General features: G+C 30.6%; 16 protein-coding genes, 1 long non-coding RNA gene and 1 pseudogene across 29 annotated transcripts in view; 13 read left to right on the top strand and 5 right to left on the bottom strand.

Annotated features, from left to right (window-relative positions):
- Positions 1 to 3,663, top strand: part of LOC115715109 (uncharacterized) — a 3,820-nt gene extending 157 nt beyond the window's left edge. The window contains exons 1-13 of the mRNA XM_030643919.2: positions 1 to 203; positions 287 to 485; positions 580 to 677; positions 771 to 854; positions 1,752 to 1,885; positions 1,965 to 2,037; positions 2,139 to 2,184; positions 2,269 to 2,378; positions 2,465 to 2,572; positions 2,662 to 2,721; positions 2,897 to 2,958; positions 3,038 to 3,353; positions 3,435 to 3,663. The exon at positions 1 to 203 is cut by the window's left edge and continues 157 nt beyond it. Coding sequence (XP_030499779.2) covers positions 126 to 203; positions 287 to 485; positions 580 to 677; positions 771 to 854; positions 1,752 to 1,885; positions 1,965 to 2,037; positions 2,139 to 2,184; positions 2,269 to 2,378; positions 2,465 to 2,572; positions 2,662 to 2,721; positions 2,897 to 2,958; positions 3,038 to 3,353; positions 3,435 to 3,623 — 1,557 coding nt within the window. The 5' untranslated portion in view covers positions 1 to 125 and the 3' untranslated portion in view covers positions 3,624 to 3,663. The remainder of the gene's footprint in view (positions 204 to 286; positions 486 to 579; positions 678 to 770; positions 855 to 1,751; positions 1,886 to 1,964; positions 2,038 to 2,138; positions 2,185 to 2,268; positions 2,379 to 2,464; positions 2,573 to 2,661; positions 2,722 to 2,896; positions 2,959 to 3,037; positions 3,354 to 3,434) is intronic.
- A 6,233-nt stretch (positions 3,664 to 9,896) lies between these two features.
- Positions 9,897 to 12,860, top strand: LOC133036783 (sulfite exporter TauE/SafE family protein 3-like; annotated as a pseudogene).
- A 4,661-nt stretch (positions 12,861 to 17,521) lies between these two features.
- On the top strand, positions 17,522 to 23,749 carry LOC115712688 (RNA polymerase II C-terminal domain phosphatase-like 3). Its single transcript, XM_030641017.2, has 12 exons — positions 17,522 to 18,711; positions 18,874 to 19,006; positions 19,100 to 19,155; positions 19,244 to 19,304; positions 19,394 to 20,815; positions 20,955 to 21,614; positions 21,715 to 21,861; positions 21,944 to 22,212; positions 22,319 to 22,430; positions 22,515 to 22,772; positions 22,856 to 22,902; positions 23,002 to 23,749. Exons 1-12 carry the CDS (start codon positions 18,017 to 18,019, stop codon positions 23,072 to 23,074), a joined length of 3,933 nt encoding a protein of 1,310 aa, XP_030496877.2. The 5' UTR covers positions 17,522 to 18,016; the 3' UTR covers positions 23,075 to 23,749.
- A 1,087-nt stretch (positions 23,750 to 24,836) lies between these two features.
- LOC115714746 (protein NETWORKED 3A) lies at positions 24,837 to 25,804 on the top strand. The gene is made up of 2 exons (XM_030643503.2): positions 24,837 to 25,011; positions 25,111 to 25,804. The coding sequence occupies exons 1-2, from the start codon at positions 24,870 to 24,872 to the stop codon at positions 25,677 to 25,679; spliced, it is 711 nt and encodes a 236-aa protein (XP_030499363.2). The 5' UTR covers positions 24,837 to 24,869; the 3' UTR covers positions 25,680 to 25,804.
- A 6,600-nt stretch (positions 25,805 to 32,404) lies between these two features.
- On the top strand, positions 32,405 to 38,494 carry LOC115712974 (coiled-coil domain-containing protein SCD2). Of its 3 annotated transcripts, XR_009687245.1 has the most exons (18): positions 32,405 to 32,959; positions 33,390 to 33,553; positions 33,646 to 33,721; positions 33,845 to 33,886; positions 33,958 to 34,020; positions 34,178 to 34,227; positions 34,321 to 34,348; positions 34,518 to 34,592; positions 35,037 to 35,147; positions 35,226 to 35,286; positions 35,661 to 35,777; positions 36,293 to 36,414; positions 36,561 to 36,630; positions 37,285 to 37,332; positions 37,509 to 37,549; positions 37,806 to 37,932; positions 38,023 to 38,257; positions 38,299 to 38,494. XR_009687245.1 is itself a non-coding variant. In XM_030641420.2 (17 exons), the coding sequence occupies exons 1-17, from the start codon at positions 32,603 to 32,605 to the stop codon at positions 38,142 to 38,144; spliced, it is 1,668 nt and encodes a 555-aa protein (XP_030497280.2). In that variant the 5' UTR covers positions 32,405 to 32,602; the 3' UTR covers positions 38,145 to 38,494. The 3 variants fall into 3 exon arrangements, 2 of the variants coding, with proteins under 2 accessions (XP_030497280.2, XP_030497279.2); XM_030641420.2 differs by having other exon boundaries at positions 37,291 to 37,332; positions 38,023 to 38,494; XM_030641419.2 differs by having other exon boundaries at positions 38,023 to 38,494.
- A 6,432-nt stretch (positions 38,495 to 44,926) lies between these two features.
- On the top strand, positions 44,927 to 48,266 carry LOC115715269 (serine carboxypeptidase-like 45). The gene is made up of 10 exons (XM_030644114.2): positions 44,927 to 45,521; positions 45,624 to 45,725; positions 45,834 to 45,929; positions 46,495 to 46,587; positions 46,711 to 46,790; positions 46,900 to 47,181; positions 47,308 to 47,432; positions 47,536 to 47,628; positions 47,715 to 47,832; positions 47,937 to 48,266. Exons 1-10 carry the CDS (start codon positions 45,257 to 45,259, stop codon positions 48,084 to 48,086), a joined length of 1,404 nt encoding a protein of 467 aa, XP_030499974.1. The 5' UTR covers positions 44,927 to 45,256; the 3' UTR covers positions 48,087 to 48,266.
- A 78-nt stretch (positions 48,267 to 48,344) lies between these two features.
- Positions 48,345 to 52,046, bottom strand: LOC115715270 (protein NEOXANTHIN-DEFICIENT 1). Of its 3 annotated transcripts, none has more exons than XM_030644115.2 (11): positions 51,649 to 52,046; positions 51,407 to 51,495; positions 51,215 to 51,298; positions 51,054 to 51,117; positions 50,811 to 50,857; positions 50,091 to 50,145; positions 49,848 to 49,886; positions 49,518 to 49,704; positions 48,896 to 48,962; positions 48,761 to 48,817; positions 48,345 to 48,658 (listed from the first exon to the last, which is right to left on the bottom strand). In XM_030644115.2, exons 2-11 carry the CDS (start codon positions 51,469 to 51,471, stop codon positions 48,421 to 48,423), a joined length of 903 nt encoding a protein of 300 aa, XP_030499975.1. In that variant the 5' UTR covers positions 51,472 to 51,495; positions 51,649 to 52,046; the 3' UTR covers positions 48,345 to 48,420. The 3 variants fall into 3 exon arrangements, with proteins under 3 accessions (XP_030499975.1, XP_030499976.1, XP_060969237.1); XM_030644116.2 differs by having other exon boundaries at positions 51,054 to 51,133; positions 51,649 to 52,042; XM_061113254.1 differs by lacking the exon at positions 48,761 to 48,817 and having other exon boundaries at positions 51,649 to 52,042.
- A 116-nt stretch (positions 52,047 to 52,162) lies between these two features.
- LOC115715268 (aspartokinase 1, chloroplastic) lies at positions 52,163 to 56,192 on the top strand. Its single transcript, XM_061113253.1, has 13 exons — positions 52,163 to 53,146; positions 53,254 to 53,336; positions 53,426 to 53,466; positions 53,600 to 53,754; positions 53,920 to 54,069; positions 54,188 to 54,283; positions 54,506 to 54,622; positions 54,827 to 54,946; positions 55,050 to 55,142; positions 55,222 to 55,338; positions 55,433 to 55,549; positions 55,641 to 55,703; positions 55,813 to 56,192. Exons 1-13 carry the CDS (start codon positions 52,745 to 52,747, stop codon positions 55,951 to 55,953), a joined length of 1,695 nt encoding a protein of 564 aa, XP_060969236.1. The 5' UTR covers positions 52,163 to 52,744; the 3' UTR covers positions 55,954 to 56,192.
- A 471-nt stretch (positions 56,193 to 56,663) lies between these two features.
- LOC115715271 (uncharacterized) lies at positions 56,664 to 58,450 on the top strand. 4 transcript variants are annotated; one of them, XM_061113256.1, is made up of 7 exons: positions 56,664 to 57,102; positions 57,198 to 57,315; positions 57,412 to 57,455; positions 57,544 to 57,663; positions 57,774 to 57,860; positions 57,967 to 58,073; positions 58,167 to 58,450. In XM_061113256.1, exons 1-7 carry the CDS (start codon positions 56,987 to 56,989, stop codon positions 58,301 to 58,303), a joined length of 729 nt encoding a protein of 242 aa, XP_060969239.1. In that variant the 5' UTR covers positions 56,664 to 56,986; the 3' UTR covers positions 58,304 to 58,450. The 4 variants fall into 4 exon arrangements, with proteins under 4 accessions (XP_060969239.1, XP_060969238.1, XP_030499978.2 ...); XM_061113255.1 differs by having other exon boundaries at positions 56,690 to 57,102; positions 57,771 to 57,860; XM_030644118.2 differs by having other exon boundaries at positions 56,706 to 57,102; positions 57,553 to 57,663.
- Positions 58,451 to 65,158: 6,708 nt separating this feature from the next.
- Positions 65,159 to 66,374, top strand: LOC115712498 (uncharacterized). Its single transcript, XM_030640785.2, has 3 exons — positions 65,159 to 65,423; positions 65,874 to 66,030; positions 66,152 to 66,374. Exons 1-3 carry the CDS (start codon positions 65,421 to 65,423, stop codon positions 66,196 to 66,198), a joined length of 207 nt encoding a protein of 68 aa, XP_030496645.1. The 5' UTR covers positions 65,159 to 65,420; the 3' UTR covers positions 66,199 to 66,374.
- A 236-nt stretch (positions 66,375 to 66,610) lies between these two features.
- On the bottom strand, positions 66,611 to 71,778 carry LOC115712497 (F-box only protein 6). 2 transcript variants are annotated; one of them, XM_061114838.1, is made up of 5 exons: positions 71,334 to 71,778; positions 70,474 to 70,540; positions 69,751 to 69,833; positions 68,834 to 68,978; positions 66,611 to 68,076 (listed from the first exon to the last, which is right to left on the bottom strand). In XM_061114838.1, the coding sequence occupies exons 4-5, from the start codon at positions 68,844 to 68,846 to the stop codon at positions 66,821 to 66,823; spliced, it is 1,269 nt and encodes a 422-aa protein (XP_060970821.1). In that variant the 5' UTR covers positions 68,847 to 68,978; positions 69,751 to 69,833; positions 70,474 to 70,540; positions 71,334 to 71,778; the 3' UTR covers positions 66,611 to 66,820. The 2 variants fall into 2 exon arrangements, with proteins under 2 accessions (XP_060970821.1, XP_030496644.2); XM_030640784.2 differs by having other exon boundaries at positions 70,474 to 70,548; positions 71,334 to 71,773.
- A 3,360-nt stretch (positions 71,779 to 75,138) lies between these two features.
- Positions 75,139 to 76,917, bottom strand: LOC115714734 (uncharacterized). The gene is made up of 2 exons (XM_030643490.2): positions 76,149 to 76,917; positions 75,139 to 75,935 (listed from the first exon to the last, which is right to left on the bottom strand). Exons 1-2 carry the CDS (start codon positions 76,742 to 76,744, stop codon positions 75,428 to 75,430), a joined length of 1,104 nt encoding a protein of 367 aa, XP_030499350.2. The 5' UTR covers positions 76,745 to 76,917; the 3' UTR covers positions 75,139 to 75,427.
- Positions 76,918 to 77,502: 585 nt separating this feature from the next.
- Positions 77,503 to 79,159, top strand: LOC115713194 (uncharacterized). The gene is made up of 3 exons (XM_061114839.1): positions 77,503 to 78,078; positions 78,167 to 78,377; positions 78,624 to 79,159. The coding sequence occupies exons 1-3, from the start codon at positions 77,986 to 77,988 to the stop codon at positions 78,938 to 78,940; spliced, it is 621 nt and encodes a 206-aa protein (XP_060970822.1). The 5' UTR covers positions 77,503 to 77,985; the 3' UTR covers positions 78,941 to 79,159.
- A 12,751-nt stretch (positions 79,160 to 91,910) lies between these two features.
- LOC133037450 (uncharacterized) lies at positions 91,911 to 94,049 on the top strand. The gene is made up of 2 exons (XR_009687571.1): positions 91,911 to 92,312; positions 93,462 to 94,049. It is a non-coding gene; the product is annotated as an uncharacterized LOC133037450 (long non-coding RNA).
- Positions 94,050 to 101,559: 7,510 nt separating this feature from the next.
- Positions 101,560 to 104,286, top strand: LOC115714255 (ATP synthase subunit epsilon, mitochondrial). The gene is made up of 3 exons (XM_030642885.2): positions 101,560 to 101,813; positions 102,069 to 102,282; positions 104,015 to 104,286. Exons 2-3 carry the CDS (start codon positions 102,099 to 102,101, stop codon positions 104,041 to 104,043), a joined length of 213 nt encoding a protein of 70 aa, XP_030498745.1. The 5' UTR covers positions 101,560 to 101,813; positions 102,069 to 102,098; the 3' UTR covers positions 104,044 to 104,286.
- A 928-nt stretch (positions 104,287 to 105,214) lies between these two features.
- On the top strand, positions 105,215 to 138,726 carry LOC115712547 (4-coumarate--CoA ligase-like 1). Its single transcript, XM_061114834.1, has 8 exons — positions 105,215 to 105,259; positions 132,478 to 133,047; positions 133,727 to 133,929; positions 134,004 to 134,385; positions 136,342 to 136,543; positions 136,637 to 136,782; positions 138,210 to 138,277; positions 138,367 to 138,726. The coding sequence occupies exons 2-8, from the start codon at positions 132,619 to 132,621 to the stop codon at positions 138,584 to 138,586; spliced, it is 1,650 nt and encodes a 549-aa protein (XP_060970817.1). The 5' UTR covers positions 105,215 to 105,259; positions 132,478 to 132,618; the 3' UTR covers positions 138,587 to 138,726.
- On the bottom strand, positions 108,557 to 111,911 carry LOC115712103 (probable serine/threonine-protein kinase PBL16). Of its 5 annotated transcripts, XM_061114835.1 has the most exons (6): positions 111,356 to 111,739; positions 110,916 to 111,127; positions 110,681 to 110,825; positions 110,326 to 110,453; positions 110,092 to 110,215; positions 108,557 to 109,215 (listed from the first exon to the last, which is right to left on the bottom strand). In XM_061114835.1, the coding sequence occupies exons 2-6, from the start codon at positions 110,922 to 110,924 to the stop codon at positions 108,836 to 108,838; spliced, it is 786 nt and encodes a 261-aa protein (XP_060970818.1). In that variant the 5' UTR covers positions 110,925 to 111,127; positions 111,356 to 111,739; the 3' UTR covers positions 108,557 to 108,835. The 5 variants fall into 5 exon arrangements, with proteins under 5 accessions (XP_060970818.1, XP_030496196.2, XP_030496195.2 ...); XM_030640336.2 differs by having other exon boundaries at positions 110,431 to 110,453; positions 110,916 to 111,749; XM_030640335.2 differs by having other exon boundaries at positions 110,916 to 111,744.
- Positions 114,117 to 117,319, bottom strand: LOC115713196 (uncharacterized). Its single transcript, XM_061113519.1, has 2 exons — positions 116,872 to 117,319; positions 114,117 to 116,770 (listed from the first exon to the last, which is right to left on the bottom strand). The coding sequence occupies exons 1-2, from the start codon at positions 117,317 to 117,319 to the stop codon at positions 114,117 to 114,119; spliced, it is 3,102 nt and encodes a 1,033-aa protein (XP_060969502.1).
- Positions 138,727 to 141,877: the final 3,151 nt, after the last annotated feature.

The following is a 141,877-nucleotide window of genomic DNA, read 5'->3' as shown; positions in this document are numbered from 1 at the left end:
ATTATGGTATATTTCAAATATACAGTCCCCAATATTCTTCCATCTAATCTCATCCAGTAACGGAGTAAGCTTACTTAGCTTCTCTACCGTCTTGCTTTCTCTGGTCATGGCATGCTGAAATCTCAATGACGGTTGCATTTGGAGTAGTCGCATGGAGGAGCCACCTCGTTCATCCCCATTTTCCTGTCTTGTGTATTCGAAAGGTTTTCTTTTTTCCATCTTTTTTTTTTCCTTATTTTCTTTCATATTTTCTCGGCAACCAAACGGTATATGAATTCATTTCCAGGTGCGGTACAGCAACTCCAAATTGGCGGTTGCGGAACCAGTTAGTAAAGATAGGAAGAACGATGGTGAAGCTACTCCTCGTAAAGATAAGAAGAAGGAACCTGTAGAATGGAAGAAGTTCAATTCCAAGGAGTTGGGTGTTAAGATGTCATCGATTTCGAAACCCATTAAATTGGTTCTAAATGGGCTTAGGAAAAAAGGTTTGTAGTTTGTAAATTTTACCATTATTGTATTCTTATTGCTTGGAAAGAACAAATATTTGAGTACTTGTTTGTTTTTCCTTTGATATTGAAGGATATGAAGTGTACCTTGTTGGTGGTTGCGTTCGTGATCTTATCCTCAAGAGAATTCCAAAAGATTTTGATATTATTACTTCAGCTGAACTCAGAGAGGTCAGTTTTCTATTCATTCAATTTCCAAACTTGTTTGTGTATTTTCACTAGGTTGAATCATATTATATGTATGGCATCCTCAACAATTTTCAGGTAAAGAATACGTTTGCCCATTGTGAAATTGTTGGAAAACGATTCCCCATTTGCCATGTTCATGTGAATGATATCACTGTGGAGGTTTGTCACTTAGCTTAATTACTTTTTTTTTTATCAAAAAAGAAATTTTCATTAATCAAGACAAGCATGTTACAAACAAATTGAATCAACCAAAGCCAACTAAGGCCAAAACAGACAATAATTCCTCAATTACAATTGATCAATAAACTCATAAGCCAATCTATCTCTAGCTGAATGATTCCCTGTACAAACCATTGTGATCCTCACTTTGATGCTTCTATTTATCAGCTTGCCAATATGCTCAATTGTTAAGCACTTCCTCTCATATATACAAAGATTTCTGTTAACCCATTGCTGTATACAACCCCTGCCAAGGCCGCATAAGCTATCTCAGTAACTAAACTCCTTGTTCTTCTCTGATTTACCCAATAATTCCACTCATCAAACTTCTTAGGCCACAAAGCACCACCAAGCCACTTCTGAACTGAAACCAACACTCTGCCGGAGAAAGAACACTCAAAGAATAATGGGAGTGACTCTCCTCTTCTACTTCACACACTGGGCATAACAGAGAATCAACAAATACATGTCTCCTATCAAGCAAGTCTCTAGTTAGAAGATGAAAATAAACTACACCAAACAACCTTAGTGAATTCCACCTTTGTATCATTAGCTAAAAAGCTTTCATACATCAGATTGATCTTCAATTTTCCCATTTTCCCTGCATTAAGAAGATCAGCCAGGGAGAAACTATCTTTGAGTTTCATAAGCTTTCTCCAATACCAGCTTATATCTGATTTTAACTCATCAAATCAAACCTCTTGATCCTTTAAGTATACACTATTGATCCATTCTTGGCTTAATTACTTACAAAGTACTAATCTTTATGCATGCCTTTAGGAGTTAAGTGTTTATTTTTACTATTTTAAAAACTAAATCTTGTTGTTCTTTGAATAGGTTTCTAGTTTTAGCACTTGTGGAAGAACTTCTAATAAGAAGTTCCATGACAACTTCAGAAGGCCTCCTGGCTGCAATATGGATGATTATATTCGTTGGAGAAATTGCTTACGACGGGACTTCACTATTAATGGGTGAACTCTTTCTTCCTTGGATGCTTTTAATGATTATTTTATTAGTTGTACATTTAGTTAACTTTTTCCTTTTGTACAGGTTGATGTTTGATCCTTATACCAAGATCGTGTATGACTATATGGGAGGGATACAAGATATTAGAAAAGCAAAAGTGTGAATGTATTTCATTGTTGTTCCAATTCTGAAAGTTGTAAGGCAGTTCTATAATTCTATTCAGTGCTCATTCTCATGAGTTTTTTTTTTCTTATGTAGATGAGGACAGTAGTTCCTGCAAAAGTTTCCTTAGTGGAGGATTGTGGTGAGTTTCAATTTCTTTATCTAGAACGGTTTTCATCTGTTTGGTATCAACTGTTTGTCATCTTTTTCTGTACTGGTTACGCAGCTCGCATATTACGTGCAATTAGAATTGCAGCTCGATTACGTTTCAAGTTCACTAAGGATCTAGCACTTTCTATAAAAGAACTGTCTTGGTCAATAAAAAGACTTGACAAGGTATTCCAAAACTTGGAGTCCTTTCAACAGTTATCTTATTATCAGCAGCATGTGGTTTATCAACTCATTGTCTACTAATGCTATAGGGAAGGATCCTTATGGAAATGAACTATATGCTGGCATTTGGATCTTCAGAGGCTTCTATGAGGTTATTATGGAGGTTTGGGCTTCTAGAGATGCTTCTACCTGTGCAGGCATGCAGCTTGTCTTTATCTGTTCAAATCTTTTTTTCTTTTTTTTTTCTCTAGGGACCTTCGTTTGAACACTTAGTTGCTCCATACAGGCCTCATATTTTGCTTCTCAAGGTTTTCGAAGACGTGATGAGAGGACAAACATGCTTTTGGTAAGTCTAATTTTCCAATTCCTGTCACAAATGAAACATAAAATAGAATTTGGATTCTTTATTTGTTACATTATTATGTTTCTGCATGTTTCGTTACTAGTTTTAGAAATTGGATTTTTCTGGTTCTTAAGTTATGGTTATTTAATGTGGCTGTATTTTGGATTTAATCGTGCAGTCATTATTCTCCAACCTTGATAAATATTTAGCACCAAATCAACCTTGTCATAGCAGCTTATGGTAAGAACTCACTCCTATTACAACTTAGTTTGATGAATATTACAACTCTTTCTTACATTCAACTTGGGTACAATGGCAGGGTGTCCATTTTTGCTTTTCACATGGCTCTGGTTGAGCAGCCTCGAGATTCATTGGTTGTTGCTGCATTTAGCTTCGCAATTTCCAGTGGCGGATCACTGTCGGATGCTGTAGGAGTTGCAAGAACAATCACTCAACCTCATGAAACAAGGTTCTATGAGATATTAGAACCTGTGAAAACGCGATCAAAAAAAGCTTTGGTTGATGAAGTCCTTGATCTTGCAGCATCAGTCAAAGCCGTATTACGCAAGATGACAGACCGTGATTATGTTTCCCAAGCAATGATCAAGTTCCCCAAAGCCCCACGCTCGGACATGGTGAGCCCCAAAATTCTTTTTGGTTAAAAGTACAAGTGAACATAGCCTGAAACATTTTCACATATAAATTTGTTTTTGCAGGTTTTTATCCCAATGGCGTTATGTTTAAGAGTTTGCAAGATATTTGAATGTAATAGAAGAGGTTCAGTGCCCAAAATTGGTAAAGGGATTGATTATTCTTACTTGGCATTAGGTAGCTTGACAGAGGTTCAACATTTATTTGCAACTGTTGTTATTAATACAGTCTTCCCTGTAAACCAACAACGTTAATTATTGTTTATCTCATACAAATGCCACCCAATTCTCTGTATATATTAAGTGGGATTGGTTAACCTTTATGTTTAGCTAAATATCATATCTCATGCAACTTCTGAAAAAATTATGTAGCTGTATTGCAGTGAAGCAAACACTGTTAGAGTTAAAGAGTTAGAATGGAAAACCATAATTACTACCTGCATTCTTAATTCATCTCACATATTTACGTTTTGAGAGAAATAAAACTATGTTCGGAAGAGGGAGAGATGGGCGGATGTGGAGTGAAGAAGGAAGATAGGTGGAGGGAATGTCTCCCTCCAAACTTTAAAAATTCAATTCCTCTATTAGAAGGATAGTAGGAAAAAAAATTATTAATTAATAAATATAATAGGAAAATTTTACAATGCACCCCTTGAAAAGGGTGTATCAATGCATCTTTTTTTGTTTCGGTATTTAGAAAAAAAAAATTAGTTTGAATTTTTTCTTTTATGGTCGTATACCTTGTAGTAATTTAAGATATCCTGTAAAATTCTGAGAAGTTCAGAAAAAGTTAACATGCCTAAATTAGGATTCAAAAGGTTTGTTGCACTCGTTATTTTTTTTTTTATTTATTTTATATGCATGTGGAATAGACGATTTGAAAATTGAATTTTATATTGTAAATTATTATGAATTTCTCAAAAATTTGCAGGATGTCTTAAATAACTATAACGTATACAACTTAAAAAAAAATGGATTGAGAAATTCTTATAAATGTCGAAACAGTTAGGGATTGCATTAATACACTCATTATAGTGGGGTATATTGTAAAAAATAACTAATACAATAATTATTTCTCTATGTAATAAAAATTTATATATAAGGACAATTTTATAATTTTACTAATCATTTGTCTCTCTATTCTTTCAACTTTGCACTTATGACACGTTTATTACACAATATTTAGAATCGGAATAAAGTAATAAAGAAATGTAATGGAATAAATGAAGAATAATCAGAATCATGTTATAAATATTAATAATTATGTGGATGTCCAAATCTTTTATTTATTACCATTAATTGTAATCAACATTCCTCTTTTTCTTAGTTTCTCTTTTTCTTAGTTTCTTACTATTTCACTTTTGTATTTGTATAAATAGGGGTTCACCCCATTGGAATAAATAACTCAGAAATTCTCATTCACTTTTTCTTTCTCTCTTCATCGTCTTCTTCTTTTCTTCTTACTTATTTTATAACACGTTATCAGCACGAGTCTCTGCCCAAGCTTCAAGCATGAGTCTCTGCCCAAGTCCCAATGTAAGTATCTTGTTAAAGTTCTTGAATTGTTTCAAAGTCAAAATACACTAAATATATATTTATATATATACTCATCTGACTGAAACAATTTCAAGAATCATTTGATTTCCTTTTTTTTTTATCTATATATCTATATATTATATATGTATGTATATGTTTTTATATATTTATTATTGATTTCATATATATATATATATTATGTTCTTATCATTCATAATATTTACAATATATGTGTGTCTATGATACGATAGAGAAAATCTATATAAATTATACATATATCCAGAAGATTATATATCCTCGATAAAATATGACATATATCCTAAAGATTATGCATCCTCGATAAAATATTGCATATATCCTGATGATTATGCGTCCTCAATAAAATCTTGCATATATCTTGAAGATTATGCAAACGTAATATTCATTATATAGTTGATGGATATATAATGAAAGAAATGAATACATATTTATATATATGTTCTTGTATTCTTTGAGGACAATGAAAAGTAATCTAATATCGATATAGATTTTGACAAACATTTTCTGAAGTAAATGTTTTATATTTGTCGTAAAAAATGATTGTATTTATGTGAATACAACTAAAGAATCATTAAAAATGATTATTATTGATGCAATTTTATAGTGGGTTTTGAATACCCAAAAAGAATGTTAAGAAAATTGCATTGAAACATCAAAATATAAGAATAACAGTGAACATGACTAATGTTATTTAAATACATGAGACATGTATTTATTGTTCATCATTCCCTGCAGAGAATGATACGAATTGAATTCAACTACTTTTAAAGATTGTTTGTATTAGTCATGTTACTATACATTGTTATTACTTGCAATGTTGGAAATTATTGCATGTGACATATATTAAAGATTAAATTTTGCATACATCTTGGAGACTAAGCAAAAATTGCATTAATATATTCTTTGAAATATCGTAAAAGAAATTACTGATAATTTCTTATATTTTTATGGATGAACAAGTAATAATTTTTTAAGAAATTTATAATAATGTTCTACTTGTTCAACGTCATTCTCTGAAGTGAATGTAATAATTTTAAATAATCGATGACATTATTTACTACTCAAATATTTCCAGAAAAAAGTGGAAACAGCCAAAAGATGAAATACCACACACAATCAAAGTGCAATAAATATATATCATGTGTGGAATTGAATAATAGTGGTCGCGTAACTGTAGTACGGACACACTTATAATCAAGATAAAAGTATATTTGATTATTGAATAAGTGTGAATTGTACAAATTTATTGTACATTTAGAATATTTAAATATCATTCCCTGAAGAGAATGAATAGACATGAAATTTTATTTCAAAGAATATAGATTTCACATATATTAGCAATGCCAGAAGCAAATTAATATATACATATTTTTATTATTTCTTGAAATCAATAGTTTCAAACAATTGTTGGTACAAGATATGTATATATGTAGTTACTATTTAATTCAATTTGCATATTCCCATAAGTGAATATATAACTTACTAATATTTGTTAGTGATCTAATATAATCAAAGTGATAAAGAATAACAAAATGATTATTTGTAAAGCTTCCTGAAGAAGTCTTACATACAATTGCTACTTGGAGTAATAAAATATATTTGTATGTACCTAGATGTATAACTTTTATCTAGTTATGAAAGTAATAAGAAATAACTTATTATATGTACTGGTTGAACATTTAAATATATAATATATCAAGTCATGATAATTAGACTGATGAATAGTTTAAATAAATTAGACTACTTGTTAAAAAGATACCAGGAAAAATGAATGATATATTATGGTTATATCTATTTGACCATTACAATCTATCTATATATCTATATAATGTTGTTGTTAGGGATGATGACATGGCAGCCTCTACAAACATTCTTATATTTTTCTTGCTCTCTCATTTTTTCTAATTCTTTTGATTTTTCTTAATATTATTTCTATTTACTACTAATTACATTAATGCCAAGTAATTAAAAAAAAATTATATATGTGTCTTTTCATTTTTTGAGTGTATCATTTTAATTTTTTAAATAAATATCCAGTTACAAAAGAAGCAATATGTGTCTTTTCATTTTTTGAGTGTATCATTTTAATTTTTTAAATAAATATTCAGTTACAAAAGAAGCAATTAAAAAAATAATTAAATAAAAGTAATAATATATGTGTCTTTTCATATTTTTAAGTGTATCATTTTAATTTTTTAAATAAATATTCAGTTAAAAAAAATATGTAACTCTAATTATTCAAGTAGACTTTTGTTAATAATTTTTTTTTTCAATTTAATATTAACTATTAATACTAAGCAATTAAAAGAAAATAGTAACATTCATCCATTTTGTATTTAAGTATATATTTTTTTTTAAAATATTTTGTATTTCTATACATTAAGTGTAAATATCATCCATTTTATATTTGAATATATTTCTTATATATTTTGTATTTCTATGTATTATGTGTAAATAATAATAAATTTTAAATTTATTTTTTAGAACAATAATTAAATAAATACTCAATATTTACGTATATATAATTGAGAAAACAATAGAGATGAGGTAAGGTGACTTCTAATCTTCTTTTAGTTTATATCATGATCTATTTTTTTTTTCAATAATTTTTACTCATAAAAATATTCAGTTACAAAAGTAATGTATTATTAATAAAATTTATGATTAATTCATTCATTATTAATAAATGCAATGATGTATATTTGATATCAAATATTTACATAGTGCACACTCTTTCATATTCCTATTTAAATAATATAATAATTATTATTTATAATCAATATTAACAATTGTACATTACTCTTGAAAATTCAAAAGATTTCACGTTACTATATATAACATTTATGTTTTGGTGTTTGTGAAGATTATAAAATTCCTAAAAATTATATACTTATATATAGATATTTAAGTTTAGAAGCTCCAAACGCTAAATCATCCCATTTCTAGAAAACTACATGATAAAGAGCCATTTTTATGTATTTAGTTTGGAAAAACCAAAGCTCTAAATGCTAAATCATTTCATCTCTAGAATTACACGTTAAAAAACTACTTTTATGTATTCAGTTTAGAGAAATCAACTGAATTTAGTTTATTATTATTTAATTTATTATGATTTTTACGGTTAATATTGTTTCGTTTCTCTCTCTCTCTCTCTTCTTTTTTTTTTAAGATTTTGGTCTTTATTTTTTTTTCTTCTATTCTTGTATGAGCCACTAAAATATTCAAGTAGTATATATTATGAAATTAAAAAATATTGTCTTTATTTGTTGGGTTGATTTATTTGTGTAGTTTTTACATGATATTTTTGCAGGGTTGGTGAATAAAAGAGAGAAAGAAAAATGTCTTTAAAGAAATAGGTATATTCTAATTGCTATGGTGGTAAGAAAAATAAAATAAATAGGTCAATCATTTTTTTTATCTCTAATATATCTCATAATTCTATTCTTATACCATCTATTAAAAAATATTGGAGCACGATGTATTTGTCTTTATTTGTTCATTTAATTTATCAGTGTTATAGTTCTTACATAATATTTTGCAAGATTTGTGAACAAAAGAGAGAAAGAAAAATGTCTTTAAATGACAATATGTATTATGATTGCTAAGGAAGAAAAACAATTAGATATTTCTATTCTATTTTTATTTTAATTTATTTTTAATAAATTCTTTTACAATCTTATTCAAATGACTTCATATTTTCTTATTACAAAATAAAACAAAAGTACTACAATTCTCTCTATCTATGTATATATTTATATATTTATATAATTTCTTTTTGTTAGGGTAAATAAGGTGGCCGCTTAGATAAATTTTCAAATATTTTTTTTTATTTTCTCAATTTCTCAATTTTGTTAATTTTTCTCACTTAATATTAATGTAACATTTAAAATAAATAAATAAATAAACCCTTCAAATTCTTCTTATTAGATTCACTTATATTTATATAAATAAATTTATTTTATTATTTAATAATAATATAGCATTATTTAATTAAATGAAATTAGTGATAATAATCAACGTCTCTTTATTTTTCTCTTATATATAAATGAAGCCACCATATTATAAGATGAACCCTTCTTATAGATAAGTTTATTAGACTATATATGACCAATAGCTCTAGATAAGATTATGATTCTGTTTAACTATTTTTTTTTTCATTATGTTAAAGTTTTTTATTCAATGATAATTTATAAGTAGTTTAATAATAATTTTATTTTTTCTATTGAACTTTTTATAGATTTTGGTTTCCATGACACACATTTTATTTGGATTCTAAAATATTGTCCTTATACGCAAAAACCAATTTGAGGTATTTTTTACATTTGAATTTTTGTATGTTTGTGAAAATAGATTTATAATTTATTTTATATCTTTATATATTAAAAGTGCCTATCTAACGGCAATTCTTGGTTTAACGATTCTTGGTTTAACGATTCTTTTTTTTTAACGCCAAGAGAACCATTCTTTTTTTTTTTAAACGTTTTCTTTTAACGCCGTTAACTATATTCTTATAAAAAAAAAAATATCTATCTCATCTCAATCGTTTCATTCTCAGATAGACTCTTCACTCTTCCCTTCCATTCTCACTCCCAATCGCAGATCTCCATTTCACTCTCCCAATCCCAAAATGATGAATAGGTACTTCCATCGATTTGGGTTCTTAATAGTGTTTCACCGATGGCCTTTTCTATCGGGATTGAATCCAAAAAGACCACCAGAATCGAGCTCCCCTAATGCCTCTTCTCTTCTCCAACTCAAGGATGCCATTGCTCAATCGATTTCCTCAACAACCTCTTCTTCGTCTCTCCGCCTCTCCCTCAATCGAGCTCCCCTAATAGCTACTTTCACTGCAGGAAGCACTCATTGAATCCCAAGGTTAGAGTTTCTTCGCTCTCTCCAAAAATTGCTGATCTCCTCCATCGGAACACGACAAGAGCTTTGAGACCGCCAACGATGGCGAGTTTGGGCGTAGCGACAGAGGAGCAGAACAACCATTCCCAATCGAAAGGCCAGGAGGACCACTCGCAATCGTTAACAGGTTTGTCTTTCTTGAAAATTCAAATTTCAATCGATTTTAATCCTATGTGATATTAAAATTCTTATCTCTTTCAATTTGGTATCTCAAACACCGAATATTTGTCTCTTCGCCCTAAATATTTGATCGAGGCAAATCGTGATGTTCCACCTTTATCGTATTCTTACTTTTAATAAGCTTGTCATTCTTTTCTTTTGGTTTTTTGTTTCTTTGGTCTGATTTGCATCATTTTAGTTGCATCAGAAAGAGGTAAGGCGTAACCCAAAAGACATTTACGGGGAGGTTGTCAAGACTCACAATGCAATACAGTAAGTTACACTGATGAAGTATTAACCTTAGATATTCTTTTGAACTTTGCTTAAAAGTAAGAGCGGTGGAACTCAAAATCATGTTGTGTTTCATTGCAGAACGTTGGATAAGACCATTTCAAATTTAGAGATGGAGTTAGCTGCGGCAAGAGCAGCACAAGAATCCATTCGCAGTGGTGCTCCCTTATCGGAAGACTTAAGAAAGACAAGGTCATCCGGGAGTGGGAAGAGAAAATATCTTATGGTTGTTGGTATTAATACTGCTTTCAGTAGCCGAAAAAGAAGAGATTCAGTTCGTGGTACATGGATGCCACAAGGTTTATATAATACTTCTTCGCATTAGCTTTTTTGTGGGTCAAACTTATGCTACCTTGCTTATGTAAATCTGTCATCTGATCTTTCTAATAAACATTTGAAATAGTGAGAATACGATAAAGGCAAATCAAATATTACTTTAATAAAACAAAGTAAGTTACTCGATCAGGATATACTCATGTCTGGCCAGTAAGTTTCATAAATATAAATATATATATATAAAGATATTGATATTTGGTGTTTGGCTTTGAATAATTCCTGTATTTTTACTGTTCTTTTAAGAAAACAAAGTTGAAATTTTGTTCTGGTCAGGACATGAAATTTGGGTGGAGAATTGTGGTGGGAGGTATAATTGGATTTCTTGGGGCAGCATTTGGGAGTGTTGGAGGGGTTGGTGGTGGTGAGATTTCTGTCCCAATGCTCACTCTCATTGTTGGGTTTGATGAGAAATTATCAACTGCAATCTCTAAGTGTAAGTAACTCTCATAATATTATATATTACAACACTGTTTAAATACATAAAAATGATTCTAAGAGTTTCTAAGCTTTGTTAATTTGACTTATTATAGGCATGGTTATGGCGGGAGCAGTTGCCACTGTATTCTACAACTTAAGGCAAAGACCCAACACTAGAATTACCCATCATAGATTATGACCTTGCACTTCTATTTCAGCCAATGTTGATGCTTGGGATTAGTATTGGAGTCTCTTTTAATGTCATTTTAGCAGATTGGATGATCATACTCTTACTTATCATTGTATTCCTCAGTAATAAAATTTAGCCTCAATTTTTTTTCAATACTTTCTTCTTTTTGTTGTATAATCATATATGCATTATTAAAGGGTTTTTAATTATGATTATCTTTCTTACAGTCACATCAACAAAGTCTTTTCTCAAAGGCATTGAAATTTGGAAAAAGGAAACAATAATGAAAAAGGTTGAAACAAAACAAACACATCAACTCTTTCCTTTTTCTTCTTCTTCTTCTCAATTGTTAATTTTCATTAAATATTTTCAGGAGGCTGCTAGACGCTTACACAATGGTGAGTCATTTTAAAAGAAGAAAAGAAATTTCTTAAATATTTTCAAGTTTGATATATGATTTTTTATCAGGAAATGATAATGACCAAGTGGAATATAACAACACAAATAGTACATCAGAAACCAAGGAATCCAAAACAACAGAGGTTCCTATGTTGAAGAACATTTATTGGAAGGAGCTAGCACTTCTTACAACTGTTTGGATTGTAATACTTGGCCTTCAAATTTCCAAGGTCTTATAATATTTCTGTCTTACAGAAGATCCCATGATTGTTTTCATTTGTTAAGTTTGACTAACAAGACTTGCTTCTTGTCATGACAGAACTACACAAAAAATTGATTAGTATTGTATTGGGTACTAAATTTCTTGCAGGTACTTTTCTTTAACCCAAGAATTTCATTGAACTCTTCTATAATGTGAAACTATGTTTGTTTGGTTGTTTCAAACTGAACTCTTTTCGTTCAGATTCCGGTGACAGTTGGAGTAACATTATATGAAGCAATTAGCCTTTACAAAGGAAAGAGAGTAATTGCATCAAAAGGAGTAGTCACAGTTTGGAGAGTAAAGAAACTAGTCATTTGTTGTTTTCTTGGTATAATGGCTGGAATGATTGGTGGGTTACTTGGTCTTGGTGGTGGTTTCATAATGAAACCTCTTTTTCTAGAACTTGGAATCCCTCCTCAGGTCTGCTAAAAAGTCAAACTTTTGGTTACAACAAGTAACTTAATTTTTCCCAATAAAGGTTTAAACTTGGGTGAAAATTTGTTTGTGTAGGTGTCAAGTGCAACAGCAACTCTTGTTATGGCATATTCTTCATCCATGTCTGTTGTAGAATACTACCTTCTAAGAAGGTTTCCAGATCCTTATGGTAAAAAGAATTTGAGTTGAAAATTAAGATGTTGTGTTACCATTAATGAGTTTGTATGAATTTTTAAACTTGGTCTTTGCAGCTCTCTACTTTGCAGCTGTGGCTACAGTTTCTGCTCTAGCCAAAGAAATAAAGGCAAATCAAATATTACTTTAATAAATACCCAAATTTATTTCAATAACCAATTATAATAGCACAAATATTCGTATGATCATACCTTCACACACAATCTAAATAAGAAAAAATAAAAAAAATTTACACTTTACCTAAAACTAATATTTACGTGCCTCGGCACGTAACTCCTACCTAGTATATATATATATATATATATATTCATAATTGTTTTCTCAACTATATTATTGACTATATCTATTATTTAAGATTTTTTTTTTTTTGTAAAAAGAAAAATTTAATAATGCAAGATTATTATATATGATTATATTATTACTTATTTTATAGTGAAAATAACATATGTCTCAATTAATTTAGGGTAAGTGATAAACTTGGCCACACAAAAAAATGCAAAAGACGATTTTATTTATATTGTGTGATGATTAATTTTGTGCTAATCATATAAGAGAGATTTATTATATAGTATTCATATTATTTATTAATTTAATAATAAAATAATATTCAATTTAAAATTTTATTCATAATAAAACAAAATATTAACTTTGTTATATATAATTTTGAAAAGTTATTAAAACCGCGTGAAGCGCGGTACTATTCCCTAGTAACATGATGAAGTTGTCATGTATCTTTTAAATTATACACATCATTGAATTGATGATAGTGATTCCTGAAGAAATATAAAGATTGATAAACATAATAGTGACTCCTGAAAAGTGTATATGTTTTGGAGAATAATATAATTATATTATTCGTGTATATAAAAATGAAACTTGTAATGATTATGTTGTAATGAATTTACATTACCTTTTGAAAGTTTCATTGAAATACAAATTATAGTGAACTTGAAGTTCATGAATTGAATTATTTTGACATGATCAATCATATGCAATAAATTGTCAAATGATTTGACTAAATTTTGTTGAAGAACCAGAAGATTCTTCTTATTGTTAATTTATAAGGCTCAAAAGAAGAATGTGCATATTTGCACATAGAAAATATTTAAATTATATTTCTTTAACAATCTTGAACCATTGTTAGATTTTTATTGCATAGTTTCTTATCGATGTGATAAGATTATATGATCATGCATTTACAAAATGTGTAAATTTATGTATTTCTAATTATACACGTATGACTCATTCTTAGAAATGAATTAAGTTCATGAGGATTGAACTTGAAACTGAAGTTTATTGAACTTGAAGTTTAATGTCGTATAGTATATATGAGTTTAAATAAATATTGATTCATTGTGATATATTGAAATCCCTACAGGTATATTAATATTATTAGATATCACAATTTTTAAAAATTCTCTCGATCAGGGGGAGAGAAGCAGTTGGGATCGATGATAATTTTTGAAAAATGATCCTTGCACAATGATATATACTAACTACAAATCAATATTATTCAAAGTTGAGTTAGAATGAGTTGAAAACGCCTGAAGCGTAAATGAACAATATAGAAATTATTAATAAATGTTCATTTGATTTATCCTGAAGTTGTTAAATCTAGAGGTACTCATGGAGATACCTTAATGTTATAAAGTATTGATGATTTAAAAATGATAACCGTGATGAAAACGGTACTCTAGAAGAGACTCCCAAGAGAAGTTAGACATAACACATTTGATCATAATTGAATCCCTGAAGTGATTCTATATAGGTACCTATAAATGATAAACATATTTGAAAAATATATAATTTAAAGAGATTTCTATAAATTATGTCAATATGGGAGGAAATTATCATTTATTGAAATTTTTATCGACAATAAATATTGAATGTGTGCATATGCAATAAACTAACATGAGACAGCAAGGATCATGGTATTATATTTGTCGAGAATTATCGACATACATTTTGTTTTTGGCCAAAATATTATGACGCAGTCCAGGAAAGTTTACTCGCATAAAGTGAAGTAAGACCTGTAGGGTGTGCAAATAAATATTTTTAATGAAAAATTTGCATATATTGTATTTGTACATAATGAATTGTTGTACAAAGTTTGCATAGACATGAGATTGATTGAAGTAAGGCTTAAATATTGAGAAAATATAATCATGATTTGATTATAGCCTGGAATATATTTTATGAGGATTTATAAGCGTCACATAAATGTTGCAACAAAAGGTTATTTATTTGGAGCTCCTAATATAGTGAGAATTTGAAATAAGCCTTATCTAAAAATTCTAGAAGAATTTAATACATGTCTTAAGTGATATAAATTCAAAGTCGCGCGCACAATATGACAAATATCTTTATTTGAAATAAAGACATGTAAGTAAATTATTGTTTGAAAAATACATATGGCTGTCTATACAGTATAAATTCGTAAATTATACGTTGTGATAGACTCTTGAAGAGTTTTTGATTATATTATAAGTGATTGAAGAACAAACTTTTATTTCTTTCTATATATTGAGAAATATTAAATGTATAAAGTTTGTTCATTAGTATTGAAGTCCTGAAGTACTTCATATGTATCGAGAATTATAGATATATGATCATTTGATATGGAAATTAAGATCATACAACAAGATGGAACATATTTATGGTCTTGGAGTACCATCATTGTCACAAATGAAAATTTATAGTACCATTAATGTGTTATGTTCATATCTACTTGAAATTTTAAATTTTAGTATGAACAAAATTGTGTACACACATGAATGATACAATTAGTTGGATAAAGACTAATGTTCCACGAACCCCTCATCTATAATTTAGAAGTCCATACATACTCTGGAAGAGTTATAGAAAATATATGATCAAAGATTGTATATGGTGATATTTTAAAAGTGATAACAATAATCTTATGAGATTTATTATCACCAAAAGAATTGCGGATCATATATGCATGAGGGGGAGACATATTCATGTTGCACTCTTTTTCCCTTAGCTCAGGTTTTGTCTCACTGGGTTTTCCTGGCAAGGTTTTTAACGAGGCAACTTGCAAATAGTTATGAATATGAAATATATATTGTACTCTTTTTTCCTAGCTCAGATTTTGTCCCACTGAGTTTTTCTGGCAAGGTTTTTAACGAGGCAACTATAAATCATGTTAACATACTTGCATTTTATGAAGCAAGTAGAGAATGTGTGTGAGTGAGATCATTGACATAGCATATTCGGGAAACATATAGATTGCACTCAATAAAGAAGTATCAACCCAAGCAATTCTCTATGGATAATACTGCTTGCATCGCTCAACTAAAAGGAGGTACATTGAAGGAGATAGAGTTAGAACACATTTCACCAAATTCTTCTTTATACGCTTCAAGAAAATGCATATTGGTGTTCAACATATTCAATCAAGTGTCAATCTTGCAAACTTATTCACAAAGTTATTACCAACATCAACATTTGAGAAGATGGCAGACAAGATCGAAATTCGTCGATTAGAAGATCTCCACAAATGTCTAAATGAGGAAGAGTTAGTTTACACTATACTCTTTTTCATTTGATCAAGTTTTCAGCAAGATTTTTAATAAGACAGTTATTATGGACATCCAAGGGAGAGTGTTATAAATATTAATAATTATGTGGATGTCCAAATCTTTTATTTATTACCATTAATTGTAATCAACATTCCTCTTTTTCTTAGTTTTCCTTTTTCTTAGTTTCTTACTATTTCACTCTTGTATTTGTATAAATAGGGGTTCACCCCATTGGAATAAACAACTCAGAAATTCTCATTCACTTTTTTTTTCTCTCTTCATCTTCTTCTTCTTTTCTTCTTACTTATTTTATATAATTCTATATTATTTTATAACAAATCAATATTTATAATATATTGTTTACTAAAACTAATTGGAAATGAAATGATAGTGATTTATCTTATTTAATTTATTAAGAAACGTAATCGGAATGTTTAAATTAACTAGATTACCCTTTTGAGTAAAACTATAGTATATGGTAGTTATTTTGTAAGACATATTTTAAAAAATAAAATTATCATTATAAATATAATATTAAAAAATAAAATAAAATAAATAAAATTTATTACCTTTAATGACATTCCTTAAAAATGTCGGCCCACAGGAAAACGTTTGCAAATGCGACCATGAATCGAACCAGATCGAAACATTCAGCTGTCGACGGACAAACTTTGCCAAAACGTCGACCGCAAACAAAGGATGGCCAGGCCCCGGTTGAGAAGCTATTTGTAAGGGACTCTCTCAGTCTCAAGTTGATTTGGGGTTGTGAGTGATGTGATAATGTGACATATGGGTGTTAGGCTATGCCCTTGCCTGATTAGGCAATGCAATACAAAATTATTAGATTAAAAATAAAATCTAAAAATATAACTAAATATAATATAGTAATATAATATAGTATAATACGATGTACTAAACGAATCTTTAAATTTCAATTTTATCCAAATGTGAAATTGGATAATTTAATCTAATTCCAAACATTTATCCCATGCATCAAACATGCCCAAAATGTTAAGAATTATGAGATTCTATCTCAAAATCAATTAGTAATGAGTAATACTTTATTATTTATTCATGTGAGACAATATCTATAATATTTCCCCTCAAGATGGTGACTATTTTTTGCTCACCAATCTTGAACCGTATCAGAATGGACATAGTCACTATTTATATAAGTGCGGATCACAAAAAATATAGTTTAATACAATGTTGAGAATCATGAGATTATATCTTCTACAAAATAATAATAATAAAAAAAAATACCATGTTACCATGTATAAAATTTCGATAAACATAAATAGATTATTAGATTGTGAATTTGTGATAGAATATTCAAGTACTCCCACACCACACTACAAAGAGATACGTTTCACAAGTACAGTTTCTAAGGCTATTTCCGTTCATACTTTTACTATTTCTAGTCCCAGTGTAGCGCTAGTGCTAGTGCAAGTTGTGTTGTGCCCATTAAAGCTTTTAACAAATAAAATAGTCCCACTTTTTATTTTTTTTGCCGGATCGCTGACGTGGACGGTCCAGATTCAAAGTCTTTGGCGTATTAGATTCGCTTCTTCTTGTGTTATTATTTAATATATTTATATAATAAAACTCACCCGAACTTCTATATGTCTCTCATTCTCAATCGTCTCTGATTATTATTACTTTTTTTGGTGTCGATTCAAAGAATTACGATTTAAAATTTGGTTCGAGCTTTTCCTCTCAGCCAAACGGATCTGATCTGAGAAAATTAATTGCTATTAATGTTTCATCTGTTATCATCGATTAATTTGTCGACCTAATTTTGGGTCTCTGGGCAAAAGAGAGACCGAAAGAAAAGAGAAATCAAGAAACCTAATTTTGTTGTTGTTGTTGGTACATCGAGTACATGAATATCTGTTTTTTTGCTGATTGTACTGTGTAAGAAATATACTAAAAATTTATGGTTGATTTTGGATCTAAATCCGTCGAGTGGATTAAAATTAAAGAGATTGAAGGTTTTTTAAGTGAAATGGGGAAAATAGAAGATGTAGAAGAAGGTGAAATTTCAGATTCAGCCTCTGTGGAAGAGATCAGTGAAGAAGATTTCAAAAAGCAAGAGGCTGGTGGTGATGGTGGTGGTGCTGCTGCAGTTCCGGTTGATTTGAATCTTAAAGAATCGAAAACTAAAGGAGGTGGTGGTGGTGAGAGTGCTAGGGGTTGGACGATGCGTGATCTGTTTCAATACCAGGGATATAAGGGGTTTAATAATACGGGTTTGTATAATCTTGCCTGGGCACAGGCCGTTCAGAACAAAAGTCTCGATGATATTTTTGTAATGGATGTTGATTCTGACCAAAACTCTAAACTATCATCGTCTACGCCGGCGGAAAAGAATAATGTCAAAGAAGTGGATAAAGTTGTGATTGATGATAGTGATGACGATATGGAGAAGGAAGAAGGGGAACTAGAGGAGGGTGAGATTGATTTGGAGGAGTCGAACCCTGCTCAAGAATCCAAAGATGGTGCTGTATTGAACTGTGATGCTACCCAAATTAATGACTTAGTGACTATTGATTCCATGCACAATGAGTTGGAGAAGCGAATAAACTTGATTCGGGAAGATCTGGAGAGTGTTAATGTGACTAATACTGAGAAGTAAGTAACAAAAAGAACACAAATAAATAAAGGCTTGTACTTTGAATGTTTGGTGAATTGGTGAGAGTGAATGAGATGACTGCCCAATTTCAAATACTTAGTGGAAATAGTTGAATCAACGTTGTTTTGTGTGTAATTTTGGCTTCATTTTATTTGCTGTAGATCATTTGAGCAGGCTTGCTCCCGGCTGCATAACACTTTGGAGAGCTTAAGAGAAGTTCTTTCAAAGTACAGTTCTCCAGCTAAGGATGTTATTATTGACATTTCGTTCACTGCTATTCAAATTGTCAACTCTGTAAGGCAATCGAACATTCAGCTGAGTATTTATGTTACATGTTGTAATGGTTGAAAAAAATAATGTAATGTTTCAATTGCTTGTAACTTGCAGGTTTTTTGTTCTATGGACCAGAACAAAAAAGATCATAATAAGGACACTTTATCTAGGTATCGACTATAGATGCTTTCCCTAATTTTTCTGATTGATTATTTTGAAATGCTGAGTTTATTAACCAATTAATTGTTGCAATGTCAGGTTACTTTGTTTTGTAAAGAACTCTGATCCTCCTGTCGTCTCCCCGAAATGGATGAAGGAGGTGAGAACGCATGAAAGTACTTCAGGATCATTTTCTTTTTTTCATTCTAGCGTTGACAGTTGACAACATTGTTGCTTTCTTTTTCACAGATAGAGCTCATGGCAGCAAGTGATAAACTGAAAGAGCGAGAGATTGTTAACGGGGTTCAGGAAATAGATTTCAAGAATACAAGTGATAATACTAAAAATGCCATTTATGGATTGACAACTTCTGAGCTGCCTTCTGATGTTAATTGTAAGACTGTCAGTTCTGATGTTACTTCTGTGGCCCATGCTAACCCGATTACCTCCCTGGAAATGAGATCAGGAGGAGTATCTGCATTTAAGAGCAGGGGCCTTCTTGTTCCCCTCTTAGATCTTCACAAGGATCACGATGAAGATAGTCTTCCTTCGCCTACTCGAGAGGCACCAACTACCTTTTCAGTCCTTAAATCATTGGGTGTTGGGGATGTAGTTGTTAAACCTGGGCCTGCTACATCTAAAATGACTCTAGGGACCGATGATTCTAGAATTCGCCGTTATGAAACTGATGCTGTCAAAGCTGTTTCTACTTATCAACAAAAGTTTGGTGGGAGCTCCTTTCTAATGAGTGACAGGCTTCCAAGCCCAACCCCTTCAGAAGATGGCAATGAGGAGAATGATGATACTAATATGGAGGTCACGAGCTCTGTATCTGGTAGTAGTTTAAGAAATACAAGTATGCCGATGTTGAGACCTTCAGAGGTCTCTTCTTATACTGCTGTGAGTAGTTCCAGCATGCAAGGACCAATTGTTGCTAAAAATGCTCTATCTGCAAGTTCTGCTTCTAGTTCAAGCATGAAAGCCTTTGCAAAGAGTAGAGATCCTAGGCTTCGATTTGCAAATTCAGATTCGGGTGCTTTGGATCTCAATCAAAGACCTGTGGCTGCAGTGCGTAATGCACCTAAAGTCGAATATGTTGAACCAACAAGCTCAAGAAAGCAAAAGGTTGCGGATGAGGCACATTTGGATGGTTCTTCATTCAAAAGGCAAAGAAATTCATTTAAGAATGCTGGAACTGTTGGTGATGTTAAAAGTGTGTCTGGACTAGGGGGCTGGATAGAAGACAATGGTTTCATAGGTCCACAGTTCGCAAATAAAAGTCAGTCAACAGAGGGTGCTGAAGTCGATCCTAGAAAATCATATATGGGGAATGATCATGCAACGAATGGCCCAAATATGGCTAAAGAGCTGGTGCCAGTTACAAGTACGAGTACTACAACTTCTTTACCCGACTTACTGAAGGATATAGTTGTTAATCCGACAATGTTACTCAACATTATTAAACTTGGGCAACAGCAACAGCAACAGCAACAACAGCTATTAGTATCAGAAACTCAGCTCAAACCAGATCATGTACAAAATAATATTCATTCTTCGAGCCCAAATTCAATCCTGGGAGTAGCTCCTTTAGTGAACCTTGCTTCTTCTAAGACTGGGATTTTGCAGACACCAGCGGCATCACTTTCAGTTACTTCACAAGTAGCTCCAATGGTGAGAGCATACTAGTTAATTGTTATGTTGTTTACATATTGGCCAAGATAGGGTTTAATTTGTGCTAATAATTTCTTGTTTTACTTTTTGTTAGATTCCCTTATCATTTGTAGTTAAAACCATTGTGTATATATTACAGAGCCCGCATGAAGATTTGGGAAAAATCCGTATGAAACCCAGAGACCCACGTCGTGTTCTCCATGGCATTTCACTTCAGAAAAATGGGAGCCTGGGGAATGAACAACTAAAAACTACTATTCCCTCAGTGTCAAATAATCCAGGAAATAAGGACAATTCAAATAGCCAAATGCAGGAGGGTCGAGCTGATCAGAAGGCAGTCTCCTCTCAATCAGCTGAACGCCCTGATATTGCTGGACAATTTACCAAGAATCTCAGAAATATTGCTGATCTCCTGTCAGTGTCAAATGCATCTACAAGTCCGGTTATTGTTTCTCAGAGTCTCACTTCGCAACCAGTGTCAGTCAAACCAGAAAAAAGGGATGTGAAAGATGTTTCTACGAAGAGTGAGGATCAGGGGAGTGGCATTTCAACTTCTGAAACAACAGCTGTGGCAGCTCCCTCTCGTGCAACTCTTGAAGCAGCAGCTGTGGCAGGTTCTTCTCGTGCACCTAACACGTGGGGAGATGTTGAACATCTATTTGAAGGATATGATGACAAGCAAAAAGCTGCAATCCAGAGAGAGAGGACTAGAAGATTAGACGAACAGAAGAAGATGTTTGAGGCCCGCAAGCTGTGCCTTGTCTTGGATTTAGATCACACTCTTCTTAATTCAGCCAAGGTGATCTCATGTGTTTGCAATTTTGAGTTGTTCCATGGAAGATTGTTTTATTTCAATTCTTGGCCTTCAATTATGTTATAACTATGTTTCCCTTTCTTAGTTTGTGGAAGTAGATCCAGTGCATGAGGAGATTTTGAGAAAGAAAGAGGAACAAGATCGTGAAAAACCATATAGACATTTGTTTCGTTTCCCTCATATGGGAATGTGGACCAAACTGAGGCCCGGGGTCTGGAATTTTTTAGAAAAGGTTGTTTAATTTATAGTGTGTTTGATATTATTTGCTTGACTTCAACTTGAAGTACTTAGTCATTTTTTCCCCTGGAATTCAGGCCAGTAAGCTATATGAGATGCATCTTTACACCATGGGGAACAAACTATATGCTACAGAGATGGCAAAAGTGCTTGACCCAAAGGGGCTCTTATTTGCTGGACGAGTTATTTCTAGGGGTGATGATGGGGAATTTATAGATGGTGATGAGAGGGTTCCAAGAAGTAAAGATTTGGAAGGAGTTTTGGGTATGGAATCTTCTGTTGTAATTATTGATGATTCTGTGAGGGTCTGGCCGCATAACAAATTAAACTTGATAGCTGTAGAAAGGTAACAATGCTTTTATTAGATGCAAATGTTGCATTTGCCTCTTTTTCTTTCTTATTTTTGTTGTTCCCCTAGCAGTTTGTGATTGGTTTTTGTGTATGTCTTGCAGGTATACATTCTTTCCCTGTAGTAGACGCCAATTCGGTCTTCCAGGTCCTTCTCTTTTGGAGATTGACCATGATGAAAGACCAGAAGATGGAACACTAGCGTCCTCTTTGGGGGTGAGACTACCATAGAAATCTGCCTAGGCTTTTTACAAATGCCTGCCTGTTTGAATTTTTACTAATCTGTCTTTTCTCTTACAGGTTATTGAGAGAATCCATCAGAATTTTTTTAGCCATCACTCACTAGATGAAGCAGATGTTAGAAATATTCTAGCATCAGAGCAGCGAAAGATTTTGTCTGGCTGCCGAATAGTATTTAGTAGAGTGTTTCCTGTTAGTGAGGTTAATCCTCACTTACATCCTTTGTGGCAAACTGCTGAGCAGTTCGGTGCGGTATGCACTACGCAGATAGATGACCAGGTTACCCATGTAGTGGCCAATTCTCCCGGGACTGATAAGGTAAACATTGTTAATGTCCTATTATTATATGTCGATCTTTGGTGCGTTTATGGAGTTTGAATATGGCATTAACTCTTGAGCAGGTGAATTGGGCTATATCTAATGGAAGATTTGCCGTCCATCCTGGCTGGTAAGATATCTCAAATATTGACTTTTATTTTTGTTAATTGCTTTTGGATCATGGATTTGACATAGTTGTCTCTTTTCCTTTTTCCTTTACCAAAATCAGGGTAGAGGCATCGGCTTTGCTTTATCGGAGAGCAAATGAGCAAGACTTTGCCATTAAACCATCACCAACCTAATTTGTTTTGGTAAAATTAAAAATGGACTTCAAAATCACACTGGATTGGAGTTAGGATGGGTTTTCAAGTCATATGGTGGGTAGGTGGGATGGGATTGCACCTAAAACTGATTGCTCAACTTTTCAATTTCACTTTCCCCACCCAATGTGGCCCATCGGCTACTAATGAAATCCATCAGAGAGAGAGAGAGAGAGAGAGAGAGAGAGAGAGAGAGAGAGAGAGAGAGAGAGAGAGAGAGAGAGAGAGACAGAGAGAGAGAGGCAGAGGGAGAGAGAGAGAGAGAGATCAGGCACGTGGCTAAGCCAAGTATTTCATTCCTTGCGTGCTTGAAAAGTTTTGGGATTGAAAAAAATTCGAGCTAAGAAATTTGAATAAACTTAACGGCAAGAAACCCAACTAAAATCTTAATTGAGAAAAGATGTGCACATAAAATGAAAGCTATATGGGGTGGTATTTTTGGGTTTACACCAAAATTTTCTACATAATTGGGTTGAATCATTTGGGGATAGTTGTTTATTGGCATTTTTGATTACTCTATTGCTAATTTTCTATCGTTGACCTTAATCTTTTTAATGGGCACTTGATTGCGACCGATTTTAATTTTGAAGAAGAAAAGGAAAAAAAAAAGTGGGTGGATGGGTGTTTATGCTGATTCATTAAGAATTGTTTATACTTCATATTTTGTCAGTTGCAAGTGTAATCATGTTTTACGACCAACGATAATACGAAAAGCTTTGGGTTATCCTCAAGTTCCAATAAGATTAAAAAATATTATAGAAGAAACATGATATGACAAATTTATAGTTGCAGATTTTGGCAACTGTCCTCGTCAGCACAAGTATTTAAAATTCCATAACGTCAGACAATTCTTTTTCTCCTTTTCGTATTTACGGACAGACTGAACACATTCCTTTGACCTTATAATAAGATCAGAGTTCTGTATTTGAAGTAGATATTTACTTTACTGTCCACGAAATCCTTTTCGCCTTTGGTGAAACTTGTGCCACGCAAAGGGCCACTAATGTATAGAGGACCACCCTTCTCATTTGGAGAATTTTTAAATATACTCTTTTTATATAAATATATATATATATATTATTTATGATTTTATGATTTTATGTTTTAAAATTTTTAAGTATAAAAGTATGTTTGTAAAGTTTTAAAATTATAAAAATATATTTTGTTTAGCAAAAAAATAAAAAAATAACTAAAAAGTAACAAAATAAGCTATAAAATAATAAAACATGATTAAAAAAATAAATTTATGATAATTATAATACCATTATAAATAAACTATAAAACAACAAAAAATTTGCTTATTATTTTTACTGAAGAGGTATATTTTTTATAAAAATAGATTTTTCTGTGTTGAAGTATTTTTATATGATGTAATTTTTTTAAAATTTTTTTATATGTAAATTAGTCTTTATTTGGGCTTTCAAAGCAAAAGACTAGTGCCCTTACTTGGTTGAGTTTGCGAATTGTGACCACACTTAACTATTAATCATCTAATGTAATGGTAGTAAATAATTGTAGGATAAATATGAAATTGTGGCTCTCATTCAATTCAAAACACAATTCTTACGATTCAAAGAGAATAGAGGTTGCTAGTTTCCCGCTCCTCTAATGAGCAGCAAATATCCCAAAAATGGAAAGGAAAAAATATTTGAATTTTAAAAGAAGTCAAACACTACAAATTACATAACGTTCGAAATCCCTCAATTAAGGAGATGATGGGAAAATTCTAATTAATGAAGATGGAGGAGTTAATTTTTTGTTTGTACAAAGCAATAAAATGGTAAAATTAGAGAAGAAAGAAGAAGAGGATAATAATAAGGGTGATCATATAGCTTTGTCAATGCCATGGTGGTGGTGCTCTCGTGACACCAGCTATAGTAATCGCCATTCATCTCTTTGGCTTCACACAACTCTAACAGGTTTTTTATTTTTATACTTTACTCATTCCATATGGTCATTATCATCAACAACCAACCAAAGGGTTAATAACTCAATATATACTTTTCTTGTACATGCAGAATTGGATGAGAATATAAAAACAATGGTAAGTATAATTGACGAAGATGGAGACTCTTTCCCAAAGAAAAGGCCTCAGCTTATAAAAGTACTGAATGAGTTGCATAACTCTTACCGTTGGCTGGCTGAAAGGTACGACTCACTTATTATTAGATCTCATCAATCTCATGATTATCATTACAATTTTCAACGTCCAAGATCAATGATTAAGTCCTTGAGACAAATTCATCACAAGAAGTACGATGATATGGGAAAGACTTTTATAAGTCATGAAGAGAATTTTTACGATTTAGAAATAATAAATGGTGGTGGTGATGATAAAATGTGGAGAGGGAAAGAGGTATGTGAAATGATAGAGGAACATTTGCGTCAGCAAGATGAGTTAATCAGAAGAAATGAGAAGAAAAGAGAGAGAATAAAGGAGCTTAGTTCACAGGTAAAGAGGTTAATGGAAGAGAATAGGGCTCTAAAGGCTTGTTTGGCAACACAAAACCACTTACAATCTCATCATCATCAGTCACATTGTTCCAAGTCCTTTTTCTTTGGAAAGCTTATTGGATGCACTCGTTAATTATGATCTCATTTTCTGATGAGATCTATATTCATAAAACAATTTTAGTATTCATATGTAATGGTGGTTGGTTTTGTTGGCAATAATAAATGGTGTTAATAATCACTATTCTTATTATGTTTTAATAAGATGCTAGCCTAATAGTAAGTAGTAGTTGGACTATATTGATCTTTTATCACGTAAAATGATACCGCATTGAAAGAAATTTAAATTGCAAACAAGTCCCATAAGTCTAAAAGTTATCAAAATTGATCAAACTTTTTTTTTTCTTTTCAAGTTTTAACTAAATATTTTTCTTTTTAACAATTATTATATTTTTTTCAAATTTATAATAATATACATTTTTTGCATCTAATTTAGAATAATAACGTTACTACTATTATTGACACGCCACATCAGCCAAATCTAACATTTTTGACGTTTTGTAATATTTTTTGGTCTTTTTTTTCCTGCATTTTTAAAGTAACTTTTTTGTTACTAATAGTGTTGATAAAAAATTAATTAGTTACTTCTATATAAAAAGATTTATTTTTATATCATATATATATTTTGGTTATTCTCTAAAAATTTATTAGTATGCTTCTTAGTAACTAATTAATTAGTTATTTTTAAGTTATATTATGGTTGGTTATAATTTAAAATATATTTAGGTAACCTTAAAAAATGTTTTCAAAATTAATGAGTTGCAATATAATATAACATGTTACTACTTTTATATACCGATTATTTTATATACTGATTATTTTATACACATTTTTATTATTTTGAAAACTAATTAGTTATCGTATAATATAAAATAATTTAATTAATAAAATTCTAAAATAAATTTTTACTATGATTTAAAAAAATTATAAAATAGTAATTAATCACTATATTAGTAACTAAATGATTTTTTTTCTGGAAATAGCGAAAAAAAGCATATGCTTCCCACATCTTGAAATATTCACATTGAAAAGTAGATCACAATGATATTTTTTTTAGACTCATCTAAATAACGACGTGATCAGATATTATTTTTAAAATTTGAGAGAAGAGAAAGAAATAAGAAAGAGATATAGAAGGAGAGAAAGAAAAGTGATTTTTGATAATTAGATCAAAAACAAGTCATTTTGGATAATTTTTTAAATATAAAAACATAATATTTATTGTGATGTAAATTTTGCATCATACTATAATGTCATCTAAATTTGAATCACTTTTTGTTAAGTGATATATTTGCATTATAATTTGATACACTATTAGAGTAGACTTTTAACAAAATGAACTGTATTTTATATTTGTATCCCGGGGTGTTCGCGGTGCGGGTGGTGCGGTTTTTGACTATTTTTTCAAACTAACCCGCACATGCGATTTTTTCAATTTCTCAAACTGCACCCGCACCGCGAAACTAAAAAACCGCAAAAACCGCACCGCAAAAAATGGTGCGGTGCGGTGCGGTTTATGCGGTTTTGCGGTTTGGACTATCATTAAACAATTAAACTATCACAAATACAACAAAGTTTGAGCAACACTTGCAAAAATACCATAAGGCTTGAAAATAAATATGAAAAAAAAAAATTCAAGTTTCAACAATGCAATAATTAGTGGGCTTAGGTTGGGCCTTCACATATTTGACCTAAATAAATATAAAAATTGGTATTTTTATAATATGCGGTGCGGTGCGATTTGAACCGCATATTAATAATTCAAAACCGCAAACCGCACCGCACCGCGCGGTTTAGGAAAAATTCAAACCGCGACCGCACCGCAAAGAATTTCAAACTGCATTTTTTTGCGGTGTGGTGCATTGCGGCCGGTTTGAGCGGTTTGATGAACACCTATATTTGTATCTCCATTAAAGATGCTTTTATATTAAACTAGTAAACAAACCGCGTTTTGTGTGTGCTTATTTTTTATTTAGTCATAATTAAATTATAAAATTATATTCAATTTCAAATTTTGATAATATTTTATATATTTATTTAATAATATGGGTAACTATTCTTCTAATTTTTTTTACTCTTAATAATTAATAGAGATTTTTTTATTTTGACAATACAAACCAGTTTCTTTTTTTGTTTTTGTTTTTTTTTTTTGTTTTTTGTATTTTTATAGAAATCCACATAGCAACCCACCTAGCAGCCAATGAAACAACCTAAATTGCAACTCAAAGTCAAATCCACATAGCAACCCACATAGTAATTACCAGAGCAACCCAAACCGTAAAAAATTAAAAAAAAAATAGTATATGGGGTGATTTTCCTAATTAATATGGTAGATCTTAAATTTTTTTAATTATTTTAATTAATTATAGATAGATATTATTATACAGTTATTTTTTTAATAATATATGTATTTCCTTTAAATTAATTAAATTGAAATACAAAAAAATTATAATTATTGACGACTCTATGAAAAGTTTATCATATGATTTTAAAACTGTTGTCATCACATCATCTTATTTGTAGTCATCACTATATTCAAACTCGTTGTCATTAATTACTGTATTTTCTAATAGATTTGCTCTATACATAAAACAAATCAAATAAGTTTACCATTGATCACTTTTATATATAAAGTGAATCTAGAATATATTTTTTTTTAAAAAAAAATAAAAATACCAAATAAAATTTATTAATTAATAATGAAAAAATAGATAAAATTGTATCTAATAATCAAATTTAAATTCAAATAGTATATATTTTTAATTAACTTATTTAATTTAATTTTTTATAATCATTTAATAAAAAAGTTATCTTCAAATATTATAGTAAATAAAAGATTAAAAATTGAAATTGAAAGAGATATAATCATATGATAACAAAACTACTTTCATCACTGTATCTCATTTGTAGTCGTCACTACATTCAAAGTGACAATTTGATAGATAACATAAAAATTAATAAAATTAAGTTAAAAATGACAAAAAGAATAAGAGATACGAAAAATTATATATGTGTAAGACAATTTTATAATTTACTTTAATAAATTATTTGATAAATCCTTACAATGAAAATTTGACAATTTAGAACACAAACACTATTCATGATTAAAAGAGTTTTATTTATTTATTTAAAAAAAAAAAGAGTTTATGATCATATAATATACAAATTTAAAATATTTCTAAAAATATATAGTTATATTGTTCTACCTAAACATTAATTTGAGATAAATAATATATTAATTATAATAATATTCTAAAGAGCAACTTTACTGAAGATACACTAATGTATAAGAATGTATACTTTGACACATAAGAAAAAAAAATAAGAGAAACATATAGCACATTACTTCAACTCTACATCATCTCATTTATAATAGATTACACATAAAATATTCTGATGAAAACTATTATTAGCAACGGAAGAAGAAGACTCGTTTCCAAAAAACTCTAATCACATATTTATTCATTGATAAAAAATGATGACTCTACAAAATACAAGAATGTATACTTTGCCACATAAGAAAAAAATAAGAGAAACATATAGACCATTACTTCAACTCTATTATCACTACATCATCTCAATTATAATAGATCACGCATAAAATATTCTGATGAAAACCATTATTAGCAATGAAAGAAGAAGACTCGTTGTTTCCAAAAAACTCTAATCACATATTTATTCATTGATAAAAAATGATGACCGTACAAAATATAATTATCTTACAAAATTTTAAGAATAATAGATATTTTTGGAATATAAATAAGAGGCTTTGGCAAAATTTTAGAGTGATAGATATTTTTAAAATATCTCACAAATATTTTAAAAATAATTTTTTTAAATGCAATATACGAGGCAAGTAATTAGGTAGATTTTTTTTTTAAAACAAATTATTATTAAATAATTAATAATATTAAAAATTTATATCTATTCTATATAAAGTGTGTCTATATAACAAAATTCTTGGTTTATGAGAAATTCATGGGTGACTTTTTATTTATATTAAAAATAAAATGGTTTATTATTAAAAATAAAATGGTTTATGAGAAATTCAAATAATAGAAATTTTTTATCAATTTTTTTTTCTTTTTGAATAAAGATAAATATGAAATTTTAATCGTATAGAGTTTTATTTTAATAATTTAATAGTATTTTGTTATAGAATACTATCGCTTTATGTTAAACATGGTTTCTTCTTTTTGTCGACACTACCTCTTTTTATATGTATTATCAATCTTTTAAAAAATAGACAATCCACATATATGCGGACCCGGCTAGAATGAAAAAGTGCAAAATACAAAAATTACACTATCGAAGCAAAGGAAGATTGAAATCCACCAATGACTATCATTAGTTTTCTTATCTACAATTTTTAGACAAATGCTATCTTCAATTATCAATAATTTAGAGATTGATTTTTAATTTTCTTTTTATCTTACACACATTTAAATAATGTTTCTTTAAGTATTGGAACATCAATTTTTAATTTATTTTTGGATTAACTTAAGAACATATTTAAATCATCAAAGCTTTCTTAAACACTAATATATTGCATTCGGTATTCACTTTTAATTGACAACATTATAAATTATAATATTTAGATACACATAATAATAATTTCACCTAATAACTAATAATATTTTTCTTTAATTTTTTATTGTATCACTTTTAAATAACATAGAAAAAAACTAGCATAAAATTTAGTATACGTGCCTCGCACGTAATTTTTGCTAGTTTATATATATATATATAACTTGTACGTTAGTTTAAGGTTGATTTTTTTTCAATAAAATATTAGAAAGTAAAATTTAGTAAGCTTAATTCAATTTTTTTTAATAAAATATTAGAAAAAATAATAAAATAAAATTAAAAATTATAAAAATGAGAGAATCAAAGAGAGAATAGAAAAATCTATTTGAAGTGATTTTGCCCCTGAACTTAGACCTGTACCAAATCACGCCTTCTGAACTTTTAAGGTCATTGAAAATTAATGCTTCATGAACTATTGAGATTGTTGGATTTAAGGACTTTTTTCTAATTTTAGTAAAAATGTCTAACATGGATGAAAGTTCAGGGGGCATAATTTAGTGCATGGCAAAGTTCGAAAGGTATGATTTGGTAGATATCAAAGTCTGGGGAACATGGTTTAGTACATAAACAATCATTGAAATAGTAAAATTGAATAAAATTAGACAAAAGTCCTTAAATCCAACAATCTCAATAGTTTAGGGGGCATTTTCAATGGCCTTAAAAGTTCAAGGGACATGATTTGGTACATGTCAAAGTTCAGGGGGCAAAAATCCTAATTAGCCTATATATATAGATAAATTTATATACTCCATCTCCATGAAGTATATTTCTTTAGTAAGTGGGCTATATTTTATCTTTACATATTTGTTTATCCTAGTTGTTGTTACTTTCGAGACGATCATCTTGTTTTTTTTTGTCGGTAATAATAGGAAATAAAGAAAAAAGTAGTATTTTTTAGAGTAATTTACGACGAAACACTTTTATGTTTTAATTTTTATACACTTAATCTTTTTATATTTTTTAGAGGCAAAATCCCCTTAAGTTTATTTTTCTTTACAAATTTGACACGCCAGTTAAATATTATCGTTAAATATCAATTGAATGACCACTATGTACACTTGTGTATATGTAACAGTAAAACCTCAAAGTCGATACAGTAGTAATTCTGTTGATATTTAACGGCAATATCTATCTAACTGAAACCTTAAATTTGAAAAAAAAAGTAAACTTAAGGGAGTTTTGCCATAAAAAAAAAAGATAAGAGGGTTAAGTGTATAAAAATTTAAACATAAGGGGTTTCGCTGCAAATTACTAATTTTTTTTTTTTAAACTAAGGAGAGTTCTATTTGCTCCCCATAAAATGATAAATACACCCCATTATTAAAAAAAAAATAAACTTAGTTAAATAATTTTTAAAAATTACTCTTAATATTTTTTTTAAATGTTTTTTCTTACATTATTTTATGTTAATTATGATTTTATTTTTATATTTTTTTTTCTAAATCATGTATATAATTATTTTTTAATAAAATTTTATATAATTTTTTATTTTAATTTTTTTGTCATAATATTTAAAATATAGTTTATTTTTATTTGATAGATATAGTTTCTAAGAATATAAATTAGAAAAAAAAATTAAAAAAACTTAATAATATAAATTTTATATAAAATAAAAATTATTAAAATGTGATGTCTTTAAAAATTTTTGGAATGTAAATAAAATTTTTAAAAATAAATTCTCAATCTTATCATCCACTCTACCAAACCAAACAAAGCGTATGTTTATTTTGGAAAGAAAGTGAATAATTAAATAGAAAAAAATGGTATTTCATCTAAATAAAAATAAATAAAAAATAGTATTAATTAGGATAAATATTATTTTGGAATCTGTGTTTTGTAAAAGTTATTAATTGGACCTTCTGTTTTGAATGACAAAATAAATACTGTATTTTTCAAAATATTACAAATAGGACCCTGAGCTTAATTTTTGATAATTTTCTTTTAATATAACCAACTTAAAAATACGAATAGATACAGAAAATATAAACAGTTTTGTCAAAACACTTTAAGATCGGATTATTATTAAATTTTATTTTGACAAAAAATCAGTTCATGGTCTATTTTTACCATTTTAAAAATAAAGGGTTTATTTGTCATTTAACAAAAGAGAGTGTGCAATCAGTAACTTTTGTAAAATACAAATTCTAAAATAGTATTTACCATATTAATTATTTGTATTTGAGGGTGGTTTGGAAAAATTTAATGAAATATAAGGGTAGTTTAGAAATAACAAAAAATATCGAAAGGAAAGACAATCACCACTCAAATCACAGTCAAGTGTCGTCTATGAGGTGAGCGTCTTCTCCGAACACTCGCAGTTGTTTCAGCGTCCATGTCTCGCTCTTGCTCGCCGATCTAGGCCATTTCCAACCCCCCCCTCTCTCTCTCTCTCTCACTCACTCCATTCCTACTATGGACCAAAGACGAACCGATAGCCCCGTCTATGCTCGTCAATGGAGCAGCGAGTCCAATTCCACCACTGGAAACTCCTCTCCGGTAATGTCACCGTCGCGTAATCGCCATGTTCGATCTTCCTCTTCCTCAGGGATCTCCAACATTAAGCGCACTCAGAACTTCGCCGCCAAAGCTGCTGCTCAGCGCCTTGCTCAGGTCATGGCCTCCCAGACGGCCGACGACGACGATGACGACGATGGTGACCTAGGATTTCGTTACAGTGCTCCTCCACCGCTTGCTCTCTCCAGGAATGTCAACAATGGTGCTAAATCATCGATTCCGACTTCGAAGACAACTCGATCTCCTTCTCCAGCGGTAAACTTACTATACTAAGCTTCCTAGAATTTTCTTTTTAGTTAACACAGGCAACATTTGAGCTCTAATATATCTACAAGACTCGCAATGTGTGGAGCCATGAGTTAATTGGTCGAAATTCGGAGAGATCGGTTTCAATGTTGTTGAAGAGAATTTTAAGCGGAGATCCTTAATTGAACTTATTTTAATTTTGGCAAATGTGAGATCGGATATTCATAGAATCTAATGATTTTTTTTCATTATTAGAACAACTGGAATACATTTGTGTAAACATTCATATGGTAAATGGAAATTAAGCAGATTTGGTAAATTTGTGATGTCATCAATGAAGCTAGATAGGATTCTTTTTCTATATATGAATCCATGTAGTTATACGAAGAACATGGAGCTTGAAGTCGAAAGCTAATTGAATTTTCTCCTATTTAATTAGTTGGCTCGGAACTTTGTAGAAGAAACTACATCTGTACGATCCACCTCAACTGGAAGGCAATCAGTTCGTACAGCTCCAGCGCCCATGGTACCCCCAAAAACATCTCTAAGGACTGCGGTTTCTATGCCACCATTGGAGCCTCCCGCCAAAAACAGTAAACATAGGTAAACCAAACTTAGTTCACTCATTGGAATTAACATGAAATGATTGGCGATATAAGATAAAACAGTGAATGACTCATAGGTGTGAACTTCAGACTTTTTTCAGATTCAGGACCCTATAGCGCGAAAGATTCTGGAGATCAGCGTGGGGCATCTGTACTTCGTGATGAAGTATGTGTTCTTTCTCAACTTTTTATTTTCACATGGGCTGCATTTTTCTTATTTTCTACCGAGTTTTTTATTTTGCTTCCTTTTAAAGATGTTACTAACTGAAATTGCCCCTTGACCATGCAGCTTGATATGCTGCAAGAAGAAAATGAAAATATTCTTGACAAGGTGAGAGAGTTTATTCACTTTTTGCTTGATAAAATTGTTGTTTTGCTTAATGATATCTGGCACTTGTACAGCTTAGAACTGAGGAAGATAAATGTGAGGAAGCAGAGGCCAGGGTTCGGGAACTTGAAAAACAGGTAACTAAGTTTTTTTTATTTTTTACATTCTAATCTCTAAAGTCATTGGATTTTACAGGTCTTGGGCATCTTGTTTTAATAAACAATTTATATACCACAATATATAACTGCTTCAGAACCAACATATGAATCTTGCTACTTGTTTGCGAGTCGTCAGGTTGCTGCACTGGGGGAAGGCGTATCCTTGGAAGCTAAACTTTTGAGCAGGTAAGTTGAAGATTTCTATTTAAAATAACCTATGTGCATCCCCTTTTCCTTCTACTTGAACCTGTGATCACCTCCACCATCATTAATTTGCAGGAAGGAAGCAGCATTGCGTCAAAGAGAGGTATTTGAACTTAGATTGTCATGAACATGATGGCTTCCTTGTAATTTATTTACCTAGTTTAGTATCACATGCAGTCAATTAAACTTGATGTAGATGTATTGAATTTATGTCATTTCTTGTTAAATTGAAACTAAGATGTTTGGAATATGGAAAATTATGGCTACCACAGGCTGCACTTAAGGATGCAAAACAGTCAAAGGGTGGAGTAGATAAGGAAATTTCTTCCCTGCGTTCTGAACTTGGAGTGAGTATGCTACCATTTATCTTTTATATATGCAGCAGAACTGAAATGAGAACTGATAGACATCCACTAAATGTTAAAAAATAATTTCAAATTATTGTTGTAAATTATGCTTGATTTAGTTTGCATATTGTATGCTCATAAGTATATCCAATCTGATGATAAGTCACACATATTTAACCTTATAAGTGAACATTGCACGGTTGCAGTAATAAGTTATAAGTGCCATGCAGCATGATTCATTGTTTTCTTTTTTTAACCCGTTTAAAAAAAATATATTTAATGAGAATAATAGTCTCTTACTAGAAGTGAACAGATACGTTAACTTTTACAGTTACTCATTAAACAGCTTGTCAAAGGGGATTTTCATAATTTGAGAAAAGTATGGGTTTAAATGGGTCGATCATTATTTACTAATACTGGTCGTCCATTTCTTTTATGGGTCAGAATGCAAAAGATGCGAAGGAAGCAGTTGTACAACAGCTTAGTGGAGCTGAATCTGAAGTAAAAGCTCTTCGATCAATGACACAAAGAATGATATTGACTCAGAAAGAGATGGTGTGTATTAACATAACTTCTTAGAGCCTTAAATTTATGTACAAATTGATTACTTAATTTATTTTATAAAAAAATCAGGAAGAAGTAGTTCTCAAGAGGTGTTGGCTTGCTCGCTACTGGGGCTTAGCTTCAAAATATGGTAAGCTAATGATACGTTTTTCTATAACTTGTATTGGTGATTGAATCTTATTTTTCTTTTCGTAACATTTTGTTATTTAGTACATGGTTCATGAATAGTTATGGTAACATAACCATTAGTAATTATTTTCCTGACATTTGTCTTCATTAGGGCTTACTCTTGTTTGTTATTTTGAATCCAATAAGAGGTGTTTAAAACATCTTCATACTTGAGTGGTTGCACAGCTTTTCAAGTTCATATCAAAGTGATCCTGACTTATGTTTACAAATTGCTGCAGCTTCCTACATTTTGTCTATTTAATTTTGTTTATTATTTATGGAAGTCAGATGGCATTTGATTAACCATCTAGACATAATTTGTTCTATGATTTGCAGGGATATGTGCAGATATAGCTGTGACAAAGTATGAACATTGGTCTTCATTAGCTCCTCTTCCATTTGAAGTTGTTGTTTCTGCAGGACAAAAGGCCAAGGAGGAAAGTCGAGAAAAGGGCAAGTGCCAATCATTTTGTATATAGGAAAATTCTTTGGTGAGAGCATCTTTTTGCTCCTACCATAGGGGCATTTCTTGTTTTTGGTATATAGAGAAATTATAAACTAATTTTTTTATATTATGGTGTACATTATAGTTACACTAGGCATCCTGTCGGTTTTGGGGAAATTCTGAATAATTTATGGTGCTAAAAATAAGATTCAAACATTCAGTTCCAGACATGCCTCTTTTATTTTATACACACGTGCAACAAATTTTTTTGAACTTTATTTTCGACGCCGTAAAATATTCAGAATTTCTCGAAAACAGACATGAGGCCTATTATAACATTAATATACAACGTTGTATTACAAAATTGGCATATAATTTCTTTAAGTACGAAAAATAGGAAAGGCCCTACGGTAGGAGTAAAAAAAAGTGATGCTCCCCCGAAAAAGCTCCTCATATATATAAATTTATTTATTTATATGCCTTTGCTTTGAAATTATGGTGACCTTAATTCTTTGTTGAGTAGGTGGTAATGATCCTGAGAAGAGAATCAAGCTTGTTCAGGATTGGAATGATCTAACTGGAGAAGGAAACATTGAGAGTATGCTTTCAGTTGAAATGGGACTGAAGGAACTTGCTTCCTTAAAGGTTTATTTTACTCGACTGATATGAACTCAACTTCAATTGAGGCTTCGTCTGCTTCATTCTTCTGTAGCGAGCATGAGTTGATCTGATTTATTGTTGTGCTTTATAGTTTCTGTTCCTGTAATATATCTTATGTTTGCAACTTGAAGGTTGAGGATGCTATTGTGCTTGCATTGGCCCAGCAGCGTCGCCCAAATTCTGCTCGATTATCCATTTCAGGTTTGATTTTGTCACCTAGAGACACTTTATGTTTACAGCAAATAGAGATTGACAAATACTTGTCATTACTGGTTGTGGAGTCTCTTGGTTACTTGAATTGGCTGTCTTCAATTCTTGTCAAATTATTGAAACAATTTTATCTCTCAAAGTGAAAAATTAATGGTCCAAAACAGTCAGCTGCTGAACTATTAAATTATGTACACCACGTTGTGGAGACAGTTGTTTACATATTAAAATGGGATGTATTGCTAGTATTTGTTGTTCTTTCATTTGTGGGTCAATATTGGTGGGTGGTCTAGTGTTAAGGAGTGATGAAAAGTGTTGGTAGGCATTTGTTCCAAGGTTTGAGTCTCCACAGACTCAAAATCCTTGGTTCCACTGGGTGGTCTCCAGGTCGAACTGCCAGGGCCAAAAAAAGAAAAGAAAAAAAAAAATGGTGGGAAAGAAGTCTGAAATATTTATTTATTCTTTCATCAACTACACCCAGAAATATAGTTTATACTGTTTATTATGTAGACCATTGTTTACTGATAATTCTTCTATTTGATGTATGCAAAATCTGTTAGGAAACACTGGACTTTTTACCATTTTGTTTGTCCAGATCTTCAAGTTATAGGTCTTTGATGTTTTTCATAATACTCTTGTCTCATTTAGTTTCAGATTTCAAATCACCTGGTGATCCAAAATTTATGGAGGCAATTGGTAAGTCATATTGTTATTATTGAATACTTCTGTTTCTTCTTTCTGTCTCTGACTACACATAGGGAGTAGGGGAGGTTACATTCTCTATTTTTAATCCTTTGAAGTTAATGGTTCAATGCATTATAATGATTGACATCATGAGCACTGGTATGATATTGATATCAATATTCTTGCAGAGTTGAGCCCGGAGGAGTCAGAGGATGTTCTTTTCAAGGAGGTATGACATTTCCTTTAATTGTATCTCCATTAGCATGTCATTTGGTTTGGAGGTTGCTCTTGACATTTATTAGAGTAGACGTGCATCCTCAAGCAATTAGTATCACAGTGTCAGTGATACTCCTCTGTCAGAAGTATCGAGTGATTAACAATGGATTTTGGCTAAACATCTCTACTTGTTCAATATTGGTTCTTTTTTTCTTTCTTTAACCGCATTAAGAGATGATAGCTACATTATTAAATAAATTGTTGTACAGGCATGGCTTACATATTTCTGGAGAAGGGCCCAAGTTCATGGTATTGAGCAGGAAATCGCCAAAGAAAGACTTCAATTTTGGATAAACCGCAGTGCACACTCACCAACCTCACATGATGCTGTTGATGGTACTTAGAATTATGGCCCCCCTTCTCCAACTTTTATCTCTATGTATTTATTTATTTTGCTTATTGGTAATTGTGGATGTTGTTGATCAGTTGAGCAAGGTTTAATGGAGCTCAGAAAATTGGGGATCGAGCACCGACTCTGGGAAGCGTCTCGCAAAGAAATCGATCAGGATTCCACTTCTACTATTGCACCAAAATCTACTGTCCAATGACAGTCTCATTATCATACGTAGTTCTTTTCTTTCTGGCATCTGTTTATAGCGTTTTTGCCTATCACCACGTTACTACCCCTTAAGGGTCGCTTATTATACGCAAGAAAGTACTACAAGGAAAATGAAATGCTTATTTATAAATTAGCACGAATTATGATGAATTGTGCTTGGTGTTGAGTGAGAGTGTGGCTCATATACGTTGTGTGTCGTTTCTTTTAGTTCTCTAATTTATGTTACTTTACAGTAGGCAGTGTAAATCGCTTTATCTTAATTGACATGCTTATACTATACAAAATCGATTTTGATGGAAAACCACATGTGTAAAATGACGCATACACATAATTTTGTAATTCCATTTATTGTCGCCATTAAGTTCAGTGTTTTAAATGATGCAATCATCATTATTATTAATTTTACTTTTCAAGAATTAATCAAAAATCAAAATCTTAAGCCCGCCCTGGTCCATAAGCTCACCATGGTCTTATTATGCACCTAACGATTAAAATCTTATGGTTCTCCAACTCGGTTGTCTAGTAGAAGAGTACTAATAACTGAGGATTGTCTTGTTTGTCATTCGGTTAGGGAGACTGTTTCATTGTCTTGTTGAATTTTGCTCGACAATGGTTAACAAAGATTGTTGTGGGTTTTTCCTTGGATGGGTGGCTCTCGTTTGGAGGTTGGTGCACTCTCTTTCTCTATTTCTGCAGATTTGATTGAGAAAATCTACATGATCTGTTGGTCTATTTGGTGTGCGAGGAATGAGCTTGTTTGGAATAATAAAAGCTCTGATTGTGATAGGTTCGAAGGAAATAACATCAAGGTTAATTGTGACGCTGCTTTATTTGGTTCAGAACCTCGGTTTGGGCTGGGGTGAGTGGCTCAGGACTCGCAAGGTCAGCTGGTGGAGGCTTTGGCTGAGGTTTGAATGGGGAAGGTGGATCCTCACATGGCAGAAGCGGTTGGGTTGAAGGAAGTATTGATCTAGATCAAAGAGAGAGATGCAGCTGGGCTGATCTCAGGACGGATTTAAGCTCATTCTCTAACTGTGAAGGGGTGATTCACACTACTAATTTTGTTTCTATTTCTTCCCCTTATGGTCTTGTCATTGATGATTGTAGGAGAATTCTTCAAAATCTCACTATTGTTTCAATTCTTTTGTTAAAGGATCCGAGAACTAAGCGGGTTAGCTCGCTATTCGGGTTCTTATCTTGGTCGTATCTTTAGTGGGGGATTGTCCTTGTTGGTTTACAAGCTATTTCGATAGCTGATTCTATATAATGAAGTATGCATATTTTGATTTTTTTTAAAAAAAGTTGTATTTTGCGCCTAAAAATAAAAATCTTGTCGTTTTGATGGAATCTTTCCAAAGCAAGGAGAGAATACTGTCAGCTATCATGTCGTTTCTATCTTAATTTGTCTTGCATGTAAATGGTATTATTTAGTTTGTCCTTTTACCTATTTGAATGATTTATAATTCCTCCTTTTTGGATCTTTTATATAAAGTTCTCAAACATATAAAATACAAGTAGACGGAAAAGTAGAAAAACTTTCAGAAAAGCACACACACAGACACCAGTGCAATGCAATTATATACTAACAGAATGAAACAACACTTGTTTAGATTATCTATTTTAAAGCAAAAGAATAATGAAGAAAACAAAGAGAAGAAGAGGGTTGGTTTAGCATTTAGGAATTGAAGAGTTAACATATTAATAAAAAAAATAAAAACTTGAATAAACAATTCCAAGTTGTTAACTCAAAATACTAGATTAATGTTAATGGAATGACAGTGAGCGAGTAATTTTGGAGAGAGAGAGAGAAGGAATCATATCTAGAAATTGGGTTTGTCATGTCTCAAATGGAAGGTTGTTAAATGGCCGTTGGGGAGTTTAGGAATATTTGTGTGTAAAAATTGGGCCTCACTTCTCACAAATTCACTTTTGTCTCTGTAAGTGTGAGGTCTCTTTCACGCGGCCTATGCCACTCACTCACACTCACATTCACCTCAGCAGCATGCTCTGCTGCAGCATGCACCCACACTTGACCCTCCTACCCTCTCACTTATAATAATATATACAAATTGTACAAACTCACTAACCCTTTTCTTAATACATACTATATATATAATATTACATTTAGACAGTACATATGTGTGTGTATATATACATAGACATATACACACGCATATATAAACAAACATATAGGCAAAAAAGTATGGTGCTTTGGGCAATGCCTATCAACACAAAGCTTGTTAATAATAAAAGTAATGTAACAACCGGTGCAGGATGGGGCATGTGGCATGTGCACTCCACAATATTATAATACTATCTCTTTGGCCTTGGCCTTGACCTTTCTATTTCTTAGGCTTATTGCTAGGTGGATGTTATATTTATTTTTTTTTTAATTTTTTTAGAAAACTAGAAAAGAAAAAGCACCTCTTTTGGTGTAAAGGTCCGCATGGGGAAAGAAGAGAAAGACATTGATAACATATTCTTTGAAAAGTGATTTTGACTCTAATTCCCTTTCTGTGGGTATCACTCAACTCAACTCAACTCCTGCATATATATGACCTCAATTGAAACTATTAGAACCATGATTATGCCCTCCTCCTGTACTATACAAATTTCTTATCACTGGCAAGCATATTAAATCAAAAGACCTTGAGAAAGAAAGACATATATTTCAAATTATATGATATGATAAGATATTCAAAGGAGGATTACCCCTTGTTCCATTTAGGCACTTAAACCCTTTTTATCTCACTCTCTTTCTTTTTTGGGGTCCTCATTTGTAATTATTACATTGAAATCATGACAGTAGTGGATTATGTTTTGGGCTGTATCTCTTTCTCTTATTCTAGATTAATATGCCTTACTTACTTTATCTACATTTTTCAAAGTCCCTTGTGGGAGTTAGTTGAGATGGACCACTCAAAAAGACAAAAAGGCAAAAGGTTTTAAAATAAGAAGAGAAGAAGGTTTCCAAGATGAAATTCAAGTGTGAAATTAAGATTGATTTTGATATAGGTTTTGCCTTTTGTCTCGGCAAAATGGTTGGTCATAGAATAGAAAATGAAAGAAAAAAAAAGAAAAAGAAGAAAAATGTGTCACAATGGCATGTTTTTAGCTACACATGATGATGAGTGGAAAATGTTTTCTCCAGCATGCTCAAGTGCAAATCATTTCCCTCTTGACCCCATCATTTTGTAGAAGAGTTTTCTTTTTTCTTGCTTTATCCTCATTATAATTTAATCAATTTTTTTTTACTTGTCATTTCACACAGAACAGTCCCAGCCATCACCCACAAGTAAATTGATTTGGTTAAAATATGTGTAAAACAGTTGAATAGTTAAAAGAGATATTTGAGCTCAAGCTCTCTCAATAGTAAAAGAAACTCAATCATACATACATGAATGAATAAATCTACTTTCACTCTTGTTTGTCCATATGCAGACACTACTGGATTTGAACTGGAGGCCAACTACTTCTGATTATTTTAGTGTCACATTCATGTACTAGAGGGAAGCATTTGTGGGGTTCTAACATCCATGCTTATTAGCATAAACAGAATTAAAAAAAGAAAGAAAAAAAAAGGTTATATATACTATTTTTTTATTTAAGAAAGTCACCAAACTTTTTACCTGCATTACACTAAAAATATAATCATAAGCAAAAGATAATTAATAAATTTTCATAAAGAGAAGATGAAGCCTTCGGTTCCATTCCATGTCAAGATAAGAATTATGCTCATGCCATTTTTTTTGAGCACCTTTCCCAATTAAGGTGACCACAAAAACTTTTCAGTTCCCACCTTTCAAAGTGACCCAAATCATACATACTACAAAACAAGTATTTTTGTTTTTGTTACAATAGTATATGTATGTATGCAAATCTTAGCAGTGGATTAAGTAGCAAATATGGGAAAGAAACAGACATAATGACATGTGCATTATGCAATCTGAATATTTATATGTGTAGGATTATAGTATGTACTGTATATGCTTTTCATGTATTTTGGCACTTTCCCCTTACGTCTTGGAAACTAAATACTATAGTGACCTTACATAGCTGTGAAGAGAACCAATTCAATTCAAACATGGAATATCAGAGCGTAATGACCTACTATGGATCTATATATTTCTATCAAATCACAAGAACCAAAATAGTTTATTATCCGTCCACAGGCCCATGTGGACCGTCTCAAGGTGTTGAGAGGCCTAGAACGAAATTTAAAATGGTTTTTTTTACAAAAAAATAAAATAAATATTATATAATTTTATTTATTTTTACTTTGAGATATTATTTATTATTGAAATTTCGACACAATATAATTTAACTTTTTATCTTCATATAACAAATAATTTTTCTCACCACATAAGGTAACTTAACGTAATATTTAATTATAATTAATAGCATTTTTATTGAAGTGTTCTATATTTTAGGACTTTTGTAAAAAAAAATCAATAGTATGTCAAAAATTATGTTAATTTTTTTAATATATGTAATAAGTTTTTATAAATTTTAAAAAAATAAATAATAATTAATAAATATATTTTTTATTTAAGTTATAATATTCTTGTAAGTTATTTTTTAAAAATATTTGATTTATTTATTAGTATTATAATAGATTTTTTTATCCGTTTGATTGCACCAAGAGTAATTTTAAAAAAATTGTTTACTAAACATAATCTGTGCTCCTTACCAAAAATATTTATAACATAATATTTATATTTTATTTTTTTTTAAAATAATTTTTTTTTTTAAAAAAAAAACCCAACAATTTACTATAAATTTATTTCTAAATATTATATTATATATATTTTTAGGTAATGCATTGAATATATCTTAAAATATTATATTCTTATCAAATAAATAAAAATAATTAAATAAACATACATAATTTTTACAAATTTTAACCAATACTTTTGAATTTTTAAAACAAATAAAATGTGAGGGAGATAGAAATTGAACCTAGCACCTAGTCCTACACCTCAACACAAAACTTCTCTCTTACCAATTGTGCTATAAGCCATTTTATAAAAATCATTGAATCAAAATTTATATATATACATACATTATATTTTTATTTTTATATATAATATTAATTTTAATTTTTTCAGGGCCTGGGGCCTAGGCCCCGACTTCCCCACCCTCTGGCCGGCCATGATTATCCAGACAATTCACACACCATACCCTTGAATGATTCTCTATCTATACAAAGTTTAAGCTTCCCAAACATTGTGTAAAATGATTAATTTAATAACTACTATCTCTAACTGTTGGGGTATCAACCCAAGTCCTGCAAGAATAGATACGAGTTGTCTTGGATATAAGTGTTTTCACCTTTTTCATTAGTATGAGGCTTTTTGGGAAGGTACTCAAAAACAAAATCGCGAGGGCTTAAGCTTAAAACGGACAATATCATACTAATAGAAGTCAAGGTGAGATAGTGGCCCCACAAGATAGAAGAGCGGGGCCCAACAAGTGGTATTAGAGCCAAAAGTTTAGGAGTGTTGGGATAATGGACTACATTTGCGATGTGTGGAAAAAACCCTCAATGTGATGACATCGCGATTGAAGATTTATATGGTGCCGTTGATGTAGTCAGGTGGCGAGTCCCGTTGATGATTACGGCGGTTCAAGATGGAGATCAGTGTTAGGACCTGTGTCAAAAGTCTTCCTGCTGGAGGGGAGGTCACAAATATGTGGTCCTTGGTTTGAGGGGAGGATTATTGGGATATCAACTCAAGTCCCACATTGAAAGAATAGACAAGAATTGTCTTGGATATAAGTGTTTTTGACCTTCTCCATTAGTACGAGGCCTTTTAGATAGTGCCCAAAAATAAAATCGTGAAGGCTTAAACCCAAAGGGGAGTCAATGTGAGGTAGCGGTTGTGGCCCAACACTAACTAATTCTTGCAAAAATTGACTCTCATGACTTGTGTTGGTCATCGTTCATCATATCTCAAATATTTTCTTTTTCTTTTAAAAATAAATTATGAGTTTTCACTTTACTATATGATATGGGGGAACTAGAGAAGCCAACGTTCGTTCTTCATGGTTCCTAGAATTATTGTTAAGATTTAACATTAGCTGAAGAGAATAATAAAAAGAAAAAAGATTAGTAGTGCACCACAATCCAAATCCATGATCTACTATTTAATTATAATAAAAAAAAAATATTCATGTCCAAAAATCTACATAATCAACTTCACTTTTAAGATTTTCCTTTTTTTTTTTTTTAGGATATACTATTATTCAACACATGAATTAAAGGGAGATTCTTTTATTGTGCAAAATGCCAAAACAAAGTTAATCTAAATGGTGACCTAATAAGCTTAAAAAAATATTAGTAGGGAAGGGGCAAGAACCAAAAGGAAAGTGAGTTTTTTCTTCACACTGACATTGGCCCTGTCTAGTAATGATTTTAGGTGAATATTGCTCTTTTTCTGAAAAAATGAAGATAAAAATTTCCATGTAACATGATTACTAACACTGACCCTCAATCTGATCACAAACAACAACTATTCTCTCTGAGAAAGTTGAAAAAGAAAATCTCTCATTCTTGAGAAAGACTTAATTTGCTCAACACAGAGTACAGTGTATACCATTTCCATCACTGTTTTAAGTAAAAAAATTTCCTATTGATATAACTTAACAATATATCACAATAAAAACAAAACTGTCTTGTAACTTCCGTGAACATATATTTATATATTTTATATATATACAAATGCATTTTCAGTAAGAAAAGTCACAACTCATGCCCCTTTGCTTTGCTGAAATGCTGACGCAGCCCCACAAATACATACACTGCCAGAGCCCAGAAAGTTTGTGTGTGTGTGTGTGAGAGAGCGTCTCTAATTATATTATTATTTATTTATTTATTTAAAAAAAGATTATACATATTCCAATTATATTATATTTAAAATCTCTCTCTCTGTGATAAAGTCTGAAGGGACAAAAGTTGAAGTAATAATAATTACAGAATACAATAACCTTCTTCTCTATTACTTCTCTCTCTTTATATAGTGCCACCCACTTCGAAACATTTTCAGCTACCTTTCAAACTCTCCCTGTTTCTCTCTCTAGGTTTGAAGCTTTTATAGGACAATGGCATTGTGGGAGAAAACAGTTGCAATGGCTTTAGTAGTAGTAGTTGTTCTTGTATGTTGTTTCATTGCCAAGACTGAAGCTTTTCCCTCTTCTTCTCAGCTTGACAAAATTAGTAGATTACCGGGTCAACCCCAAGTTGGGTTTCAGCAGTATTCGGGTTATGTGACCGTTGATGACAAGAAAAAGAGATCTCTTTTCTATTACTTTGCTGAAGCTGAAATAGATCCACATACCAAGCCTCTTGTGCTCTGGCTCAATGGAGGTTTCACTCTCACCTCTCTTTTACTCTTTTTCTTTTCTCTTTTTGGTTCTAATTTTCTAGCCTTAAAGACAAGTTTCTTTATTTATTTGTTTATTTTTACAGGGCCTGGGTGTTCTTCTTTGGGAGTTGGTGCATTTTCTGAAAATGGGCCATTTAGGCCTAGTGGGGAGGTTTTAGTGAGGAATGAATATAGCTGGAACAGAGGTACAAGTACAAAATATTACTCTTTTCCCTATTCAAAATGTTAAACTTTTGCTATTGTTTTTGTTATGTTTGTTAAATTAACTTATTGTTTCATATGGATATATACAGAAGCAAACATGTTATATTTGGAGACACCAATTGGAGTTGGCTTTTCTTATTCAGCTGATTCCTCTTCTTATGAGACTGTAAATGACAAAATCACAGGCATGCCTTATATCTCATGTCTCACTACTTTTCATTCTTTAGAACTTTCTTTCACTCAAGATAATTTCTTGTATTTTCTTTTTTACTTAATAAGCCTTGAAGAGTAGGTGATAGGTAGAAAACTAGAACACCCCTTTTGTGTTTATCTATTTAAAGAAAGAAAAAAAAAAACGGACAGATAGATAGAACACAGTTCCTATACTATTCCCCAAAGATTCAAGTCAACTTTTCTTCTCATTTTCTCTTTATTTATATATTAATTTGAAGACAAAAGAAAAAGAAAAAAGAGCAATAATAATATTTTCCAGGAAAGTTCCGTTGGAATTGTTTTGTTTTCTTTCCATGGTAAAGGGGCTGGACAATACTTAATGATACCCTCTCGTTCGTTCCATAGTTTCTCTTTTATCTTTTTCTTCCTTACTTTACAGTTTGTCATGTTCACTGCTGACTGTGGATATTTTGTCTTTTTTCCCCTTTCCCAGTTGACAAAAAGCTCTCCTTTTAGAGTAAAAAAAAACATATAATATCTATTTATACCTCTCTTTCTTTTGATTTCTCTCTTTAGCCAAGGACAACCTGGTGTTTTTACGCAAATGGTTACTCAAATTCCCTGAGTTCAGTAACAGAAGCTTGTATATTACTGGAGAAAGCTATGCAGGTTTATTTATTTATTTATTTATTTTTTACTTTAACAACCATTTTTATTACTATTCACATAATAAATTAATAATAATGATACTCATACTTCTCTCTCTCTCTGTCTCTCTCTTTACATTTGCAGGTCACTATGTTCCACAGCTGGCTGAACTCATGCTCCAATTAAACAAGAAGAAGAAAATATTCAATCTAAAAGGCATTGCTGTGAGTAGCAGTATAAAATGTTATATTGTAAAGAACCAAGTTTATATATATATATATATGTAATATGTATGTAGTTATGAGTTTTGTGGTGTTTGGTTTGAATTTGTAGTTGGGTAATCCTGTGTTAGAGTTTGCCACTGATTTTAACTCAAGGGCAGAGTTCATTTGGTCTCATGGACTCATATCAGATTCAACATACAGAATGTTCACTTCTTCATGCAACTACTCACGTTTTGTGAGCGAGTACTACAGAGGCTCAGTTTCACCTATCTGCTCCAAGGTGATGAACCAAGTTGGTAAAGAAACAAGTAGATTTGTTGACAAGTACGATGTTACACTTGATGTTTGCATATCCTCTGTCTTTGCACAATCCAAGGTTATCAGTCCCAAGGTAAAGAAAAAACAACAACTATACTTGATTGACTTTGTCTATATGACTATATGTCTACCTTTCATTTCAGTTGTCGTTTGTGCCCATATCAAAAGATTTCTTAATTTGTCGTTTTTGGTTTGGCAGCAAGTTGCTGAGACTATAGATGTGTGTGTTGAAGATGAAACTGTCAACTATCTTAACAGACAAGACGTGCGTAAGGCTCTCCATGCACGGCTTGTTGGAGTTCGTCGTTGGGCAGTTTGCAGCAGGTATATATATATACAAATATATATGTGTATATATTCATTCTCTTACTTCATATTAAGAACAAGTTTAGAGTTATTTTGGTTTAATTAGTTTTCTTCGTAACAGTGTTTTGGATTATGAACTCTTGGACTTGGAAATACCAACAATCACAATCGTTGGTAAACTCATCAAAGCAGGAATTCCAGTCTTGGTATACAGGTATACTGTTTATATATATATATACATGATTTTTCTCCTTGAACTCTCTTTTTCTCTCTTTACTTATCTTCATATTATGTTTTCAGTGGTGACCAAGATTCTGTTATCCCTTTAACTGGAAGTAGAACATTAGTACATGGGCTTGCAAAACAGTTGAGTCTGAATACCACTGTGCCATACAGAGTCTGGTTTGAAGGACAACAGGTGATATTTCATTTATATAAATATATATTTACAAGACATGAATTTTATAAGTGATTTTTAGCAATGTTAACTGATATTGGATGTGTTTCTTGTTTCACTATTAGGTTGGTGGGTGGACTCAAGTTTATGGTAACATACTTTCTTTTGCCACCATTAGAGGAGCATCACATGAAGCCCCATTCTCTCAGCCTGAGAGATCACTTGTGCTATTCAAATCCTTTTTGCAAGGAAGACCTTTACCTGAAGCATTCTGATAATCTTTGGGTTGAGATTATTTGTAAAGTTAAGTTTGAATTTCGTTGATTAACTTCAATTATTTTTCTTTCTTTTTGTTCTTGCTCTGTTGCACAGAGTCCCTTCCACACTGTGGAAACCAGCTGAATTTGTAAAAATCTCAAGAGAAAAAGAAAAAAAAAACAAGTGTTTTGCTGTCATTCTTGCAATTGTATTTATATTATTAACGATTCAAAACAACTGATCATGTTACTAATCTTACCATGCAAGGCCAGAAGAGAGTGCATTTTTTTCTCTTTCTTTTATTCATAGAGGGATAAGGGATTTCATTCAACATAAAGAATAATATCTTGATTAACAAGTTCTCAAGGGATTATTAGAACTAGAACAGTTGGAAATTACAACAGGAGCTTCAACCTCCATAGTCATACAGCTGAATTTCAATGCAAATATGGGCTTTGATAGCATCACAGCTGCACTGGTCGAATGATCCATGGTAGTGGTACTAATACTACTGCTGCACTTGTCCTGTTCTGAACATTGTTCCAACTCACTGTTTCTTGACACTTTTGTTGGATGGACTGCTCGCACTCTAATTTATGAACATAACAAAGGAGCCCATTAAAAGGACAGTCTTTAATTTATTACTCCAATTGATGATATAAAATAAAAAGAAAAATAATGAAAGAGAAACCTGCACTGAATCTTGCAAGAATACTTGAACAAGTCTGGAGTATATTCTGTACGGCCGCTACATAGTCGTAATAACATAATTTAATGATAATGTCCATAATCGTTTATGAACTCAAAGCGTTTTAGAGAAATGTACCTAAAGCTTGGAAGAGACATTTTAATGGTTGGCCCCATCCACTTGCCCAAACTCAATGCAGCTGGCACTGCCAATAGGAAGAAGAATGATGTGATGAGAAATTAAATGGGCACCATTGTTACCTAATCTAGGCACAGAATTACAAGAATCACAATGTGCAGAAAGAACTTTACATGAGCTTCAACTTCAGAATAAAGAATTAAGGCCTTTTTAAAGTCGATGACAAAAGAGACAAACTTACAAGGCGATATAAGACAGTTATTCCACTAATTACTAATTGCGTGTTTGAGATACAATTAATGATTCTTATCGTCCTTATATTATCTAAACTTCCACTCATTTGCTTATTTTTACAGATGAGACACTTAATTGAGCCAACAAAAACAAGCATAGCAATGAAATAGCTCACACATAACTATTTAAAAGAGGATAGTGATTGAGTCATTTACTTTTAGTCCTCTAAACATAAAATGATATCTTTGATATACATATCTGTATGCGTGTGTGAGATTGTTTTCATATTAAAAGTTAAAGAAGGGTGGCCTAACTACAATTGACATATATATGTATAAATATTTATATATATATATATATATATATATCAACAGCAATTGCAACTGACCTAATGTGGTAGTAAGGTTAAAAGAGCAGCTATCTTCTACACAAGGGCTTTTGACTTCAGTCACTTGGACATCCATGCAATCTTCTATCGAATTAGAGGAAGCTGTACCAGTAGTAGTAGTCATACCAATCATATTTAGAAATCCAATGGTTTTATTACTTTTTTGCTTTGGTATTGCTGTAATTCTCTGATCAAAACAAAATTATACATCAAGGTCTAATTTGCTTGAGAATTTGGATTGTTAAATATCAACCTTGAAATATATATTTGCATATATGACTTGGAAATGTTAAGTAGTGAAAATAGGAACATTTAAGTACATAGGCCTACCTTTGAGAAACTTGCCACATGACTTGGAAGCCCCACTTCCTGCAAGAAATGAAAACAGCCAAAGTCAGAATTATGAAACAAAAACCCAAAAGCCCTACTCCATGAGACCATCACCATATTTTGTGTTCGTGTAAAATTCAGTGTCTTCTAGTAGAGTTTCTCACTCAAATGTTTACTACTCTATTTATATGTTCAAACAACCATATTTTAGAATTAGTGGCAAGAGTTCTGTAGCTCCCCCACCTTTCTTCCATGTTCACAAGCTTCATTACTGTTCACAAACACCTTAGTGGCCCATCTGTTAATTAATTTGCATAACAAAGTAGTTAATGGCCTCTGGTATATATTATTTAAAATGAATAAAAAAAAATTAAGAAAACAGTGGCTTGGGTGGGATAAAACTTGACCAATTCACAGATGCAAGAATGGGACTATTTATTGTCAAGCATTGTCAACTTGCCTAGTTGTTGCATGGTGCACTTGTATTAAACTATGCACTAATGCATTTACTTTATATGCAAAAAAGGCAATTCATTGGTACCACTATGAAATATCTAAACATTTTGTTATTATTAATTGATGCATGCATACTCCTTTTGTCGATTCCTTTAGAAAGGAAACATTTTGCTTTAGACTGGTCTAATATAAAGTCCTCACCTTGAAAGGGCCAATTTCAATTCGTAAGCATCCACTTCATTTTTTTATTTTTATTTTCCCATTCTCAAGCAAGTTAGTTTAAATATCTGAGTAGTAACCGACTTGTAAAGGTTTCATCTTTTTTACTTGCTATGATAGCAACTTAAGCACACTATACATTAGAAGTGAAAGTCAGAGATACTTTGATATGATTTATGTCACACTCAGGTCCTAACAAGATTTTTGTTATTTTTTATTCTATATTTGAGAGGCATGTTACATAACAATATTATAATAATGAAGCAAGTTGATTTGTGAAAAACTTACGCGCAAGATGTTGGTGGGTTCCATACAAGCCCCGCAAGCACAACGAGCTGAGGAAAACAGTGATTAAAAATGTTGGTCACATAGGTCTGTTCAATGAACTCAAAATATAGTGTACAAGAATAAAGAGTTTATGTGGAGCATAACTTAATATTATTGAATTGGGTGCTTATTTTGTATAGAGTTTCATCTCAAAATCAATTAGTAGATATCGAGTAAAGTAACTCGTAATAATCGTCTACAAACCTCATCAAAGACTCCAGCCGGACTGTCCTCATAGTTTGCTAGAAAGAACCCTCCCAGAGTATACCTGTGAAAGAGGAACCCTACTGAGCTGAATGAATTATCAACTAATATCTTAAGATGTAAAATTCTTATGATGTGGGTGAAGGAAAAAACAAACATACCCAAATGCTTCAACCAGTTTAAACTCTTTTGGGATACATGCTCGAGCAGTTTCTGCTTTGACAAGATGGAGTTGATACAATGCACTGGCAATGATAAAAAGCACAACCCATTTGAGTAAAACATATCAAATATAAAGAAGACAAAAGAAACGAGGTCAATGAGCTAATGTGGGGGGGTTATGGGGTACTTGCCTTCCTTTGAATATCCATGGAGGTTTGCCATAGCCAGAGGAATTTCTTGTTTTACCAATTTCCATGGATAATATAATGTTTAATTGTACCTGACAATAAAAGATCAACTACAAGATCAAAAGCCTACATTTGAAGAAGAAAAGGTAATGATGATAATGCCAACAAAATATCAAATAACGAGTGAGTAGTAATAGTTAAAGAGCAAATGAGTTTCAGAAATAAAGAAAGAATGAAAAACTTACCTTTAAAGAAATGAAATTGAAAAGTTGAACCCAACAAAGGCCAGCGACCTCAGAGAAAGAAAAGCCACCCAGAAGAGTTGAGTTGAGAAAAAAAGATATATTTATGGAGAAAGAAACTACCGACAGAGAAGAGTGGTTGATGAAATGAACTGGGACAAATTAGAAGCAGTAGAAAAATGGGATAGGATAGGATTATATAATACATATTATTTTGCATAAAAAGCCAAAGCCAAAGCCCACAAGATATGGTTTGGCGCCAACTGAAATTAACATCATACCATCAAATAGTAATACCATTAATTCAATTCATTCTTACAACTTGCCAAAACCACCTCTTCAGTCTTCCCTTCTATCTTTCTATTCTCAACTGGTGGTTTAATTATGAATTTATGATAGTGTTCTTTTTTTCTTTCCTTTTTTTAAATTAGTATTTTAGATATTTGTACGGCACATTATTATGTAGCCACATACTCTCTTTTTATTATTATATTATTTGTTTCTCCTCAGCCACACACTCACACAACAACACAACACAACTTCTAGTCTACTCTTTCACTCCCATTTCTTTAATATATATCCATTTTCTCAAATTTTGGATCCATTTTCTAATTCTATTATAAATTACATCAATAGTAGTTTAATATGATATGCTGCTTTCAGATCAAACCATCCAAACCATTTAAGAATTAATTAACTTTATTTACCAAATTAGTCATAAATAAATCTAAAAAAAAAGCCATAAATAAATCAAAGGATTCACTTTTTTCCCCCTTTTTCTGTTACTATTTCTTAACAATCATATGATATTATCTCAAAAAAAAAAAAAAAAAAAAACAATCATATGATATTACAGTCTGACAATTCCATAATTCAACTCTGTTGGTCAATCTATTACTATCTTCCCTTTTCCTTTATTTTAGTTTTCTAATAATAATAATAATAATTAATTAATTAATTAAAAATTAGATTTGGAATGTGATGGTAATTTATTTTTAATTTGACTAATCAAAAGACCAATTGAATTGGGTTTGTGTTCCTCTGTTTCTGATTCAGAAAAAACATTCAACATAGCCCTAGGTCTCATCCATCCCTAAAAATGGAGGCTTCTCTTCTTTCCGGCGGATTCACAGCACCCTGCAACTTTCCAACTCAACAAAATCAACATTCCCTCTTGCCCTCCCTCTCATTCGTGGGCTTCCCATCTCGATCCTTCTTTGCACTATTGGAAAATGCAGCTAAAAATGGAGCTTTAAGGGTGAAGGGCAGTAAGAAGGGGATTCAAGCTGTGCTTGGACAACGACAATTAGATGAAGAAGATGAAGAACAAGAGAATGATTCGTATGCAAATGCACTAACTTGCGTAATGAAGTTTGGTGGGTCGTCAGTAGCTTCAGCTGAGAGAATTAAGGAGATAGCTCAACTCATTCTCAGTTTTCCAGAAGAAAACCCCATTATTGTTCTCTCAGCTATGGGGAAAACCACCAATAATCTCCTTCTTGTAATACCCTTTTCTTATGTCTTGTTATTCTTAATTAAAATTATTATCTTTTTTTTTTTTTGTATTTATAGTATTGGATTGCCATTGATGCATGTGTATATACCTAGGCTGGGGAGAAGGCAGTTGGTTGTGGTGTTTCAAATGCATCAGAAATCAAAGAGTTGAGCTTCATAAAAGAGCTGCATCACAGGTTTGATCTCTTGCATTAAAGTATATTTTTTTATTATGTATAGATAGTGATTTAAGCTGTAGAACCCTCCTTTTCTTTCTTCTATTCAGGACTGTTGATGAGCTTGGAGTAGATCGCTCTGTTATCTCTGGTGAGGTTCACATTTATAATGCTATTGCAACTTGGGTTCCATTTTATATACGAACATTTATATTCTCACCTTTCATCTATAAGGTTGCTTTACATTGTAAATGAGTCTTGGAATTATAAATACTTGTTTGCAGAACATTTGGAAGAACTGGAGCAACTTCTGAAAGGAATAGCTATGATGAAAGAGTTAACTCTTCGCACCAGAGATTATTTAGTTTCTTTTGGTGAATGCATGTCCACAAGAATATTTGCAGCTTATCTCAATAAGATTGGTGTAAAAGCTCGCCAAGTATGTACTTTTTGATTTATGAATCCTTAAGTGGTCATATTCATTTGTGTAAATAATTTGAAGAAAATGCAATTAAGTTAAGGAGTTATTCGATGAACTAATTATATTTGGCCCAAGCTAACTCTAAAATGGCCATTGCCCTTGTGGTTTGTTTGTGTTTTGCAGTATGATGCATTTGACATTGGTTTCATAACTACAGACGACTTCACAAATGCAGATATATTAGAAGCAACTTACCCTGCTGTGGCTAAAAGGTTACATGATGATTGGATTGCTGATCCTGCAATTCCAGTTGTTACTGGCTTCCTTGGAAAGGTTGGTAGCTGCTACATCTGTTTGTCTAGCTTAGACTTGGTTCATAATTCAATTGCACTACACTTGTTTATAATTTACTATCTGGGATCATAAAATGGATCGTATGTTTTTACTGTAGGGTTGGAAATCTTGTGCAGTTACTACCTTGGGTAGGGGCGGTAGCGATTTGTCAGCCACTACTATTGGTAAAGCTCTTGGCTTAAGAGAAATTCAGGTTAGAGTAGAACCGATACGCATTGTTTATTGCTGGTATTTTTGTAAGGTCTATTAGATTTATATCTTCTATTCTTTGGATGGTGCTAAGATTGGGAAATACATACAGGGGAATCTATATACAAGTTATCCGTTCTTTTAATTTGTGGCATTTTTATGCTAACATTGTTTTGCAATATTGATAAATGAACAAACTACCAGCGTAGTTCACATTTTTTAATAGGTGTGGAAGGATGTTGATGGTGTTTTGACCTGCGATCCGAGCATTTATCCTAGTGCAAAGCCTGTGCCTGTTTTGACTTTTGATGAAGCTGCTGAACTTGCATACTTTGGTGCTCAGGTTGGTATATGCTGCTGTTTAACGCTACTTTTTTTTTCTTCTTCCCCTTTTCATGTTTTCTATTTAACTTGAATTGGCTGTAATATTGGAATGAACTAACACATTGATTAACTAAAGTTTTTGAGGGAATGGAATTAATAGAAGAAAACAAGGGCTACTCTTGACTGACTATTGACTAAGCCACTTTTTACTATGAATGTGCAGGTTTTACATCCCCAATCAATGAGACCAGCTAGAGAAGGTGATATTCCTGTTAGGGTCAAAAATTCGTACAATCCAAAAGCTCCTGGCACGCTCATCACTAAAACCAGAGATATGACAGAGGTTTGTGGTGGCTGAATTCGCTGTCAGCGTTCAAAGTGGCGCATTTGGATAACTTTAAAATGTAGTTGATTATTTATTTTTTTTCTTAAATAAAAAATTTCAGGCTGTTCTAACCAGCATAGTTTTGAAACGTAATGTTACGATGCTCGATATTGTGAGTACACGCATGCTTGGTCAAGTTGGGTTCCTTGCAAAGGTGAGAATAAGATATTTTTACATTGCTTTTATGATGCCTTATTCTGGTGATTTAACTGCAATTTGCATGGTGTTAACAGGTTTTCTCAATCTTCGAGGATTTGGGCATTTCCGTAGATGTTGTTGCTACTAGTGAAGTTAGTTTATCTTTGACATTGGATCCTGCAAAGCTCTGGAGCAGAGATCTAATCCAGCAGGCAAGCATATGATGTTTTCCGATCTAGTGCACATAAACCTGTCCTCAGATTGTTTATTTCAATGGATCAAATAAAGTGTTACCTTCTCATGCAGGAACTTGACAATGTAGAGGAAGAGCTTGAGAAAATTGCACGCGTGAAACTTTTGCAGCATAGATCAATCATCTCTCTTATCGGGAATGTTCAGCGTTCTTCATTGATTCTTGAGAAGGTCATGGCATTTCTTTTTGGGTCAGGGAATTAGAGAAAACTATCACTAATTATTTTATCCCAATAACAATAATGTACATACTTTGTTACAGGCATTTCATGTTCTTAGGACACATGATATCAATGTTCAAATGATCTCACAAGGGGCATCCAAGGTGTGTTTTGTCATAATTGGTTTTTGTTTTCATCTATCTATCTATATTTTTTTTTTGGAATGATCATATGGTTATTTTTTTTTTATGTACTACTACTACTACTAAGCAGGTGAACATATCATTGATTGTAAATGATAGTGAAGCTGAAAGATGTATTGAGGCCCTTCACCAGACCTTCTTTGAGAGTGGTAAAGTAACAGAAGAGAATGGGTCCTTGGCAGATGACCTTTGTGACGTGTTGGTCAACTAATACCAATACTAATATTAAATACCCTTCTTCTTTATGTTAAGGTTTATCATTCATTCCGATCCAAGTTGAAACATTGCAAAAAGTTATTGGTTGTGCTGTTGGCCTCTTGTAATAGACAGTGTAACCATGACAGATATAAATTTAATATGCATATTACACTTTACTCTAATGCTAGTATTTTAACATAATAATAAAATTTGATTTAATATAACCAAATTTAAAAATTAAATTATTGTATACATCTATTGAATATTATTGTGTTTCATATCTTTAATTTTTGAGTAGCAGGTCAATAAAACATTTAGTAATATTTTATTTCAACTGAGAGACTGGTTAAAATAATTATTTAGGGCTCGTTTGGAACGTCGTATTAGATCGTATTGTATTATATTGAATTAGATTATATATCATATTTTTATATAATACTATGTTAAACTTTAATTTATACTAAATTATTATATATTTAAGTGTCCATAAAAATTAATACCACATATAGTTTTACATAAAAATATTGTATACAATACAAAGGAGCCCGGATAAACTGAGACCGGTTTTTCCTTTTCCTTTTTACGAAAAATTACTCAATGACTTGGCCAATTTATATACATGTTCACTTGGAAAAAAAAATTATTTGTCTCAATTATTAATTAGTTTATAGTTAAGAAATATAGATTACTTTTGTTTAAAAAAAAAAAAAAAGAAATATAGATTACTTAGATTACAAAATTATTCTTTTAAATAAATATTTAGTTATTATTATTATTATGCTGAGAATTAAATATTTAGTTAGGTGTTAAATTATAGAGGCATCCGAATGAATCAGAAATAGTTCAAGTTGGGCCAAATTAGTGGCCTGAGTTGAGTTGGGTAGTGTAATTTCCTCAGTTGGGGGATCTAAATCCCACTACAGAATGGACCTTAAAAGAGAAGACAAGAGTTGAATTGCTAGGCCTGGCCTGCTAAAAGAAGAAGAGGGTGACTGGTGATGGTCTGAGACTGAGACTGAGAGCGAGACCCTGCTGCAGCTGAAGCTATGGTGGAGAGCTTCTTCTTAATCTCCTCAGAGACAAAGAGGCAAATGGACCTCCACACTCAAACTAAATCTATAACTAATAATACTATGCACCTTCTCTCAGGCCCTCCTTCTAGGTCCCTACATACCTTTTCATTTCATTACTTTTTTATTCTATTTTTGACTTGAATTGTGTTGAGTTTTATGGTATGGTATGGTGAATAATTTGCAGTGGAAAGACTTCTCTTCTATTCCAGTTTGCATTCAATGCCACCAACTTCACCAATGAAAAAGTCGTCTTCATTTGCAATCGCCACAAGTTACAAACCAAACCCCCTTTTCTCTCCCAAGTAACTACCTTTCCCTTTCTATCCTTTCCTTGTTCATTTACATCTTACATTCAATTCTTATGAGTTTTTTTTTTTTTTTTGAACTTTAACTTTCAGGGTATTGATCCTTCTTCTGATGCCTTTCAACGGATTCAGATGAAGTAAGGGAGGCTCCTTTATACTAGAAAAACTAAAACTATAACACTAAGATTAAGAATAACAAAATGGGTTTGTTGGGATTAATTATAGATTTTTCAGGTATGTGGATAATGATGAAGCTATTAAGAACTACTTTGCTGCATTTCACCTGCATGAGACATTTCCTGACACAGTTATTGTTGATGATTTTGGAGATTTCTTTGAGGACAGGTAAAAGGGTACTCTTCTTCTTTCATTTCATTTCATTATATTGAATTGGATTGGATAATAACTCAACTCAAACTCATTTTTGCTCATAATGTTACTTTGAGGAGTAGAAGTTGCCAAGAGAGGTATGGGAATAGGGGAAGAGAATTAGCTATGATTCGGACACTTGCTTTATGCCACAATGCCATAATGCACGCCAAGTCAGTAAATTTAACTAGCTAAGCTTACTTTTTTCTGTAATGGGCAAAGAGACAACTCCATCTTATTACCATTTTTTTGTGATTGTTATTTAAATGCAATGAGCAGTGGAATAAGACCCTGTAAGCTTCTCTTGTCTGATACACACCATGGAGAGTCCACTAGGTTGCTCTTCATTTATAAGAGATGGGTTTCCACTATCTTCATCATTAAAGGTTTGGTTTTTGTTTATGGTGAAAAAATAAATCACTACTTAACATGATGATAACAGAAATACTGAATGGATGTATGTTTGTGGTGTGTTGAAGGTGATGGTGATGGCACCGGATCGTTTATTCTCAGAAGTAATAACAATCTCGAGAATGAGAGGACGAAATCTGCCAAGTATTGTATTGCTCTACAGTATTTAGTCTTGGAAGTGATCACTGAAGATTGTGAAATGTAACATTTATATATAAATAGAATGAGAGTGAGAGTGAGAGTGAGAGTGAGAGGCATAGGTTTCATTTCAATGTCAAGATTGTTCTTCCATGATGTAATATTTTGATCTTTAGTATAGTAATGTTAGTATACCAGTTGTGGCTAACTGAAATATTAAGAAGTTTCAGTTTAGTATGCTTAATATTTAACCAAATCCTTCTTGTTAATTGTTATGAAAAATTATGAAATGCATGCACATAATCAAATAGTACTCACACAAGTGAGGTCGATCCCACAATGAAAAGGAATTGAACTGAATATCACTAAATCAGACTTATAATTCTATTTGGTAACCAATAATTTTGATGAAAATAAGAATAAAGAATAACAAGAAAATAAAATTACGCAATAAAAGTATTTAATCATGGATGAGAAATTAGGGAAAAGAATCATGTTGATTTAATTACCCAATTGTTAATTCTAATTACTATTCTCTTTCTTAAGGTGAATGACAGATTATAAAATTAACCTAACTCTTTTCAAATCTTTTAGGCCCTAAATCACATGTAATCTAATCATCTCTGAAAAAGATTAACATATAATCAACATTAAATAATAATCTCAATGTCACTAAGGATATGCAAATAGTGTCGTTTTACATCAAAACCTAGTTTATTCAATTTTAGCATTTCCAAAACTTACTATTCGGATTTTGAATTGGGATTATTAAACATGCCTAAGGTGATCAATCTCAAACATAAAATTAAGCACAAATATAGATAAATTCACAATCAAAAAAAGAGAAATAACAATTATCATTAACTTAAGGAATAATATTAATCAATATTCATCATCTCCCCAAATAGGAGTTTAGTTCATAAAATCCATAATCAAATTCATAATTAAATTTAAAACAGAAATTAACATAGAAATTAAGAGTTTAAGAAAGAACTAGTTGGTGATCGTGCTCCCAGTCACAACAAGTGCTTCCTCTGCCTCCTTCTTCAACTTTAGGGTACAATTTATGAGTATCTTTCTTCTAAAATACGAGCCCCTTAAATAGAAATTAGGATAGCTACCTCTGAATGGCGAAATTCCAAAACTACCCAAAATTCCCTTGTTTAGCCTATAGTTGCGACTACATAAAGTCTAGTCGCGACCATAGGAAAAAATTAAAAATCAAGCTTTCTGCCTATGCCTCGTAGTTGCGACCATAGTCGCGACCATGGATAATGGTGGTCGTGACTACTGAAGCATACTTGTCAACTTCAGTAGATTTTTCTCCAGTTTGCCCCGTCTTTTCCACAATTGATATAATTTGAACTCTAATACCTCAAGAATCTGAAACAAAGAAAATCAAGCATAAAACTATGCCAAAAATAACATTAACAAAGAAAACAACTGTAAAATCGACCCGAAACTTAGGCTAAAAATAGCCTAACAAAATGCTCTCAAACTAAATTCTTACTCACCCTCGAGTAAGACTAAGACAAACACTAAAACTCGATTAACTAAGCTATTAGATAATTATAATACTACTGGCTCATGTGAAATTTCCTTCCATTAACTAAACTAGAATTTTAATTCTAAAAACTCTAGCAATTAATTAGGATTCTCATCTTATCAAACAATGTACAGATGCAAATTAACTTTAGTAATGAAATAATATCATAATTATACAGATGGCATCATCGCTAACTCCGTTCACTTTGAATGTTTGACATAACTCCATATAATTAGACAGATACATATTTGGATCTTCCGAGGGGAGTCCACTAAACTGGACTGAAGATTGTATCATTTGGAGTATGGCTTGCTTTATCTTGAAGTTATTGGCCTCTACGGCGGGTGGTCTTATACAAGACTGAACCCCTATCAATGTTGGAAGGACATAGTCCCTCAGACTACAATCAGGTGGATTACGACCGTTTGCCTGGTCTTCTACTACAACTCCATTGTTTCTATTGTTGTCATTATTGGCGTTGTCAGCCATGACTATTTCTGGTTCAGCCCTCAATGTAGCTTTGTCTAACCTCTTGTTCCTTCTATTCTGTCTACATGCACTCTTGAACTAGCTCCTTGACGTCACATATACCAAAAGCACCTGAGATAGGATAGAAAAAAAAATTAAGACAAAATAGTTAGCGAGAAGTAAGGAAGAAAAACCAAAACAAAATTTAGTCTAATTTTGGTAATATCAATTTTTGAACAACTCCCCGGTAACGGCTGCCAAAAACTTGTTACGAAAAAAAATATGAAAAACTACGCAAGTGCACGTAATCAAGTAGTACTCACACAGGTGAGGTCGAACCCACAAGAAATTGAACTGAATACCACTAAATCAGACTTATAATTCTATTTGGTAACCAATAATTTTGATGAAAATAAAAATAAAGAATAACACGAAAATAAAATTACGCAATAAAAGTATTTAATCAATGATGAGAAATTAGGGAAAAGAATCATGTTGATTTAATTATCCAATTGTTAATTCTAATTACTATTCTCTTTCTTAAGGTGAAAGACAAATTATAAATTAACTAACTCTTTTCAGATCTTTTAGGCCCTAAATCACATGTTATTTAATTATCTCTGAAATAGACTAATGTATAATCAACATTAAACAATAATCTCAATGTCACTAAGGTTGTGCAAATACTGTCGTTTCACATCAAAACTTAGTTTATCCAATTTTAGCATTCCCAAAACTTACTTTTCAGATTTTGAATTGGGATCATTAAATACGTCTAAGGTGATCAATCTCAAACATGGAATTAAGCACAAATATAGATAAATTCACAATCAAGAAAGGAGAAATAACAATTATCATTAACTTAAGAAATAAAGTCAATCAACATTCATCATCTCCCCAAATAGGAATTTAGTTCATAAAATTCATAATTAAATTTAAAACAAAAATTAACATAGAAATTAAGAGTTTAAGAAAGAACTAGATGGTGATCGTGCTCCGGGTCGCCATAAGTGCTTTCTCTGCCTCCTTCAAATTTAGGGTACAGTTTCTGAGTATCTTTCTTCTACACACGAGCCCCTTAAATAAAAATTAGGATGACTACCTCTAAATGGCGAAATTCCAAAACTGCCTAAAATCTCGTGTTTAGCCCATAGTCGCGACTACATAAAGTCTAGTCGCGACCATAGGCAAAAATTAAAAATCAGGCTTTCTACCTATGCCTCGTAGTTGCGACCATAGTCACAACCATGAAAAAAGGTCGCGGCCATGGATAATGGTGGTCGCGACAACTGAAGCATACTTGTCAGCTTCAGCAGATTTTTCTCCAGTTTATCCCGTCTTTTCCATAATTGATAAAATTTGAACTCTAATGCCTCGTGGATCTAAAACAAAAGGAAATCAAGCGTAAAACTATTCCAAAAGATACCATTAACAAAGAAAAGAACTGTAAAATCGACTCAAAATTTAGGCTAAAAATAGCCTAACATTAATGTTATTCATTCGTGTTCTTATATACTTCATTAAAAAGTGGGGTAGCTCAAATGGTTACACATTTGGTTTGCTTCCACAAGGTCTAGGACTTAGGGTACCTACATAATAATTGCTATAGTTTTTTTGGTTCCAAATATTGTAAGAGCATCTTCACAAATTGATGATCCATTGTTAAAATATAGCTCATTTTATAAAATATATTTTATAATGGTGTGCCAAAAATTAATTCAAATTTGGTGCAGAACAAAAGTTGAGTCAAATTTAGATTACAATATAACATAATACAAAATTTACATCACAATAAATGTATCACTTTTATATTTACATTTATCTCTTTTAATATTTTATTATTAAATATGATTTCAAAAAAAAAAATGGATGAACAATACCCGAATGGATGCATGCCTAGCACAACTCGCGCACACATAAAGGTGCATTTGTCGAGTGTCACGTATACAAGCTTGCATAACACCTCGAGCACCTACGCGCATCTGATGGCAGCCAAAAGGCAATCCGTACACGTGCATCTGGGCGACGCCTAGTGCATCCGTATGCGCATACGTTGCCTTATACTTAGCTAGCACACCTATTTTGGCCAAAAATAGTCAAAATTTGATATTTGTGTGCAATTTTTAACCCCAAATCAATTTTTAAATTATTATTATTATTATAGTATTTTACACCAAATAAAATATTTATAAAAATAAATTACATAGAAACATAGTAAAAAATAATCCAAAATTGTTATTTTTATCAAATATTCAATATGCATGAACATAAAACTATCCAAAACCACGACAAATCACATAAACCAATTTAAAGATGTTCATCTATGAATATAAAGTATGAACTAATAGATTTGAGACTAGTTGCTGAAAATACATGCTAGAATCAATTTAATTTTCACATTTTTTTTACAAATTTATATGTAAAATAACTTAGAAATATGTTACTAATTGATTTACATCAATCATAGATTGAGTACAGATACTTACAATCACGCAGGGGAATTAATGACTCTTCCCGTTCCATGATTTAACCCTTGTTCCTTTCTATTGCAGAATATTATCAATTACTGAACTCGAATCTTCATAGAATCTAAATCAAAGTACCAATTTCTCTGCACAATCTTCCCCAATGATCTAGGTATTGTAATAGAGTTGTGTGGGTAATTGTTACAACACTAAGTATGGATCACGAAATTTAGAGAGAAGAGAGAACTACTAATGGCAGCTAAGTTCTTAGAAGAGAATAGGAGACTAATTTTTCAAAATATCTAAATCTAAAACAAGTGTGTAGAATAGGGATGCACACGGGCCGGAAAATTGGCGGGGAGTGCTCCCCCCGTCCCCATTCCCGTTAAGGATTTTAATCCCCATCCCCATTTATTCCCCATCGGGGATGGGACGGGGATTCCCCTAATGGGAGCGGGGACGGGGCGGGAAATCCCCTAATAGAAAAATAAAGTTTATAATAAAATTTTTAATATACAAAAATATTAAAATATATAAGAATTAAAATATTACACATTAATTATTATTCAATAAATTAATTATTATCCAAAACACAACATATAATTCATAAAAAAGATACTAATATACTAAAAAAAAATACAAACATAAATTATAAATTATAAAATATTACTAGAAATATAAGATAAAATACTAAACGGGTCCCCGTCGGGGCGGGGAGTGTGATCCCCGTCTCCGCCCCGTTTAATATTCGGGGACAAAAAGTAATCCCCGTCCCCGCCCCGTTCCCCATTTAGACGGGGAATCCCCGCCCCATTAGGGGCGGGTCCCCCCGGGGCCCCATCCCCGTGGGGGAAATATGCATCCCTAGTGTAGAATGCTCTCTTATAGCCTTCCTTTTATAGGCAAGTGAAGAGTTATTTTTCTCCAATTAATTAAATAAATAATAAAAAAAAATATGAAAGGGAAACTAGAGCTTCCTTGCGGTCCACTCATGTAGTGATTGGGCCAAGTATGTTTCTTGGGCTGAAATACAAAATGATCCTAAATTTGGAAACTAAGGCTTTCTCTCCTCTCGCCACGTGTCCACATGCAGCCAATGAGAGAGTGACATGTGGCATGTCCATTTTAACTTTAGGGTAATTGCATTTTTACCCGATGCAATTTGTAATAAGTTTAATTATATATTAGTCCTTTTACCTTCCTATAAATATAAACTTAGGTTTTTAGAATTCAATACAGTTTCTGACAGAAAAATTTAGAGAAAACGCTCAAAGCGCTCAGGCCTCAGTGTTAGTTTATCGTTTTTCTTAGTTAATTTTCTTATGGATTTTTAAGTTCTCTTATTATTAAGGTGGACGATAAAATCTAGTGTATTTAATTAAATATTTATTTTTATTTTGATTCTCAGTACAATATATGTTTATGATTTTGTTTCTTAAAATAATTTCTTTCATCTTTAATGTATCATGTATTTTTTATAGTTAGAAATTATTAATGTTTGGTTCTACATTTTATTAAAAATAATATTCTTTAATTTTTTTGTATTTATCTTAAATAATTTTAAATTTAATGCTTAGAAGTTATAATTTTAAAAGCAAATGAAAATAATTAAAAAAATCAATAAAATAGAATAAAATATCGGTATAACTTTCTTTTTATAAAATAGGGTCATGGATTAGTGTATGCACCCTACCCATATTGTTGCCATTCTTTTTTTTTTTTAAAAAAAAAAAACAGATACTGTTACCATTCTTAAAACTTTTTTTTTGAAAAAAAAAAACATAATTTTATTATCGAACCAAATCAATTGTTACGGGATTACTAATAAAATGTGTTAAATAAGTATAGGTGCCGTTTGGTAACATTTTTATTTTCTAATTTTTTAATCACAAAATGAAAGTAATTTTTTTTTTAAAAAAAATGTTTTTAAAAAATAAAAATACTGTAACCACTTTTGTTTTTCAATTTTAAAAACAAAAAATAAAAGTGTGTTCTGTAAAGTTTATTTTTATTTTTTATTTTTTGATTTTATTTATGTCGAATCTAAGTCCGGGGTCAGATTTGAGTTCGGGTGAAAGACTAGGTTCGGTGCTAGGGCCGCGGGGGAAATTTAGGTCCAACCTAAAATATTAATTAGGAAAGAAAAAACTGTTTATAAAAATATTAAAAGTAATTTTTTTTGTTTTTAAAATTTAAATTCTTAATTAAAAAATTAAAAAGTGAAAATAATTTTATAAGATATATATCTTAAAAAATATTTTTACTTTTTTAATTGTTAAAATAAAAAATTAATTAAAAAATTGATATCAAAAGCTTTTAAACTAAAAGAAAAATTGTTTCCAAAAAAAATCAAAAAAAAACTAAAAGAAAAATTATAAAGTTGGGTGTACCCTTGAAGAAGTCCTATTATAAAACAGGAAGTTTTCTAAAAATTAAACAACATAGTCTGTGCCAGCTCAGCTTGAATCGCGTAATGCCAGCTAAGTAATATGTTATGGGAAGGACGAATAATGTAAGAACACGTATACAAACTTACGTGGTCTGACGAAATTGACTTGGTGCCTCACACTGCTATAAATCAACAAACAGAACACGTTTCTCAAAGATTGATCCATCCAAAATAGAGAGAAATAAGACCGAGAAACTCGAATCGCCTGCGGCTCTCTTCTTCTCCAACCAGGATCTATTTTATTGCGGCTGTAACCATGGTAAAGTTTCAAACTTTGATCTCTGATAATGTTCAAATATACGGTTGAGTTGTATTATATAGGTGTTTTTAACCACTTGATCTGATTAATTTAAATTGATATTGATCTGATCTATTTGATAGAGAATTTCAGTTTATATGTTCCGTTTAGGATTATTATTTGGTTAATTAGGGCAGATCAGTTTGAATTCCATAATGTCGGTAGTGTTTTTAGACATTAGATTCATAGATCTTGTAATTTAGGTCACATGATTTCGTATTAGCCGTGCAAATTGGGTTGCTTTGAGCTTTGATTTAAATGGATCGTTGTTCAATATGGAGAATTCCCCAAACTAATAACTTGTATAATTGTCGGTGTAAATTTGGGGTCGAAAAATGACCTTTCCCACATTGTAATTTTAGGTTCGCTCCTGTGACCTAATGTGATTTTTTTGTTGGTTGTTGTGTACAGACTACATCAAGGCGTCTATCAGATAGGAAGGTGGAGAAGTTCGATAAGAACATAACAAGAAGAGGATCTGTGCCTGAGACCACCGCCAAGAAGGGAAAGGACTACCCTGTTGGCCCTATTCTTCTTGGGTTCTTCATTTTCGTTGTTATTGGATCATGTAAGACTCAATCTCATATATTGCTTACTTAATTGATTAAAACAATCTTTTCCAGTTACCATTGTTTTGTTTTCTTAGTGAAAGTTATTGCTCATCCAACTTTATTGTTTCTCTGTAACAGCTCTCTTTCAGATAATCAGGACAGCCACAACCGGAGGCATGGCATAATTGCAACGCGGACCGTACTCTGAAGTGTTACTTATCGTCTTCTACATTTTTTTTTTCTTTTTTGGTTTAATTTAATTTGTTTTAGGAAGTTAATATACTTTTACGAGACCAGAGGGTTACACATGTTATGAAGAGCTTAAATATATATTAATAAACAGACCCCATTTGTTCGTCTATTGTCTGCATTTTGTTACCTTTCATCTATGGTTTATTATTTTGATGATATTTGTGAATGGTTTGTGATATGCCCGCTAGTGTAGATGTGGTTTCTACATATCCTAATATCAAACTAGTATCACTACGACTTCAAAACTAATTTCATTCGTAGTTCGTGGTGACGATATTAAGACTTCAAGTACTTATCTTCCTAGGAAAAGATTAATACGAGAATACATAAATTAAAAGAAGTAAATAACGCAAACTGTTTTTCATCAAGTTTCCACAAAAGGGGGGAAATAATTTTTGCCACAAATGTTGGTTATATGTCTACTTAATTAAAACAATAATGAAAAATTGGGCTGAAACACACTAATGTTCAAGCTTTCAGCCACCCTTTATGATGCGGCAAGAGAAGACTCCAAGCCTCAACTCAACATTCAGCTGTAAGAATCACAGAACTGAATCAAGCCGTAGCAGTCAGACATGGATGAAAGGCAGTGCCACATGCAATCCCTTGCCTCTTCTTTCCACGTGGCACCATGCAGCCAGGAACCTTCAGCCATTCCCTACTCACCACATTATATGTAACCAATCGGTTCATTTGTCTCGATCTCAATGACAGCATGAGCAAACCTTTGTTACCCAAGCAAGTCATTCTAATGTGCTTTCCATAAAACTCTAAGCACCAGATGTTTGGCATTCTGTCAACCTCCTTCCACAAGAGCGTCATCTTTTGAAGCTCCCATATGCACACGCAAGTGGCGGCATTCTTTGTCAGCAGCCCGACGAGCATGATCCGGCCTCCACACTCAGCAAGTGTGTGGTCACTCAGATGTAACGGGGCTGGAATTAGGTACTGCTTCCAAACCCCTGTGAACAGATCATACGACACAACTCCTTCAGGGTCCGACCGCATGAAGTAAATGGTGCCATTAACATTAACTGCCTGCGACCGAAAGTTCAGACACAGTGGCAATCTAATATTTGAGGGCATATTTCCTGGATGGTTCCAAGAGTTGCTATGTGAGTCATAGACTTCATACTCCCCGTCACAACCCACCCATAGAATCTTGTAACCACCGCCAGTTGAACTCTCATTCATAGTCATCCCCACAGCAATACGAGACCATACTTTGACAGACCTTGCTGGCAACTCTTTAAGTGACTGAGTCAGGGGATTGCACACATAAAAGTTCCTATGACCAATATCATGAAAACAGACTAAGCCCCCGGCTGAAGCAACTGGAAAAAGAATGGTCTCTGTTGGAAGAGCAGGAATGGTAGGATGGTGCCACTTTTTCAGGGAAGGATTATAAATGGCTCCAGCACTCACATTTTCATGGGTTATTGTGTAAAACCAGGGATTGTCTTGTTGGACCCGGGCACACTGTTCAGAGAAACTTTCTGAACTCAGCAAGGAATTCCATTTCTGGCAAACAGATCGAAAGCGGAAAAAAGCGACAATGGGAAGTCTTGCAATAACAGCTTCAAAAAGGTCTTCAGGGAAATCTTTCCAAATTTCTTCCTCCATAACCACAGTGGGAGTTGTCAATCCCGACGACTTTCTCCGAGTCCGCTCTTTTCGAGATTTCTTCGAGGGTGGAGGCTTGCTAGATTCTAACATCTTGAAGCTCCCAAACTTTTCGGCAGGCATTACAAAACTGTAATACTCTGTAAAACTCATCTGAAGAGTCGTCATTAACATTGAGTAAACACCATCTGCCCAAAACAAAATAGAAGTTAACTTGAGTAGATTTGCTGCAGTTGTGAATATAAACCAAAATACAATAAAAACTAAATGCAACTGTAGATTATAAAAATTAATGGATTTAACAGGTTGAAATGTCACAATTCAAGATGATTAGAAACTGAAGCATGTTTTTATGAACTTTTTCCCTCTCCTTTGTTGTTATAGCAAGGACTCTATTGACTTGATTATTTTGGTTTTATTTTAACAACAATAGCAAATTACATAAGAATGTATCATGTATGCAACCCATCATCTTATATGATCTCAGAGAAAAGCTTCATTTGCATAGACAAATAATGTCCATATCATTTGCACATTTCAAATAACATGTTAAGAAAAACTGCATATACAGTAATTCAGTTTACCATTCAACATGCTAAGTCGGCTAGAAAGCACATGCCACAAAGGTACAGAATCAATCAACAAGTATCACAGTGAAGTTTCATTTACATTGAAATAGTGCATACAACAATAACGCCAATTCATGCAAAGATACATCAATTTGTAATCAATCATACTAAACTTTGGATTATGATGATATTTTGTTTTGAAAAAAGTATTATGATAATAATTAAATCATGTCTTGATTGGGCTAAGACAATACTTTCTTTGTGCAGACCATTAATTGGATTTTAGTGTTGCTTAATTACAAAAATGTATTACGAACATTATAAATTAAAGAAGAAGAAAAAACATTAGATGTAAAATGATGTTCAAATAACTCACCATGTCCATACATAAAGAATAGACTGAAAGTATTCGTCCTTAGTGGGCCAGAACTTTACACCAGTGGACAGTTGAGTATGGCAATCGTCCAGTAACACTCCAGGTAAACAGCTCATTTCATATCTATGACCTCAAGTTGCAATATCTGTACCATCATTTCCATAATACTTATATAAGAATGTGAATATTTAAGTGCAATATATGTACCATCATTTCCATAATACTTATACAAGAATGCGAATATTTAAGTGCCTAGACCTCTATAATCCAAACATTGGAAGTAAAATAAAACCTAAGAGGATGAATCCTCACTTCCCAAATTGTGATCAAGCATTAAAGAGAAATGTATTTCAACAATGAGCTTATCAGGTAATGCAATTACAAACTGATGAACTTAAATTCATCATAGAAAATTCAATGAGATTTCATCTGGGGTATACACAGATCAAAACTTATATACATTTAAATATGTACACACACACACATATATATAAAGACCTTCCAACAAACAACCTGATTAAAATAAAACAAAGAGAAAGAAAGTTCCTTCAGGCATTTAGCAAAACATATAACCTAGTAACATAGTCTGCAACATTACTGAAATGTAACACCTAGTGATTTTTATTTGTTACAAACCATTTCAAATTCCGAGGACTTCAGTGAGCACTCTCAATGAGCTGGACATAAAGTTAGCCAATAAGACCAATTACAGGAGATTGAACACATTAAAAAGCACCAAAACAGGTTTCCTTCTCTAGAGTTGTAATTGAGTGTTGATCTGATCACTGATCAGGCATAGAAAATAATTTACATGTACAGCACTGAAAATTTGCATTGAAATACAAAGCAAGAACACTGTACAGAACCATAAAATGGAACAATATTCTTAAAAAAAAAATGATGTTAAAGTTACTCACCACGAGCCATACATAATAGTATCATTTGCAGGTGTTCATCTTTATTAGTAGGCCAGAAATTCAGTTGGTTGAGCATTGAGCTTCTGCATTTATACAATACAAGATATGTGAGCTATTTAATACATGTCTCACAATTGTACAGGTAAAAATACAAAGCACACAGTAAGTAAGTTGATTACACAACACAAAGAAAAATCACAGTTCTTCGTCTTCCCCTTACGAACCAGGTTCATTGTCCCACCCTACATCTCACTACTTGAGATCTTTAACACCCAGCCATCCTAACCTACCCTTCATTCACAATAATATAATGAACTCGATAGATTTAACTCTTATTTTCCTTCATCATCGTAACCCATCCTATGAGTACCTGACTAGTTATAACTGAGTATGCTGTAGACACTAGGATTAAAAAAAATGCTAAAGTCCTTCTCTAATTTCATTCATTCCCCCTTCTATATTGCAATTGCAAGTGGCGTGATACCATATTTGTTATGCTAACATTTCGTAATATGGTTTTCACACACAAAATTGATATGTTTGGAAAAATAAAATATAATAACCCTGAAGAGAAGAAATTCAGCATTACAATAACACTAGAAGGATATACTTTTGTCTTTAGCTTGAGAAAAAGTAATCAAAGTTGAAGAATTTCACAAATCGCAAAAACAAGAAGAAGAAAGAGCAAAAAAAAACAAAATAATAATAATAATAACTTTTCACCTTCAGCTATTTCCAGCAAAGTATGTACGACTCCTGTAGCCATCGAACACCATCCAGAATAGTTTGCCTGGAAGGCTAAAATGAAAAAGCATAATCAGATTCACCAAGTAATAGATGAAATAAGAAACTGTTCAAATGAGATAGATAGTTGGGTGGGTGTGGGATAAGTGAGTGATCACAACAGCTTAACCTTGTTTCAACTTCAGAAAAAACTTTAATAAATAGTAAAATTTATGCATTAACATGATATGCTGGAAAACAACATAAATAAGTCACGTTCGGACCTTCAATCCGCAAAAGAAACTGTTTTAAATGCATCATCTTTTGGGCATTAAAAAGATAAAATTTCACTCAGAACTCAAATTATACGAAGAAAACAACATGAAATCCTCAAGTTCGGATCTTCAATTCCGCAAATAATATGCTTCAAGTGCATCATCGTTAACGTAGACAAGGAGTTTGAACAAACGAATTTCAATTAAGCAAATTTAAAGAATTAATAATCATAAATTACAGAAAACTACAGTCAAAATCCATGCCTCCATGATTGTACATTCATATGTGAATTCGTACATGCAAACATCCCAAACAGAGTTATAAAACATTGTCGTCAATGGCGAGAAAAGGTAGAAAAGCCCTAAACATTCACATCTTCACAACAATTCACACGCACAAAGAACAAAATCTAAATCGAATTAGGAACCTCAAGAACAAAACAAAACCAAAAGAAAAAAAAAAGTAAACCACAACCTAATCTAACCTAACCTAACCAAACCAAACGAAACCTGAGCAAGCAACCTCAATATTGAGAAGAAGAGAGAGAAATGGAGTTAGAGAGAGATACAGAAAGAGAATACTACCTGAGAAAAATTTACAGCAATCGGAGACCAGCTGAATGGAAGAGGACGACGCAGGATCAGAATCAGAGAGAGGTAAGAGGAGAAAGAAAGAAGGGCTTAATCGGAGAAATAGGTTGCCGGCGGGTGGTGACGGGCTTACCAAAACGGCGCGTTTCGCGTTTACGACTCCGGACTTTCTCTCTCTATTAATCTATATATTTTCTGTTCTCCCAAGGGAAGAATATATGGTCTATACCTTTTTTTTTTCACATTTAGACAAATACGTAACGTTTTCTATAGTTCTATTATTATTTTTTTAATTATTTAATTAGATTGGATCCGAAAGAAAAAAACTAAAATAAAATAAAAGCAAAATAGCACCAAAAGTCGCAATAATTTTATTTACTGTCATAATAGTTTTTCTTGCCATACATACATTAGGGTAAAATAACAATATCTCTCAATAGGCATGAATGTTATATTTTTAATTTTTATATTATATAAGGCCACGTCTCCCTCAATTTTATATAAGCATGCAATAGTTATTTTCTTTGTCCAAACAAGAAACTATATGCAATAATTATTTCTTAGTCCAAACAAGAAATATATGTGGACACTTTCATATTTTAGCATACTGTATATTTTTCAAATAATTGTTCTTTTTTTTTTAGTTTATTATTTATTGTAAGATTTTAAAGATTTATTTACAAACAAAGCTTTTTCAAGTTAATAGAGACGTGACCTGGTCTCAAAACAACAAGGGAGACAGTAAACGAGACAACTTAGGACAGAGGATACCCTTCTATTAAAGAAACACTTATTAGTTATTAGGGTTATTTGCGGCAAAACCCCCTAAAGTAAAGAGGTTTTTACAACTAACCCCCAATTCTAAAATTTTTGCGGTAAAACTCCCTAAACTCAAGTTCTGTTAGCACTTAGCCCTTTCCGTCCATTTTTCTCTGTTAAATGCCATGGTGGAATGTCCACGTGTACATAGTGTACACGTGGCACAATTTTATTGGTCCACGTAAATAAATATTTAAAAAATAAAAAAAATTAATTATTTAAAAATAAAAAAATCAAAAAATATTTTTCTTTACAAATTAAAAAATTAAAAATTAAAAAAAACCCTAATAACCCTAACCCATTCCCACTCTTCTTCTCGTTCTCTCTCTCTGTCAAGCTGCCTTCTTCTTCTTCTTCTTCTTCTTCTTCTTCTTCTTCTTCTTCTCGTTCTCTCTCTATCAAGCCCTCGTTGACTCCCCATGAGGTCCATCACGTTCTGCTCCCACACAACATCAGGCTCAATATCATCCTCAATGACCACCCCAATCCTCTCCTTCTTACTCCGAGCCACACTGCCATAGTTTTCGAACATAGCAACCGAGGCCAGCTCCTCGCCATTTGGGCCACGGCTGGGCTTGTTAATGAGGCGCGAAGCCAATTTCAAGAAGAGCTCCCCAGTGGCGACAGCAAGAGACTTTCTTACAGGTCGCGGCGGAGGCAATGGTGACGGTGAAGGCGATGACTGCCGAGGGTTGGGAATGGGTTGGGGTTGGAAATAGAGCAGAATGTCAGGGTACGTGGGGAGGTGTGAGAAGGGAGGGTGAGGGTGTGACTGAGGGTGTGATTGTGAGTGAATTTAGGGTTAGGAGTGTGGGAAGAGAAAAGAGAGTGAGAGTGAAACTGAAGGAGAGATGAGAGGGAAGAAGGAGCCATGAATGAAAATGATGGGGCTGATTTTGGGAGTCGGCTAGGGTTAGAAGGAAAGAGGCAGAGGATAGAAGAAGAAGAAGAAGAAGAAGAAGAAAGAAAGAAAGAAAAGAGAAAGAAAAAAAAAATAATATAAAATTTAATTTTTTTTTTAATTTTTAAAGATATTTTTATTTTTTTTTTATTTTAAAATAATTAATTTTTTTATTTTAATTTTAAATATTTATAGCGTGGACCAATAAAATTGTGCCACGTGTACACTGTGTACACGTGGACATTCCACCATGGCATTTAACAGAGAAAAATGGACGGAAAGGGCTAAGTGCTAACAGAACTTGAGTTTAGGGAGTTTTACCGCAAAAATTTTAGAATTAGGGGTTAGTTGTAAAAACCTCTTTACTTTAGGGGGTTTTGCCGCAAATAACCCTAGTTATTATTAACTAAAATCAAGTCATACTACTACTCAAGCATCCATAATTATAGTGCCACATGTGATTCATTATAGTTTCTATCCACGTGGCACCATGCACCTAGTAAACCTTCAACCATTCATTTCTTGACACGTGGTAAAGCTTTGTTTACCCAACCAAGCCATTTTATTTTATTTATTTTGAGTTTGAGAGGACCAACCAAGCTATTTTAACGTGCTTGCTTGTGATAAAACTCTCGACACTACACTCTATTTTTTCTTTTCCTTTTTATTGAAAGGACTACACTCTGGTTCTTTAAGTTTTATATTTATTTACTTTTTCCAAAAAAAAAAAATTCACATTTATTTGCACTTTAATTGAATAATTAGATTAGGAGACTAGAGAGAGGCTATATTGACATTCCAACAAAATTAAGTTAATATGGCTTTAGTTTTTTTTTTTCTTTAAGAAAAACTTTTATTTATATTAACTTTTTGGAGGGTTCATACAAAAATGATCTCAACTATTTTGTTAAAATACAAAATAGACTACTTTTTCGATTATAAAAAGAAAAAGAAAAAGAAAAAAAGCCTCTATGTTTGGTAAAAACAGTAAAAAATAGTCTCACAGGTTTAATTTTGGTCAAACATATTTGTAATAAGATAAATGTCCTTGTAATTTTTCTTTTTTAATTTTGTTTGTTAAATGGTATTATCCACATTTTTGTAATTAAATTTGGTTTGTACTACAATTTTTTGTGTATTTATTTTGTTCACTGATTTTGACTTTTGATATTTGGTGTATCAATTATTTATGGCGATGAAGATTAGAAAGAAACTCTAAAAAAATTATGTGTATCTTTTTGTTTTCATTTCTTTTATTATGTTTTAAAAACACAATAAACAAAACGATAAAAAAAATATATATATTAAGTATTATTACCTTATTACAAATAGGTGGACCAAAATCAAACTATTTCTCACCATTTTTACCATTGTGTGAATGCTTGTATTTCGACAAAAGGGAATCATTTCGTATAAACTTTTTTTTAATAATAATAATAAATATGATGGGTTAAAAAATATCGTGATCATTATGGGTAATTTTTATGTAGATTTAGTGGATTAATTATGTGGTATGTAGTGGAATAAATAACTATAATACACGTGTGAGAAGTGTGAACAGGAAGTCTATAATATGGTCAAGATTGAAGAAAGACCAGAGATGAGATTAGATTGAGAGAGACATAGCTCTAAACATAAACATTTGATTCTTGAAACAGCAAAGCATAACAAAACTTTTGGGAAAATCAACGGCTGGGATTAAATATCTTCATTCATTCACCTTAATAACTCTCTCTCTCTCTCTCACGCACACGGCACGATTGACCCACCACCTTTATTTTTCCAATTATATGATGATTTTGTTAGAATTACGGAAGTACCTATCTACTCTATTGCCCTTTCTTTGCACAAACAATAATTTCTCTCCCAACTCAAATCAATTCCTCTTGCTTTTTCCTTTATCTTTTTTTTCTTGTTGGTTTTATTTAAAAAGAGTAAAAAAAAATAATAAAATCAATGTTTGTAATCATGGTTTTTCTTTTTGCTAATTAAGACTAAGATTTTGGTGCTAAATTTGGTGTTACACTATCACCAAATTTGGTATCAAAAATTATTTTTACTCCAACCACAACACCAAAAATTACACTAAAAAAAATATTCCTTATTATTATATTAATTTTTTAATAAATTAAAAAAATAATATCATATTAATTAACAAAAATTACCACAATTGTTATATTTAAATAAACTTACTAATGTGATTAAAGACAATAATACTGTAAAATCGACGAAATTCGATAAATTAAAATATCATATTGCAATAACATAAATATCACATTACTAGAGAACAAACATTACATTCATGACAAAAAAATTACATTAAATTAAATTAAACTTGAAACACACACTTAAAATTAATTAAATTATATTAATTTTGTGAGTTACCATATTCGTCCCACAAGTGTTCGATTAATGCATTTCGAAGCTCAATGTGAGCATCTTTATCTTTAATTTTTCTATGTCTGGCAAGAAATTCTTGAAACCGAGCATTATCATCTTCTACCATCTCAATTTCTGGACTTGACACTTCGACACGCTCTTCAATTGGTGCATTTAGATCACGTTCATCTTCTATTATCATATTATGCATAATAATACATGAAGTCATTATATCATGTAAAACCGTTTTATTCCAAAGACATGTCGGTCCAGCAATAATTGCAAATCTAGATTGCAATACTCCAAATGCACGTTCAACATCTTTTCTACATGCTTCTTGTTTCATTGCAAATAGTTTCTTTTTTGGACCACGTGGATCATGGATATTTTGAACAAGAGTGGACCATTTTGGATATATACCATCGGCTAAATAATAACTCATATTGTACTCTTTTCCTTTAATAACATAATTAGCGGGTGGAGCAATACCTTCAGCCAGATTAGCAAAAAGATGGGATGCCTCTAACACATTAATGTCATTATTAGATCCTGGTAAGCCAAAATATGCATGCCATATCTAGAGATCATAGTCAGCTACTGCTTCAAGAATAATAGTCGGGGACCCACTACGACCGGCATATTGTCCTCCCCAAGCAGTTGGACAATTTTTCCATTTCCAATGCATACAATCCAAACTTCCCAACATTCCTGGAAAACCTCGACGTTCACCAATGTGGAGTAGTCTTGCAACATCATGAGCGTTGGGTGATCGGAGATAGTGGGCTCCAAACACCTCAACAACAGCACGACAAAATCGCTTCAAGCTTTCTAAAGTTGTAGATTCTCCTATTTTGATGTATTCATCGGTAGCATCTGCCGGCATACCATATGCTAGCATACGAAATACAGCTGTAACTTTTTGCAAGCCTGATAACCCGAGTTTTCCCATTCTATCCCTTCGCTGGAGAAAGTAATTGTCATGTCTTTGTATAGCATCCAAAATACGAAGGAATAAAGGACGACCCATTCGAAATCTTCGGCGAAACATCAAATCGGTAAATCGAGAATTCTCTGCAAAATAGTCGTTGAAAAGATTACGATCAGCATTTTCCCGGTCACGGTTAATAACTATATGACCAGGAATCGAGCCTCGACGTGAGCTTTGATTTTGTTGGTGTTGAGCGATACAAAAATTATTGTTAGCAGTGATTTGACCTACCACTTGCATTTCTATATCATCATAATATTCATCATCTGAAGAAGACGATGATGATAAATACGATGAACTACCAGGATAAGAATTCATATTTTTTTCAAAGTTAAATTGTATATATTTTTGGTGTGCCTCATATCATGTATCATATCCATATTTTATAGTGTAAACATTCTTATCTTCTGATTCCAAAATTAAAAGATAAGAAATCTAGTGATTTAATCTTGGCCGCTGAAATTATTTCACCACGATCTCAACCGTTGCATTGTGTTGTCACATCACAACCTTATCTTCTGATTCCAAAATTAAAAGATAAGAAATCTAGTGATTTAATCTTGGCCGCTGAAATTATTTGACCACGATCTCAACCGTTGCAGTGTGTTGTCACATCACATCCTTATCTTCTGATTCCAAAATTACAAGACAAAAAATCTCACAGTTTAATCTTGGCCGCTGAAATTATATGACCACGATCTCAACCGTTGCAGTGTGTTGTCACATCATAACCTTATCTTCTGATTCCAAAATTAAAAGATAAGAAATCTAGTGATTTAATCTTGGCCGCTGAAATTATTTGACCACGATCTCAACCGTTGCAGTGTGTTGTCACATCACATTATTATCTTCTGATTCCAAAATTACAAGACAAAAAATCTCACAGTTTAATCTTGGCCGCTGAAATTATTTCACCACGATCTCAACCGTTGCAGTGTGTTGTCATATCACAACCTTATCTTCTGATTCCAAAATTAAAAGATAAGAAATCTAGTGATTTAATCTTGGCCGCTGAAATTATTTCACCACGATCTCAACCGTTGCAGTGTGTTGTCACATCACAACCTTATCTTCTGATTCCAAAATTAAAAGATAAGAAATCTAGTGATTTAATCTTGGCCGCTGAAATTATTTGACCACGATCTCAACCGTTGCAGTGTGTTGTCACATCACATCCTTATCTTCTGATTCCAAAATTAAAAGACAAGAAATCTCACAGTTTAATCTTGGCCGCTGATATCATTTCACCACGATCTCAACCGTTGCAATGTATTTTCCTTTCCTATATAATCTCACACTTCTCATTCAATTTGATCACATCTCTTCAACATATTTCCTAAATAGCTATATTTTCTTCAAAAATGCCATCCATTCGCGGTTCTTCTTACTCAGTAGAGGAAGATGTGCACTTGTGTCATGTCTATGTTGACATTTCTCAAGATCCAATCGTAGGAAGAAACCAATCAGGTAATAATTTTTGGGCAAGAGTTCAATCAGAGTACCACAAAGATGGAAAATTTAGTAATAAACCTCGACCAGTAAGATCTTTGTAAACTCGAATGTCTACTATTAATAGTGCATGTGCAAAATTAAGGGCATGTATCAACCAAATTGAAAATAAAAATCCAAGTGGTGCTTCAGCAGAAGACATTGTAAGTGTTTGTTATTATAATTTATTTATTATTACTATCTTATTTTTCAATTTTCATTAACGTTATTACTTAATTTATATTGCAACAGTTAATTCAAGCGAAGATGTTATTAGCCCAAGATAAAAAGTACGATAAAGGCTTTAAATTTGATCATGTGTGGCACATCCTCAAAGGTATTCAAAAGTTTTCAAATGATGAAAACATCAATGCACCACGTAGATTCCAACACGAAGGTCCTAGTTTCACTTCATCGAAATCATCATCTCACAATTTTGAGTCTCCAACATCGGCATCCACTGGTATGAGTTCATTTGATCTAAACATGAATAATGAGGAAATGAATACTTATCCAACAGAAAGACCATGTGGTGTAAAAAAAGCAAAGAAAAAATAATTAGGTAATGATCAATTCAACAAACTAATGGAACAAAATAAAGAACTCATTAAAGTTATTGAAAAGAGTAACAAGGATAGAAATGAACGTCACAGAAGAAAGGCTGACGAAAAAATTTTATTCACGGATTTGAATTCTATATCCGATCCAGAGTTTCATAAGTACATTCAAAGTGAAAAAAGACGAATTTACAAAGAAAGGGCACAAACATCCGAAGTTGGAGAACAAGGAGAAGGATCTCAATATGAGGGATCTCAATATCAGGGATATCCAAATCAGGGATCTCAATATCAGGGATCACAATATGAGGGGTCACAATATCGAGCATCTCAAGATTCGGGACATGGCGTTGAAGATGAAGATCAACGATCTCAAGATCAAGGTGAAAGAGCTGAAAATGACTCACAAGTTTATAGTCCGTATTATGACTATCTTGGCGGATCAAGAAATAATCTTCCACATTATTAAATTGTTGTATCTCATTTTGTCTTTGAAGGTTCGTATCTGTGTTATTACTTTTCCGTTTAATGTTTGGTGTGTTGTATTTTAATTTTTAAATGTATGTTTAAGTTTGTAATATTTTTATTATGTATTATTGAGTGTGCTTTAATTTTATAATGTTCTGTTGTGTAATATAAAATATGTGTACTATTGATTAATAAGAATATGATGTTTTAGTGTGTTTAATTTTAATTTTAATATGTGTTCAATTTTAAAAATTATTTTTATTGTTTAATATAAAAAAATATAATAAATTTTTACTTAAATTATAATTAAAAGAAAAAAATAATTTATGATATTCACATTTAAATTTACACAAAAATAAATATTATAAAGTGCTTTTACAATGTATTCTTCTAAATAAAAGAGTCACGCAACAGAAAGTTTGAATTTTATTTTCGGCATGTTAAATTTTTTTAAATTTTTTAAAATTTTGCAAGATGTTTTAAATAACTATAATGTACACGACCATAAAAAAAAAGACTAAACAAGTCTCCCGAATGCCGAAACAGGTAGAAGTAAATCAGTGCACCACTTTTAAAGAAGTGCTTTATTTTCGGCTTATTAAATTCTTCTAAATTTTTTTAAATTTTACAGGATGTCTTAAATAATTATAATATACACTACTATATAAAAAAAATAAACTAAAAAAGTTTGTCGGGTGCCGAAATAAATAGGAGTAGATTCGTACATCACTTTTAAAAATGTGTATTAAAAAATTTCCCAAAAAATAATTCTTAATTTTACAAATATAATAATATAAATATTAATTAAATTATTAAAAAAACTAAAAAAAAAAAAAAAACCATCAATGTTGTCGCTACAGTGCACGGCATATAAGCCGTGCACTGTAGACAAACCCTCATTTTGCAGTGATAATTGCTGCCTCCTTGGAGCATTAACCACTTCATTTTTCAATTTTTGCTGCCTCCTTGGAGGTGCTCTTAAAAATGTCATTTTGTGTTATATTTAGCTTATTAATTAAGGTGGTGTTTGGTAACATTTTTTTTTAATTAGTTTTCTATTTTTAAAATTAGAAAAGTGAAAAATATTTTTTTAAAACATGTTCTATAAAACTGTTTTCACTTTTTTAATTTTTTAATTGATAATAAAAATTTTAAAATAAAAAGAATCACTTTCAATATTTTTTTTTTCTTAATCAATATTTTGGACTCCGACCAAATCTGGACACAAATCCTCCCCCCCACAGCCCTGGCACTGAACTCGTCCTCTGACCTGAACTCGAATCTGATCCCGGATCTAGACCCGACTTAAATAAAATAAAAAAATAAAAATAAAAATAAACTTTATAAAACACACTTTTGTTTATTGTTTTTAAAATTAAAAAAATAAAAGTGGTTACAGAACGCATTTTTGTTTTTTAAAAACAAATGTGGCGTTTGGAAACACTTTATTAATCAATTTTTTATTTTTAAAATTAGAAAAGTAAAAAATATTTTTCAAAATCATGTTCTATAAAATTGTTTTCACTTTTCAATTTTTTAATTGAGAATCAAAATTTTAAAAACAAAACAAAATCACTTTTAATATTTTTTTCAACAGTTTTTTTTTCTTAATCAATATTTTAGACTCCAACCAGACCCGACCCAAACCCAACGGCCTTGGCGCTGAATCCGGGCTCTGACCCAAACCCAAATTCGACCCCGGACCTAGACCCGACTTAAATAAAAACAAAATATAAAAATGAACTTTACAGAAAACACTTTTATTTTCTGTTTTTAAAATTAAAAATAAAAGTGGTTACACAATGCATTTTTATTTTTTAAAAGCAAAAATTTTACTTTCATTTTGTGATTAAGAAATTAGAAACTAAAAGTGTTACCAAACGGCACCTAAGTTAAATATCATTTTAGACCCTGTGTTTTGTAAAAGTTATCAATTGGACCCTCTGTTTTGTTAAATGATAAAATAAATCTTGTATTTTTTAAAATTGTACAAATAGGACCCTGAACTGATTTTTAGTCAAAATAAAACTTAATACTAATCTGATCTAGAAATGTTAAGACAAATCTGGTTATCCCTCGAAACCGCTTACTCTGTCCCGAGCCGCGAGATGCTGAGGTAGCCTTTCTTTTCTGATCAGCGGTGGAATCACCACCGTATGCAGTAGTAGGAAGAGTGACGGTTCCACCAACACTTGGAGTCACTCGGGGCTCCTGAAGAAACTTCACTAGACCTTCGACTCGCAGAGACTTATCAACCATTTCTGCATAAGTTGTTGCTTCATTCGTAATAATCACCAGATCATGTCTAATCTTTGCATTTAGACCCGCCAAGTATTTTTCTTTCTTCCTGAAGTTCGTGGGCACTATACCCGAAGCCAACTTGGTCAGACGATCAAATTTTGTTGTGTAGTTCGTTACTGACATGTCATCACCCTAAACCAATTCGATGAATTCTTTTTGCTTAGCACTACGGACTGCCTCATTGTAATACTTAGCATTGAACAAGTCTTGGAATTCTTCCCAAGTCATAATAGTGACGTCTTGGGTGAGGGACACTAACTCCCACCACACGAGCGCATCTTTCTAGAACTGAAAGGTAGCACAAGTCACTCGTCATTTCTGATGACCCCCGTGAAATTCAAAATCCTTTCTATCACAGTGAGCCACTGCTCAACCTTCATCACATCCGGACCTCCCAGAAAAACTAGAGGTGCCTGCTTGCAAAATCTCTCATACAGTGGCTCCATACGGTTGCCAGCAATAGGTTGTTCTACTAGCACCGGAGGAACTAAAGCGGCTTAAACTTGTGGTGGAGGCACTGCAGGAGGACCCTACTACCTCAACCTCAGAATTTCTTCGTCTTGCCGATGAATACGGTCTTGCATTTTCGTAAATCTTTGCTCCCAATCCAGAGGAGCTTGAGGTGGGTTTTTATGCCTATGTTGAAATTATTTTACCAGGATCTAGATTTACTAACAAGTATGTTTCATTAACATCCTAATATGAATTTCTAAAACAATGAAATAAATACATATAAAGTTTAAGAAACCTTACAGTGGTTGCAGTAGAATATAATGACTCCTTCCGTTGAGATCTCTAGCCCTTGATTCCTTTTTGTAGCAGAGCATTATCAAGATCTGAACCTGGATCTCTTTCTCTCCTTCTTAAGCCAGATTCTCCATTTTGTTATTTCTGATCTTTATTAGTAAATCTGATTATCTTGAAATGAGTTTTATTTAGGGCATAAAACCCAACACATACACCCCGTACGTTTCTGTACTTGTGCTGGTACCTCTGTAACGTACTATTTAAACATTATACACTATACTAATGCACTTTGCACCGCTACTGTACTAGTGTTGGTAGTGTACGAATCACAACAAGCATGCATATATATCACACATACATACATTCACATATATACAATATGGTTCTATGCTATTCTTACTTTGTTTCTGAATTCAACTGAGTTAGTCGCCCTGAACAGAAAATCTCGTGTTGGATGGATGCCCTAATCACAATCATATAAACGGGTAAATGACACGCCAAAACCCTAATCTAGAAAATCCAAACCCCTAACTAAGGGTTCTGCTATTGGTAATTAATACAATAATATCTTAATTATCAAGGAATAAACCAACTAAAACTCTGAAAAATAGCACGAATTGACGAATCGAACAATTCGGGAAACATGTCCCTGTTCCGGTTAACCGGTTTACAGAATTTGTCAAACCGGTTAACCGGTTTGCACTAGGTTCCCCCAAACAATTTGAATCTTGCTCAAAACATGCCCAATCCATACCAAACCTTCTCGAACGCCTATAATAACCTCAAACAACATAATCCAACTAATAAAATTCAAAAATATACATAGAATCAAAAAGTGCCATAGATGAACCAAGCTTGAGTTTTCAAACTCAAACTTGTGCATCCACCACACCAAACCCCCAAACTAGCAGCAAGAACTCAAACCTAACTCAAATTAAACTTAGAAATTGAATCACAATTCATTCAAACCCTAACAGCCACTACAACTCAAAATTGAATTATAAACTAAACTTCAAGCTTAAGTAACTAGAGAATCAAGGTGCTATGGCTTACCTCCACTTAAAAATACTTCAATTTTTAGTTGAAATCCAAAAAAAAAAAAAAAACAGGTGAGGGTTAGGGTTGATCTTGCTGGTCTTTGTGGTGGTCGAGCAAAGAAGAGAGAAAGAAAGGAATTTCTTGATTTTTTTCTTAATTTCTTCTAAATGAATAAAGCCTAAATTCAATATTCAGCTTAAGACACTAAATGGCCAGTTGTCAAGCTCCAAAACAACCACCAACACCCACAATTCAAATGACCAAAATACCCTTGTTCCTTAAACTTAAGCCATTTTAAGCCTAGGGTAAAATGGTCCAAAACCACAATCTCGCTTAAACCTGGTATTCTATTTATCTCAAATATTTATCCCACTAAAAAAAAGGTTCTAAACTTACTCATGTGACTCAAACGGCCATCCATCGCCTTTTCTGTCGTCGCCAAACAAAAATCATAAAAAATTACATTTTTCATATATAACACAAATAATACCTCTAGAGTTTAATAAAATCTCTGGAATTGAGAAATTATAACTCTAATGTCCATTCTAATAATGGGACCCACAAAATAATAAATTCATGTATAATTATAAAAATATCAATAATTAACTCTAATTGCCTTTACTAATCCATATTCTAAAATGCAGTCATTACAGTTATATATGAAGTCTTTATATAAACTAATACATAATACTTTTTTAATTATTTTTTGTTTTAAAAAATGATTCCAATAATTTAGTATATTTCCTTTATAAAAAAATTGCCCATTATTGATTTATGTATAAAAGTGATGAGTAGTTAATTTATTGTTTGATTTATTTTATTTATAGAGCAAACTCATACAAGTGATCAAATAGAGTGATGACAATAGTTTAATAGTGAATACAAGTGATAAGTGATATATGATGATGATAACAATAATTTTAAAATTGATGAATTTTAAATAGATTTGTCAATTGTAATACATATTTTTTTCAAGATGATGACTATTACAAGTGAGATCCAGTAATGACATCGACTTTGAATATAGTGACGAGTGAAATACAGTGGTGACAATAATTTTAAATTAATAAATTTTTTATAGATTTATCAATTGTTATATTTTTAAAAACTGTCTTTATTACAATAATATATTAATAATTAATTATTATTTTTTAGTTTAAAATAATTAGAAAAATTAAAACTACAATATTAAATTATTTTTCTTATGTTATTAAGGGTAAAAAAAATAAGAATTTACTAGAGTACTTATTTATATTATTAAAAAAATTATATAAAAATGTCAAAATTTAAAATTTTATATAATTTTATAACTTAATTATCATTAAATTAACATACAAATGCACGTGAAGCACGATTTATTTCCTAATTTTATACTAAAATAATACGTGGTGAGCATTTTTAAGCAACTATATTGATTTAAGATAAGTCACTAAGCGTAATTCTAATGATAAAATTTAAATTTAGTGTTAACTCAACACTAAAAATTATTATTTTAGTACTAAATTTGTTTTTAATTTTAATCAAAACACTAAAATTTATATTCTTTATTATAATATTATTTTATTAATATAATAAAAATATTTACTTCATAAATAAATTATTTAATTATTAAAAAAAATTAATTAGGATTTTTTCGCCTTGAACTTTGACATGTACCAAATCATACCCCCTGAACTTTTAAGATCGTTAAAAATGCCCCCTGAACTATTGAGATTGTTGGATTTAAGGATTTTTTTTTTTTAATTTTAGTAAAAAAGTCTAACATGAATGAAAGTTCAAGGGGCATGATTTAGTACGTGTCAAAGTTCGAGGGGCATGATTTGGTAGATATCAAAGTCTGGAGAGTATAGTTTAGTACATAAACAATCATTGAAATAGTAAAATTGAATGAAATCAGATAAAAATCCTTAAATCCAACAATCTCAATAGTTCAGGGGACATTTTTAACGACCTTAAAAGTTCAGGGGGCATAATTTGGTACATGTCAAAGTTCAGGGAACAAAAATCCTAATTAGCCTTAAAAAATATATCATAATTTATAGTGTCTACTATTATTAGTGGGACACTGTAGATTACTATTAAAATATGAAGCATTTTGTAGGAAAAATTATTATATAGTTTTTTAGTGTGTCATTAAAAATTGCCTAAATTGAAAATACTTACTAAATAGTATGTATAATATTTCAATATAAATTATTTATGCATATACATATATTTAAGAGTATTGTTATTGGACACTAATAGTCCTCAATATCTTCTGTAGATAGCGTCGTATGATTGGTAAGCAATATTCTTTAAAAGTTATTTTTTTAAATTATATGAAACCTGATACTTAATTACATTAATAGCAGTATGACACCGAGAAATGTATTAGGCACTAGTAGTACCTTTTAACATTTCTCTATATTTAATTATCGATATGATTTATTATTAATTAATTTAGAGATTTTTTTAAAATATAAAGAGATCATCTTGATAAAGATGTAGTCCATTTACTTCACTTTGCCCTCAAATTTCACAAACACATCAAAAGCATATATTATATATTTGAAGTAGTAAAATAAAATAAATTTTAATCTAAATTAATAAATAAATTTTTACTTTTTATTAGAAAAAATGGTTCAATATTAATAATGTCTAGAAATTAAATACCATTCACTTGACTTATTATTAAATAATCAATCAATATATATATATAAAGGAATGTTTAAAGAGTGGTGAAGTGGCAAGTTTATAAGCTTTTTTTGGCTAATCCTAATTATCTCAATTTTTGTGATTTAATTAGATTTTTATTCTATTTTTCTCATTTAATTCGCTCTAACTTTTTAAATCTCTCATTTAATTTTGTCACTAATTGTAACGCATTACTTCCCAACTAATTCTCTTAAAAATTCTCCTAGGGTTTTCTTTCATTCCATAACTGAAACTTCCTAATCTTTGGAATTCATTGTCCAAAATCATCATATATAGCCCTTTGTTCACCACCATCATCACTATAGAGGATGGCTCTACCGACGTGTGAGGTTATTTCTGCATTTGAAGCTCTTTCTTTTTCTTCATCATCATCACCTCCCACCAACATCTCCATGTAAGTCCTTTCTTAATTTCTTCTGTTAGTTTCTTTTTTTTTTCCTAACTTATATTGTGTTCTATGATCTATCATTTGTTTTCATTAGGATTTGTTTGATCAATATATGTTTTCAATCTCATAATTAAAATTAAATGAACTTGACCTTATGATTCAACATTATGGGTTATTGTTTTGTAGGTTCACAGAGTGGGTTGGGACGATAGATGAGACAAAGATAGTTTGTAAGGATGATATGGTTTGTATACTTATGCTATTATCTTTGTCTCTAATATTATTATTATTCCTTTTTTTAGACAAAAATTTTGAGATTGTGTGCAGTGTGTATATGTTTAATTGTTTTTAATTTCTTATAAAAAATATTTTGATAAATTAATTTTTGTGATCATATTGTCTTCTGCACTACCGAAGCTGGTATTTAAAAAAAAAAGTAATTACCTTCTTAATTCTCTCTCTATATTTAATCATATTGCATTGTTTAGTACTAATATTATTTTTTTTCAACTGTCGTAGGCTTTGAGACTCTTGGAAGCTACTTATAGATTTTTGTGGCATTCTCCCTGCATTATTTCTATGTTCTTTTTTTTTCATTATTTTGAATTTATTTAATTTTTTATTTTTTCTATTTTTTTATGTTATTACTAATGAAAGATTATTAATTAATTATAATTTAATTCTAAAATTTAATGTTTGTATTAGTATTTTTTTAATTAATTATCATTCATTATCAATGGTGACCTTTCATTTGTTATAACTCCCACTATTATTATTATTATTATTATTATTATTATTATTATTATTATTATTATTATAGCATATTTTCTTAATAACTAATCTCATACCTATTATATATACCAGGGGCGGACCCACATTGTAGCGAGGGGGGGCAGTCGCCCCCCTGAAAAAAAAATCGAGAAAAAAATGTATATGTATTTTAATTAGTTACAACATATATTTGTATTAAAAGATGATATTTATAGATATAATAGTAACCTTGGTGTAATGGTTAATGTAGTTGGTAAATAGGTTAGAGGGTAAAGGTTCAAACTCCACTAACTACACTTAATATTTTCTTTTTAAATTTATTTACGCCCCCCCTCACGTTAAATTCTGGGTCCGCCACTGATATATACCTCTATATATGTATAAAATTAGAAAAATTCTATTGTTATGTATTACCTATAATATGCATTAATATAAATTATTTTACAAATCAATATATAAACTCTTAAGTGGCAGCCTATCTTTCTTTCTTTGCAATTTTTTAATTTTTCGTAATTTATACTCTTAATCTATATATTATCCTAACAATAACCACAATTATAATTAATATTCAATTATATCTTATAATAATAAATATGACAATCAGTTATAAAAACCGTAACATATATATGTCTTTACATATTCTATATAAAAGTGTGTATACATATTAATAATTGAAGGAAAAAAAATAATAACGAGAATTATAAATAGTATTAATATATCACCATAATAATTAATAAAAAAATATATTAAATACAATTTCTAAAATCATAAAGAATAAAAAATAACCTATGATATTCTAAAAGCAATAATCATACGATTTTTAATAATCATCAATATCTTTTTAATGATAATAATTATAATACAATTTTAGTTACACCTCTTGAGTGTTGGGATGACATTTCATTTATCACTGTATTCTATTTTTTTTCCCTATATATATGTACATGCATTTGTGTTTTTTTTGTATAATTTTATTTATGTTTGGTCTAAAGTATATACACTAATATAAATAATTTAATATTTTTATAAATATTTATAATATTAGTTGAGTTGATAAAATCTATATATTTATATATAAAATAAGAAAGCTCAAATAAGTCAAGTAATATTTTATTTTAGTTTTAAAAAAAGTGTGAGAGTTTCATATATATTTTTGTTAAAAAAAATAATTTTTTATGTTATGAACTCTATCACATTATTGTTGTTGTCTTTTAATTTATTTTTTGTAATAATCATATGACACAAAAATAAAAAATAAAAATAGTTGTGGTATGTATTGTTCCGTATATATTTTCTATATAAGGATTATAAAAAATATAAAACAAATTAAAAACAAATAATAATTAATTGATGAACAATTATACTATAAGTGATGATTTAATACATGTGTATATATATAAATATAAAATGAGTTTCAAAAATATTATATTATATGAAAAATAAAAAAGTACTAAATTGAAAAATTCTTCACTCATATTACATATATTTTTAAATATTAAACTAATAAATAAATATGAAATTAATATATTTTTGAATGTAAATATATATAATTTTCTTTAAATATTTCAAAATCGCGCGAAGCGCGGCTTTGTTTCCTAGTTTTGAAATAAAATACTACATATATTTAATTTAAAAATAAACATTTAATCCGATCTAATTAATTTTTTTCTTTAAATCTAAGTCGACCTGATTCAATTTAATTAATAATAAAATTTAAAAAATTATCATCCAATCACATTTAATCTAATTATACATTTAATCTAATTATGTTACTAATTTGGATGTATCAATTTTTTTAGTTGAAGTTGAATTCGACACTTAATTTTTAATATATACTAAAAACAAATAAGTAAAATGTAGTTAGGGTGGGGTTTGGTAAACTAAACCTAACAATGTAATGAGTAGAGAGAGAAAGAGAGGGAGGTGAAGGTGGTAATTTGAGTTAAGAGAGGAAAAGGAAGAAGGGTAATGTAATGATGATATAGAGAGGGTAAAGTTAAGGAAGAGAGAAGTTGTATTGTTGTAATGAATAATGATAATGATTAGGTTTGTTAAAACCAAGGGTATGGAATAGAGATGCGGTGGGTAATGATTTCAGCTACATAGGGAAGACAAAGTTTGGTCTTTTGGCTATTTTGGTATCATAATCATCATCATCATCACACCGTCATGGATTCCCTTCTTTTACGTGTATTTGCCTCCTCGCTTCATCCTTCTCACTAATTTTCTTCCCCATTCGTGTGCTTAACTAAATTGCCTCTTCTTTTATTCAAGGTATTAAATTGCCTTTTTTGAATCTCTCCACTTTTTTTTTTCTTAACGTTTTAATTTGTTCTCTTTCCCTTTTCCAAAGAAATTATGAATGTTTATTCATTTCATGTAAGAGCATCAATAAGAAAATCAGTAATAGAGTATTATGAAGAGTGTATATATATTTCTTAGTTCATATTTATAAAATTAAACTTGAATAGTAGTTTATAAGACCATTTTTAATAAATGATATATATTTTAGATTAAATTTGATCTAAAATATATCATAAAATTATATTTAATCCAATTTTGATATTTGTACTCTAATGCACTAGCATTAATATATTAAAAATATACAAAATAATTAATTTTATTTATGTTATTTTAATATCTTATAAATATTTATTCAAAAAAAAAACATCTTATAAATATAAAAATATTTTTCAATAATGAATAGTATTAATGATTAATGAGTATAAAAAATATAATTAAAAAATGTGATATTTATTGTAGGTTAAAATTTAGCTTATGCTATCTTTTGGGCTAAATTTAGCATGAGTTTTAACTTATGAACTTATGCCAAATTTAACATATATTTTACATTACTATTGGAGTTAAATTTTAGCAAAATATTTTAAAAAATAACAATACATCACATTTGTAGATCTCTATTGAAGATGCTCTAATGTGGTCTAAATTTAGCACATGCTAAAAATTGTGCCAAATTTAATATAAAATATAGCATAAACTAAATTTTACACTACAATAATTATCACTTTTTATTTATTTTTTATCACTCTGTTAATATAATTAATAACTTTTATCAAAAAAATATAATCGAAACTTTTTACATTCTATTTATTTGTTTAATAGGTTTTTATACACATTCAATTAATGTTTAATGCTTTACATATTTTTATGGAAAATAAAATTAATTTTACTCATAATACATTAAAGTAGAATGGCAAAATTTAAGTCAAATATAACATTCACTTATTTTTAACCAAAATTAGTATAAATTTTATACCATCTATAGGACATAGTCTAATATAGATGCAAAATTAAAATATAACTCACAGAGTCAAAAATGTACTCCAACAATATATTAAAAGGTGATACAAATTTTACATCATAACAAATGTTGTGTCAAATTTATATTACTATTTGCTATGATGCAAAATTTGTATCATCTTAAATACACAACTTTATTATTTACTTTTATGTCACTTTTATTATTTTATTAGTATATTTAGCTATACCATTAATTATAAACTATTTATTTTTTTTTATTCTTTTACATAATTTTATTAATGATAAAATTATTATTCTTTTATACTTTTAATAAAAATATTAAACTTAGCACCAAGTTTTATAATTGTGTGTGTGTGTTTTTTTTTTTTTTTATAGAAACTTATAATTGTGTTTTGAAACACAATGCTAAAGATTAATGTAAATATATCACTTTTTTTTTCCAAAGCACAATTTTTACATTTTCTTTTGTGATTGGGCTGTTTTAGGCCTGGCCTACTTTATACAACTCATGGGCCTCATGGGTCTGCTTTGTAAGTAGAAACATAAATGGTAATGCAATGATATGTCTAATTAGTAATTACTTTGCTCCTAAATAACACGATCTTAGAAAACTCAATTGAGGTGCATGACAAATCCCACCTTCAACTTTATACAAAGCTAATAAGCCGAAAGTATAATATTAAGAAAAATTATTTGATTTAGATTATTTTAAATCAATCCATAGCTATATTAGGAAAGACTTAGAGAATGTTTGGTTCTATTTTCAGTTTTTAATTTTTATAATTGTGTTTTCAAAAATAAAAATTATAAACAGTTTTTATCATTTTAAAAATTTGATTGTGTTTGGCTCAGGTTTTTTAAAACTATTTTAAGTTTTTTTTACAAAAAAAAAAAAAAATCAATATTCTGCACCATACCATAACATGAACCCATCTAACCTTAGACCGAACCCAAATCACAGATCTTGAGCCCGGACCCCGAACCCGAACCCGTTTTGGGGTCTGGGTTTGGGGTCTAGGTCGGGGTCTGAGTCTAGGTCCTGGTATATGCTATGTTGTAGGAATTGTTAGTCGTTACCAATCTACTCCAAGTTTTGAACACTGGATAGTTGTAAAATACATTCTCAAGTATCTTAGGAGAACGAGAGATCGCATGCTTGTATATTTCAGTTGAGAGTTAAATCCTATTGGATATGCTGATTCAGATTTTAAATCAGACAAAGATAGTAGAAAATCTACATTTGGGTCAGTATTCACTCTTAGTGGTGGAGTTGTAGTCTGGAGAAACATTAAGCAAACTAGTATGGCAGATTCATTTATGGAAGTTGAATATATATCAGCTTGCAAAGCAAGTAAGGAAGCGATTTGGTTGAAGAAATTCTACACTAATTTGGAAGTAGTTTCAGAAGTAGAAAAAATACTGGTTCTCCATTGTGATAACAGTAGAGCGGTGGCCAACTTCAAGGAACACAGAAGCCACAAAAGAGGCAAGTTGTAATATCCCAAAAAATATAATTATGTTTAATAAGGAATATTTTATTAAATATAGAATATTATGTATTTAAAGCATAATGGGTGAGGTTCATAACAAGCTAATTATGTAATAATTAGAGATTTTAATAAAAATAAATAAATAAGCGTAATTTATTAATTAAGAAAATTTTATCAGACTATGTGGGTAAAATAAATCATATTTGTGAAATAAAATATTTTCAAGTCTGACAACAATGGAAACCCAATTAATTATGTCACGACAATATTAGTGGATATTTTAGTGTTACCGTAAAGATTTATGTTATGGTTGGAATTATGGGGAAAAGAGCCTTATTTAATAAATGACCAATTTACCCATAAAGATTAATGTTGGGTTTTAGTGTGAGGAAGGGCAATTTGGTAATTGCCATGTGTTTCATTTATTAATGTTTTGAATTATTTCATTAGTTATTATCCTATTATTTTATTTGATTTTAATTAATGATAAGTTAGTTATGAGTTTTGTAGAAAAATCAAGAATAGACTAAGTTATCCTCCTCTCCTCTTTTATTTTCCTTCATTTGGCCCAAAAAAACCAGAGGAAGAACCAAGTTTTCCTCCTCTTTTTCTCTTCAGTTTCTCAACAATTAAGCAACCCTAGGAGCTACAAAAAGGTTGGGGTAAGCTTCTAAGATTCTTCTGCATGTTTTTCTAAGTTTAAAGTTAGGTTTTAAGAGCCTCAATGGTGATTTTGGGTATGGGATTTTCTAGCAGTATTGGAGTTGTTTTTATTATGGTTTAGCTTAGAATTTAAGTTTGTTTAGTGTTAGGTTATTTCTGGTTGTGTTGGAATTTTAAGCTTGAGTTTTAAAAACTCAAAGCTTGAGCTTCAATAGTGATTTTATAGTTTTGGTGTCTTTGTGATTTCTAAGTTCATATATATGTCATAAATGTGATTTTAAGCTATTCTGGAAAGTTTGGTTGAGATTGGATAGGTTTAGGAGAGGTTGGTTTTGAAAAACCTGAGTCTGAGTATTCCTGCAGAAAAGAAACAGTTAACCGTTTTTACAATACTGTAAAAATGGTGGATCATTTTTCCCAATAAAAACCCAAGAAACAATGAGCTGTTTTTGGTGATTTTCTAGCAATTATATTTTTGTGTATTATCGATAATTAAGGTATTTCTACGCTATTTATCGATAGATGAACTTCTTGTTTTGAGTTTAAGTCCTATAATGAATTAAAATGAGTTGTTTATCAGATTATCATTGTTGTGACATAATATGCTCGGGATCATCGGGTATTTTTCACTTGAGTTAACCAGCATGCAGAATTTGGACTTGAAGTAAGAAAAGTACATTCGTACCACATATCATGTCAAGATATGATATGGTTATTCTCATCTACGAATCGATTATTATCGAGTATAAGATACAGTAATTAACATTTTGAAAGAAAGAGTCATTACTCTATATTGAAACTATTGTTATGTTTCTTACTTGTTGGTTACCTCATTAGGTAATGACAGTGAAATTGGATGCCTGACTAGGCTTATCAGGGTTGCTTTATTAGGCAACAATGAGAATGGTTACTTTATAAAGTAACGATAATAACTTGTCTTATTAGACAAATACATGTGTAATATTGGATGCTTGTATACTTGAGATTATCTATGTTAGTTGTCTGCTATTATATGGGTTTATCTGGATGGTTGATATCTGATTATGGTTTCATGATTATGTTTGGTTATATTTGAACTTGAATGTATGCTGTTATGCTTTTGCTTTTCTTGTTGAGTCTTTGTGACTCATGAGTGCTTTGTGGTGCAGTTAAGGAAAGGATGAGTCAGAGGTTTTCCTCGACAAATGTACATATCTACTTATCCGGTCGGCGGTGTCATGTAATCAGGGTTTTGGTTGGTGGCATCTCTAAAAATATAAGTGTTAGTTGTAAACTTTTAACGAAATTCTTGTAAATATTTTTAAGGGGATCCTCAACCTTAATATTTTGTATAACGCTAAAATAAATTTTATGTTTTAATTATTTATTAAATTTTAATTAAATCACAATTTTTGTAAAATCATTAGTTTATTATTATAAACTAATTTGTAAAAGCACACATGTGGCATCCTTAAGAATCAAGGTGTTACACAAGTATGTTAAGAGAAAGTATCATCTACTAAGAAATATAGTACAGAAATGTGATGTGACAGTCTTGAAGATTCCGTTGGAACATAACCTCGCAAATGCTTTCACGAAGACAATACTAGCAAAATATTTATGGGTCATATAACTTATATGGGATTAAGGGAGATGCCCAATTTACTTTTAGGACAAGTGGGAGATTGTTAGGATTTATGCCTTCAAAACCATATAAAAACATTTTTGATTATAAATAAGAGTTGAATATTTTCATATATACTTGTTTGTTAATTAATATTTAATATTTAATAATTTATATATAAATATCGCAAAAATTTCTTATTCATATATGAGGCTGTAACTTGTAGTTGTATGGAGAATTAAGATCACTTAGCCATGAATAAAATAATCAACAACATATTAAAGTTTAAGAATCTTTAATCAACAGTTGCTAGTAGGTTCACTAATATCCATTTTGGAGCAAGTAATCTCGATTTGGATTACTGATGTAGAATGACATCTAAGTGAATGTGCTGTATATAATAAAAACTATATATGATAAGGACCGGTATGAATAAAGCTATCTTTATCAAACTTACCGTTTACTTTAAAGACCTAATTCATATCATAAAGATGATCAATAGTAGATCGACCTAAATCTTCAGTAATCATGAACTCATGTTCATGTTATTAGTTTCTTTGATTCCCTCGTAAAGTTTCTTAGATAAAATGATTCTTACAACTTCTGTTTTAAGAATCTAATAATGTGGATGACAGGTAACACGATCTACAATTATAGAATCCTGACTTTCCTAACAAATAGATAGTTGGTTCCCTTTATGTGTTAATTCTAAAATTGAAAAGTTGAGCGCAAATTTATATTGAATCTAAATTATACTTTCACTAGTGAATTAGCGATACTAAAAGATAAATTAGTAATTATAAGGGTAAAACAGTAATTTGATTAAAACTAATTACGAATCAACACTAGGAGGGCTAATCACTGAAATTGATTATATTAATGGATACTGCAGTAAAACTCGGTAAATATAATTCTATAATTACTAAGAGTTTAATATTATATTTGTAGTGAAGTAATCATGAAATTAATAAACATGGTTATTTGGTTGATGAGATTTAATAAATAATATAGTTTATTGGAACTTAGAATTGTAGGTCCATAGTCCCCGAATCGCCAGCTTGAAACACTGTCAAGGGGTGGGATAAGTGGGATAAAAGTTGTATATGAAAGTTCAGAAAAATCTATTTTGAATTGTTAAAATAACAATCATTTATTTTGTAGTAAATAATTTATTTTTCAAATTAATAAAATAGTGGAAAGACAAAAGTTGTCAGGACAAAAGGTACATCCCTTGTCTTAATTTAGACAGACGGAGACGGAGGCACCACATGCACTATGTCTATACACAATGCATGCACCCCCACTATTGTAGAGTGTCCCATTGGTTTTGTCTTTTTGGGTTAATTAATTCAATAGATAAATATTTAAATTTTAAAAGTAGTTGAGATATTCTCTCAAGGGATTGGAAGATTCCCTTAATCGGTTATAAGATATAAATATATAAAATCGAATTCGATTATATTATTTATTCAAATAATTAAATATAATTTAATAAAAAAGTTTAAATTTAATAATTAATTAAATAAAACTATTATTAGTTTTTTTTTTTTTTAATATACCGTATAACAAAGTTTTATATAGTTTTTTAATATAGAATTTTTACGTAATTTTTCTAAAAGCCTAAAAAGATTTTTACCAGTATACCTTTCCCTATCTATCACAAAAAAGAAATAGTTCTTGCTCATGTGTTGAGATATGATCAAGAACTTCATATACATTATTATTCTACTATCCTACACTAGTCCTTGTGTGTGGTAGAAGGTTTGGAAGATCAAGGTGTGAGTTTTGTCACCACCGTTCCAAGGATACAACCTACGAAAAGAATTAAGGATATCCTGATAGACTTCGTGTTGGGATTTTATGCCCTAAATAAAACCCATTACAATCTAATCTGATTTGTTATCAATAAAATATTAGAAGTGATTTATGTTTACATATGTTGTTTTCATGTTTATGGTTTAATATATATACAAAATCTGTTAAGTCCAGAACATATAGTCATTTACAATCACAGTGATGTCAACACAGTGGAATGTGATTGTGATTATATGCTTCGAAAGACAAAGCCCTGTTTCATCAGTGCATTGGATTTACACTGATGTGATAATCAACGATGAAGTGTACTTACACTTTGTATAAGTGTTATGTTCTTTCCAGAACATTAGCAAAGTATACTAGTTTCGAATCTATGGAGTATACATTGGACTGGACCGATATTGATCTTGGTAAAGATATTATAATACTTACCGTTGTATCTTTCTAAGTCAATATCACTAGTTGATCTTAGATCAAAAATCTTAATCGTGATATGCTTAGGTTCAATCTCAAGAGTACTATTCGTGTTCTTTGATTTGTTAGTTAAGCTTACTTTTGGGTCAGGGTGATACGTACATTTTGGGAACATGGTAGTATGATTGAGTGGGAGCGCTAAACATAGATATGGAATCTATAGCTTCTATAGGTATTTAGAAGTAAAATGATGATTCCCTTCGAGCTTGGTTAAATAGATGTAAATGGAAGAGCTCTTTAAATAGATGTAAATGGAAGAGCTCTTGTTTCAGTGATTATATTTTAGATCACCGAAATATCATTTACAAGTAGCTAAGTGTTTTAAGGATCAAAATACATTGAGGGGTGAAACGGTAAATTTGTTCCTACTCGGTGTAAATCATCTATATAGAGGATCTTTGATTATTGAGATTATAACGATGGTTAAATGTGATAGTGTATCTATATGGTGGAACATATAGAGCGTTCCATATGACTGAGAGTGCAATTCCAAGTTCTAAGAGTGGATGCAACAAGGAATTAATAAGTTAGGGAATTTACTCGGTAAATTCTAGTTCAGCTTATTAGAAACTCAGTAATATAGGCTCATGGTCCCCATTCTAGTTGAGACCATACTGCTTGTAAGACTCAGATGATTGATTAATTAATCAATTATAAATTTTAAAATTAGACTATGTCTAGTTTATGAATTTTCACTAAGCAAGGGCTAAATTGTGAAGAAAAGAGATTCTAGGTTTTATTTATTAATTGAAAGACTTTATTATGTCTAATTAATAAATATATTAAATGACAATATTATTTAATAATTTATTTTAGTTATTAAATAATTAGTTTTGGCATTTAAATGGTTAGAATTGGAAAATTAGCGTTTTTGAGAAAATAGAAATGAAAATTGTCAAAATTACAAAATACCAAAGTGGGGCCCATTAACTCATGGCCGACCACTTAATGAGATTTTTTTCAATTAATATTTTCATTATTTTAATGTCCAATAATTCCTAACCTAAACCTAGTGGTTACCTATAAATAGATAGTGGTGGCTCACACTTATTAAGAGATTGAAAATCAGAAATTTTGCCTTCAGAAAAATTGAGCCTCCTATCCTATAGTCTATAGCCGAACCTCTCTCTCCCTCTTTTCTTCTTCAATTTTTCGAAACCTTGAGTGATAGAGTGAGTGCCCACACACACATCAAGTGGTATCTCAATCATAGTCTGGAAGATTATGAAGAATCCAAACTAAAGAGAAGGACATTCAGGCTCAGATTTTGGTGATACTCTGCTATAGAAAGGATACAAGGGCTAGAGATCTGAGCGGAAGGAGACATATGATTCCGCTGCACCCGATGCAAGATTTCCTAAACTTTATATGTGTTTATTTCATTGTTTTAGAAATTCATATCAGGATGTTAATAAAACATACTTGTTAGTAAATCTAGATCCTGGTTAAATATTTCCAACACTTCGAGAGGTAAATGTTCTTTTCATCTATTTACTTTCAGTTTAATATATATACATATGGTGATCTTGGCATATGGTATAATGATTATCAGAAACAACTCTTCCGATGTGTACCCGATTTAGTACTATAAAATCAAAAAAGTACAATCAATACTTATTAGAAAGGACAACCATCAGTGCGCATATCAATGTCCATTTTTTGAAGCAAGGTAATAAATGCTTGAAATACGAAAGGGTAGCCGGATCTTCTTACCTCGTGATCAATCGGAATAAGGAAGACAACGAGATCTAGACAAATGTCACCCATTCAAGCACCCCAGAGGTCGAATAAGTCCACATATGAGCAAATAGTTCCCACGCGGACTTGGGGGGCAAATATTATCCTAATTTTGTACAAGATGACGTGGCATCAATATGAATGACATGTGAAAAACATTCTCATACTTGTACAGACGGTATCTCCCTTAATGTACCGTTCATGGTGATTCATGTCCAAGAATGAGTCTAAAGATCGACATGGAAAATCCAAACAGGTAAAATATTACCATTCGAGTAGCTTCTAGCGTGATAGTGAAGCCCGCACAGGGTGAAAACGACTGAAGCACAATTTTTAGGAATTTTTTCCATAAATATCTCCCATTTAAATCTCTACTTTGATGGGGTTAACAAATATTAGGAAATTAGTTTTGTTTCCCTTTTATTCTTATTTTTTCAAGGAAACTAATTTAATGTATTTCTTCTCCTCCATAATTAGTTAAGCCAATTCACTACTAAGGGATCCGAATTCTAATTTTCTAAACAACCATTATGCTGTCTAAATAATTGTAAACTTTTCCTTAAGATTATTAAGAACATCACTTGGCTAGCTCCTCGTGATCTTGATAATTCTTCGAAGTAATACAAGTAAAAGGAGAGTAGATTATTACCATAATCATAGGGCTGAACCTCTTATAAATTTTGGTGTTATTATTTTTTAAATATATTAATTATCATCTATTATTTCATCACTTTGATTGACTCAGTATCGTTGACTAAAAATGAGGTCAACATAGTTCCTCTTTTTAGTATTTTAGGATGAATAATTAGCATTTTTGTCCTTGAACTTTTGATACTACCTGATTTTACTCCCTAAAATATACGACTTGTTAAAAAATTTCCCTTAAAATATAACAGTTACATAATTATGCTCCTTCTATTAGATTATGTTTATTTTACTGTTGAAAATTAGTATTTTTACCCAATAAACTTTGACTAATAAATTTTTTTTGCCTCATTTATTAAAAAAAATTAATTTTAAAAATTATAATGCTATATTATTTCTGAAAAAATTAATAAAAATTATTGAAAAATCTAATAAAAATATTAAATTAATTTAAAAATATTAAGTTCACTTAAAAAACCTAAATTATTCCAAAAAAATATTTTTCAAATTTTATTTTATTTATAAATACGTATCTTAAAAAATCAAACTAAAATTATTGAAAATTCAATAAATAATTTAAACAAATTAAGATTTTTTAAAGAAAAAATCAAGCGTATTTATTATTATAAACTTATATTATAAAAATAAAGAGAAATAATTAAATTCAATAAAAATATAACATTATTTTGAAAAAAAAGTTAGAAATTAAACTAAAAAAATCATATGTTTACTTAAACAAATCTAGATTTTTAGAAGAAAAAGATAGACTCAAACTTGTTCTCGCAAAATTTAATTTTAATAAAAATTGAATTTTTAATATATTTTTATATCTCAATGGATGTTTTAATAATAAATAAATAATTTTGTTAGATTTCTTAATTAGTTTTAAAATTTATTTTTTTTTATTTTTTTAATTATTCAAAATGATTTTTTTTTTTTAAAAAATCTAAATTAATTTTCTAAGATTTACTAAAAATAATATTAAAAGAATGTTGAATCTTTTTTATTTTTATTTTGAGGAATATAATTTGATAGTTGTCAAAGTTTAATAAAAGAATAATGAAACGAGACGAGACGTAACAAAAAGACTAAATTTCTGGGGAGGTAAAAATTTAAGGAATTTTTTTTAATAAATCGCTGAATTAATATTGTCGAAAATTCAAAGTCAAAATGAATGATTATTAAAAATTAAAAACAGAGAGTGAAAAATTGAAAGAATAATTAGCATTTTTACCCCTTGAACTTTCGACATTATCTTATTTTGCCCCATAAAATATACGGCTTGTTAAAAATTCATCCTAAAATATAACAATTACATAATTATGCCCATTCTGTTAGGTTTTGTTATCTTTACCGTTAAAAATTAACATTTTTATCTCGTGAGCTTTGACCTTGCTCTCTTTTATTAAAAAAATAATTTTAAAAATTATAATATTCTATTTTTTAAGCAATTATAATATTCTATTAATTTGAAAAAAATAATAAATTTTTTAAAAAACCTGAAAAAATATAAAATTAATAAAAAAATATTAATTTTACTTAAAAAAAATTAAATTATTTCTAAAAAATATTGTCAAACTTTATTTTATTTATAAACTCGAATCTTAAATAATTAAACTAAAATGATTGAGAATCTAATATATAATTTAAATAAACTAAATTTTTTTGAAGAAAGAATCAAAATTATTTATGTTTATATACTCATATCTTAACAAATAAAGAAAATAATTAAAAATATAAAAATTATTTTGAAAAAAAGTTATAAATTAAACTAAAAAAATGTTATATTTACCTAAATAAATTTACATTTTTTGAGAAAAATAAAATATACTCAAGTTTATTCCCGTAAATTTAGTTTTTATAAAAACTAAATTTTAATATTTTTTTTAATATCTAAATGATTTGTTTGATAAAAAATAAATAATTCTTTAAATTATTTAATTATTTTTAAAATTTTTGTTTATTTTTTAATTTTTTTTAATCATTTAAAATAAGTCTTCGTCAGATCTATATTAATTTTTAAGATTTTTTTTTTTTTTTAAAAAATATTGAATCTTTCTCATTTTTATTGGGAAATTTAATTTTCTATACTTAAAAAACCTTAATATTTTATTCTTAAACCAATATATTTTAAACTAAAAAAAACATGACACTTTTTTCAAAACTCCAAAAATACCCCTCATAACTCAAACCCTTTCTCTCTCCTTCCCTCAAACTCTCTCTGCATCTCTCTTTCTCTCTCTATCCCGGCATCTCTTCGCCGCCCCACCCAAACCATCCCACAACCTCCACGGCTCAACCAAAGAGCACGGCTCCGACGACCACCGACGACCACCCAGCCCCCCTCTCTCTTCCTCTCTCTCAACCCGTGAGGACCACCCAAACGCACCACCACCTCCACTGCTCACCTCCACCACCTCCGACGACCACCGAGGACCACCCACCACCTCCGACGAATGACCCAGCCCCCCTCTCTCTTCCTCTCTCTCAAACCGAAAAAAACCAAGGGTCCGATGGTCGGACCATGGGGTCCGATGGGTCCAATGGGGGGGGGGGGGTCCGACCCATCGGACCCCATGGTCCAACCATCGGATCCTGGTTTTTTTTGTTTTTTGTTTTGTTTTCGGTTTGAGAGAGAGGAAGAGAGAGGGGGGCTGGGTCCGACGGGGGGTCCGATGCATATGCAGGTTGGAAAAAATGAGGCTGAGTTATGAGAGGGGTATTTTTGGGTTTTAGATAAAAGTGTCATATATTTTTTAGTTTGAAATGTATTGGTTTAAGAATAAAATATTAAGGTTTTTTAAGTATAGAAAATCAAATTTCCTTTTTTTTTTTATTTTGAGGGAGTACGATTTGAAAGTTGTCAAAGTTTAGAGGGTAAAGTTGATATGTCTGTATATGTAAAAATTCAAAAAATTTTTTTAACAAGCCGTAGATTTTAGGGGCCAAAATTAATATTGTCAAAATGGAAGGGCGAAATTACTAATTATTCAAACTGAAAAGAATGAAACCCTAAAAGACAAATCTCTGTGCTGCCTCTTCTACTTCTCCATCTCTATCGTCTCTCTGGCGACCTCTTCCCCATCGCCTTCTCTTTCGATCTGCTCTCCATCACCATCGCCGTCTCTCTAGATCTGCCCCTTTCTCTCTTCGTCTTCTCTTCGCCGGAGCTCCGCTTTTAGCTAGATTTTCCGTCATTTTTAGCCCCTCCGCCGACGTTACAGAGGTAATTATTATATATGTATATGTATGTATGTATATTTTTGTGAATTTTTGTTAAAGAGAGAATAAGAGGTACAGAGCGATTTATTCCTAGCTATGGTTGATTGGCTGTATGTAAAAAATGTATTTTTTTAGTCACTTTTTATGTTTTATGCTTTTTGAACGAAATGGTTTAGATTAGTTGCTATATGGGCTGTCTGTGTTAGATATTTTGACATAACTTCATTTTGCTAAGTTTTTTTTTTTGGTATATTTTTAGGCTAAGACAAAGAGTTTGAGAAGAGCAAAAATGGCATCGAACGCAGCAGTGCCTTTCTGGAGATCGGCGGGTATGACTTACATAACATACTCCAACATATGCGCTAATCTCGTCAGGAATTGCCTCAAAGAGCCTTTCAAGGCCGAAACCCTTCAACGCGAGAAGGTTCATTTTGCCGTCTCCAAATGGTCCAACGGCATTCCGGAAAAGCCCAGTTAGTCCCACCACTCTCCCTCTCTCTCTATTATTCTTCTTTACTGATGTGATATACTGGTTCATCATCAGCTATTTATTGTTGATGCGTACACCATTATAATTTTCTAGTTTTCTTATTGCGATTATGTTTTGATTTTTGAGATTACCAATTTATGTGGGTATGTTTTGATTTTGTATATAGTTTAGATGAACCAGATGTGATTCACTCTGATGGGTCTGAATCGATGCAACTAATAGAAATGAAATTATAAATAAATTAGGGTTCTTGTGTGTTTAACTTAGTAATAACAGTCTTGTGCTTTAGGTTTACATTGTGAGATTACCAATTTATGTTGGTTTACATTGAATGTTTCGATTTTGTATAGAGTTTAGATGAACTAAATGTGATTCATTCTGATTGGTCTAAATGGATGCAGCTAATTGAAATGAAATCATAAATAAATTAGGGTTCTTGTGTGTTTAACTTAATATAACAGTCTGGTGCTTTAGGTACACATTGTTTTGTAATCATTTGATTTTTACTCTTTTCAGATATAGTATCCCTATCCCCAATCAATCAACAGTAAAATGAGGCAACATATTATAACACTGCTCTATTAATGGGGAATTAGATTTTTTCCACTTTTCTTGAGAAATTTATACTCTGCATGAATATGTATAGATATATCTTGTTGCTCTAAATTTCATTACATTTTAGGATCTTTTGTTTTACTGCAAAAGTTCTAACTTGCTCTGTTATTGCTTCCATGAAGAAAAAGGAAAATGTAGGTGGTTAGATTGGGTTATTGGAAAACATTTTTTGTCAGCCTAGTACCTAAGTTTTTTTTAAGTAACTAGTACAAAGTTTATTTTGAGATGCTATTTATTTGTGGTTATTAGTTTATTTTTATTTTTTTTTTTGACAAAAGACCAAGCTCGTTGATAAGAATAGTTTAAGTACATCAGTCAAAAAATAGGGCAGAAAATTGTTTTACCATGCTAACTTATTGTCAGTCTTAACTGGAATTCAGCTTATCTTTTGTAAGTGCGAACATAGTTAATTCATAGCTTATCTTTCGTAAGTACGAACATAGTTAATTCGTGGGTATTGGGTAGCATTGTTACAACAACATAACAAAATGTACTAGCAGAAATATGATAATATATATTATATGTATAATCTATGGGAGTTAGCACTTAAGCAAATTGCTTTTGAGTAGGTCTTTATGAGAGGATTGAATCTGAAACATCATGGGAGCAAACCGGTTATGTTGTGAACAATATGAAATTAATTGTGGTTTGTGTTACTGAATGATGTTGAAATGCAAATCAGTTATATATGTTGTAACCACTTGATGCGTTTCTTTGCTGAAATGAGATGACTTAAAGTAGTAATAGAAACATAACAGAGAAATTAAGGAAGAATTACTGAAGTTAAAGTTAGTTTCAGCAGTGAAACCATTTGTACCCCACGTATTCGAGAGTCTGGCCTCCCCCTTTCCCACCCAATTTCTGCTTACCTTCTCCCACTGACTGCCTCCCCATTTTATTACTAACTCACAGTCTCCTCCTCTAAGTCCTCAAATTCCCCTTCCCTCTTACACTACTGTCCTAACATGTTTCTACTATGCAATATAGTTTCTGACATTTTATACTAATCAATGCAATACTTGGTGATTTGCTACAAAATACAGGTTCGTATTTGTAACGAACCACCTTCCTAACGTTGTAATTGTATCTTTTCATTTCAGCTATCCGTTCAGATTCTGGGGAAGAATGAGTGAGGTTGAGTTTATAATCCTCGGAATATGATCTATCTGATTCAAGTTTTTTTTTCAGTCTTTGGAGAAGCAGTAGTATTGAATCTGCCCTGCATAAACCTTTCACATATTAATAATGTCATTACTCTATTGACCATGAATTTATGAATAATACTTGTGTTTTACAAGTTTGTGGATCTGATATTCAAGTGTACTGGAACTTGTTATAATATTTTACGTACATTTGTTTTTTTTTCTTCCAAGTATTGCTGTTATCTATTATTTTCTTTTACCTTGCTAAAATAAATACTGATATTATTAATAAATAGAAGCTATTACAAATTACAATACAGATAGTCCCCATCAGATAAATGATGAAAAATATCAACATACAATCTGCTAGGGGTGTTCATCCGATCCAATCCACACTTTTTTGGTCAAACAACATCCAATCTGCACTAAGTGTGGATTTCATATTTTGGATCAAATCCGATCCGCATAAGAGTTTAAATCCAATCCAATCCGCAATAGTGCGGATTGGATCGGTTATTTTTTTAATAATAAATTATTTAATATTTCATAGAAAAAAAAAATTAAAAAAAGACTATTGGTTCTTAATCTCCAATAATAATCTATTTTTATCTCTATTTATATACAAATCAAACCAATATATATATATCAATATATATGTATTTATTTTTAGATTTACACTAAAATATATATGTATCTTTTACTAAAATAACTAAGCTAGTATACATATATTTAAATTTGTGTATGTGTCTATGTGAATAAGAATTATTTTTCTTGTGTTTTTTATTATAAAATAAATAAAATGCACCAACTCAATATGTTACTAAAAGAAGTTTGTGTTTTTTTTTTTTTATTAATATATATTATATATTATAATTTTTAAAAAATATGTATAATTAAGTACGGATTGGAGGTCAAACAACATCTAATCCGCACAAGTGCGGATTTTGGATTTTTCAATCCAATTCAATCCGCACAAGTGCGGATATCTGCATTTTGCGGATTAGATTGGATTGGATCGTGCGGATTGGATTGGATCGGATACTTTGTGAACACCCCTACAATCTGTTATAAGTTGATGATATACTGTTTGTCTTTTTACAAGTCAGTTGTAATTTTAACGTTGCACTCATGGAATCGTCTTAAGATTTGGATTGGCAATATCCTTTTTTTTTTTTTTTTTTTTTTTTTTTGTGAATAAAGGAGGTAGATCCATTTTTTTTTTTTTTTTGGTGAATAAAGGAGGTAGGTCCAACCCTATTATGTGATGTGCAATTACCTTTTAATCAATTACGATGATTTTACAAGAAAAACCAACTTATTGACAAACTAAGTAATATAGCTTTAGTATTATAGTAAAAATTAACTATTTATTAATATATTAATATAATAAATAGTAACTTAAAAAAATAACTCTTAGTGAAATTATATTATTTAATTACATTATTAAAACATAAAATTCGAAAGAAATTTATTAAGTTTATTCATTATATTATTAATTATTATTAGTAGGAGTAGGGGTGTGCATAAATTATTCAATTTAATGATAACCGATCGATCCAATTACAAATGACCGTTAAATATTGAATATCTAATTGTGATCGGATCGGATTGGATGTTATTTTTAAATATTTAATTGGATCGGATCGGATGTTGGATGAGGTGTCTAAAAATTCAATACATCCAATCGAACTAATTAGTATTTTTATTTAGTTTGGATCATTAATTAAATTTTATATTGTTATAGGTAAAATATATATATGTACATATAAAAATTAACATTAAAATTTTACTATTTTTTTCTTGGATTAGATAGATTCAATCCAATACATACTAGACTTAAAATATTTGATGGATCCGATTCGATCCAAAAAATACTAGGTCTTAAATATTGAATAAATCTAAATTAAACCAATAAATATATATGAGATACATCCAACAGATAGAACCGATCTATTCCAACATTCAATGGATGTTGGATCGATTAGATGACTGAAATTAATTGGATCCGATCGGATAGTAAAATTTAACATCCAATATATAATTGGATCAGATTTGGATAGGCCTAAAAACATTGGATGTGATCCAATAAACAAATTATAATAGAATTTTAAATTATTTTTTTTTTAAATATAAATAAATAAGGTATAGTTTAGAGAAGAATTAGTCCTTAAACCAGTAACACCAATATCATTGTTCACACTAGCAGCAGCCAAATTAGTTCCCAAATCGGCAGTGTGCTAAAGAACTCCCAAACCAGTTTGCCATTTTCTTCAACAGATCCCAATTACCCTATTCAATCCGTTTCTGACCTCTCTCATATCTACATTCCTGACCTTTCTAATCATACTTTTGCCACCTACCCTCCCCTAACAAACTCTGTCACTACCCCATTTTTAACCTCAACCCCATCTACTTATCCCATGAACCCTTACTCTACTTACACTGCTGCCATAGGGTCTGTAGATAAGGAAAATCAACCACCTAATACCAATATTAAGAGATCCAATAACACACTATTCATGAGGAAAATGTTGAAAAGATGTTGAAATATCCAAGGATCATCTTCTCCTTTGTCACGAGAGGTTGATATTGTAACTTACCACTTAGGGGTATTTCAGTCATTTTCAAATCCTCGAATAATTCTAACATTCCCAATATCTAACTAAGTCGTCCCGCTATTACAAAAATACTAAAATGTAATTCTATTGGCTAATCGCCGCGTTCTAATGTTGCCGGACACAAAACAAGAATTACATGAAACTTCATATATAACATAAATAATACACCCTGAATTCACATAAATTTTCATAAATTCATAAATCATAATTAATAATCTAGTTTCATAATTAAGCCCTAATTATTTACTAATTCCCATATTAAAATTAAGCGGTCTTGACACATTTAATAATACAATTTAATTACTATATTCTTTGAGCTAATTCATATTCTTTTTGTAGGACATGTGTCAGCTTTTGGTACATAGTCAAATTTTGAATATAACACATTGCCTTAGTAAAATTGAATAAAATTTTACAGAAATTTTTGAATCCAACAATCTCACTAGTTCGGAAAAAAAAATTTACGACCTAAAATGTTCAAGGGACATGGTTTGGTACATGTCAAAGTTTACGAAGCAAAAATCCTAATTATCCTAAACAATGATAATATAAACTATTAAAAACAAAATATATAATTAAATTTTTAAATTAAAAAAATTATTTTAAAATTATAATTTTTAGCTAAAAAATTGAAGGAAACAACCATGTATAATTATTTTTATGATTTTTTGTTTAGAGCATCTCCAAGGAAACACCAAATTTAGTGTTACACTATCACCAAATTTGTCGTCAAAAAGTATTTCTACTCCAACTACAACACCAAAATTACACTAAAAAATATTCTTTATTATTATATTAATTTTTTAATAAAATAAAAAAATAATATCATATTAATTAACAAAAAATTATCACAATTGTTATATTTAACTAATAATTTAAATAAACTTACTAATTAGATTAAAGATTATAATACTGTAAAATCGACAAAATTCGATAAATTAAAATATCATATTGCAATAAACAAGTCTCCCGAATGCCAAAACAGGTAGGAGTATATCAATGCGCCACTTTTAAAGAAGTGAATTATTTTCGGCGTATTAAATTTTTCTAAATTTTACAGGATGTCTTAAATAACTATAATATACACTACTATATATAAAAAAAATAGACTAAAAAAGTATGTCGGGTGCTGAAACAAATAGGAGTAGATTCGTACATCACTTTTAAAAATGTGTATTGTCAAATTTCTCAAAAAATAATTCTTGATTTTACAAATACAATAATATAAATATTAACTAAATTATATATATAAAAAAAGCTATGCCAGTACGGCATATATGCCGTGCACTTTAGATAAAACTACAAAAATACTACAAGAAATGCAACCTCCTTGGACCACACATACACGACATATAAGATATATGCAGTCTCCTTGAAGCTGCTCTTAGCACATAAATAATAAGGTAGATTATTAATATATATATAAATTTTAAATAAGAAAATTATTTGAAAGTTTAAATTTTTAGCCAAGAATTTTAAGAAAAATAACTATATTTTTAATCCTGAAAATAATTAGATAAAAAAAAAGTATTTAATAAATAAATAATTTTTTAAAAAAGGATTTATATATGTTATATGCTTAATTGTATGTATATATATTAATTTTATTTTCAATATAAATTATTACATTTATTAGGTTTAAAAGGAAACAAATCTAAAATTAAATATAAAATTAATCTTCAAAAAATCAAAATTTTATTAAAAAAGAAGTTTTTAATAGACATACTAAAATAAAATTATTCCCAACTAATAATTAAAAAAGTGAGAGTTTACTATAAAAAAAAAATTATTGAATGTGCTTTTTCATAAAAGAAATATATATATATTAAATAAAATAATGTAAAGATGAAAGATAAAGACAAAATGTACAAAAATATTATTAGGCTACTAGCTAAGTTGTACCATTACTATTATATTTTCTCATCTTTATCATCATTACATCAACAATTAATGTATAAAAATATATCCCCACCATAAAAACAAAATTAATTTCTCTACCATAAACATGTTCTTTTGAGAGAAAAATTATATACACAACTTTTACATTGCTTGTGTTCCACTTCCACATAAAATGAAAAGAAGTTTAAATCGTTATCAGTAGCTGAAACTTCTGTTTGTCTATGTCTACGTGGCATGTTAAAAAAAGAAGAAGCTAATTTCTTCATGTTGCCATATCAAAATCAATATGAAATTTCTTGTCCCTTTTGTTAGGCCTCGTATCTCCAAAACGTTGAAAGACCATCAAGCCTTTAAGACGTTCTAAAACGTCCTTCATTGCAGGTCGATTCGTGGGGAAAAATTCAATGCAACGCATCCCCACCTCTGTAATTGTGGAACCATCTTCACCATGGTAGCCCCAGTCTTCTGTTAGGCTTTTGTGGACTAGTGAGCAATTGGGTTTGTACTCATTTTTGGCCCAAATATGTATCACATTATCGGGTATTAGTTTGGGCCTCTCTAGGCCCAGTACCCTCGTGGATATAAGACCCAACAGAATTACACCGAATGAGAACACGTCGCTCCCGGTTTGCCAGTAGCCACCTATACCATGCTACTTTGAATTAATAAACATAATAAAATAAGGGATTATTTCATAAATACACAAAAACAATTATTATTAATTTTTTTTTCTTTGGCATTATTATGATAAATTAATAAGTAATTTTATCATAAAAATATTTTCTAAACAAATTATGAACTTGCCTAACACTGTTGGCAATTTTCAAATTTTGGGCAATATGTGTTATTATGAAACATGATTTTTAAATATAGCTCAAACTCAAAGATCTGATGCAGTTTTACTAAGAGTTTGGAAAGATAACATTCTTAATGATGGGTCTGATTGTGTGTTATATAAGCCTAATTGTTAGATATGTCAATATTGGTGGTCTAATTAATAATTAACTAAAAGTATAAGGGAGGAACAATTCTGTTTTTTTTTTTTCTTTTAACTATGCATGACAATTATCTTTTATTGTTTATTTATAATTTAAAAATATAAAATATTTCAAATATAATATCATTTATCCAAAACTTTTATGGGAAAATGCAAAAGGGAGTTTCTTAGCATTTTTCAAAAGATATTTGTTTGCTTTCTCCTTTTTGAGAAAGACTATATTGATTCAATCATTCTAACTTTTCAGTAATCTTTCTTACTCAATTAAGTGTTTAGTCTGCAATGTTTAAAAGTTAACATGAAATTTAAATTTTACACATTAATATATTATGTTCTTTAGGTTTAAATATTTTATATGGATTTGGGTGCTGTTAGAGAATATAGAACATAATTTGTCTGTGAATTAAGTATGCAATCCCATCAAGTATAAAACAGTGGCATCATTTACACATGACAAGTACATTGTTTTGAGGAATAAATTCTAAAATACATTGTATCAAACAAATATAAACAACACGTACCTTTGGCTGCAAAAAAAGGATCAACATAACCAATGGGAATTGTTATTTGTTTCTTTAAAGCACTGATTTCACCTATGATTCCTCCACTAATGAGGCCAAAATCACATAATTTTATATTGCAATCCTGAAAATTCATTCACAGTAGAATTTAGAGATTGAACAAAAAGAAAATGATCAAATTTTCAATAAAAAAAACAACTAATAAAGTGTACTCAAGTGAATTATAGGCCCAACCCAGTCCAGCATTATGTGTGATTCACAAATATTGAGAACCAAATATGGCATTTCTTGTGTATGTAAAAATTCAAGGACACTAGCAAGTTGAAAGATAATATTTACTCTTTGGGTCCAGCTAAGAACATCTGTACATAGAAAAATAATTGTCAAGTGCTATCATTATTATGGAAAAAAAGGATAATTCTTAGTGAAACACCAAAGAAAGAGTTTCAAAGCTTTTTTTGTTAGAAAATAATATTAATAAATAACTATTACATATTTATCTCATATTTATCTTGTTATTTCAGCAAACATCTCACAGTAGAAATACTTAATAATCAACCATCCCATAATAACTGAGGGAAAAGTTCACCTTTTAAGATGATATTATGCAAAATATCCCTTGGATTTAGGTCATAGACTACACCTCTCACTTCTTTTTCACAGCAAAAACCAATCAATTTGACCAAGTTGGGATGACAGTGAATGCTTGGATGGGTTAAAAATTTTACTTCTTCCTAGAATATGTATAAATCAACAAATTAAAAAGGTTTATTTATATAAATATATATACAAACAGATACAAGTACAATTATTGGGCAACTTACTTTGATCATCAAATGCTCATCGGAATCCAAGTTCAAGCAATTTGATTTTTCATCCCATATCTTGACAGTCACATCTCGATTTTCTTGAGTGCATATAACACCTGTTAAATTCCTTATACAACCCCTAAATAACTTACCAAACTGAGTGTCTCCAATCAGATTCTTCTGGTGGAAACTGTTGGTGAATGATTTTAAGTCCTCAGATGTGAATACTACAAGGTTAGAATATGACTCCATTATGGAGAATTATACATAGCAAAAGAAGAAAAAAAAAACAAGACTAAAAAGGAGAAGATCGAAAGCAATGAACAACAGCTTTTTAAACTTAGTTACATAGCTAAATGTTTGACCAGCTCTCTAACTAAATCGAAGAACTAGAATCAATCCAACTTGAGTATATAATTATATATCAATGAGAATGAGAATGAGATCATTTTTACTTGTTCAATTGGACAAACGTGGTATGGTGGAGCTTTTTAATAAATAATGGCAGATTTAGTCTTTTACATAAAGTCGATCTTGAATATTTTATGCCCAATTTTCATACACAATTTGATGCAAAATAATGTTAATTATTATGTTTAGAAAGTCCATCACTGTTAACCCAAAAATTCTAAATAAATACTAAACTTGCAAAGTCAACAAAAACATAATTACGTTTTTATTTTGATGGACCCTAAGTTGTTAAGAAATGTGCCGTTTGGTAACACTTTTGTTTTCTAAATTTTTAATCACAAAATGAAAGTAAAACTTTTGTTTTTGAAAATTTTATTTTTGAAAAATAAAAATGCATTCTGTAACCATTTTTATTTTTCAATTTTAAAAACAGAAAACAAAAATGTGTTCTGTAAAGTTCATTTTTACTTTCATTTTTTGATTTTATTTACGCCAGGTTTAGGTTCAGGATCGGAATTGGGTTCTGGTCAGAGGCCGGGTTCAGCGCCAGGGCCGTGGGGAAATTTGGGTCTGGGTCTGATCGAAGTCCAAAATATTGATTAACAAAAAAAAACTGTTTAAAAAAATATTGAAAGTGACCTTTTTTTTTATTTTAAAATTTTGATTCTCAATTAAAAAATTAAAAAGTAAAAACAGTTTTATAGAACATGTTTTTGAAAAATATTTTCACTTTTTCAATTTTAAAAACAGAAAACTGATTAAAAAAGTGTTACCAAACGCCACCAAAGTTTGTCAATTTTAATTGAAAGTGAATATATATCTATATATGTAAAGGAGAGATATGAGGCGGTAAAGTGATATTTTAAAATCTCTCTAATTAATATTATTTGTTTTTGTTATGAAATATTATTTATGATGTTTAAATCACCAAATTAATTATCACCATTAATGCATGGTTGTATTTTCCTTTATTATATTGATTTAGTTTCCCATTTTTTTAGTCATTTTTTTTTGTATAAATAGGAGTTCACTCCATTGAAATAAAGAACTGAGAAATTCTCATTTAGTTTCTCTTTCTCTCTTCATCTTCCTCTTCTTTTCTTCTTATCTATTTTATATTATTTTATAACATGTTATCAACACGAGTCTCTGCCCAAGCCCCAAGGTAAATATTTTGTTAAAGTTCTTGAATACTGTTTTAAGGTCACGATACACTAAATATATATTTATATGACTGAAACAATTTCAATAACCCTTTTTTCTTTTTCTTTTTTTTTTTATTAAATATCTATATATTATATGTGTATATGTATATGTTCTTATTCTTATATGTTTATTATTAATTTTATATATATATTATGTTCTTATTATTTATAATATTTATAATATATGTGTCTATGATATGATAGAGAAAATCTATATAAATTATACATATATCCAGAAGATTATGTATCATCGATAAAATCTTGCATATATCCTGAAGATTATGCAAACATAATATTCATCATATAACTAACTGAAATATAATAAAAGAGATAAATATATATTCATATACTAGGCGGCAACTACGTGCAAAGCACGTTGTGTAATTAAAAGATTAGTCAATTAAGAAATCAAGCCTTGAGAGCTCAATTCAAAACTCCATTCAGAATCTCTTTCTATTTTGATGTTCACAATTACTCTCATTGTAGGCTGCACTTGGTGGGGTTGTTGGAAACATGTAAAGAATTCGTGCATTCCTCCGGGTTAGCATATTTGTTTTAATCTCTGCGCATTTTTCATGTCATTCTGAATTTTGCTTCTTGTCTAATGTATTTGATTTTTAAATTTACAGATCCGTTTGAGGGACTAAGTGGCTTAAGAGAGGGGGACATATAGAAGGATGTATAATGTGTTGGCTTCATTTATGTTATTGTAGTTAATGTATATTTTCTGTGTATATTGTAGTTAATGTATATACCGGAGCACAGCAGGACACCGGCTCATATCAATACCTCTCTCACTCAGCGAAATTTTCTTTTATTATGTTCTTTATTTTTATTAATAAATTTCTGTCTTTTAAATAAAATAAATAAAGATTTAGTACAATATTATAACTTATAATAGATATAAATAAGAGAAATATGTCTTATTTGGAAATACATGTACATTGAGAATTTATAAACTTAATCTTGACAATTCAAGTAATTTAGTAAATACAATATTTTTTGTGTAATTTTTTTCAAGTTTCTGAGATGATACTGGTCGTATTAAAATCTTTACTGTAGATGATGTTTTTGCCCTTGATAAAGCTACATATAATTGGCCATGTGAGAATACTGGCTGAGGCAAATAAATACCAACATAATCTAGTGTTTGTCCTTGTGACTAATTTATCGTCATTGCGAAACTTAATCTAATTGGGAATTGAGTTCTTTTGAATGGAAACCCAGCATTTTCATCAACATTAGGTAAGAACGGAATCCTTGGAATGAATACTCTTTTTCCAATATAATGTCCCACTGCAATTTCTGCGTCTATGATATTTCGATCAAAACCTCTGCAAATTAAGCGGGTTCCATTGCATAGTCCTTCTGAAGCATTGATGTTTCTGAGTAGCATTATTGGACAATTCTTCTTAAGTATTAATTCATGTGGCGGGAGTCCATTAGGAGTTAATTTGTGTAAGAAATCTTCCATTACAGGTTGTTCAGATTCATCTATCGTTTCGTCATAACTGTAATACCGTTGTGCTTCACCAGGGAATCTATTAATTAACAATGTGTTTATTTCATCTACGAAATCATTTTTTGGTGTTAATATTGCTCAATTCATCACAGTTGAAATATTGTTAGAAAAATCAGTAAGGTTGTTGAAAACATCTTCTATCAGTTGATCAACGGAAATCTTTTCTTCAATGTATGGAATAAGCATTTGGTGTGGTATTTTTATTATTTCATTAACTGTGTTTGGAGGCATTCCGTTTCCAACTTCTAATACATAATTTGAGAATGCTGGATCTAATCTTGCTCGCATGTTTTCTATTAATCGAAATTTGGTTAATGTAGACCACAAATATGAATATACCAAACTTGATTGAACTTGTTCTTCTCTTGTACCTTTACGAACAACTAGTAAAACTTGTCTAAAATCTCCGCCAAAAACAACTACTTTTCCTCCGAATGGTAGATCTGAATCAGTAATATCCTTTAGCATTTGGTCAAATGCTTCTAAATGTTGTTTTCTTGTCATTGGAGCTTCATCCCATATTATTAATTTTGCTTGGCGAAGTAAGTTTGCTAGACCACTTTGTTTGCTCACGGAACATGTGTTTTTATCTCCAGTATGAAGTGGAATTTTAAACCTTGAATGTGCAGTTCTCCCACCAGGAAGAATGGATGCAGCAACACCTGAAGATGCAGTTGCTAAAGCTACTAAATTTTTTGATCGTATTTTAGCCAAAAGAGCCTTGTATAAGAATGTTTTTCCAGTTCCACCAGGTCCATCTATAAAGAAAGCAGCACTTTTATTGTCAAATACTTTTTCTAGGATAGCATCGTAAATTTCTTTTTGTTCGTTATTTAAGTATTCTGATGTTGCGTTATCTTCTTCTGGGACTTCGACACCTAGTTCATCGTTGATTTCTCTTGTCTGAATTTCTTCATCATCAAATGAGATGTGGTTGTCTATGAGATTGAATGTGTTAATATCTTTCCCCATTGACTCAATCGCTAAAGCAATTGACTTCAGTGCTTCGAGTCTTACGTTTGAAGTGGAATCTTCTGATGTTTTGTAATCTATTGACATCTCTTTTTCGAATCGTTCCCACAGATATCTTGGATTATTAGGATTACAGAAGACCAATATTGTTGCAAATAACCGTCTCAAACTGTTTGGCATTTGGAATATCGATGCTTCTTGCAAACAATCTTCTAAGGTATTATCTGTTTGGAGAAGACCACGCATTGTTGCTGCATCACGAAATGTTGGAGCTACTATTCCATCAATATATCTTAGATCTTCGAAGGATGTAGGTCCTCTTACATGGCTTAGTAGTAATCGGAGATAATATCTTTCACCTTCAAGGGGATTTGCTGTAACAATTCGTCCTATTACTTTTTTCTTTTTCCGTGGAGTCCATTGTTTGTGCTGATTGTCCCATACGTAATGTTGTGGAAATTCTTTGTATAGTAGTCTTTTTGCATTTTCATCTACTTTATTGGTGGCAAAGAATTCTGTAAGCATAGATTTTTGATAACGGTCTGAATTTAAAATATTATTTAGATCTGCATTTCCATGGAAAGTGACTGATTGTTGATCTTCAAGATGTAAATGTAAGCTATATACTGATGGATACATTTCATTAATAATAAATCCATATTTTCTCCACATAGCTTCTGGAGGGGTGATCCATCTACCACACTGATATTGTTTGATTTCATCTACTTCATTAATACTTTCTTCCGAAGTCAAGTTAAAAGCAACCCGATCATGACCTTTGTAAATGTACTTGTAGAGATATTTGACTGCTTTTACCGTTGAGCAAATTTCGACATTAATGTGACAATCAAATTTTGCTAGTAAATATGGATTATATGGAACAACCCAACGATTGTCTAATTTGCTTCCTCTTACTTTAACATATACCCCATTATGTGGACGCTTATAGATAGGAAAGCAATCACTACCTACAGTTGTGTTTGGTGCATAGTTTTTTGGATAATTACTTTTGCAAAATCCATTTTTTTTCATGCAAATATTTGACGGTTTCAATACTCCACATGGTCCGTGCATCATATGCTTCACAACGATTTTATAAAGATGGGGGTTTGTGTTTTTATCGGGTATTTCTGCTGAAACAATTTCATCAAAAGATTCTGGTGCATATAATTTGTAGTCTCTTTGTAAGATAATTAAGAAGTGGGCATGTGGAAGACCTCTTTTTTGGTGCTCAATGACGTAAACATAAGCTGAAACTTCACCGAATATTTTTCTCTTAAATAATTCATCTTTCATTTCTTCTAATTTTGAATGGAAAACTCGAGAAACCAAGTCAGGTCTATTTTGACTCTCTTCATGTTCTTCTAGTTCATTAATAATTTCTGGCCAATTTGGATTGCATGTCATTGTTAAGAAAATATCAGGTTTTCCATAATGTTGAACTAAAGCCATTGCTTCCATGTATCGTTTTCTCATGTCCCTCGGACCTCCAATAAATGATGATGGGAGAATCATACGTTTTCCAATATTAGAAGCATTTCTTTCTCCGAGAGTAAATGTATCGACAATACCTCGATATATCTCATGCCGAAATTCTTCTTGGTAGCGTCGATAATAATCCAATCTTGACGTTTCAATTTTAACATACATATCAACAACATATTGTTGTAATAGTCTTCCAAACTTAAGTAAGATTGAATTGTCATTTTCTCGAATCTGTAGTTTGTAACAGTAATATTCACGGCATGAAACTACTTCCCCTTTTTTTTTCGTTTGTTTAATACTGCCAAAGTAAAACGTAAGTAAGTTCTTGTTAATTAAATATTTATAATTAATTTGTATTTTAATATTGTTATCTAACCTCTTTCTTCTCTTGCAATTAATTCATCTGCATTGGTTGATTGGTCAGGGTTTACAGATTGATTTATTTCATTATATGTAGAATTGCGACCTCCACTATTCCTTTTAATGTCTTCATGCCATCCAATATCTCCATAGGGAAACAACAATGGATATTGTAGTGGATCATAACAACCGTAATAGTATTGCACTTTATGACTTAAACCAGAATGATTATATACAAAAATGTCACGACCAATTAGTTCTTCACCATCATCATTTTCTGTCCATATTGCTGCAACTTGTGAAGACGTTGGGGCATTGTAAACGCGTTGATCAAGTCCAATATCTGTTCGTATAATTATTTTTTGGTTTTCAAGATGTTCCAAATCACCTAGTGATCTGAAAAATGAAGAATATGGATTGATTTGGAGAATTTCTATTAGTTCACCAACAACTGATGGAACCATTATTTTTGAATCTGAAAGACGATTTTCTAATTCATGATCTGTGTTCATAGAAATATAATTGTAGCTTAGACGGATGGCCATTTGAGGGAAGCAAATCATTAATGTAGTGATATATTTGTCCTTGACTTCTGAAAGTGTAGATTCCTTTATTCCTTCGACAAAGATCTTTATCAACTTTAACTCCAAATGATGTAAATGCAAACTTGTTGTTGTAAGTGCGAATATATGTCCTAAATTGAGTAGATTCATATGTGTTACTTGTTAACAAATCACGAAGCTTTTCATGAACATTGGTTTTGGCTAATCGAATCTTTCCATTAGCACAACAAAATCCAGATGTCTCATGAGGATATCTTTTTGCTTTGCAATGTACACATATTGGCATTAATTTCAAAGTAGAAGCTTCATATGGGACATCATTGACAAATTTTCTAATCTTTAAGTTGGGATATGATTTGTTGTTTGGATCTGTTTATACACCAAAAAAATATTGTAAATTAATTATTTATTATTTATTTATTTTCAAATGAAAACTTAGTATATAAACTTAAATAATTTATATGTAAATAAAAATTAGTTACCTGCATTAATTGTTGATAGTTGTGTAGACGTTTCACAAATATTATTCATGATATTATCAGCTTCCTTACTTCTCATTGTATTATTATTAGCCTCGTGAAAGTGATTTTGGATGCTTGATGATGATTCATCTATAGAAATTGCATTATTTCTTGCAATTTTTTTTTGAGCATATCTTTCTCTTTTTCTTTGGCAAATTTTTTCTTTCATTTCTTCTGATAGATCTTTATAAAGTTTTCTTTTTTTCATTTTCTTTTCCTGGTTTACAAATACAAATACAAAAACTATTAAATTAATTTTTTATTATTTAAACTGCAAAATGAAAATATGAGAAGTTAAAAGTTATAAGGTTTAGTTCCTACATATTTAAATGATAATAGTATATATTATGATAGTTTTCTAAAGAATTTTTTTTTTCTTAAATTAGCATTTTTTTAGTAATTTTTTTTCTCAATAGTAATAATTTTGAAATATAATGTATTAATTATTACAATTTACAACTAAACTAATTGGAATAACTTTGATATATTTAACTAATATTAATATTAATAGTTAAAAGATACAATCAAATTTAACCAAATAACTTTCATCTAAATAAGTAATATTAATTGTTACAAGTTACAGCCAAATTAAATAAAATAAATGAGACCTACAAACAGGACAAGTTGGATTCCTACGAAGCCAATTAGCAATACAATCTACATGAAATAAATGCATACATGTGGGCATTTTTGCACCATTTGTGCCTATTTTAAATTCTTCTAAGCATACGGGACAATTTTCACCTAAACACTTATCATTTTCTCCAACTACATAAGCATTAAGGTAAGAAATTACAATGCCGGCATTATCCGTAAATGGAAACCAATCCTCATCATTAGCCATGTATGCTTATAATTTGTAGCTGTATTTATCAATGTTGTAAAAAATAATTAATAAATAATAAAATGTCAACAAATAGCAGTTAAATATAAAAGTATATTATAATATTTAATTTAAATTATAACTTTTTATATGTTCTACTATTATGTAAACTGTTCTATATATTAACAATCCGAGCCAACTTTTTACTTTATTTCGTATACCATGTCTTATACCCATTAAAAAAGGCAATGTTATATTCATACTATAGTGACGATAGTTATAAAATTTCAAACTAACAATTATATGCTATATTTTAAAACTAACAATTCAGCCCAACCCAATAGGTAAGATCAGCCCAAGACAATAGGTTCTATTTTTTCTATGGTTTTAAAACTAAATCTCACAGGTATATTTTCTATGGTTCTATATTTTTTTATACATTTTTATTTCTGTTACATAAAATAGGTTTAGGATTCTAAGTATTTTCCTAATTTATCCATTTTTTTTTTTACATTATATATATAATGTATATATAAAGTCAAATATATTATAGAGGAATTTTTAATAACATACCCAATATTCAAACTAATTACAAGAAAAGGTTCAACAATTTAAATAGTGCACACACTACATAGCAAATGACGCCATATACCGAAAAGAGAAATAATTATCTCTCTAATGTGATCAGTTTTTTTTCATTGAAATATATCACATTTTTTTTTTCTTTTTTAATTATTTTATCTCTCTCATCTCTAGTATTTTAAAAAATATTTTTGGATCATTCTGTTGATCATTTCATTTTATAAATAATATTATTGGGATTTATTTTTCAAGGTAATCATTAGGGATGCACATTTCCCCCACGGGGATGGGGCCCCGCGGGGACCCGCCCCTAATGGGGCGGGAATTCCTCGTCTAAATGGGGAACGGGGCGGGGACGGGGATCACTTTTTGTCCCCAAATGTTAAACGGGGCGGGGACGAGGATCACACTCCCCGCCCCGACGGGGACCCGTTTAGTATTTTATCTTATATTTTTAATAATATTTTATAATTTATAATTTATGTTTGTATTTTTTTAGTATATTAGTATTTTTTTTTATGAATTTTAAGTTATATTTTGGATAATAATTAGTTTATTGAATAATAATTAATGTGTAATATTTTAATTTTTATGTAATTTAATATTTTTGTATATTAAAAATTTAATTATAAACTTTATTATATTATTAGGGGATTCCCCGCCCCGTCCCCGCCCCATTAAGGGATTCCCCGCCCCATCCTCGATGGGGAATAAGTGGGGATGGGGATTAAAATTCTAAATGGGGATGGGGACGGGGGGAGCACTCCCCGCCAATTCCCCGCCCCGTGTGCATCCCTAGTAATACTTCTGTTGATATGTTGTTTAAGACACATTTATGTTACTTTTATTTATAGTAATAAATTTATAACATATTTTTTTATTATTGTGTAATTTTGATTGATATGTTAAAGTTTATTTGAGTTTTTTTTAATAAATCACACAAAACATAGCATTTTATTTAATTACCAATAAATTTTGTTTGAATTAATTTTTTTTTCCTACTAATTAAATACAAAAGAAACTAAAAAGAAAATAAATTATATCTTTTATTATGATTATTTTTTTTTTCGTGAGAAAATATAACCCACATAATAAAATGATAATCTTATTTATATAGCATTTTAGAAAATTAAAATAATAAAAAAATTATAAGAAAGTAAGAGAGAGATATAATTTCATTTAGTAAAGAAAAAAAAGACAAAAACAAACTTGTCTTTAAAAAAAAAAATAGAGAAAAAGACAAAAGATAATAAATAAAAAACTCATTGTTAAAAAAATAAGAGAGTTTAAAAAAACAACACTAATATCTCTCTAAGAGATAAAAACAAAATAGAGAATTTCTGATTCTCGGTGGCCAGCAAAATAAAATTATTTTTTTTTGGGTACACACCTACCCGTTTATTTTAAAAAAAAACAGTAGATTAAAATAATTAAACGTATTTTCATAAATTTTTTCAAAAGTTGGTATTATGATATAATTTTCTCTATACACACCTACCCGTTTATTTTAAAAAAACAATAAATTAAAATAATTAAGCGTATTTCATAAATTTCTTCAAAAGTTGGTATTATGATATAATTTTCTCTATATTATATACATATATAAAGCTAACCCAATATATAAAGCAACCCAATGACCATTTTCTTTAATTTTCAGCCCAGTAAGAATAGCATCAGCCCAATAAGTTAAACTCTAAACTAAACCTAGTATATAAAGGAAAGAAACATATATCATTAAAATCCTAAAACTATTCCTACGGCAGCCACTATTGCTAAAAGAATATTCAAATTCTTTCAAAATCCTTTTCTTTCTTCAACACAAAAAAGCAGGAGGTAAAAATAAATTCTAGGAGTTAAAGTTTCTAATATTTCTTTTTCTTTTCACTCTTATGGCAGGGTTATATTGTTGTAATGGGTTTTTATACTTTCTTTTCTCTTATAAATTTCTTCTAAAAACAGTAAGGAAATATTAGGGTTTTCTAAGTTTTTTTCTTATTTCTCTTTTGTACACACCTATGGTTTAGGGTTCTTAATTTTTCTCTTCTCACTTCTACCCGAAAATAATAACCCAGAAAACTTTCACAAACTTCGGCCTAATCTCTACACACCAAATCCGAAAATCACCAACAAGACCAAACACAAATAAATACAAATATAAACCATATAGGGATTAGGATGAGAAATACAAACAGGTAAAGATGGAGACACACATATATAAATGAAATTTCTGTCAATCTCTTTCTTTCAATAATACCTGTACAGATCGTGAGAACTTTGAAGATTTTAGCAGATTATAAAGCTTCAACAATTCTGGAAGGCTCTAATAATAACTGCAAATTAATGGCAGCAAACAAAGTTTTTTTTTCTTTAAAACTATTGCAAAGATGCGTCATTTTTGATATATAAATTGTGTAATTGAATGGGTGCTTATGTGAATAGGTATCTACCCAATAGTTATGTTGTTTTGTAATTTTTTTTTAAATGGATCGTGTATGTGTAATATTTTTTTGTTTATTTTTTTAAATTTTTTTTCTTTCAATTATTCTGGTTTAAATTGAATAGGTGTCTGTTAAATATAACTTTTTTGTGGTATATTCTGTTAAATTTTTGGTATATTCTGTTAAGTGCACAACAAAAACTGTTAGATAGGCATTTTATATATTAGGTAAGATATATTCTTGTATTCTTTGAGGACAATAAAAAGTAATTTAATATCGATATAAATTTTGGCAAACATTTCCTAAAGTAAATATTTTATATTTGTTAAAAAAAGAATATTGTATTTATGTGAATACAACTAAAGAATCACAAAATGATTATTTAAAAAGTTTATTGAAGTAGTTAAATATATTTATATGTATCTAGATGCAGGGGCGGACCCACATTGTAGCGAGGGGGGGCAGTCGCCCCCCCTGAAAAAAAAAATCGAGAAAAAAATGTATGTGTATTTTACTAAGTTACAACATATATTTGTATTAAAAGATGATATTTATAGACATAATAGTAACCTTGGTGTAATGGTTAAGGTAGTTGGTAAATAGGTTAGAGGGTAAAGGTTCAAATCCCACTAACTACACTTTATATTTTCTTTTTAAATTTATTTATGCCCCCCCTCACTTTAAATTCTGGGTCCGCCACTGTCTAGATGTATAGTTTTTTTTTATCAAGTCATGAAAGTGACAAGTCATGATAATTAAACTGTTGAATAGTCTATTAATATATTGGATACTTGTTAGAAAGACATGAAGAAATATAAATGATATATGATGATTATATCTGTACCTTTCAAATGTACACATCATTGAATTGATGATGATGAAATATAAATTTGATAAACATAATAGTGACTCCTGAAGAGTGTATATATTTTAGAGAATAATATAATTATTTTATTTGTGTATATAAAAATAAAACTTGCAATGATTACTTATACATTGTAGTGATTTTACATTACCTTATGAAAGTTTCATTGAAATACAAATTATAGTGAACTTGAAGTTCATGAATTGAGTTGTTTTGACATGATCAATCATATGCAATAAATTGTTAAAGGCTTTGACTAAATTTTGTTGAAGAACCAGAAGACTTTTCTCATTGTTAATTTATAAGGCTCAAAAGAAAAATGTGCATATACTTGCACATAGAAAAAGTGAAAGTATATTTTTATATTTTTAATTTTAAAAAAAATATATAGGTAGTATATCATTTAATTTTTCTTTTATACTTGTTTATAAGATAAAGTTATATTTTTATTGATAATTATTTTGCTAATATAATTTATTTTAATATATATATGATTTTATTTATTTATTTAAAAGATAAATATATATTAAATTACTTTTGAAATAAATATTTAAATTATTTTTTTTAACAATCTTGAGCCATTGTTAGATTTTTATTACATAGTTTCTTATCATTGTGATAAGATCATATGATCACATGGATTTACAAAATTTGTAAATTTATGTATTTCTAATTATGCACGTATGACTCATTCTAAGAAATAAATTAAGTTCATAACTATTAATAACTTGAACCTGAAATTCAATGTCATATAGTATATATGAGTTTAAACAAATATTGATTCATTGTGATATATCAAAATCCCTACAGGTCCATAAATATTATTAGATATCATAATTTTAAAATTTTTCTCGATCAGGGGAGAGAAGCAGTTGGGATCGATGATAATTTTTGAAAAATGATCATTGCACAAAGTATATAAGAACGATACAGTTTAAAATGATATACACCAACTGCAAATCAATATAATTAAAAATTGAGTTAGAATGAGTTGAAAAAACCTGAAGAGTAAATGAACAATGTAGAAATTATTAATAAATGTTCATTTGATTTGTCCTGAAGTTGTTAAATCTAGAGGTACTCATGGAGATACTTTAATGTTATAAAGTATTGATAATTTAAACTTGCAATGATTACTTATACATTGTAGTGATTTTACATTACCTTATGAAAGTTTCATTGAAATACAAATTATAGTGAACTTGAAGTTCATGAATTGAGTTGTTTTGACATGATCAATCATATGCAATAAATTGTTAAAGGCTTTGACTAAATTTTGTTGAAGAACCAGAAGACTTTTCTCATTGTTAATTATAAGGCTCAAAAGAAAAATGTGCATATACTTGCACATAGAAAAAGTGAAAGTATATTTTTATATTTTTAATTTTAAAAAAAATATATAGGTAGTATATCATTTAATTTCTCTTTTATACTTGTTTATAAGATAAAGTTATATTTTTATTGATAATTATTTTGCTAATATAATTTATTTTAATATATATGATTTTATTTATTTATTTAAAAAATAAATATATATATTAAATTACTTCTGAAATAAATATTTAAATTATTTTTTTTAACAATCTTGAGCCATTGTTAGATTTTTATTACATAGTTTCTTATCAATGTGATAAGATCATATGATCACATGGATTTACAAATTTTGTAAATTTATGTATTTCTAATTATGCACGTATGACTCATTCTAAGAAATAAATTAAGTTCATAACTATTAATAACTTGAACCTGAAATTCAATGTCATATAGTATATATGAGTTTAAACAAATATTGATTCATTGTGATATATCAAAATCCCTACAGGTCCATAAATATTATTAGATATCATAATTTTAAAATTTTTCTCGATCAGGGGAGAGAAGCAGTTGGGATCGATGATAATTTTTGAAAAATGATCCTTGCACAAAGTATATTAGAACGATACAGTTTAAAATGATATACACCAACTACAAATCAATATTATTAAAAATTGAGTTAGAATGAGTTGAAAAAACCTGAAGAGTAAATGAACAATGTAGAAATTATTAATAAATGTTCATTTGATTTGTCCTGAAGTTGTTAAATCTAGAGGTACTCATGGAGATACTTTAATGTTATAAAGTATTGATAATTTAAACTTTAGAAGAGATTTCCTAGAGAAGTTAGACATAACATATTTGATTATAATTGAATCCCTGAAGTGGTTTTATATAGGTACCTATAAATGATAAACATATTTGAAAAATATGTAATTTAAAGATCTCTATAAGTTATGTCAATATGGGAGGAAATTATCATATAATTAAATTTTTGTCAACAATAAATGTTGAATATTTGCATATGCAATAAACTAACATGAGATAGCAAGGATCAAGGTCAGAGACGGACCTACTCTTATCAATGTGGGGGCTATAGCCCCCACGAACAAAAATATTGCCTTTTAAAAAATTAAATGTATTTTTTTTAATTTGATAATTATAAACCAAAATAATAAAAAAGCCCCCATAAAATTAAATAAATATAGTAAGAGTGATTATAATATAAGTATAAATATTTTTTAATGATAAATAAGCCCCCACAAAACAAAAATTCTGGGTCCGTCACTGATCATGGTATTAGATTTGTCGAGAATTATCGACATACATTTTATTTTTGGCCAAAATATTATGACACAGTCCAGGAAAATTTACTCGCATAAAGTGAAGTAAGACCAGTAGGGTGTGTAAATAAATATTTCTAATGAGAAATTTACATATATGTATTTGTACATAATAAATTGTTTTATAAAGTTTGCATAGACATGAGATTGATTGAAATAAGACTTCAATATTGAGAAAATATAATCATGATTTGATTATAGCTTGAAATATATTTTATGAGGATTTATAAGCGTCACATAAGTGTTGCAAAAAATATTATTTATTTGGAGATCCTAATATAGTGAGAATTTAAAATAAGCCTTATCTCAAAATTCTAGAAGAATTTAATACATGTCTTAAGTGATGTAAATTCAAAGTCGCACGCACTATATGACAAAGATCTTTGTATGAAATAAAGACATGTAAGTAAATTATTATTTGAAAAATACGTATGATTGTCTATGTAATACAAATTCGTAAATTGTACATTGTGATAGACTCTTGAAGAGTTTTTGATCATATTATAAATGATTGAAGAACAAACTTTTATTTCTTTCTATATATTGAGAAATATTAAATGTATGTAGTTTGTTCATTAGTAGAGAAGTCCTGAAGTACTTCATATGCATCAAGAATTGTAGATATATGATCATATTTGTTATGGAAATTAAGATCATACAACAAGATGGAACAAATATATGGTCTTGGAGTACCATCATTCTCGCAAATGAAAATTTATATTATCATTAATATGTTATGTTCATATCTACTTGAAATTTTAAATTCTAGTATGAATAAAGTTGCATACACACATGAATGATACCATTAGTTGGATAAATATTGATGTTCCACGAACCCCTCATCCATAATTTAGAAGTCCACACATACCCTGAAAGAGTTATAGAAAATATATGATCATGATAATATACAGCGATATTTCAAAAGTGATAACAATAATCTTATGAGATATATTATCACCAAAAGAATTATGGATCATATGTGCATGAAGGGGAGAAATATTCATGTTGCACTTTATTTCCCTTAGCTCAGGTTTTGTTCCACTGAGTTTTCTTGGCAAGGTTTTTAACGAGGCAACTTGCAAATAGTTATGAATATGAAATATATATTGCACTCTTTTTTTTTCCTTAGCTCAAGTTTTGTCCCACTGGGTTTTCCTGACAAAGTTTTTAACGATGCAACTTTAAATCATGTTAACATACTTCCATTTTATGAAGCAAGTAAAGAATGTTTGGGAGTGAGATCATTGACATAACATAATCGGGAAATATATCAATAAAGAAGTATCAACACAAGCAATTCTCTATGAAGATAATACTACTTGCATCGCTCAGCTAAAAGAAGGATACATTGAAGGAGACAGAATTAAAACACATTTCATCTTTATATATTTCAAAAAAATGCACATTGGTGCTCAACAAATTCAACCAAGTGTCAATCTTGCAGACTTATTCACAAAGTCATTACAAACATCAACATTTGAGAAGATAGCTCATAAGATTAGAATTCGTCGATTAAAAGATCTTCACGAATACCTAAATGAGGGGGAGTTAGTTTACACTGCACTCCTTTTCTTTTGACCGAGTTTTTCAGCAAGGTTTTTAATAAGACAGTTTTTATGGACATCTAATGGGGAGTGTTATGAAATAGTATTTATGGATGTCCAAATCACCAAATTAATCATCACTATTAATGCTTGGTTGTATTTCCCTTTATTACATTGATTTAGTTTCCCATTCTTTTAGTCATATTCTGTATAAATAGGAGTTCACCCCATTGGAATAAAGAACTGAGAAATTCTCATTCAGTTTCTCTTTCTCTCTTCATCATCTTCTTCTTTTCTTCTTATCTATTTTATATTATTCTATATTATTTTATAACAGTTCTTTTATTAATTTTTTAATAGGACTAAAATCTCTATCAAATGTACAAGAAGTTTTATTTTATTATTTTACTGTTATAAAAAATTATATATGAAATTACTAAATTAATTATCACCATTAATATTTGATTGTGTTTTCCTTTTATTACATTGATTTAGTTTCTCATTCTTTTAGTCATATTCTTGTATAAATAAGGGTTCACCCTATTAAAATAAACAACTGAGAAATTCTCATTGAGTTTCTCTTTCTCTCTTCATCTTCTTCTTCTTTTTTTGTTATCTATTTTATACTATTATGTAACACTTTATGAGCACAAGTCTCTCCACAAGCCCCAAGATAAGTATTTTGTTAAAGTTCTTGAATTGTTTCAAGGTCATGATACACTAAATATATATTTATATATATACTCATTTGATTGAAGCAATTTTAAGAATCTTTTTTTCTTTTTCTTTTTTATCTATATATCTATATTATTTATATATATATATATTTTTATTCTCATATAGTTATTTTTAAATTCATTTATATATATATATTATATGCTCTTATTATTTATTTGTAATATAATAAAAAATCTATATAAATATACATATATCTTGAAAATTATGTGTTCTTTATAAAATCTTGCATATATCTTGAAGATTATGTAAACATAATATTCATCATATAGCTAACTAAAATATAATAAAAGAGATGAATACATATTCATATATATGTTCTTGTATTCTTTGAGGACAATGAAAAGTAATCCAATATCGATATAGATTTTGGCAAATATTTCCTGAAGTAAATGTTTTCTATTTGTCAAAAATGTTGTATTTATGTGAATACAATTAAAGAATCATTAAAATGAGTATTATTGATGAAATTTTATAGTTGGTTTTGAATACCCAAAAAGAATGTTAAGAAAATTGTATTGAAATATCAAAGTATAAGAATAACAATGAACATGACTAATGTTATTTAAATACACGAGATATGTGTATATTATTCATCAATTCCTACAGAGAATGATAGAATTTGAATTCATTTAATTTTAAAGAGTGTTCATGTTCTATATACTAGTCATGTTGTTATACACTTGTATTGTTATTACTTACAATGTTTATACTAGAAATTATTGCATGTAACATATATTAAAGATTAAATTTTACATGCATCTTGAAGATTATGCAAAAATTATATTCATATATTCTTTAAAATATTGTAAAAGAAATTACTGAATAATTTCTTATATTTTTATAGATGAATATAAGAAATTACTCTCAATTATATAGTACGCTCTATATGTTCCACGATATAGATAGACTATAAATTATCCATTAGTTATAATTCTAATAATTAATGATCCTCTATAGATGATTTACATTGAGTAGGGATAAATTTACCGTTACATCCTTCAATGTATTTTATCCTTAAAACACTTAGCTACCTATAAATGATATTTCAGTGAACTAATATAATCACTAAAATAAGCACTCTATCATTTATCTTTATTAAGCCAAGTTCGAAAAAAATTATCGTTTCACTTCTATGTCCAAATAGAAGTTATAGATTCCGTATCTATGATTAACGCTCCCACTCAATTGAACTACCACGTCCTTAATCTATATGTCACGAGAAGATCCATTAGTCGACTTTAACAAACATATTGAAAAACACAAATAATACAATTAAATTGGAACCTAACTATCTCAGGATTGAGATCATTTGATCTAAGATCAACTAGGTGATATTAAATTGAATAGATATTACGGTAAGTTTATCATATCGGATCCAAGTTCAATATCGGTCCCTTCCGATGCATACTCCATACATCCAACCCAAGCTTACTTTAACCAATACCCTGAAAAGGACATAACACTTATCCAAGGTGCAAGTAAACTACATTGTAGATTATCCTATCAGTTTAACTCTGTGTACTAATAAATCATAAGAATACATTTAATCACACAATCTTGATTACTTTCCACTGTGTTGACAATGTAATAAACAAGAATATCAGTGTGATAAGGATTTGGATGAATTTATAAATCAAGTAAACAAATAAATGATCACATAAACCAAATAACACATTAAACAAGTAATAAAATTAAATCTGTTTCTTTATTGATAATTGAATAGAAAAGATTACATTAAAATATAATTTTATTTAGGGCACAAAGCCCAATAGCTATGTGTGGGCATGTACTCAATCACTAAGAGGGATGAAATTTTTTGAAGAACACTCAAGGGATTTCGAAATAGAAGAAGAAAGAAGAAGGAGGTCTCAAAAACTCTCTAGTTGTATGAAAATTTGTAAACTAGGTTATGAGCATTCGTTGGATAATGAGACCATCCTATTCGTTTTATACTATTTCACTTAGGGTTAGATTTAAATTATATGGCATTAAAAAATGATAAAAATTGGGCAAAAATCACCTTAAATGGTTGGCCACATAGTGAGCCCCACTAAATTGGAATTTTGCCATTTTATACAACTATTTATTATTTTTTCTCACAAATGCCATATTTTCTAATTTCAATCCTTTAAATATCAAAACTATTTATGTAATAATTAAAATTAATTATCAAATAAAATTATCATTTAATATATTTATTAATTAGACTTACTAAAGTTTCTTAATTAACAAATAAACCCTAAAACCTCTTTTCTTCGCAATTAAGTCCAAACTTAGTGAAAATTCATAAATAAGACAGTCTAATTTTAGAATTATAATTGATTAATTAAAATCAATTAACAAAGTCTTACAAGCAGTATTGTCTCAACTAGTGTGGGGAGCGTGGGCCTATATAATTGAGCTTCCAATAAGCTGATCTAGAATTTACCAAGTAAATTCTCTAACTTATTAATTCCTCCTTACACCACTATAGATTTGGAATTGCACTCTCAATTATATAGGACGCTCTATATGTTCCACGATATAGATACGCTATGAAAATTTAACCATCATTCTAATCTTAATAATCAAATATCCTCTGCAGATGATTTACATCGAGTAGTGACAAATTTATTGTTTCACCCCTCAATGTATTTTATCCTTAAAATACTTAGCTTCCTATAAATGATATTTCAGTAAATAATTACTGAAATAAGAGCTCTTTTATTTATCTCTATTAAGCCAAGCTCGAAGGAAATCATCATTTCACTTCTATGTCCAGATAGAAGCTATAAATTCCGTATGTATGATTAGCGCTCGCACTCAATTGTACTATCATGTTTCTAAGCTGTACATTTAACTCGAACCAATTGGTAGGCTTTGACTAACAACTCTAAGAACATAAATAACACTCTTGAGATCGAACCTAGCCATGTAAGGATTAAGATCTTTTGATCTAAGAACAACTAGTGATATTGACTTAGAAAAATACAACGGTAAGATTGTAATATCTTTACCAAGATCAATATTGGTCTCAGTCCAATGTATACTCCATACATTCGATACTAGCATACTTTGCCAATGTCTTGGAAATAACATTTATCTAAGGTGTAAGTAAGCTTTATCGCTGACTATCACATCAGTTTAAATCCAGTACACTGATGAATCATGGGACATTACCTTTTGAAGTATATAATCACAATTACTTTCCACTGTGTTGACATCACTGTAATTGTGAATAGCTATATGTTTTGAATTTAACAAAAATTGTATATTAAACCATAAACATGTAAACATAAAACATAAATGACTTCTAATTTTCTATTGATAACAAATAAGATTATATTGAAATAGATTTTATTTAAGGCATAAAATCCCAATATCTGGAAACTAAGTTCTAGCGCTTGAATCACGGCGATGAGTTCTTCGTTCTTCATGTTGGGGATGAAAAGACAATAAAAGCACCAGTGATAGTAAAATGCCTTCTTTACCAATCTCCCAAACAATTTCTTGCTATTTCATTCATTAACAACCTTCACTGAATACAAATTGTTTATTTATATCAAAAAAATTTGGGAATTAAAATAACGAAAAGTAACTAATCTAAAGCGTCTGTAGGTGGCTTTTTAAGTCCGCTGTCAAATCCCAGGGCTCAACCCTGGACAGGCGGTGGAAACTACCAAGCTGGAGTACGGTAGGGGCAGAGGAAATTTTCGGTGGAGCGGTGAAATGCGTAGAGATTGGAAAGAACACCAACGGCGAAAGCACTCTGCTATGTCGGTCTCAATAGCACTAAGTTATCTAGGTTCTCAGATGGGAAAAGCCTGATCGCTTCTTTGACTATTTAGAACTCTACATATCACACAGGGTGGGTGTGAAGTTGATATAAGGCAGGCAGGGTGCCTGTACATAACCACACTCAATGACACTCCACTCTAACAATCTCCTGGACCCATTTGGGTCTCATGCGCACACGAGTCCCACGCGCTCGAACTCTCTCGTCCTCCATGATTTTGGTTCTCTTCTTTTTTGTTGTCGTTGTGTCTTGCTTAGATGGAGGGGTTGAGCCTTTCTTTTGTGTAGCATCTTCTATCCAAACTTTGACTTTCTCTTGGATCACTGGTATGGGTCCAAGTAATTGGGCCTGCCATTTGAATTGGGCTAACATCCCATATATATATATATATGGGAAAATTACATTTTACATAAACTTTTTATTTTCTATTTTAATTTTTACCTTCATTTTACTACTACTTAATTTATATCCAGTTTTATAGGTCATATTTCTATTATGTACATTAAAAATTTTAATTTTGATAAGTTATGTGAGGATATATTATTTGATATTTAATTATAAAAAAGGATATTTACCAATTAAAATTATTTTGAATTTATATTTGATTAATGTATAATCAAAATGGATAATTTTCAACTTATCCCTCTCTATATTGACCTTATTAAAATTAACAAACTAAATTATATTTTAAAGTACTCAAAGTACAATAGAACTTTGATAATCAGCATCTGAAAAAAGTTCGTACAGAGATGAAATCGGCCTCTCCAATAATGGTCATTCCTTATTATTTTATAAATATACATATGATAATTTCATAAATTAAAGCAAGCATAACAGAACAATAATGTACAACAATCAAAGTAATTAACAATTAATAATTAAAGGTTCTGATCAAACTTATTAAACAAATATTTCCCATTATTTGTCAAATTAAGTTAAACTAATGTATTATCCAAATGCTAATAATTAATATAGAAAATGATATACATATAATATTCCTCTCTCCTACGTACATAGTACCCATGACCCAACTACCTCTTACCAAATCAAAGCTCATGGCAAATCTCACCCAAAACTAGTTTCTTACTAACTCTCTAACCTAGCTCATCCACTAAGCGTGCATGATTATATATTAATTTTATTATTTTAGTTATTTATTATATAGTACAACTAATAATCTTTGTTAATTTAAAGCCTTGCTAGCTAGTTGTACTTTGTCTAGTGAATGAAATAATCTATCATCATCAAATATCAATCATGGAAACTAGTCGACAACACCATAATGATGATAATCATGAGGAGCACATTTTTCGAAGTCGGTACGGGGCGGTGGAGGTGCCGGAGAACGTGACTTTGCCGGAATTTGTGCTCCAAGGGGGTGAAGAATATGGTGATAAAGTGGCATTTGTGGATGCAGTGAGTGGGAAAGAGTACACTCATGGGGAAGTGGTGAGAGACACAAAGAGGTTTGGTGCGGCTCTAAGGTCACTTGGGCTGAGGAAAGGGCATGTGGTGGTTGTTGTGCTGCCTAATGTGGTTGAATATGCTATTGTGGCTCTTGGCATAATGGCTGCTGGTGGTGTCTTTTCTGGCTCAAACCCAGCTGCACATGTTTTGGAAATTAAGAAGCAAGTGGAGGACTCTGGTGCCAAGCTAATTGTCACTAATGCCTCCTTCTACGACAAGGTACAGTACACTATACCTAATAATAAGCTACTACTCTTGGCCCATACGATAGAATTGGTGAAAATCTTAAGACTTTTTTAAAATATAGCATAATTTTCCAACACATGCATTTGGTATTCTAGCTAGTCAAACATATGCATTGTACTATTTAATAAAAGAAAATTATCCATCAAGAAATGAGAAAATTATATGCTTTATAGATCTTCTTAATTAACATGTGTGATATATCTGCTATGACTTTGAGTAGTGTATTAAGACTCGTTTGGTGGGACGTTATATTAGGTGGTATGGTACTATTGTATTACATTATATTAATTGAGTTATATATCTTATTTTTATATTATAATACGGTCGAAATTTAATTTATACTAAATTATTATACATGTTTATACTTGTCAAAGCAAATTCCACACATATATACTTTTATATAAAAATATTGTATAAAATAAAATTAGATATTATAATATATATATAATACAATATAAAAAGGTATAATACGGTAAAGAAGCCTTAATTTCAACAACTTTGTAGATGAATGTATGCTTTTTATCTATGCTATAATATATAAAAGTGATGTAACTAGTTGTTGATCAGTTGCAACACCAAAAGTACACACTAATTAATCAATACATAATACATAATTACATACCTAAAGTGTAAGGGTTGAAAAAAAGAGCAGGTAAAAGGGCTAGAGGTGCCAGTCATAGCAGTAGAGGAAGAAGTAGTAGTGGAAGGAGCCATTAACTGGCACAAGCTTCTAGAAGCAGCAGATCGAGCTGGGACGTGTCACATCAAAGAGGAAGTCCACCAAAACGACCTCTGTGCTCTCCCATTCTCTTCCGGCACCACAGGACTCTCCAAGGGCGTTATGCTCACTCACAGGTACATATATATATACATATCTTATAATGAGCTAATTAATATTAATAATAACAAACTCTGTAATTAACTAACAGGAACCTGGTGGCCAACCTCTGTTCCACTCTCTTCGCAATCAAGCCCGAGATGATTGGACAAGTGACTGTACTTGGGCTAATGCCATTCTTCCACATCTACGGGATCACTGGCATTTGCTGTGCTACGCTGAGAAACAAAGGGAAAGTGGTGGTGATGGAGAGGTACGAGCTGAGGACGTTTGTTAAAGCGTTGGTATCACATGAGGTGACTTTTGCACCAGTCGTCCCCCCAATCATTTCGGACTTGGTCAAGAAGCCAATGGTCGATGAGTTTGATCTCACTAACCTCAAACTCCAGGCTGTTATGAGCGCCGCTGCTCCTCTTGCCCCCGAGCTACTCAGGGCTTTTGAAACCAAGTTCCCCAAAGTCCATGTTCAAGAGGTACGTACTCTCTCTCTCCAATCTTCTCTCTTTCCTAATATATATTGTCACTTTTGACTTTTTCAACTCATTAAAGTTTATTCTTATTATTATTATTGTTGTTGTTGTTGAGGACCTTAAAATATCAAATAAGTCGTGTTTAATACTGTGTTTAATCAATTAATTTTTTATTTATGAAAAAATTAAACCTCTAATTGAGTTAACAAAAGTAGTTAATTAATTTAACACAATATAGCACACAAATTTTTAATTGATTTCCCGTATTATAACCAATAAAGGTAAACCATTAATATTCAATTGCACTATAATTAAATTTTTATTAATTTAAAATGTAATTCTATATGTACTAAATTGTAGTAATAATAAAATATCATAATACATATCATTATTAGCTTACTTTAGTAATTTTTTTGAATTTATATAATTATAATTAAATTCTATATATTCTATTTTAAACTAAAATACATAGCACTAGATTTAAAAAAAAAAAAAAATACTATTAGGGTGTACATCAAACCGCTCAAACCGCCCGCACCGCAAAAAAAATGCGGTTTGAAATTCTTCGCAGTGCGGTTGCGGTTTGAATTTTTCCCAAACCGCGCGGTGCGCTGCGGTTTGCGGTTTTGAATTATTAAACCGCGATTCAAACCGCACCGCACCGCATATTTTAAAATTTCAATTTTTATATTTATTTAATTAAGCCCATACACATGAGCCCAACCCAAGCCCATAAATCTTAGGGCAAAATCCATAACTCTTCACAAATCCTCTCTTCTTAACAACAAACTCAAGCCTATACATGTGTATTGAAATTTGGAGTTGGAAGTTTGTGTTTGTTTTATTTTTAATTTACTGCTAAAAGTATGTTAGTTGTACATTTATATTGTTGTTGGAATTTCATTAGTTTCAAGTTTGTTATTTTGATTTAGGTGTGTTGTTGAAACTTTAAAAAAGATTATTGACTTAGTTTCAAGTTTGTTATTTTCATTAGTTTCAAGTTTGTTACTTTGAAATTCTTCGCAGTGCGGTTGCGGTTTGAATTTTTCTCAAACCGCGCGGTGCGGTGCGGTTTGCGGTTTTGAATTATTAAAACGCGATTCAAACCGCACCGCACCGCATGTTTTAAAATTTCAATTTTTATATTTATTTAATTAAGCCCATACACATGAGCCCAACCTAAGCCCATAAATCTTAGGGCAAAATCCATAACTCTTCACAAATCCTCTCTTCTTAGTAACAAACTCAAGCCCATACATGTGTATTGAAATTTGGAGTTGGAAGTTTGTGTTTGTATTATTTTTAATTTACTGCTAAAAGTATGTTAGTTGTACATTTATATTGTTGTTGGAATTTCATTAGTTTCAAGTTTGTTATTTTGATTTAGGTGTGTTGTTGAAACTTTAAAAAAGATTATTGACTTATTGATGTTGTTATAATTTTTATTAGTCTAAAGTTTGTTGTATTTTCTTAAGTGTTTTGGAATAATTATTTTAATGATAGTTTAATTATTTTATGATAATTTCAAAAAAAAAAAAAATTGTGATAGTTCAAACCGCATAAATCGCAGAAACTGCACCGCACCGCATCATTTTTTGCGGTGCGATTTTTGTGGTTTTTTAATATCGCGGTGTGGGTGCGGTTTGGAAATTGAAAAAACCGCATGTGCGGGTTGATTTAAAAAAATAGTTAAAAACTGCACCACCCGCACCGCGAACACCCCTAGCACTAAATACTAAAATTCTACATCATGTAAGGTAGTGATAAAAGGTGGTGTGTTGCCGTGTTGGTATTGGTGTCCATTAACAAATATTCTTTATTTTATGAGTAGTGTTAGCTACAACAAACAATGTTGTTGTGACATGTATTTTAAAATCAATTATTCTATACTACATTTTCAATATATTATTATTATTATTATTATTATTATTATTATTATTATTATTATGATTTTGGCAGGCATATGGGCTGACAGAACATAGCTGCATCACTCTGACCCACGGGGACGATCCTGCTAATGGGTATAGTCGAGCGAAGAAGAACTCAGTGGGTTTCATTCTTCCAAATTTGGAAGTCAAATTTCTTGACCCTGATACTGCTCGTTCTCTCCCCAAAAACACCCCAGGCGAATTATGTGTCAGAAGCCAATGTGTAATGCAAGGTATATACGTACCCTATATATGATCATTTCATTTCATTTCTTATATTATTATATATATATGGGTTTTATTTGTTACAAATTTATGTTACGTAGGTTACTACAACAACAAAGAAGAGACTGCCCGAGCCATTGACAAGGAGGGTTGGCTCCACACCGGTGACATTGGCTACATTGATGAAGATGGTGATGTCTTCATTGTTGATCGCATCAAAGAAATGATTAAGTACAAAGGTTTCCAAGTAAGATCCAATATATATATAATCATAATCATTCTAAACAAACAAATAAATATTGTCACCATTATATATAAATTCCGTCCTTTAGATTATACCTTCCACCTAATTATTTATACACAATATAATATGTACGTTTGACTAAGTTTCAATTTCCGGCCTTATGTAGTTAAAAATATAAAATAATAAAAAGTTTTGATATATATTTTATGTTTAAATACAATTTTTATTATTTTTTTTGAAAAAAATCTTGTAAATTATTCTAATTATAAAAAATATATGCTAAAAAATGGCACAATTTTAAATTAAAAAATAATAAAGAAAAATTATTTTTTTATATACTTCTAGATGAACATTTTTTAATCCTATGAAAAAAAAAACTTAAAAGCTTAGCCAAAAAAGAATGTTTTAACTAGTGACCTAATCATAATCAATTATAGTAATTAACAACATATATAATTCAATCAGGCACAATAATTACGTTATTCATAAGAAGTCAATTTTTTAAAAAATTTTAACTAATAGATCAAAACTTAAAAAAATTTATAAAAATACGTCAACATATATTTATATATATATTTTCAATTTTACTCTTTCAATTAACTATTTTATTTATAAGAATACCACTTTAGTAAAAATAATATATTATTTTTTTAATTATTTTATAATAGTATTATAATTATTGTGAAATTATTTTTTATTTATTTTTAATTATTTTATAATTTATTTATAGTTGATATAGTTGTCCTAAGATTTATTTTTCAATATTTTTGTACTTTTTGTTGAGTAAAGTATATATTTTTGTAATTTTTAACCTTACAACTTACAAGCATATTTTTATAAATAAAAATTTTACCCGGTACAATTGTGTATAATACATAAAATATAGGAATAATTACATAATGCACCATTTTTTGTAAAATAATTACATTATTACGTTCAAAGAATGTTTTTTTTTTATTTTTATTTATTTTTACAGTTTTCCTAAAAATAACACGAAAATAACATAAAATTAATAAGAAAACTACATAAAAGTAACATTAAAATAACAACAAAAATAACATACATATAACAAAAAATCAACAACAAATTAACAAGATTACAACATAAAAAAACCGTATTTTCTGTAAATAAAATCAAAAAAATTGTAAAAATGTTTAAAATTCCGTAAAACCGTATTTTTGTAATTTTTTTTTTGTTGTTTTTATGTTTTTGTGAAATAATCCCATCTGAATTTTTTTATTTTTTTACATGTAATTTGAATAAAAAAAAAAAATTTGGGGACATGTCACTCTTCAGCCCGGCCCCTCCTAGATCCATGTCAATGGGCAACTTAAAGTGTCCTAACACCAAATGTACTATATATAGCTTACCGCTATTAATAGTCCTAATACAATTGTACTAATTATATTAATGGATGGGGTGATTTGCAGGTGGCTCCAGCTGAACTAGAAGCCATTCTTCTGACTCATCCTTCTGTTGAAGACGCAGCAGTGTTCCCGTAAGTTGTGGTCGTTTTTTTTATGATGAAAGAGATACTTTAATATACATATTTAGGTTAATTAATATTATTAATGAATATTATTTCAGAATGGTTGATGAGGAGGCAGGGGAGATTCCAGCTGCGTGTGTAGTGTTGGCCCCAGAAGCCAAAGAAAGCGAAGAAGAAATAATGAAATACGTGGCTTCCAATGTGGCCCACTATAAGAAAGTTAGAGTCGTACATTTTGTGGATTCTATACCAAAATCACCTTCTGGCAAAATCATGAGAAGGCTTCTCAAACAAGCCATGGCCAAAATTCACCCATAATATCTATATCTATATCTATATATAGAATTATATTTATCACGTACGTAATCCAAAAATAATGTATGAGTAACTTAATCTACAAGATTATATGTGTAAAATCTCATATAATATATTCAATAAACTTAATTACTTGGCGACCTGTATTTTATTTTTAACTCTTTCATAGGATCAAGGCAATATTTTGTAGGATATAATTTCCCCAAAAAATAAAATAATATTTTATGGGATAGCTATAATTGCAAACTTTTATATTCATTTAGAAATACAAAACAAAATAATTTTGATACAAGAATATTATATATATTTATATTCTTGTGGTGATCATTATATAGCTTTTTGAAGAATTATGGTTATTTTTCATAGTCATGCTAGACGTGAGTTTCAATAAATAAATAAAAGTACGTACAGTTATAGTTGGAATACAAGGAAAATTTCAAATTATGCTTACATTAGACAAAAATTAATTCTCTAAATTTATATGTATCATTATTAAAAAAAATGGGTATACAAATATTTAAGTACTCAAAATACTAATTTATACCGCCATTTTCTCTTCACTCTCTTTTTCTCAACCTCATTTTCACTCATTCTCTCTAACAATTCAAACTAAAATTTTATTTTTAGTTATAAATTAAACTCTCAAAACTACTACACAATGCTAGAAGTTCGAGGCTTTGGTATGAGACTCTATTTTTGAGGCACCCAATAATTTTCGACAAAAATCAATGGGTAAGTGGTTTTTTTTTTTGTTTTTGGTTTTTATATTTAGTTTAGAATGTTGTTTTCATGATTGATATGTGGATTGTTGCTCTTTTTTTTTTTTTTTTTTTTTTTTTTTTTTGTGTTTAAATGGTTGCTGTCTGGTTTGTACTGGTTTTTCTGCACTTTTTTCGTGTAGTCCGATGGGGTCTAATAGGGGCCCGATACTAGCCCGATGTGATTATTAGATGTAAGGCTGGGGATGATGACCCGATTAGGCTCGATGGGCGCCCGATGGTAGTCCGATAGTTCTCTAACTTCTAAGGGCTAAGATCGAATAGGATGGCCCGATTGGGCCCGATAGGGGCTCGATGGTCAACTTGGACTTAAGGGCACGGCCGATTGGCCCGATGTAAGCCTAATTTACACCTGATGCTTGTCTGATGCTAAATTTGGGCATCATGAGTCCGATAGTGTAGCGTCCCCGCTTCAAGCTTCCATGGGCCCTTACACCCACAGAATGATGACTCTTATACACGAGTACGTCACTTTGGTTGCTTCATGGAATGACGACTGACCATACAAACCAACACGAGTGTTTCCAGTGTGCTTTGTCCTCATTCGTACACTTCCTGGGAAAACTTCCTATGAGATCACCCATCTTGAAATTACCCCAGGCCAAGCACGCTTAACCGTGGAGTTCTTTCGTGATGGGCTACCGAAAAATAAGATGCACCTTGTTGATATAGGTAGTACCAATCATGAGTCTGATAGTGTAACGTCCCCGCTTCAAGCCTCTTGGGCCCTTACACCCACGGAATGATGGCTCTTATACACGAGTACTTCTCTTTGGTTGCTTCATGGAATGACGACTCACCCTACAAACCAACACGAGTGTTTCTAGTGTGCTTTGTCCTCACTCGCACACTTCCTAGGAGGTCACCCATCATAAAATTACCCCAGGTCAAGCACGCTTAACCGTGGAGTTCTTTCGAGATGGGCTACCGAAAAACAAGATGTACCTTGTTGATATAGGTAGTACCAATCAATCCATTTAAGCTCTCTTCAACTATGTAGTCCCATACCTACATAGTCTCAGAATCATCACACATGACCATCTCCAGGCGATGTGGGATTCTACACCTCCCGGTCTTTCCCCTTCGGATCCCGGGACTCTAACTATCACAATCACCCCCTTCGTGGGTCCGACGTCCTCGTCGATCACACTTCTGACTGGGTCAAGGCTCTGATACCATTTGTAACGTCACCACTTAGCCTCCATTAGGATCTTACACCCATGGAATGATGGCACTTATACACGAGTACGTCACTTTGGCTACTTCATGGAATGACGACTGACCCTAGAAACCAACACGAGTGTTTCTAGTGTGCTTTGTCCTCACTCGCACACTTCCTGGGAAAACTTCCCAAAAGGTCACCCATCTTAAAATTACCCCAGGTCAAGCACGTTTAACTGTGGAGTTCTTTCGTGATGGGCTACCGAAAAACATGACGCACCTTATTGATATAGGTAGTATCAATCAATCCATTTGAGCTCTCTTCCATTATGTAGTCCATACCTACACAGTTTCAGAATCATCACACATGACCTTCCCCATCCGATGTGGGATTGTACAGCTCCTGCTCTTTCCCTTTCAAATCACGAGACTCTAATTGTTACAGGTGTCGTAGTGGACTTGCAGGAACAGACTTGCACTTCCGGCTTGTTCCAAATCATGAAGTTTCCCTATCCTCATGCATGTGTTGTAGCTCAGCAACGAAGTATTACCATGTACACACTATGCTCGCAATATTACACGACAAAATATTGGAGGAGCACATATGAAGGTATAATTATGCCACTTTGTGGCGAGGATAATTAAGAATTGCCTGATGACATAAAGAACATGATAGTTGGAGTGCGTATTGAGAAGCAACCAGTAGGGAGACCTAAGAAGTAAAAGGTTGGAAGAATTAAATCAAACCGAATTACTTGTAATGGTGAAAAGATTGTGATAAAACAAAATTATGGGAAATGTGGTGCCAAGGGGCACAACAGAAGCACTTGCACCTACCAAGGTTAAAAATGAATGTTGAATTTAATATTATTATGTGTTGTACTATTATGTATTCTTGTGGAATTATTGTTGGACTTTGTTAAACATTTGTGCCATAAATAGGTTTTCATATAGTTCTTGCAAATTTTTGTATGTAAAATATTTAAAAACAATCAGGCCTATGTTGGACCTATCAGTTTATATGGAAACCACCATTAAAAATGAAATAATTTTAGTGATAAGTAGATTGTTCAAATCAAAAAGTCTAAAAGTAAAGATTGTTCAACAAATATAATAAAAAAACACTCAAAGTTCATGACAAGTTCTTGTGGAATAAATTTACACCCCATCTGTGACAGAAGAGCGGCATGTGGTCATCATCTACTCCAACGAATGGTAGATCCAATAACTTATGTTCGATATGCTCTATGACGTACATCCTACAATCACCACTGCATTAGTAGTTAAACGAAAAATTTAGTAAACCACAAAAAATAATAATAAATTTTTTAATTTAATTAGTAAACGTATTCTC

The sequence above is a fragment of the Cannabis sativa genome, chromosome 4 (assembly GCF_029168945.1).
Source record: "Cannabis sativa cultivar Pink pepper isolate KNU-18-1 chromosome 4, ASM2916894v1, whole genome shotgun sequence".
Lineage (NCBI taxonomy): Eukaryota > Viridiplantae > Streptophyta > Magnoliopsida > Rosales > Cannabaceae > Cannabis > Cannabis sativa.
Note: the sequence above shows the minus strand (reverse complement) of the source record. Positions and strands in the feature narration are given on the sequence as shown.

What these genes read in the sequence shown, in the direction of transcription:
- LOC115714746 (XM_030643503.2), top strand. Translation starts at nt 24,870, where the DNA reads ATGGTAAAATTAGAGAAGAAAGAAGAAGAGGATAATAATAAGGGTGAT. An exon ending in GCTTCACACAACTCTAACAG is followed by an intron (nt 25,012 to 25,110) that starts GTTTTTTATTTT and finishes TTGTACATGCAG; the next exon opens with AATTGGATGAGAATATAAAA.
- LOC115712498 (XM_030640785.2), top strand. An exon ending in TTTCGTTGTTATTGGATCAT is followed by an intron (nt 66,031 to 66,151) that starts GTAAGACTCAAT and finishes TCTCTGTAACAG; the next exon opens with CTCTCTTTCAGATAATCAGG.
- LOC115713194 (XM_061114839.1), top strand. Translation starts at nt 77,986, where the DNA reads ATGTCTACTATTAATAGTGCATGTGCAAAATTAAGGGCATGTATCAAC. An exon ending in GTGCTTCAGCAGAAGACATT is followed by an intron (nt 78,079 to 78,166) that starts GTAAGTGTTTGT and finishes ATATTGCAACAG; the next exon opens with TTAATTCAAGCGAAGATGTT. An exon ending in TCCAACATCGGCATCCACTG is followed by an intron (nt 78,378 to 78,623) that starts GTATGAGTTCAT and finishes TATCCGATCCAG; the next exon opens with AGTTTCATAAGTACATTCAA.
- LOC115714255 (XM_030642885.2), top strand. Translation starts at nt 102,099, where the DNA reads ATGGCATCGAACGCAGCAGTGCCTTTCTGGAGATCGGCGGGTATGACT. An exon ending in CGGCATTCCGGAAAAGCCCA is followed by an intron (nt 102,283 to 104,014) that starts GTTAGTCCCACC and finishes TTTTCATTTCAG; the next exon opens with CTATCCGTTCAGATTCTGGG.
- LOC115713196 (XM_061113519.1), bottom strand. Translation starts at nt 117,319, where the DNA reads ATGGTTCCATCAGTTGTTGGTGAACTAATAGAAATTCTCCAAATCAAT. An exon ending in AATTGCAAGAGAAGAAAGAG is followed by an intron (nt 116,771 to 116,871) that starts GTTAGATAACAA and finishes CGAAAAAAAAAG; the next exon opens with GGGAAGTAGTTTCATGCCGT.
- LOC115715270 (XM_030644115.2), bottom strand. Translation starts at nt 51,471, where the DNA reads ATGGAAATTGGTAAAACAAGAAATTCCTCTGGCTATGGCAAACCTCCA. An exon ending in CGGCTGGAGTCTTTGATGAG is followed by an intron (nt 50,858 to 51,053) that starts GTTTGTAGACGA and finishes TGTTTTCCTCAG; the next exon opens with CTCGTTGTGCTTGCGGGGCT. An exon ending in TAACCTTACTACCACATTAG is followed by an intron (nt 48,963 to 49,517) that starts GTCAGTTGCAAT and finishes TCCTATTGGCAG; the next exon opens with TGCCAGCTGCATTGAGTTTG.
- LOC115712974 (XM_030641419.2), top strand. Translation starts at nt 32,603, where the DNA reads ATGGACCAAAGACGAACCGATAGCCCCGTCTATGCTCGTCAATGGAGC. An exon ending in TATTGACTCAGAAAGAGATG is followed by an intron (nt 35,148 to 35,225) that starts GTGTGTATTAAC and finishes TAAAAAAATCAG; the next exon opens with GAAGAAGTAGTTCTCAAGAG. An exon ending in AGGATGTTCTTTTCAAGGAG is followed by an intron (nt 37,550 to 37,805) that starts GTATGACATTTC and finishes ATTGTTGTACAG; the next exon opens with GCATGGCTTACATATTTCTG.
- LOC115715271 (XM_061113255.1), top strand. Translation starts at nt 56,987, where the DNA reads ATGGTGGAGAGCTTCTTCTTAATCTCCTCAGAGACAAAGAGGCAAATG. An exon ending in GGAGATTTCTTTGAGGACAG is followed by an intron (nt 57,664 to 57,770) that starts GTAAAAGGGTAC and finishes TTTGAGGAGTAG; the next exon opens with AAGTTGCCAAGAGAGGTATG. An exon ending in AATGCCATAATGCACGCCAA is followed by an intron (nt 57,861 to 57,966) that starts GTCAGTAAATTT and finishes TGCAATGAGCAG; the next exon opens with TGGAATAAGACCCTGTAAGC.
- LOC115714734 (XM_030643490.2), bottom strand. Translation starts at nt 76,744, where the DNA reads ATGAATTCTTATCCTGGTAGTTCATCGTATTTATCATCATCGTCTTCT. An exon ending in GGTGAACGTCGAGGTTTTCC is followed by an intron (nt 75,936 to 76,148) that starts AGGAATGTTGGG and finishes TTTTGCTAATCT; the next exon opens with GGCTGAAGGTATTGCTCCAC.
- LOC115712688 (XM_030641017.2), top strand. Translation starts at nt 18,017, where the DNA reads ATGGTTGATTTTGGATCTAAATCCGTCGAGTGGATTAAAATTAAAGAG. An exon ending in TCTGGAATTTTTTAGAAAAG is followed by an intron (nt 21,862 to 21,943) that starts GTTGTTTAATTT and finishes CCTGGAATTCAG; the next exon opens with GCCAGTAAGCTATATGAGAT. An exon ending in ATTCTCCCGGGACTGATAAG is followed by an intron (nt 22,773 to 22,855) that starts GTAAACATTGTT and finishes ACTCTTGAGCAG; the next exon opens with GTGAATTGGGCTATATCTAA.
- LOC115715268 (XM_061113253.1), top strand. Translation starts at nt 52,745, where the DNA reads ATGGAGGCTTCTCTTCTTTCCGGCGGATTCACAGCACCCTGCAACTTT. An exon ending in ATAAAAGAGCTGCATCACAG is followed by an intron (nt 53,337 to 53,425) that starts GTTTGATCTCTT and finishes TCTTCTATTCAG; the next exon opens with GACTGTTGATGAGCTTGGAG. An exon ending in GCAGAGATCTAATCCAGCAG is followed by an intron (nt 55,339 to 55,432) that starts GCAAGCATATGA and finishes CTTCTCATGCAG; the next exon opens with GAACTTGACAATGTAGAGGA.
- LOC115712103 (XM_030640335.2), bottom strand. Translation starts at nt 111,152, where the DNA reads ATGGAGTCATATTCTAACCTTGTAGTATTCACATCTGAGGACTTAAAA. An exon ending in GCATAATATCATCTTAAAAG is followed by an intron (nt 110,454 to 110,680) that starts GTGAACTTTTCC and finishes TTCTATGTACAG; the next exon opens with ATGTTCTTAGCTGGACCCAA. An exon ending in TCCTTTTTTTGCAGCCAAAG is followed by an intron (nt 109,216 to 110,091) that starts GTACGTGTTGTT and finishes AGCATGGTATAG; the next exon opens with GTGGCTACTGGCAAACCGGG.
- LOC115715269 (XM_030644114.2), top strand. Translation starts at nt 45,257, where the DNA reads ATGGCATTGTGGGAGAAAACAGTTGCAATGGCTTTAGTAGTAGTAGTT. An exon ending in TCAATCTAAAAGGCATTGCT is followed by an intron (nt 46,791 to 46,899) that starts GTGAGTAGCAGT and finishes TTGAATTTGTAG; the next exon opens with TTGGGTAATCCTGTGTTAGA. An exon ending in CGTTGGGCAGTTTGCAGCAG is followed by an intron (nt 47,433 to 47,535) that starts GTATATATATAT and finishes TCTTCGTAACAG; the next exon opens with TGTTTTGGATTATGAACTCT.
- LOC115712547 (XM_061114834.1), top strand. Translation starts at nt 132,619, where the DNA reads ATGGAAACTAGTCGACAACACCATAATGATGATAATCATGAGGAGCAC. An exon ending in AAGCCAATGTGTAATGCAAG is followed by an intron (nt 136,544 to 136,636) that starts GTATATACGTAC and finishes TATGTTACGTAG; the next exon opens with GTTACTACAACAACAAAGAA. An exon ending in TTAAGTACAAAGGTTTCCAA is followed by an intron (nt 136,783 to 138,209) that starts GTAAGATCCAAT and finishes GGTGATTTGCAG; the next exon opens with GTGGCTCCAGCTGAACTAGA.